Here is a 144,179-nt window from a genome sequence, read left to right as displayed (position 1 = left end):
AGCTTTCTCCTCCTGAGGTACTAGCAGTAGGGTTTTGAGGAGTCTCTGTAATCACTGCATAAACAGGTTGGGCTGGTGCAGAGGGGTCTCTGTTCTAATTCTGATTCAAAGCTCCTGTTTGAACTGTTGACTGTTGGCTCCAGTTGGTAGGGTTCCACTGTTGTTGCTGATTTGGCATTGAGGAATTTGGTTGGGACCATTGTTGTTGTGGATGAACCATCATTTGAGGCATTGATTGTGGCCACTGTGGATTTGGTGCACTGTACTGTGATACTGGGGGCATCTGTTGGTAGGGGTAGGGGACTATCCCTGGGACTGCATTTGGTGGGTACATCATTCCTGGCATCAGAGGAGGTAGGACCCCTCTTCCTGGATTCATCGCCAATCTAGCTTCCACTTCATCGTACAGTCTTGCACCTTCTGTTGCAGCTTGCAGTGTGGCTGATCTTTGCAGCTCCACAAACTTACGAACTTCTGGTTGTAATCCTCTGAGAAACACCCCCTTCTGAATGCCATCATCTAGATTATGGTTAGTCCATCTCTTCAGGATGGATTCCATTCGTGAGACATAAGCTTCTACTCTTTCTCCAGAGGACTGACTTAGATTCATAAATTCCTCTTGCATCCGCTCTTCAAAACCTTCACGCCTGAATTTAGTGAGGAAGGCCAACTTCAGGTCGTCCCATGTGCCAAAAGTTCCTGCTGCTTGTCTCTCATACCACTGAAATGCCGCGCCCTTGAAAGTGGCGGGGAATATTGCCAACCAATGCTCAGGGGTTCTGGCATTGTTAGCCACACATGCTACCATAAACTCTGCTACATGAAGATCGGGGTCTTCATTGTACTCTCCCTTAAAAACTGGCAATGGAACTACCTTCGCTGGCCTGTCATCAATATTTCCAGGACGGATCTGGCTTGGAAGTGGACCTCCAGCAGGAGGAGGAAGGGCTTGATGTGCCATTGGGACTTATGTAAAGATTTCCGCAAGGGCATCAAAGGCGGCTTCTGCTGCGAGCTCGTTCTCGGCTCTGATTTTTTCTTTCTCTCTTGTTATGTACCTCTGGACTCGTTCTAACGCTTGCCTCTTTATTGCATCATTCATCAGGGGGTTGGCTCCACTATGTTGTTAGTGCTTCACAGAGGGATAACAGAAGGCTTCAGTCTCTAGAGGACTGTCTTGCCAACATTTCTTCTACTTCTTCCTTTTCAACGTCTCTGAATTTTGCTTTCATGCCATTGCACAGAGGAAGGTATTCGGTTCTGAAGGTGTCAAAATGCATACGTCTGAGCATTGTGGTGGTGCCATCATCATAGTAATGCCAGCTTCTGATGGTTTCAACAGTGTATGTTGTGAAAAACACTCTGTCTACCAACTTCCAGTGGGTTGCTAATTGAACAAACAGAAGATTGTCAGAACACCAAGCATCCCACGTATCTTGCTGTTGAGCATCCACGAACAAATTCCAACTCTTTTCCTTCTTGTCTTTGTAAACCTCTACAGACCAAGACTCCTAAAGCTTCTTCACAATCTCCCACTTGATATGTCTGGAAACTTCTCAATGAATGCCAAATCTTCCATGTATAGTCATTCTCTCTGTTTCTGCTCTTCAGTTTATTTCCAAACAGTTTGCCACCAAGATGCAAGTTTTTGCTGCTTCAACAGGAAGAGGAAACTGTCCACCACATAGAGCATGCATCATGATGGTGATATGTTTCCGCCATTGTGGGATGAAATTCTTATGGAAAGTGGCTTTGATTATGAGAAATTCCAACTCTTTAGTGGAAGAAGGAACTTTACAAACATCCATTGAGTTCTTCTCTTCTTGGCAATGCCATTTCCTTCATTTTCAGCCTCTTCTGGTGCTTGTTGATGGCAAGTTTCCTCGGCTGCGCACCAAAAACATGGATCCCCAAGAGGAACACCAAGGAAAAGGGAATTCTCTTGCAAGAAAATCTATCTTATAACATCAACAAGCTTGTTTATTAGGTTTTATATGATCACAATGAAGAAAAGAACACCAGGCACAACAAATCTTCATGCAACATCATGTAGATCTCCCACGGTTTTGATAGAATCAACCATATTCTTCAATATCTTCACAAAATCCATCAATAGAACAAAGAAAGCAAAGGAGTACACCATCTTTGAATGGAAATACATCACATAGTATTCATCTTCAATATCTTCATAGTCTTCTCTCTCAATCTCTCATATACAATCACTCTATTTTAGTAGTTTTGACTATCTCTGACTCTCTCTCTCTCTCTCCATCAATAATACATCATATCCTCACTACAATATCTCATAATCACTCTCAATAATCCTTCTTAGGTCGTGGATACCCCTCCCAAGAGGTATGTCTGATATGAAGAGTCACCAGAGCCACTACAGTGTCCCTTCATAGCTCACTACTGTCACTTCACTTCAGTCTTCACTTGAGTCTTCAGCAGCTACTTCTTTCACTTCTTTTAGCTCTTTTGCACTTGTATTCACCTCTTTCCAAGGTTAGAAAACTTTCCCAAGCTACACTCTCATCCATCAGAACACATACAGAAGCATACAGAACAATCTACAGAACAACTACAGTACAGTTACAGTACAGTTATAGTACAGAGACAGAAGCTCTATAGAAGACCTACAGAAGGTTACAAAAGGTCATCAAAACCTCATAACTCATACTCAAACCATTCCAAACTCTAAAAAACTATTCAATAAGCTTTCACAAGATCTCAATCTTCATCAATCGTCAATCCATCCCTCCTTTCAGAAGACAATCAGAACAAAACAGAAGCTATACAGAAGGTATACAGAACCAATCAGAACCTATCAGAACCTCATATCTCCACTAATAAACATCATGAACTTCCAAAAAATAATCAATATAATCCAAAACACTCTCAAAACACTTCCAAACCAATCAATCATCTCATAAAATCAACCATTCAGCTCTCAAAAACAACAAAAATCAGCAAAAAAACAAGTCATTTCAACACTCAACAAGTGGACAGCATTTCCCTAGAGACTGTCCAAATGTTAAATGTGATATTTGTGGGAAGTCGGGCCACTTAGCTGCTACCTGTTGGAGTAAGATTAGTTTCCTCCAACAAGGGAGTAAATAGCCAGGTCCAGTTAATCATAGAGCGCAAGGTAATAACCTGCAGCAAAATGATGGACCAAGACAAATATTACAAAGGGGAAAGACCACTATAGAAGAGTTGCCACAAGGCAATGGAGTTAGCCTTATTGAGGCTATACGCGTCAATGATGTTGAAACCTCTAACCTATGAGTCGTGACAAGAGGCCAAAAGGCTAAAGAGGTTGATAAAAATAATGCAAAACCGATCGAGGAAAACCCTAAGCAAGGGAATACGGGGACGCAAGCCCTGAATCCTGGCATGGAAGGTGGACCTCTAAGGCATGTTGACAAAAAAGTTGATCTTAAGAAGGATGAGGAAGTGCCAAGAAAGAAGGCAAGAGCTAAAAAAGAAGCACCAAAGCCGGTCCCGAGACCAAAAGAAAGAATGGTTTGGTGAGAAAAGAGAGCTTTGGCTACCTATCATGATTTTGATTTAGCAAGTTCTCTTTGTGAAGTCAAACCATATGTAAACCTCTTACAATTGATTAAATTATCTCCAAGAGTACGCAAGGAATTCAAGAAGTGTCAAGATTGTGGGAGAGAAGGAAGGAGTCTCACTTGTAGCTTTCTCACTTACACAATGGGGGAATACACACAAAGGTGGAGGCTGAAAACAGTTTTCCTCTTCTTAGTTGTGTAAGCCAAAAAGAACTCTAGTACAGAGAAATAGAAGAACCCTATATATGGATCTCAAACCAAACTCAACAAACTAAGGTGGCATACTAACTAAGCCATGAACTAGAGTAGATAAGGATAGCTGTCATCTAGCTATTATTCATGGGTGGTGTACCAACCGCATCTGCCACCACTAACAAGTCGGTAACATAAATGCACAACGGTCACCCTGGCATATCACGAGTGGAGCTCGATATCTCAACACTCCCCCTCGAGCTCCATCCCACTTCCTGCACACCAAGCAGGTCTCTGAACTTGTGCAGCTTCTCTGCACCCAATGCCTTCGTAAATATGTCAGCTACCTGATCCTCTGTGTTGACATAAACTAGATCAATAAGACCTAGTAAAACCCTCTCCCGCACATAGTGATAATGCACCTCAATGTGCTTTGTTCTAGCATGATAGACTGGGTTATTTGCCAAGTGTATACTACTCATGTTGTCACAATAAATGATAACTGGCCCATCTGTAGGGCTGATGCATATTATAAAGTAGCTTATGCAACCAAGCTACCTCACATGCAGCCATTGTTGCACCCCTGTACTCAGCCTCTGTGCTCAACAAGGCAACTATAGGCTGTTTCTTGCTGCTCCAAGTGACTGCAGCACTCCCAAAAGAGAACACATATCCACTAGTAGATCATCTATCAGAAATACTACCAGCCCAATTAGCATCAGTGTATCCATACAACTGTATCTGAACCTCAGTCTCATAAAATAGTCCATATTGCAATGTGGACTTCACATACTTGAATATGCCTCTAGCCGCATCCAAATGCGGTTTCCTTGGAGCCTGCATAAACTAACTTACCAATCCAACAACATAGCTCAAATCTGGCCTAGTAATAGTCATATAAATCAAACTTCCTACTATGCATCTGTACATAGTAGGGTCTTCCAGAAGCTCACCTGCATCTGTGCTCAGCTTCACATTCTGCTCCAAAGGAACTGAAATAGGCTTACAGCCTGTCATCCCATATTTGGACAACATGTCCAATCCATACTGCCTTTACAAGAGCTGTATCCCACTTGGTGATCTGATCACCTCAATGCCCAAGAAATAACGCAGCTCTCCCAAATCCTTCATCTCAAACTTCTGCTTCAATAGCATTTTCACATGAAAGATATCTTCATCACTATCACCTGTGATAATCAAATCATCAACATAAATGACTAGCAACATAATACCTTTCTCTGTTTTTCTCACATAAAGTGAGAAATCTGCCTTGGAAATCTGAAAGCCAATAGTGACAAGATACTATCCTATCTTGTCAGACCATGCTCTAGGTGCTTGCTTCAAGCCATACAAGGCTTTCTTCAACCTGCAAACAAACTCAGGATGAACAACATGCACATAACCTGGTGGCTTCTCCATATAGACCTCTTCTTGCAAATCACTATGCAAAAAGGATTCTTTACATCCATCTGATGTAAAGACCATCCCTTTGATGTAGCCATAGCAATGACTGCTCTTACGGTTGCCATCCTTGCAACTGGACTGAATGTTTCTTCATAATCAATGCCATATGTTTGTGCATACCGCTTGACTACTAATCTTGCCTTGTATATGTTCACAGAACCATCTGCATTGTGTTTCACATTATAAACCCACTTACAACCATTTGCATTCTTATCTTTAGGCAAAGGTACCAATTCCAAGGTAGCATTTGCTTCCAAGGCATCCATTTCTTCATTGGCTTTCTCCCATTTTTCTTTTCCCATGGCTTGCTCAAAAGAAGTGGGTTCTGGTTCCTATATCACTTTGACCATATAGGCATAGTGAATGGCTGTAAATCCATCATATTTCAGCCTATCCATAGGATACCTAGCTCTGGTAGACTTGCGCAAAGTGGGTTCACTCCCAGGTGCTCTCAAAACATCCCTGGTCTTCTTTAATCTAGGTGTAACAATAGAAGGAATACCCAACTCATCATCAATGCTGTGTTCTGAGCCATTGGATTCACCATCCACATAAGAGTGACCTGCATTCACATCAAACATGGGTTGATCTACCTTCTCTTTTCCTTTTCGTGAAACCTGCATACCACTATCTGCATTGTTTTGAGGAGATTCTCCTGATCTCAATCTGCCTGTCCATGGCAAAGAATGTGAACCACTGCTAGAGGACACTCCAGGTCCACTAATATTTTGTGACTGCTGCTGTGAATTCTGTGCAGCATTACCATTTTGTGCATCTACATCATCAATCACATTTACTGGTTTATATCAGCTACTCATCTCATCAAAAACAACATCTCTACTCACTGTAAACTTACGAGTAGAAGGGTTATATCATCTATACCCTTTGCAGAGAGTAACCAATAAAGATGCACTTCTCAGCTTTTGGATCCAACTTGGATCTCAACTCATCTGGCACATGAACATAGGCAAGGCAACCAAAAATTTTCAAATGATAAATATATGGCTTCCTACCAGCATATCTCTCCTCTGGAGTCATCCCATGTATTGCTGTAGTGGGAGTCCTGTTCATTATGTAGACTGCTGTAGCAATTGCTTCAGCCCAGTAAAAATCTGGCAAGTCTTTTTCATTGAGAATGGCATGAGATACCTCTCCAATATGCCTATTTTATCTTTCTGCAATTCCATTTTGTTGTGGGGTATGACTACATGAATATTGCTGCTTTATGCCATGCTCCTGCAGGAACCTTGCAAACTCATTTGAGAGGTACTCTCCCCCTCCATCTGACCTTAGGCATTTTATTTGTAGACCTGTTTCTTTTTCAACCATAGCTTTAAGAGTTTTGAAATGCCCAAACACTTCACTTTTCTTTTTCATAAAATACACCCAAACTTTTCTACTATAGTCATCAATAAAAGTGACAAAATAATGACAGCCTCCAATAGATGCAGCTTTAGTAGTCCACACATCAGAGTGGATTAATTCCAATGGCTTCTTACTCTCTTGAAGATGTCTAGGAAATGGTTTCCTTGCCTGTTTTCCAAATTGACAGGCTTCACATACCTTATGCATTTCTCCTACCTTGAATTTAGGCAATCCTACAACAATATTTTGGGCCTGCATTGATTTAAGTCACTGTACATTATTATGACCAATGCATTTATGCCAGATATCAATATCTGCAACTACACTGGTCCCATGTGCAAAAATTGCTGCACTTAATTCAGGCATGTCTGCATCCAACGTAAACATCCTGCCCTTCTTCTTTCCTTTCGCTATCAAGCAACCTTTATTTTTCATATCCTCAACAAAGCATCCATGAGGATTAAATCTGACCTGCAAGCCTTGCTCAACCATTTGACCAACAGAAACCAGATTCTTGGTGATATTCGGGACATGAAATACATTTGATAGGTATTTCTTTTTCCCATCCTCCATAGACAAATGAATTTTTCCAATTTGCACAATAGGATGTGCAATTTCATCACTAGTTTCCACAAATCCTAAAATTTCCATTTTCCTTGCATCCTGCATTCATTCTGCATGACCTGTCATGTGGTTTGACGCACCTAAGTCAACATACCACACTTCGTTGCTTTCTTCTGTACTTGTCACATAATTGTTCATGTGCTGCATCATAAACAAATGCTCATTTATGTCATCACCATGTCTACTAGAAGATGCATAATTTCCTTGTTGCAAATTTCCATTCATGATGCATTCTGCTTTTTATAGCAGTCTTTAGCCATATGACCCATTTTACCACAGTAGTAGCATTCAACATTGCTGTTTGCATTTTGGCCTCTTTGCCATCCACCACGACCTCTTTGGCTCCCCCTGCCTCTAGAGTTACCACGTCCTCCTCCATAGGACTGGTTTTCTTGAGTTTCTGCATATTCTGATTTCTACCACGGCCTCCAGATCGGCCTCCTCTACCTCTATCTCTACCTCTTCCAGCATTTGAGTAGAAGACATTTTTTTTGAAGTTTCTCCTGAAGAAGATGCACCACCATTTCTCTGCTCCTCAGAAATTAGAAGAGCAATCAACTCCTCAAAATCAGGAAATCTTTCACAGACAGAAATGGATGTTACGAACTGTGTATAATCCTTTCCTAGACCATTCAAGGTAACAGAAACTAAATCATCATCTTCCACTGGCGACCCAATGGAAGCAAGTGCATCTGCAATCTTCTTCACCTTCATGTGGTAGTCATTGTTGCTCATACTTTCTCTTTGCACATTGTGCAACTCTTGCTTGAGCTACATTTCCCTGGCTTGCATATTTGTGCTATATATTTTTGACAAAGTATCCCATGCCTCCTTTGGCGTACTTGCATCCTGAATATGCACAATCATAGAGTCTGAAATACTGATAGACAGCCAGTACATAACTTTTCTGGCTCTCTCATGCCATCCTTTAAATGCCTGCATTTGCTGTTGATTGGGAACATCAGGAAGAACTGATTCTTCTTCATTTCCTGCAAGAATTCCCAATATCCTTTTCCCATAAGGAAATTCGTCATTCTAAACTTCCATGCTTGGAAGTTGTTCTTGTCAAGCTTTTCAGTGACAATCTATGAAAGAGAATCAGATGCCATTACAAAACATTGTAAAAATTTAGTCACTGCTAAAAACACAGCTTCAGCCTCACAAGGGCAAATCTGCAAAACTGACGAAAGTGGTATTTGACCACACAGTCACTTCCTAGTGACGATTTTGCATCAATAGGCAACAAGGATGATTCTGTAACTCCCAATGTCTCTGCGCACAGGCATACAATGCAATTTCTATGGTAACTTTTCACCGACCTATAGAACAGTGGTCGCACATAAAAAAATAGGGCCTTTTTTTGAGTGCGTGTGGAAAACTTCTGCCTTCAAAATAGGCCCCGAAATGGCCTCAAATCAAAAAAACAGGGCAACCTAGGGCTAAAGCCTTCTCTCATAGCATATACTACCCTCTTGCTACACAGCGAAGGGCGTCTCAATCTGAGACAATGCACTCTTTCACTTTCCGGCTGTGCTACTTGCAGAGACTTTCTCCCAAACTCGAAAAATAAAAGCAACACTTGGTCCTCTTACCAGAACACCGCGAACTTGGTTTGCTTTCTTGAGCTCCTTACCACGAACCAGGCTGTGATACCATGTCAAGATTGTGGGAGAGAAGGAAGGAGTCTCACTTGCAGCTTTCTCACTTACACAATGGGGGAATACACACAAAGGTGGAGGCTGAAAACAGTTTTCCTCTTCTTAGTTGTGTAATCCAAAAAGAACTCTAGTATAGAGAAATAGAAGAATCCTATATATGGGTCTCAAACCAAACTCAACTAACTAAGGTGACATACTAATTGAGCCATGAACTAGAGTAGATAAGGATAGCTGTCATCTAGCTATTATTCATGGGCGGTGTACCAACTGCATCTGCAGAAAGCTAACAAGTCGGTAACATAAATGCACAACGGTCACCCTGGCATTTCACGAGTGGAGCTCGATATCTCAACAAGAAGATCTTGCGTATTGGGTATATTGTAGAACCTTTGGGCATAGCACGAGTAGGGAAAGATTGGTTTGATCATGCTGAAAAGAATTGCCCTAGGGTTCCAACATACGTGGATGGAATATTAGTGGAGCATGCCATGTAGACACTGGCTCCTCCGTCAATATCATGAGTTCAGAGTTGATGGAGAGGTTGGGTCTAGGTATCCAAAAAGATAGCTCCACCCTTCTTAGAATGGCTGATGATAATCTAAGGCAGCCAGAAGGTTGCGTTACTAAAGTCTATGTTATAGTTGCAAGTGTAGAATGTTTCTTGGACTTTAGGGTGATGAGATTTGCAGGACGTCCTAGCTATCGAGTCTTGCTAGGTAGGCCTTGGATTTTACGAACAGATTGTCAAGTCGATATACCCACCGATTGAGTGGTTCTAGGTAGAGGTGCTAATCGAGTAATAGTCGATGCTTACCCTGAGTCTCCTCAGAGTGAGAGAGCTCCTTTATCCTCCACTGAACTAGAGACAGCAAATGATCCATCTGGTAGTGAGACATCATCTAGTGATGAATCTAAAGAGGGGTCCACTACAGAGGATATTTATCAGATAACTTTAAATGAGCTGATAGAGCTGCAAGATAGGATAAGAGACACGGATGTGATTGAGTTGGAGCTTGGTACGCCGAATGATTCGCGGCCAATTAAATTAGGTTCCATACTCAGTTCAGCAGAAAGGGAGGACTATGTGTCCTTGATTCAAGAATTCCGCGACATCTTTGCTTGGAGTTATGACGAGCTGAGAGGCATTCCTCCCAGCCTGGCTATTCATACTATTCCTGTAAAAGAAGGTAGTCGTCCTATGCGTCAAAAAGTAAGGCGTATGCCTTTTGAATTGAGGGACGGGTTGTTTGAGGAGTTATAGAAGTTACGGAAAGCTAGTTTAATCTTCCTTGTACAGCACATAGAATGGTGTTCACCAATTGTCATCAGGAAGAAGAAAAACAACAAGATCCTACTATGTGTAGATTTTAGAGAGCTGAATAAGTAGACGGTTAAGGATTACTACTCGTTGCCATTTATTGACCAGATTTTGGATCAATAGCGGGTAGGGAAATGTATTCGTTTATGGATTGCTTTGCGGGATACAACCAGATAGCAATTGCAGAAGAGGACAAGTTAAAAATAACTTTCATTACTATCCTTGGTACTTTTGCGTACCATATGATGGCCTTTGGTTTGTGCAATGAACCTGGATCATGGCAACGAATAGCAGACAAGACCTTTGGTGACATCTCCCCAGATGAGTTGAAAGTATTTATCGATGACCTGGGGGTAGCCACTGTAAGGGAAAGAATGTTGATTATTTTAAGAAAGTGTTTTGAGCGCAGTAGACAATTTTGTATCGCTCTTAACCCACGGAAGTGTGTCTTTGGAGTGCCTTATGGGCTATTGCTAGGCCATCAAGGTTATAGTCGCTATGAGTCCACCACGCACTCCGAAAGAGGTACATAGCTTTCTGTCATTGATAGGGTACTATCGAAGGTTTATAAACGCCTTGATAGAAAGGACGTTACCATTAACGAACTTATTATCCTTTAGCTGTCTATTTATATGGAGCGACCTGTGAAAGATGCGGGATCTAGAGCATGGTAGTGAGTTATGGTGGATGGAAGGAGAAGTGTGGACTCATGATGGAGAAGACAAAGACACTGTTTGTTACACAAGTGAATTAGGTTCCAAGATTGAGACTTGGACTCATAAACACAATCTTGTGTATGTGGACAACGACATTGACACTTCACTGAAAAGAAAAGAGTACTATCATTGCATTAAGAAAAGGAAGTAAGTACAATGCTTTATAGAAAAGTAGGAAACTGCAGTAGGCACCACTGTGCATATGGGATAGGTTAGCCTGCATATCCTTGGCCTTGAAGCTCCATACAAAGAGGTTGTTTAGTGAGTGTGATTGCTGATTCTCAACACCCCTCCTCAATCACAACTAGAAAGGCACAAAGTGTGTAGAGGCTGTAATGAGAACCACCTGCAAAGTGTGGGCACACCACAAACATGGTAGACACCAGAGGCTGTCGCAGAAAAGGCTAAGTGTGGGCACCAAAACATGATGGACATCCAGAGGCTGTAACAGGGGCCTCACAAAGTGTACAGGGACTATAATGCCAAGTTACATAAGGAGTTTACAAAGCTTATGGCAGGAAACATTAGGGCAAGGAAATACAAGGCTTTTAAAACAGTCTATTAGAGTTATGAGAGTAGAAGGACTGATGAGTTTTGTCCTTCCGATCCTGATGGTCTTCATCTTCATCTTCTTCTTCCTTTGCTCCATTTTCTTCTTCTTCTTTGACTGCGACTAGATAGGCCTTTTGGGATCTCTTTCTTGCGTGGCAGAACTTCTCGGTGTGTCCAGCCCTTTTGCAGAAGTCACAGAAGAGCTGATCCTTCTTGCCTTTGTACCTGTTGCCAACATATAATGCATGCTCATCTCTAGAGGTACTTGGTTCTTCCTTAGTTTTTAACTTCTTTTCCTCTTCTAACAGTGATGCCTGGATATCAACAAGTTTAGGATTTGGCATGTTGATTAAAGTTGTTGATACATTATTATATTCAGGAGGCAAACTCTTAAGTAGAACACCGATGCAAACATCTTCGTCCATTTTAATGTTGATTCCTGCAAGTTGGGTTAGGAGTCCTTCCATGTAATTTAGATGTGTGGCAAGTGATGTGCTGGACTTCATTTCAAGCCTGAAGAACTCAATCAGGAGACCATACTTTGATGATTTAGATTGTGCACCGAACAAGGTGTCAAGTCTCTTCCATGTATCCTGTGAGGTCTCACAGTTATCCACATGGTGGATATAACTGTCGTCTAGCTCCAGTTTGATAATGGCCTGGGCTCTGTCATCATTCTTTTGCCAAGTAGTTGCAAGGTCCGCGTCCCGAGGTTTCTTCTCTTTGCCATTTGTGATGGCCCAGAGACCGTTTTTCATCAATATGAGCTTGATGCGGGTTTGCCAGGTGTGAAACCCGACTCCTTTGAATCGAGCATTTGGAGAGTCTTTTCCCATGTTGAGGTTGCAAGATTAGCAGCAAATCAACATCAGAATTCTGAGATTTTATCAGTAGAAGAGCAGATTGCAATGTGTCAAGAGACACAGTTAATGACAGTGTGAAAACACACTATGTCAGTGTTGATGTTGAGCTTGATTCTTCTTGTTTGGGATCGTTCGGTCGTTCTTCAATCTTCTCAGGTCTTTCGCCTCCTTGATTTGATGTTGGGTCAATGGATTAGAGTGGGCTTTAGCTTGGTTTAGTGTCAGGAGTGAGAAAAATGAGGAAAAAAAAGCTTGAGAGATTTTGTCTATGGCTGACAGTTTAGGGTTTCAGAGAGAGGCCTGGTTTTTTGCAGATTGCAGGAGCTATGGTTGATCATTTCCAAAAAAATTTCTATGGAAATGTAGCTCTTTCCAAGGCCTATCAAAGACCTATGATCTTCGTCAGCATCGCGACATGTGCAGGCGGAATGTGATGTACGAATCAGCAGCAGCGCAGTCTGGACAGCGGCGACGAATTTTCGCAATGCTGGAGTTACAGGTCACCAATGTTATGGATTGAGGTGCTGGGATGAAGCGCCTTGAAGTGAGGGACAATTCCTCAGAAGGAAGCAAGTGAAGATATGCCCTGTAAGTGGAGATCCAGCTCCTCCAACAGAGGTAGATTGCAGGTTGGCTATGGCTATGCGCTGCTCATGTGTACCATCTTGAAGGAGGAATCGGGGAAGGAGAATGAAGGAAATGGTGATGAAGATTGATGGAGATGATGAAGATTGAAGTATAGCATTGGATTGAGAGAAATGGAGGCTCCGTCTGCTGATTATGCATGCATTCAAGGCATCTCCGGTTATGTAAAAACACGGTATGACCATTTTTATGAAGGAAAATGAAGGATTTTTGATAGTTTATGATGATAATTATGTTCTTATCGGATGAAAATTTATTTGTATGTTGTTTGCATCATGAGTAATTGCTGTATGTCAGAAAATTCTGATTTTGCAATGATTTACATGCTTTATTTAATTCCCGTAAACCCGAAATGCGGTTTTTAAGTGGCAAAATGATAGAGTTTTTCCGTTTCGGGTGGGTAAAAGGTGTTCCCATGGGGAGAATATGGAAGATAAATTGAATGTTAGAATGATGAAGTGATTAGAATAAGAAAAACTAGAAAATAGCATATTTTATTACCAAATAAATCAAGAGAATGGAAAAAATAAGAGAAAAAATAGAAATACATCTTGGAAAAATATAATGATTATTTGTGGATGTGTGGTAGTGGTAAACCATGAGGTTTGGCCTCAATTTTCCCTATCTCTTTGTCAAAGTTTGTGATTTATTTCTTTTTATACATCAAAATATGACAAAATGAACCTCTACACCTATACAACGAAAGCAATACCTAAACGTAGGGGGTTGGGAGGTTTGAATGGTGTGATTTGAGTGCTGATTGTTACTGATTTTCTGATGTACATCATGTCATAGAGTTCGTGGTATGTTAATTAAGAGGATAGTAGCACGAGTGTTATCTCGGTGCTATCCTTTCATGCCGCAACGGGTTAGTAGATGCATTATAAAGCCTGATTGTGCACAAGGACGTGTTGCTGATTTAAAATTATGGTTGAGCACTTTAGAATCATTCACCTCTGCATGTGCATGATGATCATGGTATCGGAATAAAAAACCTGGATGCATAGCATCTATTTTCAATGACAGTGACCCACGCTTGAGTGTGGAAAGGCATCCTAAGCTGTAGGATAGACGTTCATTTCTTGTGGAATTATTTGGTGAGGAAACATGGTATATCTCCTGCATTCGAAATGAAAGAGTGGAGTTTGTTTGTTTGTTTTATATGTTAACATTATCCTCTATGTAATTATTTACACGATCTATGACCTTCTTGAATGATCTGATCTTTATAACTTTATGTGATCATTGTATGAGTCTAGCTGCACTTTAATCTTTTCTGCAGTTTATTACATGTATTTTAGAATCCATCTTGCGATATGGAGGTGCAGTTTGCTTCTTTTGATGTTCTCTGAAATGTATTTTGCAAGAACTTGTGCAAGGAGCAATGCACTTTATGCAAGAATTGATGCAAGAATTTTTGTGGGTAATTTATGATGCAATTACCTAATCAATTTCACCTATTGTGATGTCATCTTAAAATGAAATTTATCTTGTTTGTTACAACATCACAACTAAATTCATACCAAGGCAATTACCCATCAATCGCGCAATCAATGTGATGCATGTGAATATGATTTTCATCATGATAATTATAATCTATAATAGAGCAACCTGGGTTTGGAGTGAAGTCTTGATTCTAGTGGTGTTTACGCCTGATGATAGACCATTCATGGTTGCGGTGCCTTCTTGATTCGAACCACCATCCAGACTTGAAAGGTTTCCGACCATCCTTGTGGAACTACGCTTCAGGGCCACACTCGAAGATTTGTGTACCAGAGATAGAAATCTCACACTCTTCTATGCAACTATAAGTAAATTCTTGCAGCCTCTCCTTGAGTGGAGAAAGATAATGAAAGGGGGGTGTATTTTTGGCAATATTAGAGGGGGCATATGACCTTTCTTTAAGGGGGGAAAAAAAGAACCCTCCAGAAGCTTCCCCCCTCTCTCTCTCTCTCTCTCTCTCTCTCTCTCTCTCTCTCTCTCTCTCTCTCTCTCTCTCTCTCTCTCTCTCTCTCTCTCTCTCAAAGCAGCAGGGCGGCGTTTCTTTTATCACGGGGGGGGGGGGGGGGGGAAGGCTGCTGCAGACGACGGGGGGGGCTGCTTCCCACAAGGGAGGGGAGGGCTCCCCTTTATAATGGGGAGGGGGGGTGGTATATGGGGGGGAGCTAGCCCTTAACGGCTGCCACCCCTCCACCTGGGGGGCTGCATGCCCCCCCTCTCTCTCTTTACTCACTCACAGACACTCTCTCCCCGACATGCTGTCGGCGAGGAGAGAGAGGGAGAGTTAAATAAATTGTACTAAATTTAAAAAAAAATCTTTTAAAGGGGGGTTTCTCATGTGGGGGAGGCACGGGGGGGAAGATATTACATCCTCTCCCCCTTTGAGGAATCAAGATGTCCTCATCTTGAGAAGACCTGTGGGTATTGTTGGTTGAGAGTATTTTCGTCCATCTAGGTGCCATCCTCTTGTGGATAATCTTTCTACTGGATGAGGTATTCTCTCAAGGTCCTTGATCTCAAATGCCTCTCCCTAACATGTAGGATTCTATCAGGCCATAGCTCAAGGACTCCTTGGCTAGGCATTACAATTTGCTGATAATCAAGTACATGATTTAGATTAGATAGATACTTTTTCAATAGGCTAACGTGGAATACATTATGAATCTTTAGAGTTGCGGGAAACTATAGTCTATACGCATTAGGCCCTAAGCACTTGGTGATCTTATAAGGTCCACAATACCTCGGACTTAGCTTCTTGTACTCTCCCAAGGACAGTGAAATCTTTTTAGGGCATACACGGATTAAGACCATATCACCTTCGACGAAGGATCTATCTTGTCGTTTCAAGTGAGTGTAAGCCTTTTGTCTATCCTTGGCAGCTTGAATGTCTTGTCTTATTGATTTGATTTGATCATCCATGTCTTCCAGCATCTGTCTTGAAGCTTCTACCCTCAAAGTTGGATCTGAGAAGTTCAAAGGGGTATGACAATCATGCCCATACAATGCTTGGAAAGGGGTCATCTGAATACTCTATTGGTAAGAAGCATTGTAGGCAAACTCAACCAGTGATAAGTATTGAATCCACTTTTTGGGTTCGCGACAGCAGTATGCCCTAAACACATCTTTAATGACTTGATTGACTTATTTAGTTTGACCATCAGTTTGGGGATGGTAAGCTGTACTGAAACAGAGTTGAGTTTCAATAGCCTCAAAGATAGCCCTCCAGAAGTGTGATGTGAAAAGAGAGTCACGATCACTAATGATTCTTTTGGGTAACCCATGAAGTTTGAATGTTTCCTTGATGAATAATCTTGCGGTGTCTGAAGCTTTATAGTTCGTCTTGACAGGGATGAGATGTGTGACCTTGGTGAGCATATCTACTACAACCATAATAGAGTTATACCCTCCCTGAACTTGGGGTAAGCCAACAATGAAGTCAATACTAATGAACTTCCATTTCATTTGTGGAATGTCAAGTGGTTGCAATTTTCCAAGCATTTTAACATGCTCTGCCTTAATGCATTGACAAGACAAACATTCCGTGACATATTTGAGCACGTCTCCCTTGAGCCTTTCCCAATAATAGCTCTTTCTGACTGTATTAAGGGTCTTGGCATAACCAAGATGCCCTGAGAAAGGGGAGTCATGGGCTTCCCAAAGTATCTTCTACTTGAGAGTTTGGCTTGTAGGGATACATAATCTTGTCCTAAAGTAGACAAGTCCACTACTGATGGAGAATTCTTGATGCTTCGTCTTTAGCTTTGAGTCTTGATCCTTGATGGGGATCTCCCTTAGCATTTTCTGATAGAATGGGTCATGATATGCCCCACTTTTGCTAGCTCAAGAATCGGGTTTTTTGGCATTGATACCTTTGTGGCTAGAGATCTTGCTGTCGATGGATCTTGCAAAATGAGAGAATTTAGAAATGCCTTGCGACTGAGTGTATCGGAAACTACATTCTCTTTTCCAGGCCTATATTTGATTTCAAAATCATATTCTTCCAGCACTTTGATCCATCAATGTTGCCTCAAATTGAGCTCATTCTGAGTGAAAATCCATTTAAGACTCGTGGTTCGTTACTAAGGAAAATTTGTTACCTAGAAAGTAATGTCTCCAAAGTTTGAGAGCATGGATGACAGCAAACAACTCCAGGTTGTGGGTAGCATAATTCCTTTCATGGCTCTTTAATTTTCTTGAAGAATATGCTATGGGATGACCTTCTTGTGTAAGTACACATCCTAAAGCAAGTGTGCTAGCATCAATTACTACTTCAAACTCCTTAGTAAGATCACGAAGTTTCAGGATGGGTGCTGATACTAAGCTTTGCTTTAGTTTGTCAAAGTTGGTCTGTTCAGTAGGTGACCATACAATTGCCATTTGCTTCTTTAGTAGATCAGTCTCAGCGGTGCTGCAATTAAAGCATAATCTTTGATGAAAATCCTGTACCACCCTGCCAACCCAAGAAAACTACGTATTTCTTTGACAGAAGTTGGTGTTGGCCATTCTAGAATGTCTTTGACCTTAGCTGGATCTACTGAAATTCCTTCTGCTGATAAAGTGAATCCCAGATATTCAATCTATCGCTTGAAAAATGCGCACTTCTTTTTCTTGGCATAAAGCTTGTGTGCTCTCATTGTTTCAAGAATAATGCGAAGCTAGGGTTCATGATCCTTTCCTTGTTTTGAGTAGACTAGGGTATCATCTAAAAAGACAAGTACAAAGTCATCAAGATAGGTGTAATATTTCCGCAACAAAATATTAAGGACTCTTGATCCCGTGCAAGAGAAATTTTGAGTGATCTTCCACAACAATGAAACTTTGGCCTAAGTGCTCTGGCCTCATGCATTAACAATACCATTCTTTTATGGTGCATATAAATCCGTGGCTCGAAAATGCAAGCCACCATAGGAACACCCCTTCATGGGAAAAGAAAAGGCATAATTTTGCAATTTTTTTTATGTATTAACTCCCTCTCCTTCACCCATTGCATGGCGGGGAGAGAGGGAGGAGTAGGTGTTAAGGAGGGGCATGGGGAGGGGAAGCATGCTACCTGCCACTTGTGTGGCTACTCCTCCTTCACCCCATATAAACCCCCTCCATGAGCTTGGGAGGGGGATGGATCATGCTACTGCCCGCCATCCTATGGAGCTCCCCACCACCTTCTGACTGCCGCCACCTTCTGCCTGCCGCCGCCAAGCTACTGCTGCCATCGTCTTCATCATCATAATCACCATCATCATCATCATCATCATCATCATCACCGTCATCCTCTCCAATCATCCTCTCCATGTCATCCCCTTGTTTCTTCTAGAAGATTGGAAGCTTCTATTGAAGCTTCCCTAGGCCTAGTTCACCCGTGCCTCCCCGGTTTTCTTAAAACCATGACTTGCAAGGCCCGATTCCTGCGCAAGGAAGAAATCTCGGGCAGTAGTGACTTCGTAATGCGTAAGAGAGCCAAGGGAGAGTCGCTAAGTTGAAGTTTGCTTCGTCAATGGCTCCCAAGCAAAAGTCGAGAGGAGCGCACGCGGGAGCTTCCACCCAAAGTATGAGAGTGGACAACGCCTCGATATTGAATGCCCAGGTTCCAAATAATATTTCCGCATGGAAAGGATGCATTAAGCATGTTTTAATTCTCGTAGGGAAGTTTAAATGCATTGGGAAATTTATATACTCATTCGATCTACAAAGTTTAGTTGCATGTCGAGTACTTGCATTTGCTTGCACTTCCGTGGTCAAGGGTAGTTGCATTTTCGAACGTATGTTGCATAAGTTAAAATATGAAATTGTGCAAAGTCGTCCTTGTTGCATCTCGCAAAGGATAGGGCTTATAACACATAATACACTTAGGTAATAAATTCCTGGTTGTGACTCGTGTATAAGATAGTTGTAGATAGACATTAAATGATGCCTAAATAGTTGCAATGAAAGGAAAAGATCTATGAACTTTGATAGTATGCAATTCGCATGCAATGTTATTTACATTTTAGGATTAAATCAATGATGTATTCATTGGCATCTGGTCATGGAAGAATGATGCATCCATGCATAGAGTTCTTTATCAAAGTTCGAAATTGGGAAAATATGCATCTTCATTAAAATACTAAGGCTTTGAATTCGATGCATCAACGTAGGGTTGAAAAGAATTAGTTCTGATTGACAATCATTATAGCATAGGGCAAGGAAAAGAAAGATCACCATAGATCCTATAAAGGCAAAAAGGTCTATGGTCTTGAAATTGCATGGAGTGATACATCCTCCACATCTGGCAGTTACTTACATATTTTAGGGAAAGTACTCGCAAGTTTAGAAGAAAGTATTTGCATCCTTAAAGGGAATATCATCTTTTGTCATGGTTTGGTTAGATCAACTAAGTAATTTTCATGTAACTAAGTAGCTTACATGAAATTCATAAAGGTATGACTAGTTAGCATATGACGGTCACCTCATTGTGCTAGGTAGGGTTAAGTTATGTTAAAATTTTGCCTAGTATCGCACTTAGGATGCCGATCTAATATTTCCAATATCAAAGGTCCTAGCCACATTCTCGAAGTGTTAAGATTATATAATCACCCATGCAAGAATGATCTAGGGTTCTCACCCTAGGGATCAGTTGACCAAATGCTAGACTCCCACAAGGAATTTAGGGACCCTAGGGCCAAAACGTTTATCAATCCTAGTAGGGTTAGGGATTTGGATTGGGTCAATAGGACTCCCAAATGCCATATCTTCATCAAAGGTATCCTTGATCAAGAAATACCATACGAAGAAAGATATAATCCCCACAAGTTAGGTATTGACATCTATCTCGTGCAACAAGCTGTAATGTCATATGCTCTTGTGCCTAAATCACAAACTAGCACTGCTACACTTTAGACCAAGTTTGATGGGTTCTAATTACAAGTCTAATTTTCTAGAAATTGAGTAGTCGTCTTGCTTCAACACTCTTCCTTGAAGACTGATTTGTGAAGCTAGGGTAGTTACAAATTGCTAAGAAAGCAGCTGACCAACCAAGTTAGGGCAACGAGGTTGCCAAGAATTTATTGGCCCTAATATATGGAAATCTAAGTAGTGACAATTTGGGTTAATAAGATATAAACCCTAACCCAACGAAAAAAGGGTAAACAAGCAACTCAGCTTCTTGCGAAACCCTCGGGACCTTGCCAAGTCGCCAGGATTGAATGCTGGAAGTATTCATGCAAAAGGAATTACACCTTGGCAGTTGGCCGTACAAACGACCACTGGAATGCTCGTGATTGTACACTTAGGTGCATTGTTTGTTCTTCTTTGCTCAAGGAACTAATTCAGGGAAAACAACTAATGCTTCAAGTTAAAAGCCTGGAGAGAGGGGTAGTTTCACTTACCTCCGACTGTCTGCCTGACCCTATCCAAGGGGGCTGTTAGCCGTGCTGGGTACGTGGACCGAACCCGCCATGAGAGATCTCTCCGTGGGTGCTACTTGGAGTAGGAGGACGCTTGGGTGCCAGGGGAGGCTCTAGCCATAAATCCCTTGCCTCTGGATCCTGCACAAGAGGCAGACCTGACTCGAGATGGGATCTCGAGGCCTGCATACTAGTCAATGGGTGGAACTTGGAATAGCGATCCCCTGAGGATTGCTGGGATAGCCTTCGGGCAGGTTTATTAATGTATTCCAAAGACTGATAAATAAAGATCAAATGTTGAAAAATGAACTTGCTTGATATTGTTTTTTTTTTATCGGTGCTTAAGTTACGTGAAGGAACCAATGATTAATTTGGTTAATTAAGGAAGCTGTTTTTGCTTGTCAAACTAAATGTGGTAGGTAATTAGATAACTAAAGCAACTTGAGAAAAGTGCGGTGGACGTGACTCTGGGTCCGCCGTCCTACAGAAGGGTGGTCCCGGTTGGTCGGGAACTTTTCTCAAAGGAATTGACAGTGAGGTAACAATGACCTAGAATCTATAGAGCTAGTGTCCCGATTTATGCTGATTTAGGGGTACGGAATGGGACTATGCCTTACGGGCAGAGAGGTCGAGCTTTGCATCCCTCTCGTTTCCCATTCTCCTTGAGCCAAGTGCAGTATAAATCCGCTTCGACCCTGATGTTTTTGCGCAAAGTAGTTCGTCTGGGGCTCGATGCTAGCTACCTTATAGGAACTTGACCATTAGGAAAACCCTGATTCAAGTGGGTCCTAAGTGGGAACGGACAGAATGCTTCCGCTTCATGGCAGACTTAGGAAGACCTAGATCACAAACCCCATGACATTCCTTGTGAGTGCCGGGGGGCGCTTTCTAGACTCTCTTTCCAATGGGCTGCTAAGACGTGCCCTACAAGTGGACAAGGGGACATGTTACAGTTGGTATCAAAGCGAACCAATGGGATTCAATATTTATAAGGAAACTTAATGAGGGAAAGTAGAGCAATGTTGCCATTAAGAACATTTCCTTACTTACTTATCGATGCTCGCCTGGAGATTCGTGAAGCGTGGAACAAATTCTTAGTGTTCCAGGTTATGTTTATGACTGCAATGCGTGCTTCAGATTATCAACGGAGGCTAGGCATGATGAATATTCTAGACCGTATTTACAATCCTTCGCCCTTGTACGTGGAACGGAGATGGATAGGTGAATCAGGAATATATTACATAACGGCCCACCGACTTGCGTACCTTCGGACCAACTTGAAGAGAATCAAGTGGATGGAGGATTTAAAGATCATAAAGCTATTCATCTTTGTCGAGGCTCACACAAATGCAACCCTACATGACCGCAATCGGAAGGTCAGATAGAACAAGTATGTGTATGAGAAAGTGACTCAAATAATCCCTGCCGACAGAATCAAGGTGCTGGGACGTTATGAGAAGAACGGATATCAAAGGAAGGGGTACTCCAAGCTTCCTATGACCTATCGATTCCTAAAAATCCATGACCCCACTCCATATTATTACTCAGTCCCCGTAGCCGAATGTAACACAATCCTATTTTTCCCAAATTGATGTATTAGCTTGTTCTACCTTCCCAAAATAAATGTACTCAAAAGGGCTATGTCCACATGAATGAATAAGATTTTTTTAAATCACTGTCTATCATGGCTGTAAGTGTGGGTAAAGGAGTTAAGTGATTAGGTCACTTAGCTAAAAGCTGAACTGGGCATATTAATATAATGTGAGAAACTTTTAGTAAGTTTTAACGTAAAGAATCTTATTTCCCAAGCGCAACCTCAAGTGCAGATTCCTAGTTCGACCCCTACACCAAGTGCGGCTGTAATTCAAGACAAGAAGTTCCTTCTCAAAAGAATCAAGCCACCTGAATTCGATGGTAAGGGAGGGACTGTCCAAATTGACACCGAGGTTTGGATCGAATCCATGGAGGATTATTTCGAGGCTGCAGGAACTGCACCTGCTAACCAGGCAATGCTCGCCAAACTGAAGCTTACCGGCGAAGCAAGACTTTGGTGGAAACAATGGTGCAGAGACCAAGGGATCTTGAAAGGGTCAGTTACTTGGGAGAAGCTTAAAAAAAACTGTGCGAGGGAGGTATCTACCACCTGCCTACCACACACAGAAGATGAACGAATTCTATGAATTAAAGCAGCTTGGACTATCCCTAGATGCATATTATTCAAGGTTCGTCTCTCTCTTAAAGTACGCGCCACAAATGGATATGACACAATAGGTGTCAAAGTTTTGTACCGGGTTAAATCCACCCATAAACACTCGTTTGGAATCAATGCACCCAAGGGACCTACAAGACGCGCTCATTCGAGCTATGCCAATAATATAGGAAGTCCAGCCCAAGCCAAGGAATAACAGGACTTGGTCTTACAAGGATCAGAATAAGGGAATGTGTAGGTCTCAGGCCAAGAGAGCACAGGGCCAAAACCAGAAACAAAGGAAGAAAGCTAGGGCAAATGCTGTCAACAACTTTGCTCCTACACAAGTTAATGGCCACAATCTCCGTTGTTTCCATTGCAACGAGAATGGTCACTTTAAAAGGTAGTGCCCCAAGCTTAGCAGAGGTCAACATCAAGAGCCATTCCAAGGAGCCGCCCATGGCCAAGGAGCCATCATCAGGGCCAGAGGGAGAACCTCCAGTGTTGCCAATAAGGAGTTGGGTGATGAAGAAGATCCATCCATGGAAGTAGACATTGAGAGGGCAACGGTTCACGCTGCTCTTCACAAGAAAGGCCTGAATTGCCAATTCTCGGTGATTCAAACTCCTTCGGATTACCAAGGTAAAAGCTTCAAAACCTTGATTAATTGTGGCAGTATACATTCCTTCATTTCACCAGTCTGTTCAAGAAGATTAGGAATAACCACAAAAGATACACCTACCTTACTTATGGAATTAGCAAATGGTCCAGAAGTCTCCTGTACTAGGCAAACCGCTAAGGTGAAATTTCTATTGGGTGGAAAGTCGACTTTGGTCAGATTCAGGGTAATGAACCTAGGTATCCATGAATGTTTGCTCGGTATGGATTGGCTAATACCCAATGATGCGCACATTCACTGTGGAAAGGGCCAAGTCTCCTTTCGAAATTCTAAAGGGAAACTAATTACAACTCAAGGAGAGGCTGGTAAGCCAAAAATTTAGTTGGAAAAAGCAACATGGATTATAAAAGGAGTTAGAAAGGGGCTACTTGTCTATTTGATTAAACTAAATAAGCTAAATCAGAATCAAGAATCTAGGGAAGAACCTTCATGGTTAAAGGAATATGCAGACGTATTTCCTGAAGAGCTGACATAACTTCTTCCTCAAAGGGAAGTCGACCACGAAATCAAGCTGGCGCCAGGAGCTGCACCAATCGCAAAGAGACCATATACGATGTCCATCCTGAAAGCTATTGAGCTGAAGGAGCAACTCAAGAAACTGTTAGACCAAGGCTACATCCGTCCTAGCAGTTCGCCATGGGGAGCTCCAGTACTGTTCCAGAAGAAGAAAGATGGAACGCTTTGGCTATGCATTGACTACAGAGGGTTGAATCAATCAACCATTAAAAACAAATACCCCATTCCAAGAATAGATGAACTTCTTGATCGTCTTCAAGGTGCAATGATCTTCTCTAAAATAGATCTTAGGTTTGGATATTATCAGATAAGGATCAAGGAAGAAGATATCCCAAAGACGGCATTCCGCACAAGGTATGGACACTTTGAATTCCTGGTCATGTCATTCGGGCTGACAAATGCTCCTGCTACCTTCAGCAGGCTAATGCAGGATATCTTTAGGCCCTATCTTGATGACTTCGTACTCATCTTCTTTGATGATACCCTAGTCTACTCCAGGCAAGAAAAAGATCATGAACCCCAACTTTGCATTGTCCTCGAAACAATGAGAGCACAAAAGCTTCATGCCAAGAAGAAGAAGTGTGCATTTTTCAAGTGACAGATTGAATATCTGGGATTCATTGTATCAACGACAAGAATTTCAGTAGATCCGGCCAAGGTGAGAGACGTTCTGGAGTGGCCAACACCAACTTCTATCAAATAAATACGTAGCTTTCTCGGATTGATAGGATGGTACAAGGTCTTTATCAAAAACTATGCTTTGATTGCAGCACCTCTGACTGATCTACTAAAGAAGCAAGTATCAATTGTATGATCACCTGCTGAACAGTCCAGCTTTGATAGACTAAAGCAAAGCTTGGTATCAACACCCATCCTGAAACTTCGTGATCTTAGTAAGAAGTTTGAAGTGATAACTGATGCTAGCACACTTGCCTTAGGATGTGTGCTCATGCAAGAAGGTCATCCCGTAGCATACTCTTCAAAGAAACTAAAGAGCCATGAAAAGAATTATGCCACCCACAATCTGGAGCTATTGGCTGTCATCCATGCTCTCAAACTTTGGAGACACTACTTGTTGGGAAACAAATTTACCTTAATAACGGACCACAAAAGTCTTAAATGGATTTTCACCCAGAATGAGCTCAATATGAGGCAATGTCGATGGATTGAAGTGCTGGAAGAATATGATTTTGACATCAAATATTGACCTGGAAAGGAGAATGTAGTTGCCGATGAACTTAGTCGCAAGGCATTTATGAATTCTCTAATTTTGCAAGATCCATCAACAACAAGATCTCTAGCCACAAAGGTATCCATGCCAAACAACCCAATTCTTGAGCTAGCTAGAGAAGAGGCATGCCATGACCCAACCTATCAGAAATTGCTAAGCAAGATCCCCATCAAAGATCAAGACCCAAAGCTACAAACGAAGTACCAAGAATTTTCTATCAATAGTGGACTTATCTACTTTAGGACAAGATTATGTATCCGGAAAGCCAATCACTCAAGCAGAAGATACTTTGGGAAGCCCATGACTCCCCTTTCTCAGGACACCCTGGCTATGTCAAGACCCTTAACGCAGTCAGGAAGAGTTATTATTGGGATAGGCTCAAAGGTGACATTCTTAAATATGTCACGGAATGTTTGTCTTGTCAACATATTAAGGCCGAACATGTCAAAATGCTAGGGAAATTGCAACCACTTGACATTCCCCAAATGAAATGGGTATTCATTAGTATGGACTTTGTTGTTGGCCTGCCCCAAGTTCAGGGAGGATACAACTCCATTATGGTCGTGGTAGATATGCTCACCAAGGTTGCACATCTTATCCCTGTTAAGACAAACTATAAAGCCTCAGACATCGCAAGGTTATTCATCAAGGAAATATTCAAACTTCATGGGTTACCCAGAAGAATCATTAGTGATCGTGACTCTCTCTTCACCTCACACTTCTAGAGGGCTCTCTTTGAGGCCATTGGTACTCAACTCTGTTTCAGTACAGCTTACCATCCCCAAACCGATGGTCAAACGGAACGAATCAACCAACTTAGGGCACACTGGTGTCGCGAACCCAAAAAGTGGATTCATTATTTGCCATTGGTTGAGTTTTCCTACAATGCTTCTTACCAACAAAGCATTCAGATGACCCCTTTTCAAGCATTGTATGGGAACAATTGTCATACTCCTTTAAGCTTTTCGGATCCAACCTTGAGGGTTGAAGCGTCAAAGTAGATGTTGGAAGACATGGATGACCAAATCAAATCAATAAGACAAGACATCCAAGCCACCAAGGACAGACAGAAGACCTACGAAAACTTGAAACATCAAGACAGATCCTTCATTGAAGGGGATATGGTCTTCATTTGTGTATGTCCAAAGAAGAGTTCCCTATCCTTGGGTGAATGCAAAAAGCTAAGTCCAAGGTATTGTGGATCCTACAAGATTCTCAAGTTCCTAGGGCCTAATGCTTACAGACTTCAACTCCTTGAAAACCTAAAAATTCATAATGTATTCCATATCAATTTATTGAAAAAGTATGCGCCTAACCCTAGTCACGTGCTGGATGATCAACAAGTTGTAATGCCAAGCCAAGGAGTCCTTGAGCTATGGCCTGATAGGATCTTAGATGTTAGGGAGAGGCATTTGAGAACCAATACCTTGAGAGAATACCTCGTCCAGTGGAAAGATTATCCCGAAGAGGATGCCACTTGGATGGATAAAAGTATTCTCAACCAACAATACCCCCAGATTTTCTCGAGATGAGGACATCTCGATTCCTCTAAGGGGGAGAGAATGTAATATTTTTGCAACGAAATATTAATGACTCTTGATCCTGTGCAAGAGCAATTTCGAGTGATCTTCCGCAACAACGAAACTTTGGCCTAAGTGCTCTGGTCTCGTGCATTAACAATACCATTCCCGCATGGTGCATATGAAACTGTGGCTCGAAATCGCAAGCCATCGTAGGAACACCCCTTCATGGGAAAAAAAAGGGATAATTTTGCAATTTTTTTTATGTATTAACTCCCTCTCCTTCACTCGTTGCATGGCGGGGAGAGAGAGAGAAGTAGGTGTTAAGGAGGAGCATGGGGAGGGGAAGCATGCTTGGGGAGGGGAAGCATGCTACCTGCCACTTGTGTGGCTACCCCCCCTTCACCCCATATAAACCCCCTCCATGAGCTTGGGAGGGGGATGGATCGTGCTGCTGCCCACCGTCCTGTGGAGTTGCCCACCGCCTTCTGACTGCTGCCATCTCTGTCTGCCGCTGCCAAGCTGCTGCTGCCGTCATCTTCATCATCATCATCATCATCATCATCATCATCATCATCATCATCACCATCGTCATCCTCTCCAATCATCCTCTCCATGTCATCCCCTTGTTTCTTCTAGAAGATTGGAAGCTTCTATTGAAGCTTCCCTAGGCCTAGTTAACCCGTGCCTCCCCGGTTTTCTTAAAACCATGACTTGCAAGGCCCGATTCCTGCGCAAGGAAGAAATCTCGGGCAGTAGTGACTTCGTAACGCGTAAGAGAGCCAAGGGAGAGTCGCTAAGTTGAAGTTTGCTTCGTCAATGGCTCCCAAGCAAAAGTCGAGAGGAGCGCACGCGGGAGCTTCCACCCAAAGTATGAGAGTGGACAACGCCCCGATATTGAATGCCCAGGTTCCAAATAATATTTCCGCATGGAAAGGATGCATTAAGCATGTTTTAATTCTCGTAGGGAAGTTTAAATGCATTGGGAAATTTATATACTCATTCGATCTACAAAGTTTAGTTGCATGTCGAGTACTTGCATTTGCTTGCACTTCCGTGGTCAAGGGTAGTTGCATTTTCGAACGTATGTTGCATAAGTTAAAAGATGAAATTGTGTGAAGGCGTCCTTGTTGCATCTCCAAAGGATAGGGATTATAACACATAATGCACTTAGGTGATAAATTCCTGGTTGTGACTCGTGTATAAGATAATTGTAGATAGACATTAAATGATACCTAAATAGTTGCAATGAAAGGAAAAGATCTATGAACTTTTATATTATGCAATTCGCATGCAATGTTAGTTACATTTTAGGATTAAATCAATGATTTATTCATTGGCATCTGGTCATGGAAGAATGATGCATCCATGCATAGAGTTCTTTATCAAAGTTCGAAATCGGGAAAAGATGCATCTTCATTAAAATACTAAGGCTTTGAATTCGATGCATCAACGTAGGGTTTATAAGAATTAGTTTTGAATGACAATCATTATAGAATAGGGCAAGGAAAAGAAAGATCCTTGTAGATCCTATAAAGGCAAAAAGGTCTATGGTCTTGAAATTGCATGGAGTGATACATCCCTCACATCTGGCAGTTACTTACATCTTGTAGGGAAAGTACTCGCAAGTTTAGAAGAAAGTATTTGAATCCTTAAAGGGAAGATCATCTTTAGTCATGGGTTGGTTAGCTTACATGAAATTCATAAAGGTATGACTAGTTAGTATATGACGGTCACCTCATTGTGCTAGGTAGGGTTAAGTTATGTTAAAATTCTACCTAGTATCGCACTTAAGATGCCGATCTAATATTTCCAATCTCAAAGGTCCTACCCACATTCTCGAAGTGTTAAGATTATCTAATCACCTGCGCAAGAACGATCTAGGGTTCTCACCCTAGGGATTAGTTGACCAAATGCTAGACTCCCGCAAGGAATTTGGGGACCCTAGGGCCAAAACGTTATCAATCCTAGTAGGGTTAGGGATTTGGATTGGGTCAATAGGACTCCCAAACCCCATATCTTGATCAAAGGTATTCTTGATCAAGAAATACCGTACGAATAAAGATATAATCCCCACAAGCTAGGTATTGACACCTATCTCGTGCAACAAGCTGCAATATCATATGCTCTTGTGCCTAAATCACAAAATAGCACTGCTGCACCTTAGGCCAAGTTTGATGGGTTTTAATTACAAGTCTAATTTTCTAGAAATTGAGTAGTCGTCCTGCTTCAACACTCTTCCTTGAAGACTAATTTGTGAAGCTAGGGTAGTTACAAATTGCTAAGAAAGTAGCTGACCAACCAAGTTAGGGCGACGATGTTGCCCAGAAGTTATTGGCCATAATATATGGAAACCTAAACTAGTGATAATTTCGGTTAATAGGGTATAAACCCTAACCCAAGGAAAAAAGGGTAAACAAGCAACTTAGCTTATGAAATCCTCGGGACCTTGCCAAGTCGCCAGGATCAAATGCTGGAAGTATTTGTGGAAAATGTATTACACCTTGTATGTTTTGATGTACAAACGACCACTGGAATGCTCGTGATTGTACACTTAGGTGCACTATTTTTTCTTCTTTACTCAAGGAACTAATTCAGGGAAAACAACTAATGCATCATGTTAAAAGCTTAGAGGGAGAGGCAGTTCCACTTACCTTTGATTGTTTGCCTGACCCTATCTAAGGGGGTTGTTAGTCGCGTCGGGTATGTGGACTGAACTCCCCGCGAGAGGTCTCTCCGTGGGTGCTACTTGGAGCAGGAGGACGCTTGGGTGCCAGGGGAGGCTCTGGCCATAAATCCCTTGCCTCCGGATCCTACACAAGAGGCCGACCTGACTCCAGATGGGATCTCGAGGCCCTCATACTAGTCAACGGGTGGAACTTGGAATAACGATCCCTGAGGATTGCTGGGATAGCCTTCGGGCAGGTTTATTTGATGTATTCCAAAGACTGCTAAATAAAGATCAAATGTTGAAAAAGAAACTTACTTGACATTGTTTTTTTTGTCAGTGCTTAAGTTACGTGAAGGAACCAGTGATTAATTTGGTTAATTAAGGAAGCTATTTTTGCTTATCAAACTAAATGTGGTAGGTAATTAGATAACTAAAGAAACTCGAGGAAAGTACGATGGATGTGACTCTGGGTCCGCGTCCTTACGGAAGGGTGGTCTTGGTTGGTCGAGAATTTTTCTCAAAGGAATTGACAGTGAGGTAACAATGACCTAGAATCTATAGAGATAGAGTCCCGATTTATACTATTCTAAGGAACGGAATGGGACTATGCCTTATGGGCAGAGAGGTCGAGCTTTGCATCTCTCTCATTTCCCATTCTCCTTGAACCAAGTGCAATATAAATCTGCTTCGACCTTGATGTTTTTGCGCAAAGTAGTTCATCTGGGGCTCGACGCTAGCTACCACCTAGAAACTTTACTATTAGGAAAACCCTAATTCAGGTCGATCCTAAGTGGGAACAGCCAGGTGCTTCCACTTCGTGGCATACTCGGGGAGACCTAGATCGCAAACCCCGTCACATTCCATCATGAGTGTCGAGCGACGCTTTCTAGAGTCTCTTCCTGATGGACTGCTAAGATGTGTCCTACAAGTGGACAGGGGGACAGGTTACAATCGAGCCTAAAGATATTGTGCATTAACCTGTTGAAGGTAGCAGGAGCATTCGTCAGCCCGAATGAGAGCACTAGGAATTCGAAGTGTCCATACCTTGTACTAAATGCAATTTTTGGAATATCTTCTTCCTTGATCCTTATCTAATAATACCCAGATCTGAGATCTATCTTTGAGAAGATCTTCGCCCCTTGAAGATGGTCAAGTAATTTAGGAATGGGGTATTTATTTTTTATGACCCTCTGTAGTCAATGCATAGGCGAAGCGTTCCATCTTTCTTATTTTGGAACAACACTGGATCTCCCCATGGTGAATTGCTAGGATGGATGTATAGCCTTGGTCTAACAATTGCTTGAGTTGCTCTTTTAGTTCGATAGCTTTCGGAATGGACATCTTATACGGCCTCTTTGCCACTGGTGCAGCTCCTGGCGCAAGTTTGATTTCGTGATAGACTTCCCTTTGGGGTGGAAGTTCCGTCAGATCTTTAGGGAATACGTATGCGTATTCCTTTAACCATGAAGGTTCTTTTCCAGATTCCTGATTCTGATCTAGCTTATTTAGTTTAATCAAATGGAGAGGTAGACCCTTTTGAACACCTTTTATTATCCGTGTTTCTTTTGCCAACTATATTTTTGGCTTACCAGCCTCACCTTGAGTCGTGATTAGTTCCCCTTCAGAATTTTGGAAGGAGACTTGGCCCTTCCCATAGTGGATGTGGGCATCATTGGGTATTAGCCAATCCATTTCGAGTAAACATTTGTGGACACCCAGGTTCATTACCCTGAATTTCACAGAAGTTGGCTTCCCACCCAATAGGAATCTCACCTTAGTAGTTTGCCTAGTACAAGTGACCTCATGACCATTTGCTAATTCCACAAGTAAGGTAGGTGCATCTATCGTGTCTATCCCTAATCTTTTTGCATATATTGGTGAGATGAAGGAATGTGTACTGCCACAATCAATCAAGGTTTTGAAGCTTTTATCTCAATATTCTGATGGAGTTTGAATCATCGAGATTTGGCGATTTGGACCCTTCTTGTGAAGAGTGGCATGAACCATTGCCCTCTCAATGTCAGCATCCATGGATGGATCTTCTTCATTGTCCAGCTCCTTATTGGAAACACTGGAGGTTCTCCCTCTGGCCATAATGGTGGTTTCTTGGCCATGAGCGGCTTTGTTTTAACCTTGGAATTGCCCCTGGCGATGCTCTCTGCCAAGCTTGGGACACTCCCTCTTGAAGTGTCCGAGCTCGTTGCAATGGAAACAACATGGGTTACGATCATTGCTTTGTGTTGGAACAAAGTTATTGACAGCATTGACCCTAACTTTCTTTCTTTGGCCCTGATTCTGACCCTGTGCTCTCTTAGTTTGAGCCTTAGCCATGCCCTTATTCTGATCTTTGTAAGGCCAAATCTTGTTGTTCCTTGGTTTGGTCTGCACCTCCTGTATTATTGGAGTAGCTCGAATGAGTGTCTTGTAGGTCCATTGGCTGCATTGATTTCAATTGAGTGTTTATGGGTGGATTCAACCCAACGCAGAATTTTTGACACCTGTTGTGTCATATCCATTGGAGATGCATACTTTAGGAGTGAAATGAACTTCGAATAATATGCTTCAAGGGATAGTCCTAGCTGCTTCAAGTCATAAAATTCATTCATATTTTGTGTACGATAGGTAGTTGGCAGATACCTCCCTAGCACAGCTTCCTTAAGCTTATCCCAAGTGACTGTCCCCTCCGAGATCGCTTGGTCTCTGCACCATTGTTTCCACCAAAGTCTTGCTTCACCTGTAAGCTTAAGTTTGGTGAGCATGGCTTGGTTAGCAGGTGCAGTTGTTGCTGCCTCAAAATAGTCCTCCATGGACTCAATCCAGATCTTGGCGTCGGCTTGAACAGTCCTTCCCTTGCCATCAAACTCGGGTGGCTTAATTTGTTTGAGAAGGAATTTCTTCTCTTGAGCCATAGCTGGACTTAGTGCACGAGTCAGATTTGGAACTTGCACTTGGGGTTGCGTCTGAACAATAAGATTATTTACGTTAACATCTTATCATACGTTCCCATATTATGTTAATATGACTAGCATAGCTTTTTAGCTAAGTGATTTAATCACTTAACACCTTAGTTAACATTTATGATCAAGATAGATAATTGTAAAAAGTCTTACTTATTCATGAGGGCATAACCCTTTGAGCACATTTATTTGGATAAGTAGGACAGGTTGATTGATACATGAGATTGGGGAAAATAGGATTGTGTTACAATCAGCTACAGGGACGGAATAATATGGAGAGGGGTCATGAATTTTCAGGAAACGATAAGTTATAGGAAGTGTGGGGTATCCCTTTCTTTGATACCCGTTCTTCTCTTAGCGCCGTAACACTTTGATTATGTCAGCAGAGATCACCCGGGTCACTTCTTCATAGACACAGCTGGGCTTAATTTGTTTGAGAAGGAATTTCTTCTCTTGAGCCACAGCTGGACTTAGTGCAAGAGTCAGATTTGGAACTTGTACTTGGGGTTGCGTCTGAACAATAAGATTATTTACATTAACATCTTATCATACGTTCCCATATTATGTTAATATGACTAGCATAGCTTTTTAGCTAAGTGATTTAATCACTTAACACCTTAGTTAACATTTATGATCAAGATAGATAATTGTAAAAAGTCTTACTTATTCATGAGGGCATAACCCTTTGAGCACATTTATTTGGATAAGTAGGACACGTTGATTGATACATGAGATTGGGGAAAATAGGATTGTGTTACAATCAGCTACAGGGACGGAATAATATGGAGAGGGGTCATGAATTTTCAAGAAACGATAAGTCATAGGAAGTGTGGGGTATCCCTTTCTTTGATACCCGTTCTTCTCTTAGCACTGTAATACTTTGATTCTGTTAGCAGAGATCACCCAGGTCACTTCTTCATAGACATACTTGTTCTGCTTAACTTTCCGACCGCTAACATGCAAGGTTGCATTTACGTGAGCTTCAACAAAGATGAACAGCTTCACGATCTTTAAATCCTCCATCCACTTGATTCTCTTCAAGTTGGTTTGAAGGTACGTGAGTCAGTGAGCTGCGATGTAGTATATTCCTGAGTCTCCCATCCATCTTCGCTCTGCATACAGGGGCGAAGGATTATAGATGCGGTCCAAAATATCCATCATGCCAAGCCTTTGACGATAATTCGAAGCATGCATTACAGTCATGTACATGACCTAGAACACCAAGAACTTGCTCCATGCTTTGTGACTTTGCAGCCCAACATCCATAAGTGAGTAGAGAAATGTTTTCAATAGAAAACACTACTCTGTTCTACTCACCTTCCCCTGTTTATCCCCTTACTCCCTTTATTTTTGTCCATTGCGTACCCTTATAATCTTTAGATCTCATTGGTTCGCTCTAATACCAACTGTAACATGTCCGCTTGTCCACTTGTGGAACATGTCTTAGCAACCCATCGGGAAGAGAGTCTAGAAAGCACCACCTAACACTTGCGAGGAATGTCAGAGGTTTTGCGATCTAGGTCTTCTCGAGTCTGCCCCAAAGTGGAAGTATCCGGCCGTTCCCACTTAGGATCGACCTGAAGTCAGGGTTTCTTTCCTAACAGCCAAGTCTCTAAGAAGTAGCTAGTGTCGAGCTCCAGATGAACCACTTTGCGTAGGAACAATAGAGTTGAAGCAGATTTATGCAGCACTTGGTTCATGGAGAATGGGAAACGAGAGGGATGCAAAGCTCAACCTTTCTGCCCATAAGGCATAGTCCCATTCCGCTCCCCTAAAACAACATAAATCAAGATTCTAACTCTACTGACTCTAGGTCTTCACAGCATCGTTATCACATCTTTTGAGAAAAGTTCCCAGCTAACACAGGCCACCCTTCCGTAGGATGGATCCAGGTCGTGTCTACCGCACTTTCCTCGGGTTGCTTAGTTATCTAATTACCTACCACATTATGTTTGACATGCAAAGGCATCTTTCTTAATTAATCAATTTAAACACGGGTTCCTTCACGTAACTTTGGCACTGACACAAAGACAATGTCAAGCAAGTTTCTTTTTCAAATATCTGATCTTTATTTATCATAGTCCCGGAATACATCAAGTATCATGCCCGAAGGCTATCACAGTAATCAATAGGATTGTTGCTCCAAGTTTCACCCGTAGACTAGTACACGGGCCGCCTCGAGATCCCACCTCGAGTGACATCAGCCTCTTGTGCGGGATTCAGAGGCAAGGAACTTACAGCCAAAGCCTTCCCTGGCACCCAAGCGTCCTCCCGCTCCAAGAAGTACCCACGGAGAGACCTCTCATGGCGGGTTTGGTCCATGTACTCGGTGCGGCTAAAAACCCTCTTGGATAGGGCCAGGTGGGCAATCGGAGGTAACTGAACATGCCTCTCCCTCCAGGCCATTAACCTGAAGCATTAACTGTTTGGTTTTGAATTAGTTCCTTGAGAAAAGAAGTTCAAACAATGAACCTAAGTGTACAATCATGATCATTTCTATGGTTGTTCGTACAACCAACTGCTAAGGTGTGATTCCTTCTTCCCGAATGCTCCCAGCATTCGGTCTTGGATCATTCGCACCTTTGCGAGACTCCAGGGGCTTGGCAAGCTAGGTTGCCTATTTCCCCTTTTTCTTTGGGTTAGGGTTTGTACCCTACCAACCCTAATTATCCTTACCTTAGGTCTCCTTGTAAAATAGATCATGGACAACCCCGTCGTCCTCGGTTGGTCAACTTGTTGGTTATCTCCTAGATCCCTTGGAGTACCTATGTACCTTTATCTTTGATCTTAATTGATCAAGATTGTCTATCCCCTTGACCATGGTTGGTCAAGATGGTTCTGTTCAGAACAGTTCCTACTCCGTCTTAAGTATAATCTTCTTAAGCCCTCTTAATAATGCTCACATGCACTAAGCTTTTACCTATCCCTCTTGAAGTCACCAATGACTTTGACATGGGACTCATGGATCCCAGTCCCATTTGGTAAATTACAAAAAACGTTGAATTTTCCCAACAACTTTAATGTATGCAACGTAATGCCATGCCTTCTTTTGAATGCTTACAATTTTGATATAATCCATACGATATTTTATGCTACACATGCGAAGGTATTTTCTATGCATGCAATCTTAACATTATCCTCTATGTAATTATTTACACGATTTATGACCTTTTTGAATGATCTGATCTTTATAACTTTATGTGATCATTGTATGAGTCTAGCTGCACTTTAATCTTTTCTGCAGTTTATTACATGTATCTTAGAATCCATCTTGCGATATGGAGGTGCACTTTGCTTCTTTTGATGTCCTCTGAAATGTATTTTGCAAGAACTTATGCAAGGAGCAATGCACTTTGTGCAAGAATTGATGCAAGAATTTTTGTGGGTAATTTACGATGCAATTACCTAATCAATTTCACCTATTGTGATGTCATCTTACAATGAAATTTATATTGTTTGTTACAACATCACAACTAAATTCATACCAAGACAATTACCCATCAATCGCGCAATCAATGTGATGCATGTGAATATGATTTTTATCATGATAATTATAATCTATAATAGCGCAACCTGGGTTTGGAGTGAAGTCTTGATTCTAGTGGTGTTTACGCCTGATGATAGACCATTCATGGTTGCGGTGCCTTCTTGATTCGAACCACCATCCACACTTGCAGGGTTTCCGGCCATCCTTGTGGAACTATGCTTCGGGGCCATACTTGAAGACACATGTACGAGAGATATAATTCTCACACTCTCCTATGCACCTATAAGTAAATTCTTGCAGCCACTCATTGAGTGGAGAAAGATAATGAAAGGGGGGTGTATTTTTGACAATATTAGAGGGGGCGTATGACCTCTGTTTAAGGGGGGAAAAAGAACCCTCCAGAAGCTTCCCCCTCTCTCTCTCTCTCTCTCTCTCTCTCTCTCTCTCTCTCTCTCTCTCTCTCTCTCTCTCTCTCTCTCTCTCTCTTTCAGAGCAGCACGGCGACATTTTTTTAATCATCGGGGGGGGGGGGGGGGGGGGGGGAGGGGGGCGCGCTGAAATCACAGCTAGGGGAGGCGGCGCCTGCTGAAGACCACAAGGGGGGGTTGTTGCAGATGACGGGGGGTGCTGTCCACGAGGGAGGGAGGGCTCCCCTTTATAATGGGGAGGGGGTGGTATATGGGGGGGATAGCCATTAAGGGCCGTCACCCCTCCACCTCGGGGGCTGCATGTCCCCCCTCTCTCTCTTTACTCTCTCTCTCTCTCTCTCCCCGACATGCTGTCGGCGGGGAGAGAGAGGGAGAGTTAAAAAAATTGTACTTAATTTTAAAAAAATCTTTTAAAGGGGGGGTTCTCATGGGGGGGGGAGGCACGGGGGGGAAGATATTACAATTAGACATGTGTAGATAGAAAGTAGGATGTCTTAAACCTGGCCTTCATGGCTTGCTAATAGAATGTAGGATATCTTATACCTTCCCTTCATGTCATGAATGCTAGAAAGAGACCAAAGTTAGTGGCATCGTGCTCTACTTCACTTGTGAATGTCCTACTTAGAGATAAAAATGATTCCTAAAAAAAGGAGACATCTTCATTTTGTCAAAGATAAGTGGAGGTGGTTAACAAATTGGACAAATGATAGTGTAAAATGATGGAAGATAAACAAGAGTGGAAACGTTTCATGAAGCTAAAAATGGAGGTGTGCCATGGTTCATTAGTTCGTGGGAGCGCACCATTAAAGTGTGGGAAGAATGATAGCCTCCAATTTTGTCACTAAAAAGGCTAAGAGAATGTGATTGTTCACTGATAGAACATTACCTTTTATGTAAACTTTGTGGCATGTACACATTTGTAAAATGCTTAATGTCATGTTTTTGCAATGTAAGTGACGACATATTTAGCATGTCTACAACTTTGTGATGCTAATCACATTGACTTAGGCAATCTTGCTTGGCAATATTCTTCAAAGATATTATTTACTAAGGTTGAACCTTCCAAAGGTTATATGTACTCAAAGCATTTCCATAATATATAAGAAAATGGGAGGAGGTATGAAGGGTCATGGGATGGTTGGTTGTAAGAGGTGGTTCCAACTTCCTCTTTCCTTTACCATCCTAACAGATGAGTTCTTAACTCTTTGTCTTTTGGAGCACAACTTTCTTGCATTTCTCTTTTTGCATATTCCTGTTTGATATCTTGGGCATCCTACTTTACGCAGAGATACCCAAGCCGAAGTAGACCCATGTCGCACTTGGTTCAAAGAGAATGAGAAACGAGAGGGTTGCACTGCTCAACCTGTCCACCCATAGGGCATAGTCCCATTCCAGTCCCCTAAAACGACATGAATCAGGGTTCTAATCTAACAATTCCTAAGGGTTGTCGGACGTCGGTAAAACCTTGTGAGAAGCCTCCTAGTTCTCTGGGACCACCCTGCCGTAGGACAGACCCATCGGGGGTCTGCCCACCCGCTTCCCTTGATAGCTTTAGTTTTCTAATTAGGTCCTACCACATTTATGTGCGACATTTAAAATCAGCTTCATTAATTAAGCCTTTTAGGAACAGGGTTTATTCGCATAACTTACAGCACATATACGAAAACAGAGCAAGTAATCCTTTGGCAAACAAGTTCAAACAAGTTCCTTAACTTATCTCCAAGTTAATATTTGTCTCCTGCCCATACAGGAGAAATGATGTATCCCTTCTGTCCAATAGAAGTAATTGGTCCAAATCACATGGCACCACAAATTCCATATCTTTCAGACCCAGCGGAAGATACACAGAATTCCACGAGGGTATTCTGCCCACCAAGATTCCACCCTTGTAACTAGTATTTAGGGTTCTAGGATCCCATCCTGGGACACGAAGGCGCTCGTCAGATTTTGGAAACAATGCAGGATTTACAGCCAGAGCCCCCTCTAGCACCCACATTTCCTACTGCCCGAGAATATCCCTACTAAAAGACCTTTCACCTATGGAGCTGGTCCAAGCATCTCGTAGCGATAATCATGACCCCCTTGGAGTAGGGTCTCGCCGCTAGCTTGGGGGTAGCCTAGCGCGATCCTTCCTTAATTAAATCCTTTAAGAATCAAACACAAACAAGGCATTCAGCCTTAATATCCTTTTCCAAGAAAACATTCCTTTATTCCCATAGCAACTTGTTATCACAGACCCTTGCCATGCATTTACCATAAATCACAAGCACTTGGAATAATCATTCAAACAACAAACTAACAACCAGTTGAATGTAAGAGCATTTTGGATGTTGTTCGATAAAAAAAAAAAAACCAATTGTATTCTTTCCAAACAATATGCAAGAATAGACGATATAACATTTCCATTGCATATTTGCTCTTCCCCTTGGGATCTAAGAGCGATACTTTGCAAAATATTTTTTAACACTTTCTTCCTTCATCCAAGGCATATGTTAAGGGTTCAAACACTATTCATGACGTAAGTTCTATAGGTCACTTACATTGATTGATAACCCAACCCTGAATTTGGATTGGCAAAAGTCATCGTTATCCAACAGATCTCAAGACATCTGAGTTTTAACCCTTATGATTAATTTCTTGTACTAGCTCTTAGTCAAGTCATGAGGCAAATAGGAAATTATCCTCATATATCAAAATATGTTATAGGTATAACGTGTAAATACTTGATAAGATAAGTGTGAGATTATCTTAAGTAATTGGACTCCAACAGGCCTTGCCTTGAGCTAGAATCTAGTTCTTCTTAATATTTGGGCTCTTAGGCTAAGTACCTTTGAAGTATCTAAACTAGTACTTTCTATTCATGATTCTTAATGTCATATTCTTTTAGCAATTATTCTATTTATAACCCTTGACTATGCTTTAACCTAGCGCTTATATGCACAATCTTTTAATATTGTTCTTTTAACATTTATACCATTCATAACCCTTGACTAATTCTTCCTTGTAATTGCTCTACTAGTAAATAAGCAATATGCAACTAGGTGCAATTAACTTCCCTTCATATATGCACTTCACAAGCTCTATCTTTCGAGTAGGTGAAATGAAATTTATCATTTCTGATGGCCTATACTTGTACATCATAATATGGGTCCTAACGTATCTCATACGAGAATCAAAATAGGCATCTATCAATTTGGAAATACATTACTTACGACTAGTACCGCAGTTGGATTGACAATGATGCTTTTGCTCGAAGCTTTGTTGTTGGTTATGGGATTGTCATCCGCATGTGACGTTCTTTTCTTGGGAGAAATCATCCGCAAGTAGACCCAAGAAATTAAGAATGTGGAATAGATTCAAGATGGGAGAGAATAAGAGAAGATGGTTAAGTCGAGGATTGAGATAGAGGGAATTGTGCAGCCTCTCGGGGTGAGTCTTCTCTCTCTCTCTCTCTCTCTCTCTCTCTCTCTCTCTCTCTTTCAAGCTCTCTCTCACAAACTCTTAGAGGGGTATCCTTTTCTCTACCTCTCTCTCGCAGCCTCTCGAGGTCTCCTTATGCTCCCTTATGCCTCCCCATGCCTCATATTTAAAGTGAATTAGAGAAGAGGGCTTGTGGCTGAGAACTGGAGCTCTTTGTGGAGAGGGATCTTGAAAAGATCAGTGATCTGATACTCAGATCATAAATCTGATGGTTCCATTGGCTCCAAAAGGGAGGTAAACCTCCAAGACACTTTATTAGAAAGCTCTCAATTCACTCCTTTTCTCTGTCCGAAGTGCTGTCGACTGCCTATAGACTGTGATCGCAGTGCACGCGATTTTGCAAATCACTTTTCTTTATTTTTCTTTTTATAAAATCTCAAAGACTAACCAAAACATCACTTGTCTTTTCTTTTAAATGACATCCAATTCTAGAAATCTCCATATCTTTTTTTGGATAATATTTAAAATATCTAAAATATACTAGTTTGCCCAAAATCTAATATTTTTGGACCATCCAAACTATACACATTAATACTAGTGATTAATATAGCTCATAAGTCTCGTTCACATTGTAACTTCCATAAAGGGTGGCTATGGTCCTTGTCAATTCGAGAAAAATATCAAATTTATGACTCTAGATTTTTCTAAATAAAATATTTTAATTAAAAAAAATCCTTAATTATTAATGTTCGTTAGTTTTTTACTTTAGTTAGTCTTTAGTTAGTAATCTTACTAACTTATTAATTGACTAACTAACTTTCAAACTAACCAACCAACTTTTAATTACATGGAAATATTATAATTATAGATGACATCCTATAGCCCAATTTTTTGTGCTAATCCTAGTCTTCCTCAAGGGCCACTATGGGGGATAGGGTAACTTCCAAATCTACTAGAAATCCATTGATATAGAAGTGGAGCAAAGAAAAGTAGAGTTGAATCTGCAGGAAATTGGATATATCAAGGAAGAGATCAAGCATGTGGATACTTCAATGATGAGAGGTGATGAAAATTGAAGTGCTCTAATGTGCCCACTCTTCAATTCGCGAGACATGTCTTAGAAGTCCATCGAGAGATACATCTAGAAGAGGCTGCTCGGCACTCCCAAGGAATGACATGGGGTTTGCCAACTACGGTCTCTTGAGTCTACCCCGCAACGGAACTTATTCGGCCGTTCCCACTAGAATCGACCTGAAGTTCAACTTTTTCTAACATTTCTCGTTAACATTTCCTTTGAGGAAAGCTCTCGGCTAACTGAGACCACCCTTCCGTAGGATAGACCCATTGGCAAAGCATGAAGGTTTATGTAATGTCTCACCCTCATTCCGCCCTCACACATTCCAAGGAAACACGTTTTTTTTTTTACATTGGCGCTCACCTCCGAGGATCGAATCTAGTAGTGGTCGTCAAAATTAGTAGGCGTGTTAGTAGGGTGAGATCGAAGGAGTTAGTTGATTAAGTAAGGTTAGTCAGCTAGTAAGGGTAAATTAAAACGTTAGAAATATAGAATATGTTAGTATAGGTTAACATTAGTAATATACTATACTATAGTATATAAAGCTTCTAAGACGGGTGAACCTGCCATCTCCCGCCACCTCCGCAACCACTGAAGCCGATGTCCACATCATCATCATCGTTGTTAGTGCCAATGTCATTCTCATCCTCGTCATTGTCTCGAGCTGGCCGTCCATGCGAGAGGACATGATTGCAAACCTGTGTACTCATGCCACCCGTCGGGAGCATGAGGAAAGCAACCCCTCCCCCCCCCCCCCCCCCCAACTATATAATAATCCTTCTCTCCCCCGTTGCAGAGGGGTTCTGACCTCCATCGCCTGTGCCTTTCACTTCTGGTAGGCAGCCGTCAACAATCCTGGGCTTCGCCTTGCATCCCATTTTGTTCCCTCACCAAGTCTCCAGTGTCGCCACCTCCCTGCAGCTTCGTATGGGTCTCTCTTTCCCCCCCGTGGACTATCTGCATTGGCGGCAGCCTGCCGGGATGCTCTGTCACCTAGTCCACGTGTTTTCCCCCTGGGTCAGTCTGCGGCAGCAGTTCTGCGGGCCGCTCCGCCACCCAGCCCCGTGATATTTTTCCTTCCCCCATCATCTCGACGTAGGCCACGTAGGGCCTCTGACCCTGGTCAACTTTTTCCCCCTATCCCGGGCGTCACGGACCCCCCCTGGGCCCGAATTCAAACCACCATCATGGACCTCGGATGTTGTTCTGTGAAGAGTAAGAAGGAGGGAAAGAGAGGAGTGAAGGAGGAAGAGTAGAGTGAAAGAAGGAATAGGGTGGGAGAAGATAAAGAAGAGAAAGAGAGGAGTGAAGGAGGAAGAGTTGTGTGAAAGAAGGAATAGGGTGGGAGAAGATAAAGAAGAGAAAGAGAGGAGTGAAGGAGGAAGAGTAGTGTGAAAGAAGGAATAGGGTGGGAGAAGATAAAGAATGTAAGAGAGAAGGAATAGAAGGAGGTAGAAGAGTAAAAAGGAGGGAAGAAGAGGGGTGAAGGAGGAAGAGTAGGGAAGAAGAAGGAAAAAGGTAGAGGAAGTGCAAGAAAAGAGAATAATTCCCTTTCTATACCTTTTGCCCCAAGCCCAAAGTTCTCTGAAGGTTCATGTGGTTGCAAAGCCACACTCACCCACAACCTTTTTGCCAAGTATATACCCTATAGGGCCTTCTTAGGTTTTACAAATCTTTCCTCTCTCCGAAGAAGATAAGAACCTAAAGGTCTTATTATTCCTTCTCATGATCAACCATTTAAATGGCTCCTTGCCTCGAAAGAGAGACGGTGGAAATCCGGAAGAAAGAGTAAAAGCTGCCTTCATGTTCGAACTGCGATGCCGCCTAAGAAAGTCCAAGGAGTAGCTGCGGGAGGGTCATCTCCCGGTATCCATGTGGATATCTCACCCCAAAACCAGGTTTTTCCTTCTTGGTTTTATATCGGTTTTAAGTCAATCATGCAAAGATGAATTGTTAGGGATAAGATATATTTTTCCGAGTTTATTTACGATGAAGGAGATTAGTTTAATTGAACAAATGATAATGTATAGAACATAGTTTCCTTCGAATAGTATCATGTGTTATAACGAATTATGAACAAGATTATCTACTTACTATAGTAGTATATTTCAGATAAATCCTGAAGGTATAAAAATTGCATCTTGCACCATTAGCCATACGCATTCTCTATTTAATAAATTTAAGCCAATAAATTAATGACTTGCTTTTCTTTAAGTGTTGATGATGATCTAGCATGGCCATGAGACCATTTAGAGACCAGTATTCCTAGTGCATCACTTAATAGGGTGTGATGGGGATATCTGGTATAGGCAATACAAGTTATGAAGGGGGAAAGAAGTGTCTGCCAAGTGTAAGAGTGTACACAAGAATCAAGGAGTTACACATAAATGAAGATGCACTTGTTGTAAAAGATTACCAAATACTTGCTTGATGTTTTATATCAATTTTGTAAAAAAATGGTAGAGAACAATGAAAACTCCATCATTGAGAAGCTAGACAAGAACAATTACCCATCATGGAAGTTTTGTATGATGAAAATTTTTATTAGAAAAGGCCTTTATCAGTTCATTTCAGGTGAAAAAAAGGAGCTAGAGGTAAGTAAACATGTGACTGTAGAAGAATTTAAGGCATGGAAAGAATGGAATGTAAAAAACAAAAAGGTTATGTATTGGCTATCTACAATCATTCACAACACTATGTTGGGGCCTATTAAAAATGCAGAAACTTTAGATGCATCTTGGATAATCTTTGAGAATATGTTTTTAGTAGACATAAAGGCACAGAAGATTCAACTCAAGCACGAGTTGAGTACGTTGAAAAAGGGAAATATATTTGTATATAAGTATGTTTTGAAGGTGAGAAGCATCACGGATGCCTTAATAGCTATTGATGCAATGCATGAGGATTATGATTTTCTTTCATCTACCTTGGGTGGCCTTAATAATGAGAAGACTTGAAAATCATTTGTCACTTCTGTGTATGTTGTTTCCAATTTTTGATGAGTTGGTCTCTCTCATGGTCATTGAAGAGATCAACATGTAGGGCGAATCACCTGAACAAAGTGATGAATAGATCAAGCATTTTACTCAAGTCTAGGAAGGGGACGTGGCAGATCCTCTTTAGGAGGCCATTGTATGTGACACGATGGTGATAGCCAGCAAAACAATCTAAATCAAAAATTTGGTAAAATGCAAGTTTCAGGAGGCCACAAAAACTTTAGAGACAAGAGAGGCTCTAGAGAAAGAGGTGGATGGAAAAACATAGGTTTTGGCAATTCTAGCATTGTTTGTCGTTATTGTGGAAAAACACATCATGTTGTAGTCCAATCTTAAGAAGGATGATATCCACAATGGTAAATTGCAACAAGAAAACTATGTATCATCTTCATGACAACATGAAGACAAAAAGAAGCATTTATTTATTACGCAGTATATGATGAATGCTATTATAAAAAAGGGGATAACATGATGATGTATGGTATGTTGATTCAAGTGCATCTAATCATATGACCAACCATGCTAAATGGTTTAAGAGATATAAGATTTACAAAATCTAGGTTATGTGATGATGGGTGATGACTCATGCCACCAAATTTCACACATTGAAAATATTCAATTGTCCTTGTATGATAGTAAAAAATTTGTCAGATATATTACATATGCCATCCATTGCAAAAAATTGTGTTTTTTGGTTAGATGGTAAAGCAAGGGTTGTAAGTTTGACTTTATGCAAAATATTATTGTAATATTTTTGCAACAAAATATTAATGACTCTAGATCCCGTGCAAAAGCAATCCGAAGTAATATCCCGCAACCAAGAGATATTGGGCTAAGTGCTCCATCTTCGTGCACTTACAAACACCAGCCCACGTTGTGCATAGGAGACCGTGGCAAAAAAAACGTAGCCCACCACGGGAATACCCCTTATAGGGAAAAAAAGGTAATGAACTGTTTGCAATTTTTTTAAAAATAACTCCCTCTCCTTCACCCGTTGCATGGTGGGGAGAGAGAGAGGGAGTAGGTGTATGGAGGGGCATGGGGGAGGGAAGCATGCATCCTACCACTTGTGTGGCCACCTCCCCCCCCACCTTCCTCCCATATAAACAGCCCTCCCAAGCTTGGGAGGGGATGGTGCTGCCCGCCATGAGGAGCTACCGCCGCCGCTAGTTTGCTGTCGCCCCCATCGCCTTCATCATCATCATCATCATCATCATCATCGTCATCTTCTTCATCGTCGTCATCCTCATCATCTTCTCCATCCCATGTCAGCCCCCTATTTCTTCCAGAAGGTTGGAAGCTTCTATTGAAGCTTCCCTAGGCCTAGTTCACCCGTGCCTCCCCAGTTTTTTTAAAAACCGTGTCTTGCAAGGCCTGTGTCTTGTGCAGAAGAGGAGATCTCGAATAGAGTGACTTCGAAATGCATAATGAACCAAGGGAGAGTTTCTGAGACGAAATTTACTGCATCAATGGCTCCTAAGCAAAAGGCGAGAGGAGCACATGCGGGAGCTTCCAACCAAAGTACGAGAGTGGACAATGCCCCGATATTCAATGCCCAGGTTCCAAATAATATTTCCGCATGGAAAGGATGCATAAAGCATGTTTTAATTGGTGTAGGGAAACTTAAATGCATCGTAAAATTTACATACTCGTTCAATTTACAAAGTTTAGTTGCATGACGAGTACTTGCATTTGCTTGCATTTCCATGGTCAAGGGTAGTTGCATAAGTTAAAAGATGAATTTGTGCAAAGGCATCCTTGTTGCATCTCGCAAGGATAGGGCTTATGTCACGTAATGCACTTATGAAATAAATTCCTGGTTGTGACTCATGTAGAAGATAATCGTAGATGGTCATTAAATGATGTCTGAATAGTTGCAATGTATGGAAAGGATTTATGAACTTTGCAATTCGTGTGCAATGATAGTTACATTCTAGGCTAGGTTAAGTGCTAAAGGAAGGATTAAATCTATGATAGATTCATGGCATGTGATCATGAAAGAATGATACACCCGTGCATGGAGTTCTTTTATCAAAGTTTGAATTTGGGAAAGGATACATCTTCATTAAAATACTAAAGCCTGAATTCGATGCATCAACGCAGGGTTTATAAGAATAGATCTAAATGTAAATCAACGTCGCATAAGGCAAGGAAAAGAAAAGATCACTATAGATCCTATAGTTGCAAAAAGGTCTATGGTCTTGAAATTGCATATTTGCATGGAATGATATATCTCATACATCTTGCAGTTATTTACATCTTTCAGGGAAAGCATTTGCATCTCTAAGGGAAATATCACCTTTAACCATAAGACAATTATATTAATTAGGTAGATCGAATGTAATCGTGTAACTCACATGAGATTCATAAAGGCATGAATAGTTAGCATATGACAAACACCTCAATGTGCTTGGTTAGGTTAAGTTATGCTAAATTTCTACCTAGTATTGCACTTGGGATGCCGATTTAATATTTCCAATCTCAAAGGTCCTACCATATTCTCGAAATGTTAAGACTATCTAATCGCCCATGCAAGAATAATCTAGGGATCTCACCCTAAGAATTAGTTGACCAAATGCTAGACCTCCGCAAGGAATTTAGGGACCCTAGGGTCAAGACATTTATCGGCCTAGTAGGGTTAGGGTTTTGGATTGGGTCAATATGGCTCCCAAGCCCTACATCTTGTTCAAAGGTATTCTTGATCAAGGAATACCGTGTGATGAGAAAAACAATCCCACAAGTTAGGTGTTGCCACCTATCTCGTGCAACAAGCTGTAACGTCATATGCTCTTGTGTCTAAATCACAAAATAGTAGTGCTACACCTTAGACCAAGTTTGAGAGTTCTAATTACAAGTCTAATTTTCTAGAAATTGAGTAGTTGTCCTGCTTCAACACTCTTCCTTGAAGATTGATTTGTGAAGCAAGGGTAGTAATGAATTGCCAAGAAAGCAATTGACCAACTTCCACTCAAAGTTGATCTTTATTTTGTGTCATTGTGGTTATTTGATGTTTTTGATGAAGAATATGAAGAATGTGTTGGAGTTCTATTGTGATAAATCTGTGGGAGAATGGCTCTATGATGTTGCATGAAGATTTGAGAAGATTGGTATTGTTTTTCTTCTTGTGGTTGATTAAACTATGAGAAACATGCTTGTTGATTATAGAAAATAGATTTTATTGCAGTAGATTCCCTACTTTCTTGGTGTCTCTCTTGGGGCTCTAGTAAGAAATAAGATTATTAGTACAAGTACTACACCAAATAAGAAAGTGAACATAACCAAAAGAAAACTTATGAAATCCTTCAAATAAGTTTTGTGTCTACCCCAATATCAAGATGATGCATAATCCTCACCTCCAATTGTACCCTCATTGCCTCATGCTACTGCCACCATTGTCTTGGAGAATCTGCAACCTCCTCCTTAAGTCTTTGCTAATTCTCTGCATCCAACCACCATACTTTGAAGCATCTCTCTTGATTGCCTTGTGTGCATTTGACTATCTATGTGACATATACCTATGCATACAGTCCATCATCCATCTAATGGAGAACCGATCATGCATAATAGATACTAAGAAATGCTCATGTAAGGATGTGATCACTCCCTCATGCGTGTCACAACTCCCTCATGCGTGTCATGACTCTCCTTCCCTCAACATTCATGATCACAGTACTGCTTTTCTCATCCACTAAATATCTATATTTTTGTGGGGTGGCTCTGATATAGGCCCTCTTCCATCTGTGACTATGCTCTTGGGCATCATCAAAAGATATTTATTTTTCTAATGTATAGATGGCTGAGAGAAACCTAGAGTTAGGGAGTAGATGTCCCTATAGATGTAGCAAATCTTGGAGATGATAAGTGTTCACTCGATTGATGGGATGGAGATACTATGTTGGTGTCTCCACAACATCCACTTGAGCCACCCTCCCTAAAACTAGTGTAGGAATAAGGAGTAGCAAGCTGATCACGAGGTTACAACATTAGTATCTCCACAACACCCTCTAGAACCACCCCTAGATTGAGGATGAGATAAAGTATGTGGCTCTCTGAGACACTCCCCATATACACCATCTCCACTAATTGAGGGAGGAGTCATTGAACCCCCCTTTTTGGCTAGCTACATCAACTCCACTTGCTAGAGATTGATGTGTTGGAGTGTGTCAAGATGGGATGCATTAAATAACTAGATGAGATTGAGACAACTCCTGGTATTCTATATATCTAAAGTGTACCATGTGATCCAAAGACATACGTATGAAGATCTCCTATAGCTTCTCATTTTTCATCCCTCGACTCATCTTGCTCTATGGATCATCTATGGTGACCTGCACAACCAAATTAAACATGTTAATATAATCAATATTATAAGGGTGAAGGCAAACCATGATAATATATATTTGCAAAGAAGGATGTTAGTTAAAACATTCGTGACAAAATATAGATAAAAGAAAATAGACAATACATTTTACAAGTGAACACAAATATGACCAATCCTATAGCTCCATGACAAGCTCTTGGCATAGCTCGCCATAAACTGGAAAGTCTATGCATAGGTTCCAAAGAAAGAGGAGTCTACTTTATTCTTGAAGTATTCTTGTACTCCAAACTCTTTGCCTACATTGCCCTTGGTTGTCTCATATGCACTGTGCAAGCCATTCTTCTCCTCCATTCCTTATAATAGTGACTCCTCTACCTACATGCTCTCATTGAAAATACTAGGAATATTTCTTTCATCATATACTTGAGAACTTTGGGACATTGATGGCACAATATATCACCAATGAGGTTGTCTTGGGTTTAGTTAGAAGATTACTGATTCAATAATATGTCATGATAGCTTATTGCAAGAACAAGGTTGTCATTGCTTTGGGTAGAAGATTACTTGTTCACAATGATTTGGCAAGACAAACGTGTCACACACATCATTCCATCTTTTCACAGATTCTACCTTCGAGAACCTAGAGGGTCCTTACTGAACAGCTGCACCTGTTCCTTCCAATACTACTTTAAACCATTGTATATAAAAAATGATCATAGAGAAGCTACAATAATCTACTAAAAAAACACTTTGTAGGTTGCCAAAATACTCCATCAAATGCATTATAATGTTCAAATCCATGGCATGCCATCAAATTTCTTCCTCAAACTTCACCATGATCCTATAGTTAATCATGGAGCACATTTTGTCAATGTGCTCAACTCCAAAATGTTACCCATGTGACCATGTCATACTGTATATTTTGTATTGTACATTGAAATGTCTAGGTTATTTGTTGATTATAATTGCTAGATACAACAAGGACAACATGTGATTACCTTTGGGCTGCCTCCCCTTGAGAGCTCTACCTCCTCCCTAGATACTTCCACCCCTTGGCATAAAGTGTCAATCAAGGCATCATGCAACCATCTGATAGACATGAGCCATAGCATCTCCTCCAAACCCTTGGAATACTATACTAGCCGTTGGCATGAATTATGTTGATATTTTGATCATGCTACCTTGCATTCTCTTTCGGTCTGCTCATATTTATCGAGCCACTTCTCCATAGATCCATGGTGTAGCGTGCAAAAACCATTCACTTTCTCCTCCATGGTGCCATCCTTTCTCCTTTTTGTTCCATTTTCCACCACCACATCTCTTGTTAGTTGATTGTTGTCCTTCAGCATCCATAGCATCCTATTATATGTATCCATCATCGGTAGCCACTCTAAAATATACACCAAAGCCTTCAATAATAGCCAAATTGGGATTAGCCTATTATTGCACAAAGCCTTCCACAATTTTCATGAATTGCTTTAAGAAGAACATCCATTTGGTATGGACTGATCCTGCAATCTCCACTTTGTCCACAAGATGCACTAAGAGGTGAGCCTATATTGTAATCATACTCATGGGTAAGTTATTTTCAAAGAGACAAACTATCTCCACTGCTCCTTACCTTGTGGACTCAATGGATGATATCTTGATCTCCTTCTGTGAGATCCACTACACTAAATTTGATCATTTATAATTTTTTCGATGTGAGACACCCTGTGATTGTAATCAGTAGTATGAATTGCTAGAAAATCAATGCATTTAAAGCTATTGATCGACTCAATATAATGATGTACGAGATGGTCTTACTACCAATGACAGGACAAACTTGGCATATCTTGTGCCAATCATGGGATTTTAGTCATGTCAGTTGGTTGTCTTTAGAAAATGTAAACTTGAGAGAATACATTGTACCTATCAATGTGCAAATAGATTTGATAATTTGCTTCACCTTGTGCTCGTCTTTATTGGATAGGACCCAAGGAGTAGGAGGTACTTTCACATAACCATCAGAGCTTGTTTGCTGCAACACCAAAGCATCTCCATTTTTCCTACCTTGTTCAAATCCATTCGTGCCCTTAGGATGTCTCTCATTCTCGTGATTTGGTCCCACATAAAGTTGCCAACATTCGTGAAAATATGCATGGGATCCAACAAATGGTTAATCTCTAAATGGGTCCAATATGGCAACTCATACAAGACTGGAAACCATTGCATTTCACTTGGAAGTGACTCTTTGAGGACCATATTCCACTCATACTAGCTTTGGGTATTCATTTGTGTGGGAGATCGTTCAAGGAATCCTACTCTCAACCCATGGTCCTTCGACAAGAACACCATGTGCCCTTAATAAGGTCATCTTCTTTATGATCTATGACCTTTGAGAGTCCAACTTTGGTCTACATAATGGACATGCATGATAACCCAATGTGACTTGGCCTATCACAATATCTATACCTAGTCAATGCAAGCATAAATGAGCCATGTGAGATGCCAACAATAAGAATGAAAACAAACATAATTGATCACTCATTGAATCCTAGAAAATTGCACATGGTTCACTTAAGAATGCCTCGTATGTTAACAATTTGCCTCCCAATATGCTTGCTTATGTCTTTCAAGGTAATCCCCTCCTCCCAGAAATTCTTGAGATCATCAACTAATGGATGGAGAATTATGTCCATATTTTTGACCACCTAGAAATGAGCAAGCTGAGAATTAGGTGTCTCTTCTTCGTAGAAAGACATGGTGAGATATTGGCCACACACTGGAAGAGGTCGAGTGAAGTCCAAATGGATTCATGCCATCCATAGTAAAACCGAGCTAGAGATTTCTTGGTTCTTTGGCAAAGCTTGGAAAAGTGGACCCAATGTGACCCCATGCTCTCAAGTCTATTGATATTCACTAGATTTCATATGTGGACCTATTTTGTACAGGTCACTTTATCAAACTCGCTATGCCTACTATGTGAAACATGTGACAGATCTATGGTATAAGTGGAAAGTATCTAAGAACCTTTTGAGAGACAATTTGTTCCTATAGGTCTTGTCAATACCTATGAGTATCACACTTTGGACATGTTTCGATGGACTTGTACTCTCTTCAAAAGTGCACATGTATGAATGTTGTTATAATCCATGTCAAGCTTTTTCAACACTTGTCGCACATCATCATGGGACTCGGGCATCATGTTTCCATATGGCAGTATGTGACATTTTAGTAGCTTGAAAAAAATCCAAACACTTTTTGAAAAATAAAAAGTTATTTTTATTTATGCATTAGGACAAAGGGGTGCAGTGCATACTTGAAAAATGCGATCACACTTGCACCACTCCATCCATACTTTGCCTATATACTTAGGAATGCAAGAAGAATCCTTAAGTGAGATATCCATCACCTATTGTATAATGTTTTGGAGACCTCCTCTCTTAATGGATCAGATGACCCCTTACCATTGTTGAGATATCGAGCTCCACTCATGATATGCCAAGGTGACCGTTGTGTATTTATGTCACCGACTTGTTAGCTGCAGATGCGGTTGGTACACTGCCCATGAATAATAGCTAGATGACAGCTATCCTTATTTACTCTAGTTTGTGGCTCAGTTAGTATGCCACCTTAGTTAGTTGAGTTTGGTTTGAAACCCATATATATAGGGTTCTTCTATTTCTTTGTACTTGAGTTCTTTTTGGCTTACACAACTAAGAAGAGGAAAACTGTTTTCAGCCTCCACCTTTTGTGTGTATTTCCCCATTGTGTAAGTGATAAAGCTGCAAGTGAGACTCCTTCCTTCTCTCCCACAATCTTGACATGGTATCAGAGCCTAGTTCGTGGTAAGGAGCTCAAGAAAGCAAACCAAGTTCGCAGTATTCTGGTAAGAGGACTAGTGTTGCTTTCATTTTTCGAGTTTGGGAGCATGTCTCTGCAGGGAGCACAGCCGGTAAGTGCAAGAGTGCATTGTCTCAGATTGAGATGCCCTTCCTGGTGTAGCAAGAGGGCAATATATGCTGTGGGATATGGCTTTAGCCCTTGGTTGCCCTATTTTTTTGATTCAAGGCCAATTTGGGGCCTGTTTTGGAGGTGGAAGTTTTCCGCATGCACTCAAGAAAAGGCCCTGTTTTTTGCTGTGCGACAACTGTTCTACAGGTCAGTGAAAAGTTACCATAGAAATTGCATCGTATGCCTGTGCGCAGAGATATTGGGAGTTACAAAATCATCCTTATTTCCTGTTGATGCAAAATCGTCACTAGGAAGTGACTGTGTGGTCAAATACCACTTTCGTCAGTTTTGCAGATTTGCCCTTGTGAGGCTGAAGCTGTGTTTTTTGCAGTGACAGAATTTTTTGCAGTGTTCTGTAATGGTGTCTGATTCTCTTTCACAGATTGTCACTGCAAAGCTTGACAAGAACAACTTCCAAGCATGGAAGTTTAGAATGACGAATTTCCTTATGGGAAAAGGATATTGGAAATTCGTTGCAGGAAATGAAGAAGAACCAGTTCTTCCTAATGTACCCAATCAACAACAAATGGAGGCATTTAAAGGATGGCATGAGAGAGCCAGAAAAGTTATGTATTGGCTGTCTATTATTATTTCAGACTCTATGATTGTGCATATTCAGGATGCAAGTACGCCAAAGGAGGCATGGGATACTTTGTCAAAAATGTATAGCACAAATACGTAAGCCAGGAAAATGCAGCTCAAGAAAGAGTTGCACAATGTGCAAAGAGAAAGTATGAGCATCAATGACTACCACATGAAGGTGAAGAAGATTGCAGATGCACTTGCTTCCATTGGGTCGCCAGTGGAAGATGATGATTTAGTTTCTGTGACCTTGAATGGTCTAGGAAAGGATTATGCACAGTTTCAAACATCGATTTCCGTCCATGAAAGATTTCCTGATTTTGAGGAGTTGATTGCTCTTCTAATTTCTGAGGAGCAGAGAAATGGTGGTGCATCTTCTTCAGGAGGAACTTCAAAAGAAGCTGTCTTCTACTTAAATGTTGGAAGAGGTAGAGGTAGAGGTAGAGGAGGCCGATCTGGAGGCCGTGGTAGAAATCAAAATATGCAGCAACCTCAAGAAAACCAGTCCTATGGAGGAGGATGTGGTAACTCTAAAGGCAGGGGGAGCCAAAGAGGTCGTGGTGGATGGCAAAGAGTCCAAAATGCAAACAACAATGTTGAATGCTACTGTGGTAAAATGGGTCATATAGCTAAAGACTGCTATAAAAAGTAAAATGACATCATGAATGGAAAATTGCAACAAGGGAATTATGCATCTTCTAGTAGACAGGGTGATGACAGAAATGAGCATTTGTTTATGGTGCAGCACATGACCAATTCTATGAAAAGTGCAGAAGAAAGCAACGATGTGGTATATGTTGACTCAGGTGCATTAAACCACATGACAGGTCATGCAGAATGGATGCAGGATGCAAGGAAAATGGAAAAACTAGGATTTGTGGAGACTGGTGATGATACTGCACATCCTATTGTGCAGATTGGAAAATTCATTTGTCTATGCAGGATGGGAAAAAGAAATACATGTCGGATGTATTTCATGTCCCAAATATCACCAAGAACCTGGTTTCTATTGGTCAAATGGTTGAGCAGGGCTTGCACGTCAGATTTAATTCTCATGGATGCTTTGTTGAGGATATGAAAAATAAAGGTCGCTTGATAGCAAAAGGAAAGAAGAAGGGCAGAATGTTTACGTTGGATGCAGACACGCTTGAATTGAGTGCAGCAATGTTTGCATATGGGACCGGTGTAGTTGCAGATATTGATATCTGGCATAAACACATTGGTCATGTTAATGTACATCGACTTAAATCAATGCAAGCCCAAAATATTGTTGCAGGATTGCCTAAATTCAAGGTTGCAGAAATGCATAAGGTATGTGAAGCCTGTCAATTTGGAAAACAGGCAAGGAAACCATTTCCTAGATATGTTCAAGAGAGTAAGAAGCCATTGGAATTAATCCACTCTAATGTGTGGACTACTAAAGCTGCATCTATTGGAGGCTGTCATTATTTTGTCACTTTTATTGATGACTATAGCAGAAAAGTTTGGGTGTATTTTATGAAAAAGAAAAGTGAAGTTTTTGGCATTTCAAAACTCTTAAAGCTATGGTTGAAAAAGAAACAGGCGTGCAAATAAAATGCCTAAGGTTAGATGGAGGGGGAGAGTACCTCTCAAATGAGTTTGCAAGGTTCTTGCAGGAGAATGGCATAAAGCAGCAATATTAATGTAGTCATACCCCATAGCAAAATGGAATTGCAAAAAGAAAAAACAGGCATATTGGAGAGGTATCTCATGCCATGCTCAATAAAAAAGACCTACCAGATTTTTACCGGGCTGAGGCAGTTGCTACAGCAGTCTACATAATGAATAGGACGCCCACTGCAGCAATACATGGCATGACTCCAGAGGAGAGGTATATTGGTAGGAAACCAGATATTTCTCATTTGAAGATTTTTGGTTGCATTGCCTATGTTCATGTGCCAGATGAGTTGAGATCCAAGTTGGATCCAAAAGCTGAGAAGTGCATCTTTATTGGTTACTCTCTGCCACCCAGCAGAAAGGGTATAGATGCTATAACCCTTCTACTCGTAAGTTTACAGTGAGCAGAGATGTTGTTTTTTATGAGATGAGTAGCTGGTATAAACCACTAAATGTGATTGATGATGTAGATGCACAAAATGGTAATGCTGCACAAAATTCACAGCAGTAGTCACAAAATATTAGTGGAACTGGAGTGTCCTCTAACAGTGGTTCACATTCTTCGCCATGGACAAGCAGATTGAGATCAGTAGAATCTCCTCAAAACAATGCAAATAATGGTATGCAGGTTTCATGAAAAGGAAAAGAGAAGGTAGATCAGCCCATGTTTGATGTGAATGCAGGTCACTCTTATGTGGATGGTGAATCTAGTGGCTCAGAACAGAGCATTGATGATGAGTTGGATATTCCTTCTATTGTTACACCTGGAGTAAGGAATACCAGGGATGTTTTGAGAGCACCTGGGAGTGAACCTACTTTGCGCAGGACTATCAAAGCTAGGTATCCTGTGGATAGGTTAAAATATGATGGATTTACAGCCATTCACTATGCCTACATGGTCAAAGTGATATAAGAACCAGAACCCAATTCTTTTGAGCAAGCCATAGGAAAAGAAAAATGGGAGAAAGCCATGGATAAAGAAATGGATGCCTTGGAAGCAAATGCTACATGGGAATTGGTACCTTTGCCTAAAGATAAGAATGCAATTGGTTGTAAGTGGGTTTATAAGGTGAAACACAATGCAGATGGTTCTGTGAATAGATACAAGGCAAGATTAGTAGTCAAGGGGTATGCACAAACATATGGCATTGATTATGAAGAAACATTCAGTCCGATTGCAAGGATGGCAACCATAAGAGCAGTCATTTCTATGGCTGCATCAAAGGGATGGTCTTTACATCAGATGGATGTAAAGAATGCCTTCTTTCATGGTGATTTGCAAGAAGAGGTCTATATGGAGCAGCCACCAGGTTATGTACATGCTGTTCATCCTGAGTTTGTTTGCAGGTTGAAGAAAGCCTTGTATGGCTTGAAGCAAGCACCTAGAGCATGGTCTGACAAGATAGGACAGTATCTTGTCACTATTGGCTTTCAGATTTCCAAGGCAGATTTCTCACTTTATGTGAGAAAAACAGAGAAAGGTATTATGCTACTTGTCATTTATGTTGATGATTTGATTATGACAAGTGATAGTGATGAAGATATCCTTCACGTGAAAATGCTATTGAAGCAGAAGTTTGAGATGAAGTATTTGGGAGAGCTGCGTTATTTCTTGGGCATTGAGGTGATTAGATCACCAAGTGGGATACGGCTCTTGCAGAGGCAGTATGGATTAGACATGCTGTCCAAATATGGGATGACAAGCTGTAAGCCTATTTCAGTTCCTTTGGAGCAGAATGTGAAGCTGAGCGCAGATGCAGGTGAGCTTCTGGAAGACCCTACTATGTACACACGCATAGTAGGAAGTTTGATTTATATGACTATTACCAGAACAGATTTGAGCTATACTGTTGGATTGGTAAGTCAGTTTATGCAAGCTCCAAGGACACCGCATTTGGATGCGGCTAGACGCATACTCAGGTATGTGAAGTCCACATTGTAGTATGGACTACTTTATGAGATTGGGGTTCAAATACAGTTGCATGGATACACTGATGTTGATTGAGCTAGTAGTATTTCTGATAGACCATCTACCAGTGGATATGTGTTCTCTTTGGGGAGTGCTGCAGTCACTTGGAGCAGCAAGAAACAACCTACAGTTGCCTTGTCGAGCACAGAGGCTGAGTACAGGGGCGCAACAATGGCTGCATGTGAGGTAGCTTGGTTGCATAAGCTACTTTATGATATGCATCAGCCTACAGATGGGCCAGTTGTCATTTATTGTGACAACATGAGTAGTATACACTTGGAAAATAGCCTAGTCTATCATGCTAGAACAAATCACATTGAGGTGCATTATCACTATGTGCGGGAGAGGGTTTTACTAGGTCTTATTGATCTAGTTTATGTCAGCACAGAGGATCATGTAGCTGATATATTTAGGAAGGCATTGGGCGCAGAGAAGCTGCGCAAGTTCAGAGACCTGCTTGGTGTGCAGGAATTGGGATTGAGCTCGAGGGGGAGTGTTGAGATATCAAGCTCCACTCGTGATATGCCAGGGTGACCATTGTGCATTTATGTCAGCGACTTGTTAGCTGCAGATGCGGTTGGTACACCGCCCATGAATAATAGCTAGATGATAGCTATCCTTATCTACTCTAGTTCGTGGCTCAGTTAGTATGCCACCTTAGTTAGTTGAGTTTGGTTTGAAACCCATATATATAGGGTTCTTCTATTTCTTTGTACTTGAGTTCTTTTTGGCTTACACAACTAAGAATAGGAAAACTGTTTTCAGCCTCCACCTTTGTGTGTATTCCCTCATTGTGTAAGTGAGAAAGCTACAAGTGAGACTCCTTCCTTCTCTCCCACAATCTTGACAACCATGGGTAGTAATGCATCGATCATAGCCTCCATCTCAAGCTCCAATATTTGAGGAAGGTCCAAATATGCCTCCATGTCTTCTAATGTGTCAAGAGCAGAGTTGACAAAGTGCCCTCTAATAGGTTTATTGCCTTGCGTGCTCCTTTCACTATAAAGCCATGAAATGGTCTTGTGGTACATAATAGGTGCATTGCTTAAGATGGATCGGTACCTCTCTATAGATATTTATGGGACATATTTAGTATTTATTATTGATTTTTTTTTCAAATATGATTTGATTGCAAAGCATGAACGATGCACACTTTTACTCAATATTAACTCAAAGAGAGTGCTTGATCAATGGTTTTTTATTAGAACTTGCTGAAGCGTTGCACGTGGTCTATATAGACAAGGGGCATTTTCTTCAAATTGCAAGATTTCATTGAGTGCACAAACATGGGATACATTGATTGAGATATGCCCCTCGATTGAATGCCATAGCTCTCATTGTGGTCGATTTTCTCTATGTCATAACAGACAATACATCTCTCTCTCTCTTCTCCCCTCATTCATTGTTTCTCTCCTTTTTAAAAAAATTTTGATTTTTCCTTTTTTTGAAATTTCTTTCTCTTCCTCTTCTCTTTTCTTGTTTCTCTCTCTCTTTATTTATCTTTCTTTCTCTCTCTCTCTCTCTCCTCTTCTTTCTTTATTTCTCTCATCCTCTCTTTATTTTCCTCTCTCTTCCTCTTCCTCCTTTCACATCTTTAGTTTTCCCATTCTCTCTTTGTTTCTCTCCCTCCCTCTCTCTATTTCTCTCTCTCCCTTCCTATCTTTATCTCTCTCTTTTTCTCTCTTTCCTAGAATGTTTGTTTCTCTCTTCCTCCCCTCTCTTTATTTCTCTCCCCTCCTCCCTCTCTTTATTTTTTTAAATTTTTATTTCTTTATTTTTATTAATTTTTCTCCATCCCTCCATTTCTTTATTTTTGTCTCTCCCCTTTATATTTATGTTTCTTCCCCCCCATCTCTTTGATTCTACTTCTTTCTTTCCATCCCTCCATCTCTCTATTTTTCTCTCTTTCCCCCTCTCTCTACATCTTTGTTTCTCTCTCCCCCACCCCTTTCTCTCTGTCTCTCTTCTCCTCTTTTTTCTCTCCCTCCCTCCCCTCTCTTTATTTCCCTCCCTCTCTCTATATTTCTCTCTCTCCCTCTCTTTCCTCTTTATTTCTCTCTTCTTTCCTTTTTTTCTCTACGTTATTTTCTTTTTCTATTTCTCCATCTCTCTCTCCCTCTCTCAATGCATCTCTTTACAAATAAGAAGATAAAGAGAAGAGAAGAAAACACACAAAAAAAGAGAAGAGAAACAATGCACTTATCTAAAGGGCTCGAAGACGAAACCATTTGCTTTCGCGATTTCCCTCCCTTTTCTCCTTCATCCTTCTCTCCTCTTGCCTTTGCGAATGGCCTTGGTGGTAGCAGTGGTCTACTGGTCTCTCTCTCCCTCTTCCTCTCCCTCCCTCTCTCACTCTCATAAAGCTTCAAACTATTTCCCTTTCCATGTCACTTGTTTTTTTTTTTGTTGCCCTCAAAATGCCATGCTTGGGTTTTTGGCCCTTTGTTCCTCCCTAAAACGACATTGATATTTCCCTCGCAAGTAGCAACATTGCTAATTTTCATCGAAAATGGCCATCCATATGTCTTCATTTCCTTGTGGTGATATTTTGGTATATAAGTATGCAAGAAGAGTAAAATTAGATGGTATAAAGATTGTACTAATGAAAGTAGGAAGTTAGTAGAAAAATACATTACAAGGATATTTACTTAGTAGATTAGTAAGAAAGTGAGTATATTAGGTTTCGTATATAGTAGATTAATATGTACATTAGATATATTATTTAGTAGATTAGTAGAGAAAGTTTCTTATTTTGTAGACTAAAGTTAGTAAGCTATATGTCTTTTTGTGGAAAAAAGTATAGATGTAACGTTTCCACCTGTTCACTTGTAGGACACGTCTTAGCAGCCCATCAAGAAGAGAGTCCGGAAAGCGCTGCCCGGTACTCCCACGGAATGTCATGGGGTTTGAGATCTAGGTCTTCCCGAGTCTACCATGAAGCGGAAGCATTTCGGCCGTTCCCGCTTAGGACCGACCTGAATCAGGATTTCCCTAGTAGTCAAATTCCTAGAATGGTAGCTAGCATCGAACCCCAGATGAACTACTTTACGCAGAAACATTAGGGTTGAAGCGGATTCATGCTGCACTTGGTTCAAGGAGAATGGGAAACAAGAGGAATGCAAAGGTCGACCTCTCTTCGCGTAAGGCATAGTCCCATTCTATTCCCTAAAATAGCATAAATCGGGACACTAGTATCCTAGATTCTAGGTCATCGTTCCTTGTTGTCAATTTCCTTCGAGAAAAGTTCTCGACCAACCGGGACCACCCTTTCGTAGGACGCATCCACGGCACTTTCCTCAGGGTTTCTTTAGTTATCTAATTACCTATCACATTTAGTTTGACACGCAAAAACAACTTCCTTAATTAGCCAACTATTCACCGATTCCTTCACGTAACTTAAGCATTAACATAGAAAACAAATGTCAAACAAGTTCCTTTTCAACAATTGATCTTATTTATCAGTCTTTGAAATACATCATATAATCCAGCCTATAGGCTATTTCATAATCCGCCTGAAGGCAATCCAGCAATCCTCAGGGATCGCTATTCCAAGTTTCCGCCTGTAGACTAGTATGCGGGCCTTGAGATCCAATCTCGAGTCACATCAGCCTCTTGTGCAGGACCCGGAGGCAAGGGATTTATAGCCAGAGCCCCCCCTAGCACCCAAGCATCCTCTTGCTCCAAGTAGAACCCACGGAGAGACCTCTCACGGCGGCAGGTTTGGTCCATGTACCCGGCGCGGCTAACAACCCCCTTGGATAGGGTTAGGTAGACAGTCAGGGGTAATTGATGCTGCCTCTCCCTCCAGGACTTCAACCTGAAGCATTAATTATTTTTCCAGCTTTAGTTCATTGAGCAAAGAAGTACAAACAGTGCTCCTAACTGTATAAACACAATCAAACTAGTGGTCGTTTGTCTGGCCAACTCCTAAGGTGTGAATCCAGCATTCGATCCGGGATCAATTGTGACTTGGCAAGATCCCTAAGGGTTTCGTTGCTTGTTTACCCTTTTATCCTTGGGTTAGGGTTTATACCCTATTAACCCAAATTTACAAACCCCTTAGGTTCCTTAAACTAAGACAGTAAATCTTGAGAAACCTCATCGCCCTAACTTGATTGGTCAATTTCTTGCTAGGCAATACACAACTTCCCTAACTTGGTAAATCGGCCTCAAGGGAAGGTGATGTAGCAGGATGACTACTCATCCTCAAGATAGTTTGACTTCAACCTAGGACTTGCCAACCTCGTTCTAAGGAGTGGCAATTCTATTTTGTGGTTTAACACAGAACCATGCGACATTGCAACTTGTTGCATAGGAGTCGCATCTGACTTACGAGATTAGTTTTCTCATCAAATGGTATTCCTTGGTCGAGAATACCTTTGGTCAAGATGTAGGGTTTGGGAGTCCTCTTGACCCAACCCAACCCTTAATCTTACTAGGCCGACAACATTTGGCCCTGGGGTTTTTAAATCCATACGGAGGTCTAGTCTTTGGCTAATTGGTCCTTAGGGTAAAACCCTAGATCATTCTTGCATAGGCGTTTAGCTAACCCTAGCATTCTATGAATGTGGGTAGGATCTTTGGGATTGGAAGTCTTGGCTTGGCATCCTAAGTGCGAAACTAAGCAGAATTTTATCGCGACTTAACTCTATCTAGTGCATTGAGGTGATTATCGCTTGAGTTATACCTTTACAAGCAAATTACCTAATCGATCTAATGGTCTTGCGACATGAGGTGATCTCTTCTTAGAGATGCAATTACTTTTTCGTAAAAAGACGTAAATAATTTCAAAATGCAACATTCCATGCAAATATGCGGTTCGTGGACTTTCTCCTTCTATGCAACTATGAGATTTACAATGACCATTTCTTTTCTTTGCCTAAATTATAAAGATTGACAATTTAGGGCTATCTCGTATAAAGCCTACGTTGAATTTCAACAAGAACTATGCTTATAAAGCCTTCGCCTAATGCATTGAATTCAAGCTTTAATATGAAAAATGCATCCTTTCTAAATACAAACTTTGATGGAAAGATTCCGTGCATGAACGAATACCATGAGACCATTATTGATTTAATTCGTCCTTCGACACTTAACCCCAACTTAGGATGTAATTTTCACCGCATGCAATTTGCAGGGTACATAAATCCCCTTTTATGCAATGCAACTACTTGGACAACATATCCAATGGATGATAACGATTATCTCATACGAATCCACAACTAGAAGGTTACTATCTAAATGCATTATGAGTTGTTTCTTTTTTCACGAGGAGATCAAGGATGCATTTAGACAAATCCTCCTTTTAACCTATGCAATATATGTTTGGGATTGCAACTTGGAAGTGCAAGCATTTTTCAAAGGCACGACATGCGCTAACTTCGTAAATGAATGGATAATTGCATATAAAATTTCCAAAGGTATTAACTCGACTATGTGAATTAAAGACATACCTAAATGCATTCTTTTCATGCGAAATCAATTTCTAAGAACCTGGGCATTGAGGTTTGAGGTATTGTCCACACGTGTGCTTGGGGTAGAAACTCCCGCGCGAGCGCCTCTCGCCATTTTCTTGGGAGCCATTGATTAGTCAAATTCCGGTTCAACAACTCCTATTGTGTTCTTTATGCATTATGAATCCCTTTCTTCCCGATATCTTCTCCATCGCATAGGACACGGCCTTACAGTCACGGTTTTGAAGGCACGGGTGAATAGGGGCTATGGGGACTTTTATGAAGCTTTTATGCTTCTGAATAGAAGCTTACGTGGAGAGAGAAAGGAGATAAATGGGAGGATGAGGATGCCGATGATGAGGATGGTGATGATAATGATGATGGGGGACGGGATGGCGCAGGCGACAGTAGGCCAGCGTGGCAGCAGTAGATGGCGTCGGCCTGGTTCCACAGGCAGGCAGCACGGCAGCCTCTCTTTCTCACTTTCTTCTTACCTCCCTCCCAAGCTCTAGGGGGGATGTCGTATAGATAGGGGGGGGAAGATAGCCACCCACGTGGCTTCTCATGCCTCCTCCCTCCCTCATGCACTCCACCAATCTAGCTTCACTCGCTCTCACACTCCTCTCCCCTGCCATGCATCGACTGAGGGGGAGGGGTTATTAATAAAAAAAAATTGCCACAACTTTAATCATGTTCCCCTTTTTTTTCCCCGTGGAGGGTGTTCGTGTGTGGGCTTTATGAGTTTTTAGCCTCAGCCTCTTTTGCACAACACGGCTGGAGTTTATTGACGCGCATGCGGGGTAGCACCTAACCACCAACATTTTACATGTGGGAGATTACTTTGGGTTGCATTTTTGTGCTGGGTGTGTGGGGGTTTAGTGTCATTTAATATTTCATGCAGAAATATTACATTCTCTCCCTCTTAGAGGAATCGAGATGTCCTCATCTAGAGAAGAATTGGGGGTATTGTTGGTTGAGAGTACTTTCATCCATCCAAATGGCATCCTCTTTGGGATAATCTTTCCATTGGATGAGGTATTCTCTCAAGGTTCTGGATCTCCAATGCCTCTCACTAACATCTAAGATCCTGTCATGCCATAGCTCAAGGACTCCTTGGCTAGGCATTACAACTTGTTGATCATCAAGCACATGACTAGGGTTAGGTACATACTTTTTCAGTAGGCTGATATGGAATACCTTATGAACCTTTAGGTTCTCAGGGAGTTGCAATCTGTAAGCACTAGGCCCTAGGCACTTGAGAATCTTGTAGGGTCCACAATACCTTGGACTTAGCTTTTTGCATTCACCCAAGGATAGGGAACTCTTCTTTGGACGTACACGAATGAAGACCATATCTCCTTCAACGAAGGATCTATCTTGACGTTTCAAGTCCACGTAAGCCTTTTGTCTGTCCTTAGCGGCTTGGATGTCCTGTCTTATTGACTTGATTTGGTCATCCATATCTTCCAGCATCTGCTTTGAGGCTTCAATCCTTAAGGTTGGATCCGAAAAGTTCAAAGGACTACGACAGTCGTGCCCATACAATGCTTGAAAAGGGGTCATCTGAATGCTTTGTTGGTAGGAAGCATTGTAGGCAAACTCAACCAGTGGCAAATATTGAATTCACTTTTTGGGTTCACGGCAACAATGTGCCCTTAGCATATCCTCAATGACTTGGTTGATTCGCTCCGTTTGACCATCGGTTTGGGGATGGATGGTAAGTTGTACTGAAAAAGAGTTGAGTCCCAATGGTTTCAAAGATAGCCCTCGAGAAGTGTGATGTGAAGAGAGAATCACGATCACTAATGATTCTTCTGGGCAACCCATGCAGTCTGAATTCCCATGTAGGAATAAGATGTGCAACCTTGGTGAGCATATCCACCACAACCATAATAGAGTTGTATCCTCCTCGAGCTTGGGGCAAGCCAACAACAAAGTCCATACTGATGAGTCAATAAGCTGCTTTACGACTAGTTTTTCCATAACCAGGTCATCCAAGTTTATGATGTTTCTAAACTTGAATTGATTGAAGACTCTGATCTCCGTCATTAGGCCACCGTAATTTGCCTATTATTCATTTGTGAATGGAAGTTTGCCTTTGTCTTGGCCTGTCATCATAGGTTTCTATCACAATACAACAACTCACCATTAGTTTTCTCAAGATAACTCTTGCAAAACAATAAGCAAATAATGACCGTAAGCTATGAAGAGGTGAAATGCTTAAGTACAAAATAAAAACTTTGGCTTCAAGTAGTCCACGCAATCCAAAAGATATTATGACACTTTTCCTCGATCATAAGTTGGGTTTTACTCCTTTAAACATTGGTTGAGGTTCGAGACATGTTTTACTTTCCACCTTACCCCCTCCCTCCCTGAGGGGAATGTCAAGTGGTTGTAATTTCCCTGGCATTTTGACATGTTCCGCCTTAATGCGTTGACAAGACAAACATTCAGTGACATATTTGAGAACGTCACCTTTAAGCCTCTCCCAATAATAGCTCTTTCTGACTGCACTGAGGGTCTTGGCATACCCAAGATGTCCTGAAAAAGGGGAGTCGTGAGCCTCCCAAAGTATCTTCTGCTTAAGTGATTGGCTTGCTAGTATACATAATCTCATTTTGTAGTAGACAAGTCCACTATTAATAGAGAATTCTTGATACTTTGCCTATAGCTTCAGGTCTTGATCCTTGATGGGGATCTCCCTTAGCAATTACTGATAAGTTGGATCATGACATGCCTCTTCTTTAGCTAGCTCAAGAATTGGGTTGTTTGGCATGGATACCTTTGTGGCTAAAGATCTAGCTGTTGATGGATCTTGTAAAATCAGAGAATTCAGAAATGCCTTGCGACTGAGTGCGTCGACAACTACATTCTCCTTTCCAGTCCAGTATTTGATTTCAAAAATCATATTCCTCAAACACTTCAATCCATTGAAGTTGCCTCATATTGAGCTCATTTTGGGTAAAGATCCATTTAAGATTTTTATGATCCATTACTAGGGTAAACTTGTTACCCAGCAAGTAGTGTCTCCAAAGCTTGAGAGTATGGATGACAGCTAATAGCTCCACATCATGGGTAGCATAATTTCTCTCATGGCTCTTCAGTTTCCTCAAAGAATATGCTACAGAATGACCTTCTTGCATAAGCACACATCCTAAGGCAAGTGAGCTAGCATCAGTTATTACTTCAAACTCCTTACTAAGGTCGCGGAGTTTCAGGATAGGTGCTGATGCCAAGTTTTGCTTTAGTTTGTCAAAGCTAGATTGTTTAGTAGTTGACCATACAATTGATGTTTGCTTCTTCAGTAGATCCGTTAGAGGTGCTGCAATCAAGGCATAGTTTTTGATAAAGTCCCTGTACCATCCTGTCAATCAAAGAAAACTACATATTTCTTTGACAGTTGTTGGTGTTGGCCACTCCAGAACGTCCGAATCCACTGAAATTCCTTCCGCTGTTACAATGAATACCAGATATTCAATCTGTCACTTGAAAAATGCACACTTCTTCTTCTTAGCATAAAGCTTGTGCTCTAATTGTTTCAAGAGCAATGCGAATCTGGGGTTCATGATCCTCTTCCTGTTTGGAGTGGACTAAGGTATCGTCAAAGAAGATGAGTACGAAGTCATCAAGATATGGCCTAAAGATATTGTGCATTAGCCTGTTGAAGGTGGCAGGAGCATTTCTTAGCCCAAATGACATGACTAGGAATTCAAAGTGCCCATATCTTGTGCTGAATGCCGTCTTTGGGATATCTTCTTCCTTGATTCTTATATGGTAATATCTAGACCTGAGATCTATCTTGGAGAAGATCTTCACACCTTGAATTCTTCTGGAACAACATTAGAGCTCACCATGGTGAACTGCTAGGACAAATGTAGCCTTGGACTAACAGTTGCTTGAGTTGCTCCTTCAGCTCAATTGCTTCCGGGATGGACATTCTATATGGTCTCTTTGCGATTGGTGCAGCTCCTCACGCTAGCTTGATTTCATGATCAACTTCCCTTTGAGGAGGAAGTTCCGTCAGCTCTTCAGGAAATATGTTTGCGTATTCCTTTAGCCATGAAGGTTCTTCCCTAGACTTCTGATTCTGATCTAGCTTATTTAGCTTAATCAAATAGACAGGTAATCCCTTTCTAACTCCTTTTATTATCCGAGATGCCTTGGCCAGTTGAATTTTTGGCTTCCCAACCTTTCCTTGAGTTGTGACCAATTCCCCTTCAGAGTTTCGAAAGGAAACTTAGCCCTTTCCATAGTGAATGTGGGCATCATTAGGTTTTGAGCCAATCCATTCTGAGCAAACACTCATGGATACCTAGGTTCACAACCCTGAATCTGACTGAAGTCGACTTTCCTCCCATAAGGAATTCCACCTTAGCAGTTTGCCTGGTACAAGTGACTTCACGACCATTTGCTAATTCCACAAGTAAGGTAGGTGCATCTTTTGTGGCTATTCCTAATCTTCTTGCACAGGCTAGTGAAATGAAGGAATGTATACTGCCACAATCAATTAAGGTTCTAAAGCCTTTACCTTGATAATCTGATGGAGTCTGAATCATCGAGAATTGGTGATTCGAGCCTTTCTTGTGAAGAGCGGCATGGACTGTTGCCCTCTCAAATTTAGTTTCCATGGTTGGATTTTCTTCATCACCGAACTCCTTGTCGACAACACTGGCGGTTCTTCCTCTGGCCTTGATGGTAGCTCCTTGGCCACGGATGGTTCCTTGGAATGGCCCTTGACATTGTCCTCCGTTAAGCTTGGGACATTTCCTTTTGAAATGACCAGGCTTGTTGCAATGGAAGCAATGGAGATTGTGGCCATTACCTTGGGTAGGAACGAAATTATTGACATTGTTGGTCCTAGCTTTCTTCCTTTGTCCTTGATTTTGGCCTTGCGTTCTCTTAGCCTGGGACCTATACACTCCTTTGATTTTATCCTTGTAAGACCAAGTCTTGTTATTTCTTGGCCTAGTCTGAACCTCCTGTATTATGGGTGCAGCTTGAATGAGTGCGTCCTGAAGATCTATTGAGCGCATTGACTCGAGGCGGGTGTTTATAGGTGGATTTAATTCAGCATAAAACTTTGACACCTATTGTGTCATATCCATTTGTGGTGCATACTTCAAAAGAGAGACGAACTTTGAATAATAAGCATCAAGGGATAGACCAAGCTACTTTAGTTCATAGAACTCTTTCATCTTCTGCGTGCGGTAGGTAGGTGATAGATATCTTCCTCGCACATCTCTTTTTAGCTTCTCCCAAGTAACTGACCCTTCTGATATCCCTTGGTCCCTGCACCATTGCTTCCACCAAAGTCTTGCTTTGCCAATAAGCTTCATCTTGGCAAGCATTGCTTGGTTGGTGGGTCTAGTACCTACTACTTCGAAATAATCCTCCATGGATTTGATCTAGATCTCGGCATCGGTTTGGACGGTCCTTCCCTTGCCATCAAATTCTGGTGGCTTGATTTGCTTGAGAAGAAACTTCTTCCTCTGAATCACGGCCGTGCTTGGTGTAGGGGTCGGACTAGGAATCTGCACTTGAGGTTGTGCATGGGCATTGAAAATCTTTACGTTAAAAACTTGCTAGTTCAGCTTTTAGACAAGTGGCCTAATCACTTAACTCCGTTACCAACATTTACAGTCAAGACAATCATTTATAAAAAAAGTCTATTTCATTCATATGGGCATAGCCCTTTCGAGTACAATTATTCTTGGGATGGTAGAGCAAGTTGATACATTAATTTGGGGAGAACAAAATTGTGTTACATTCAGCTACGGGAACCGAGTAATAATATGGATTGGGGTCATGGATTTTTAGGAATCGATAGATCATAGGAAGATTAGGGTATCCTTTCCTTTGATACCCATTCTTCTCATAACATCCCAACACCTTGATTCTATCGACATGGCTTACTCGAGTCACTTCCTCGTACACATACTTGTTCTACTTAACCTTTCGACCATCGACATGTAGGGTTGTGTTGGCGTGAGACTCAATAAAGATGAACAACTTCACGATCTTTAAGTCCTCCATCCACTTGATTCTCTTCAAGTTGGTCCGAAGGTATGTAAGTTGGTGGGTAGCTATGTAATAAATTCCTGAATCACCACCCGTCCATCTCCATTCCACGTACAGGGGTGAAGGATTGTAGATATGGTCTAGGATATTCATCATATCGAGCCTCTGTCGATAAGTCGAAGCACGCATCACAGTCACAAACATAACCTGGAACACCAAAAATCTGTTCCATGCTTCACGACTTTGCAAGTCAGCATTGATAAGTAAGTAAGGAAATGTTCTTAACAACAACATTTTCTCTACTTCTTCTCATTAAGTTTTCTTGTAAATACTAGTTCCTCGTTGGTTCACTCTGATACCAAGTGTAACGTGTCCACCTGTTCACTTGTAGGACACGTCTTAGCAGCCCATCAGAAGAGAGTCCAAAAAGCGCCGCCTGGCACTCTCACGGAATGTCACGGGGTTTGAGATCTAGGTCTTCCCGAGTCTACCACGAAGCGGAAGCATTCTGGCCGTTCCCACTTAGGACCAACCTAAATCACGGTTTTCCTAGTGGTCAAATTCCTAGAATGGCAGCTAGCGTCGAGCCCCAGACGAACTACTTTACATAGAAATGTCAAGGTCAAAGCGGATTCATGCTGCACTTGGTTCAAGGATAATGGAAAACAAGAGGGATGCAAAGCTCAACCTCTCTACCCGTAAGGCATAGTCCCATTCCGTTCCCCCTAAAATAGCATAAATCGGGACTCTAGTATCTTAGATTCTAGGTCATCATTCCTTGCTGTCAATTTCCTTCGAGAAAAGTTCCTGGCCAACCGGGACCACCCTTCCGTAGGATAGACCCTTAATTAATTACCGGGCCAATTTTCGTAGGATAGAAAAGTTTCTTTAGTTATCTAATTACCTATCACATTTAGTTTGACACGCAAAAACAGCTTCCTTAATTAGCCAATTATTCACCGATTCCTTCACATAACTTAAGCACTGACATAGAAAACAATGTCAAACAAGTTCCTTTTCAACAATTGATCTTATTTATCAATCTTTGGAATACATCATATAATCCAGCCCATAGGCTATTCCATAATTTGCGTGAAGCCAATCCATAATCTGCCCGAAGGCAATCTAGCAATCCTCAGGGATCTCTATTTCAAGTTTCCACCTGTAGACTAGTATGCGGACCTCGAGATCCAATCTCGAGTCACGTCAGCCTCTTGTGTAGGACCCGGAGGCAAGGGATTTACGGCCAAAGCCCCCTTGGCACCCAAGCGTCCTCCTACTCCAAGTAGCACCCACGGAGAGACCTCTCGCAGTGGGTTTGGTTCACGTACCTGGCGCGGCTAAAAACCCCCTTGGATAGGGTCATGCAGACAGTGGGGTGTAACTAATGCTGCCTCTCCCTCTAGGCCCTCAACCTAAAGCATTAATTATTTTTCCAGCTTTAGTTCATTGAGCAAAGAAGTACAAATAGTGCTCCTAACTATACAAATACAATCAAACTAGTGGTCGTTTGTTTGGCCAACTACTAAGGTGTGAATCCTTCTCTCTGAATGCATCCAGCATTAAATCCGGGATCAATTGCAACTTGGCAAGATCCCCAAGGGTTTCATTGCTTGTTTACCCTTTTATCCTTGGGTTAGGGTTTATAACCTGTTAACCCAAATTAACAAACCCCTTAGTTTCTTTTAACTAAGACAGTAAATCCTGGGCAACCTCGTCGCCCTAACTTGATTGGTTAATTTCTTGCTAGGCAATACACAACTTCCCTAACTTGGCAAATCAGCCTCAAGGGAAGGTGATGTAGCAGGATGACTACTCATCCTCAAGATAGTTTGACTTCAACCTAGGACTTGCCAACCTTGTTCTAAGGAGTGGCAATTCTATTTTGTGATTTAACACATAACCATGCGATGTTGCAACTTGTTGCATAGGAGTCGCATCTGACTTACGGGATTAGTTTTCTCATCAAACGGTATTCCTTGGTCGAGAATACCTTTGGTCAAGATGTAGGGTTTGGGAGTCCTCTTGACCCAACCCAACCCTTAATCTTGCATTGGTCCTTAGGGTAAAACCCTAGATCATTCTTGCATAGGCGTTCAGCTAACCCTAGCATTCTATGAATGTGGGTAGGATCTTTGGGATTGGAAGTCAAGAGGCTTGGCATCCGAAGTGAGATACTAAGCAGAATTATGTCGTGACTTAACTCTATCTAGCGCATTGAGGTGATCATCGCTTGAGTTACACCTTTACAAGCGAATTACCTAATCGATCTAATGGTCTTACGACAAGAGGTGATCTCTTCTTAGAGATGCAATTACTTTTTCGTAAAAAGACGTAAATAATTTCGAAATGCAACATTCCATGCAAATATGCGGTTCATGGATTTTCTCCTTCTATGCAACTATGAGATTTACAATGACCATTTCTTTTCTTTGCCTAAATTATAAATATTGACAATTTAGGGCTATCTCATATAAACCCTACGTTGAATTTCAACAAGAACTATACTTATAAAGCCTTTGCCTATTGCATAGAATTCAAGCTTTAATATGAAAAATTCATCCTTTCTAAATACAAACTTTGATGGAAAGACTCCGTGCATGAACGAATACCATGAGACCATTATTGATTTAATTCGTGCTTCGACACTTAGCCCCAACTTAGGATGTAATTTTCACCGCATGCAATTTGCAGGGTACGTAAATCCCCTTTTATGCAATGCAACTACTTGGAAAACATCCAATGGACAATAATGATTATCTCATACAAATCCACAACTAGAAGGTTACTATCTAAATGCATTATGCGCTGTTTCTTTTTTCGTGAGGAAATCAAGGATGCATTCAGACAAATCATCCTTTTAACCTATGTAATATATGTTTGGGATTGCAACTTGGAAGTGCAATCATTTTTCAAGGGCACGACATGCGCTAACTTCGTAAACGAATGGATAATTGCATTAAAAATTTCCAAAGGTATTAACTCGACTAAGTGAATTAAAGACATGCCTAAATGCATTCTTTTCATGCGAAATCAAATTCTAAGAACCTGGGCATTGAGGTTTGAGGTATTGTCCATACATGTGCTTGGGGTAGAAACTCCCGCGTGAGCACCTCTCGCCATTTTCTTGGGAGCCATTGATGAGTCAAATTCCAGTTCAGCAACTCCTCTTGGGTTCTTTACGCGTTAGAATCCCTTTCGGCCCAATATCTTCTCCCTCACGCAGGACACGGCCTTACAGTCGCGGTTTTGAAGGAACCCGGGAAGGCATAGGTGAATAGGGGCTATGGGGACTTTTATGGAAGCTTCCAAGGAAGCTTCTATGCTTCTAAACAGAAGCTTACGTGGAGAGAGAAAGGAGATAAATGGGAGGATGAGGACGCGGATGAAGAGGATGGTGATGATAATGATGATGGGGGACAGGATGGTGCAGGCGACAGCAGGCCAGCATGGTGGTAGCAGGTGGCGTGGAGGTGGATGGTGGCGGCCTGGTTCCATAGGAGGGCAGCACGGAAGCCTCTCTTTCTCACTTTCTTCTTGCCTCCCTCCCAAAGCTCCAGGGGGATGTCTTATAGGTAGAGGGGGGGAGATAGCCACCCACGTGGCTTCACATGCCTCCTCCCTCCCTCATGCACTCCACCACTCTAGCTTCACTCCCTCTCACACTCCTCTCCCCTGCCATGCATCGACTGAGGGGGAGGGGTTATTATAAAAAAAATTGCCACAAATTTAATCATTTTTCCCTTTTTTATCCTCGTGGAGGGTGTTCGTGTGTGGGCTTTATGGGTTTTTAGCCTCAGCCTCTTTTACACAACACTGTTGGAGTTTATTGACGCGCGCACGGGGTAGCACCTAACCACCAACATTTTACATGTGGGAGATTACTTTGGGTTGCATTTTTGCACAGGGTGTGCGGGGGTTTAGTGTCGTTTAAAATTTTATTTGAAAATATTACAATAGATAATCATATTACTTAGATTCAAATTTTCACAATACAATATATGTGCTCAGTAGTCTTGTTGGATCTACTTGAAAATAAAAAATTATCATAATTACTAGCCTCTCAAGATAGACTAGGTGGGATGGGGAGAGAATCCATGGATGATTGATGTTTTTCCACCTTGAGCCACCACCTTGTCCATCATAAAAAACAAGCCATGGCCACCCCAAACAAGTATGAACTGATGTCTAAGCTCCCAAGCTTGAGACTTTCTCCATAGCTGATCCGAATGACTACAAGGTGAGTGGATAATGGATGTTCATGGCTCTATTAGGGTCACCTATATTAAGAGGCTCTAACTATCAAAAATCAATTGATAGGATTCCTTCTAGATGTGCCACCTTATGAGGCTCTCAATGATATCATATTATACCGCTGATTGTGACACCATAAACTCCACTACCTAAAAGCCAAGCAAGGCATCTAGGAAAACCATGGCAAAAGGTCCTACCTCAATGATGAGGATCATATCATCCTTCTCAACCTCATACTGTAGATGGGCATTCCTAGCTAACTAGCTATCAATAGGATCCCCAAGAAATACACCCATAGCACAAGGTTCCAAGTCAATGGAGAAGACGACAGAATCCTCTCCACATAGAGTCTACATGCCAACTAGCCTACCTAACATGGTATTCCTCTCACATAGCAACTTGCTTGCCTCGCATTACCAAAGACAATGCTTTCGAGTCTCCAAGTGCCAATATGGGAAATGTTTAGAGACTCCATCCTACTCCATCTAGCCCAACCAAATCTCAAATGGCTAAGCCCCCTTATAGGAAAAGAAAGCTGAAATAGGACACTTTTCTAAACTTCCACACATGCATAAAAGATTCAACAAAAAGCATTCATGAAGCCATACTCTACCTAGTATCTAGTGTGTTATGGTGTCCAATCAATATCCTTTTACATCCTAATATGTTTGAAAATCCTTGCTATGTATGCCAAGAAGCATTGTGATGTCTTGGAAATTGCAGTGTGGCTAGCTAGAGCCACTCTCTTGGATCCCATTATAGGTCATCTAGAGGCTCACTCTCCCAAATTTGGAGGTTGGTACTACTCTTGAATATGAGATCAATATACATACGGGTCTAGCTATGAGTACTTCTTGTGGATGCCAATGGAGATTGGATCCTTATCTCAAGGGTATCAGGGAAAGCCGAAGCTTGCTGTCTTGTTGACTATTCCTTATTGATGGCTAGTTGGCAACCTTCCTATGTTGGGAAGAAGGTGCCGAGGGGACAACACGGAGTCTACCACTTATAAGGGGGCTACCAATTAGCAAGAACTATGTTTTCCACACCTCTTATAGATGTATTGGCTCTTTATGAGAAGTAACTAGTCTTGAGGGATCGTTGTATCAATATCTCTCCTTCTAGCATGTGACCTTGCTTGGCATCTTACTGCCTACTATACAACCTCCTAATCTACCATTCTATAGACATCCCTATAAACCCTAACAAAGAAAGGAGGGACAAGCTCCCAACTAGCCTATCTTGAGATATGAACTATAGGCTATCACAAGCTCAAATCTTTGGGTTCCAAACAATATATTATTTTTCAATCTCCTCCCAGCATGTTTGGGGCTACTACTCTAGTGTCTTATAAAGACACTACCAAACTTGTAGTATATTGTGAAGGAAGAAATATCTAGGTAGCATTGTTGGTATCACACTGAAAATCCATCTTAAATATGATCTCTCCATTGTTGAAATCCCTCTTGTAGGAGGCCTTTTCACATATGCCCACTAGGATGTGATGAAGAGAGATATAGTAGGAAGAAACAACATACCAAGCTATCACCAAAAGAGCCTAGTTTACTATTAAAGACCTTCATGTTAGGGAGAGACAAACCATACTATTTGTAGGTTAGCTTCTACCCAATGGAGTCAAGCACCGATAAAAATTATTGGGCTTTTGTAACATTCTCCCACCTACAAGCCAAGTACCTAAGTGTTTGATCCTTGCTCACCCATTTGGGATCCAAGTGGATAAGCCACTCAGTGTGCTAGAATCTAGATCTATAAGAAAATCAATCAATTTTTTCCATTTGATTTTCACACCTGTACCCATGCAAAATACCATTATTGACAATCTCACTCTCTTCAAATCATCTCATAATTCTCAACAACCACTCACATTTGAAAAAAGGAAATAAAACACGGTCCCTACAAATAATAAGAGTAGATATTGACAATGAGGATAACTCTGCCTCTCTCCACTCCTTGATGATCACTTTTCTAGTGGCCAATTTGTATAATGTAGAAATTATTAATGCATTACTTAGAAAAGCCTAGTTGCGACATGGAGCCCTCCAAGAAGTTCCAATAAAACCTATCATTGGCCTTTTGGAAGCCCAGAGGAGCTATGCTACTTATTGGTTGATATGTTGAGCCTACTTTATGGCATAAAAGAGAGTGGATGTGTTATCCCAAAGCATGTATGTGTGCTATGAACAAGGATATGAATGTGTCTTGGAGAATGGGATAGATATATTTTCCTATCATCTTTGCTAATGCCTTATAGGATACTAACAATAAGATGATTGTCTTCCACTAGGAAAACTCCAAACAATCTTCCCTTTGAGAAAAAGACCAACGTGGCCTAAAAACATGCTGCTCAACATTCATCCCATATTAAAGATCTCGTGAAATACTCTTAGTAGGGGATCCTTCACCACCTCCAAGTAGGCAAAGAAGAATGCTCTAGATAGACCATCCTTTCCTAGGCATTTCTATCAAGAAGTGAATTGAAGAGAGAGAAAGAGGAGAGGAAATACTGCAAAAGAGAGAGATGGAGTGCAGAAGTGAGAGAAAGACAAAAATAAGTAAGAAGCCATGGAAGTTGTAAGAAAGGTAATGTGGAGAGAGACAGTAATCTATTAATCTATCAAAAGATGAGAAATATTGCATGTCCCCTCCTTTTATACCTATGTCATTGTGACATGGAATTACTATTATTTTCGCACTAAAATGCTAACTTCCCAACTTCTTCCAATCCATCCCATCTCAAAGGTTTTTTCCCTAAAAAACAAACTTACAAAGATTGGAAAAGGATGGATAGAATAGAGTACTACTCTGTTTTCAGCTTTGTAAACGCGAAAATGAATGAAAGATGAGAGACATATGGACTAAAATGAAGGAATGGAAGTAAGCCTCAACTATATACATGAGCAAGAGTACTTCAAAATTACTTGGAGCCTTAAAATATTCAATTGATGAATTCAAAATGAAGTAGATAGCTTGTTGTGTATAAATAGACCCTATTGAACCAAATCTACCATAACTTCTGGTAGAAATATCAAAACAAAGCATGCCACATGTCATAACGTAGTAAAAACTATTCTAAAATATTATGTTGTGAGGACCTTGTCTGCACCATAACTGGCTCCTTAGTAAACTTCAGCTACCAAGGTGTCCCGTAGGTAAGAAAACTCATCTAATATAGAATCAAGCCTCCAAGAAGCTTCCTCGGGTGGTAAACCTCTCCATTTGATCAAATATTCAATGATGGAGCGAGATTGAAGCTTCTTCTTATGTTGACCTATGACAGTCTCTGTGATGTACTGAATAAGACATTTATCAATAGGTGATAGCTCATCAACTGTATCAATAGGATCACCATAGAAAGGCTTGAGTTGACTAACAACAAATACATTATCATCTTAGTGGAGAGGGTAGCTCCAATCTATATGCCAAGTCTCCAATGCGCTTCAGGATCTGGTAGGGGCCATAAAATCTATGAGCAAGCTTGCTACTAGATCCATCTTTCAAAGTAGAATAATGAGACTTGGGCACCTTCAACAAAACCAATTCTCCTTCTTGGAACTCTAAATGTTGCCTCTTCTCATTTGCATACATCTTCATTTGGTCTTGGGATTTCCTTGCATTGTTGAAGAAGGGTCTACTTTCTTTTCAATTCTTCTTTCCCATGAGGTCTGATTCTTTCATTAAAGATGACTATGGGTAAGGGCACCTTATAATCATACATAGCCTCAAAGGGTGAGACTCAAATATTGGCATGAGTGGATTTATTTTAGGAAAATTCAATCAAGTGTAACAAAGAATCCCGTGAATTTTAGACATCATAACAGAAATGGTGAAGATAAGACTCGAACCACTTATTTACCCTTTCTATCTATCCATCGGTTTGTGGATGATAGGCCATAGAGGGAGTTAAATTAGTGCCCATGGATGTGAATACTACCTACTAAAAGTTACTCATGAACTTTGAATCTCTATCGTGAACAATCACTTGTGGTAATCCATGTAATCTAAAAATATGCTCCATAAATTGATTGGCCACTTGAGAAGTAGTAAACTAGGTCTTGGTTGGAATGAAATGGGCTACCTTGGTGAGTCTATCCACCACCACATATATACTATTCCATCCCTTTTTTATAGTAGGCAAGCCAATAATGAAATCCATGGTAATATGCATCCATTTTCTTGTAGGAATAGGTAATGGCTACAACAAACCACATGGCTTATGGGTATTGTCCTTATTCTATTGATAAGGCATGCATTTCATGACAAAATCTTTGACATCTTTCCACGATCATTTCCAATAAAAACTTTTGCTAATCCTATCATAGGGTTTGAAAAATCCAAGGTGTCCAGCTAAAGGCAAAGAATGCAACTCCTCCATAATTTTATGTGTAAAAGAAAAAGTAGAGGGAATAAAAATCTTGCCATTTAACCAAGTTAGGCCATTTTGAAGTTGATAATGCAAGTTATATTCCATGAGACCTTGTTGTAATTGCTAAAAAATATGGTTGAGCTCTTCATCCAAAAGATGAGCCTCTTGTAATTCTTCAATCTAGTCACTATGTAGCTTAATCATTGCTGAAACTTTGCAGGCCCACATATGAGAAAGAGAATCAACCACTACATTGTCTTTGCCCCTTGTATGAGTGTATCAAAATCATACTTTTGTAGTGTAGCTACCCACCTACACTACTTAGGTGTAAAATTGGACTAAGTAAGAAAATACTAAGGACCTTGTGATCACTTTGAACTCTGAATTCGTTGCCATATAAATAATGATGCCATTTCTTTATTGCATGCAAGATAGCCAACATCTCTTGGTCATAAACATTCATAGCCATTTCCTTATCTATAAGCTTGAAACTTTCAAAGGCAATCACTCCATGATCCTGTAACAAAACAACCCTTATGCCTCTCGGACACTAGCATCACACTATATGGTAAACTCCTTAGAAAATTATAGGCATACTAGAATAGGAGTAGAAGTAAGCAGTTTCTTTAACTAGTTGAAGCTACTATCAGCAAGAGAATCCCAAAAGGAAGCTTCTTTCTTCAACCTATTAGCCAAAGGAGCTCCAATACCCACATAATGTTTGATGAATCAGTGATAAAATGAAGATAGACCAATAAATCCTTTAAGTGAAGTAGTGGTAGTAGGTGTAGGCAAATCTTTAACACACTCCACTATCTTGGGGTTAGTTTGGATCCCTTTTTCACTGACAATATGTTTGAAGGAATTCCATGCTAATCTGCATGAAAGAGCATCTCTTCTCCTTAGCAAAGAGTGTGTGATACCTCAATACATTAAAAACCTCCCTCATGTGTGGTAAATGGTCTTGAAGGGTCTTACTGTAAATCAAAATGACATCAGAGAATTCCAAGAGAAACTAAAAGAGGAAAGGGTGCAAAATCTTATTCAATAGACTCTAAAAGGTAGCTAAAGCATTCGTAAGCCCAAATGGCATCACTAGGAAATGATAGAGCCCTCCATTAGTCCTAAAAGCAGTCTTGATTTCATCACTCTCTCACATATGGATTTGATGATACCCTAATCTCAAATCAATCTTTGTAAAGAATATAGCCCCCTTGAGTTTATTAAGCAAATCATCAATTCTGGGTATGGGATACCTATTCTTCACTATGATCTTGTTAAGATCTCAATGAATCCCATTTTAAGAAGCTCATTGATTTGCTTGGCTACTTCTTCATGCTCACACTTGGACAATCTATAGGGTAGCTTATTAATTGGTTTTGAGCTGGGCTCCGAATGAGTAGGGTGATCTAATGCTCTCTTAGGAGGCAATGAAGTAGGCACCTCAAACAAATCCTTGTACTCCTCAAGAAGATCTTTCAAAACAAATATCTTTGAGTGCCACTTGTACTTCGTTTTGAGATGTTGAATGGTGATAAACTAAAAATATGATTTAGTATAGGAATTCCTTGTAAATGGATGAGTTTTCTATCAAAGATAAACTCCATATATAGCTATGAAAAATCTGTATTAATTTTTCCTAATGTCATCTGTCAATAATCGCGTGATGGGGGGATTTGCTTGAGCTATTGCACCAAAAACACACTATATACGTAAGAGGAAACTCACTCAAGAACACAAGAAGAGATATGGAGGCCAAAACGTTTTCTTGCTTATTTTTTCTTCTTCTTCCACACACTATACAATATACACAAAGTATAGATAAGATATAACATAAAGGAAAGTGGCATTCTAAGTCAAACAGTGCATAACCGACTACACTAATCGACTGGTGCTATATCTTTGCCAAGTTTAGGTAGGTGTAACAAACTAAATATAATAAGTGTAAGTCAGTGGCTATGTGAGTATCATAATGACCGCATCATCAATGTGTTGAGCTTGTGGTCCATCATCAATATCCGCATGCGTTGAGCTTGCCATCTCAACACAATCCCTCAAGCTCAACTCTACCTCTACAACTCCAAGTAAGCTTCAGAACTTTCAAAGCTCCTCTGCATCTAATGCCTTTGTGAAAATGTCAGCTATCTGATCCTACATTAGGGCCAAAAAATGTTAAAAGGGGCGCTTTTGTTAATCCGTGGATTAAGGAAAGGGCCAAAGAGATTTTGCCACGTGACAAAAATATGGTATTCTTGTCTCCTCTACTTTTGAGATAATAGAGTTCATTTTGTGGTTCTCCCCTCCTATTAGCCAAAATCTTCAAACCCTGACAAGTTTTGGTAGTCCCAACGGCCCCTATTAACTAATAAAAGCTTACAAAACCTCTCTCAAAGACATGACAAAATTAAGTTAATTAAGACCATTTTGAGAATCAGGAGAATTTTCAAAGTTCTTGGCATTCGTGGTATTTTTAATCTAACTCCTTGACCTCTCTCTTTAGGTTTCTTTCTCTGCACATTGTCTACATACTCGTTGTCTTTTACATGGCATCCACAAGATGTCCTTCTCAGGAGGATTTTCAAAGATCTTGGTACTTGTAGTATTTTTAATATGTTTCCTTGACCTCTCTCTTTAGGTTTCTTTCTCTGCACATTGTTTGTATACTCGTTGTCTTTTACATGGCATCCACAATACATCCTTCTCAGGAGAAATTTCAAAGTTATTGATGCTCGTAGTATTTTTAATCTATATCCTTGACCTCTCTCTTTAGGTTTCTTTCTCTGCACATTGTCTGCATACTTGTTGTCTTTTACATGGCATCCACAAGATGTCCTTCTCATTCTATAAACTCTTGCACTATGTATAGCAAGAGTGCAAATGGAGAATGGGAGCCCAAAACATTTACTATAAATGATTGGGTTACAATGTTACCATCTTATAAGGGTTCTCACAGAGTGAAAAAAACAAAACAAGGAGGTATCAAATATCATTGGAAGGGACGTATCTTTGCCTTTAAAACCATGCCTCAAGGTTGATTTGCTTTGGTGCAACATGTTTACATGGCTAGAGATATGCACTTGGCTCTACGGGAATGTTTTTCCCAACAAGTACACTCTAAGTTTGAGTTGTAAAATATACGTGAGTATATGGTTTTGTTTGAAGGATATGCTATATAATGGATTATTGGTTGTAGATATCTTTCTATTAATAAGTTTCGAGTGGCAACCTATGGAGCGCCTCAACGGAACATTCCATGCCATTCATAAAGAATTTGTAGACATTATTTATGCTAATCAGACCATAAGTTTTTTAAATGAAAGTGGAATTTTTTTGTAATATGCACAATATGTGGTTCCTTCAAGAGCAGGTGTGTATGGATACCTTCAAGATCTGCAATTACCAAGGGGAGATGCCTGATGAAGCAACAATGGAGAGTTTTAAACTCAAAATTTCTCAAGATATTCAAAAGGCTATGACTCCTGGATGGATCTCTAGAAGAGTATGCTTATCATGGTTTTTACCCTTGCATGTTTCTGTAGCTTCCTTTAAAACAGCATGTTTACAACGGCTAAAGGTTTCATGGCTAAACATAAATTTTTCAGAGGAAGATTTGGACAAAATTTTAGGTCTCTATGTTGGAAAGTCAAGGAATCTGACCACAAAGGTGACTTTATAAGGTGCAATGTGTGCCCTCAATCATTGGGTTTGTCCTATAATATATCTCAACAATCTCTTATCATAGGTTTTGATTATAGAAGATACAAACTTAAATTGGGTACTTGGGTTCCTCTAGATTCAGATATTGATTGTAAGACATTGAAATTTACACTGCAAGTTACTGCACAAAAAGTAAAAGAGGCGAACATTACTTCAAAGTGGAGTCTTAAGGATGTAAGAGACACCTTGGAGTTTCTAGACAATGTTACTCCTGGATATAAGTTCAAGGTAAATGGTGCTGTAATTGGAAAAAGAGATAAGAGCTCTATATCATGTATGAGTTGTTTGCCTCCTAGTGTTGTGAGTTTCGGACCATAAATATGCATGTACAAATAATTTTGAATCTTTCTTTTGCTCACAAATATTGCTGCAAGAAACATGGAATTATACACATTGAGAAGTAATATTTTAAAAAATCTTAGTATAAGCTTTGCAATGATTCAATGAATAACAAATTGTCGTTTGTGGACCGAAATGATTTCATTATATCATGAGTTACGAAATTGCAGTACAATTTAATAGGAAAGACTTAGTACAAGCTTTATAATTCTCTATGATTCTATGAACAAAAAATCATCTTTCATGGGTAAGATCAATATGACATATCATTACATTTTGGGTCAGAATATTGCACTACAAATGTATATACAAGGGGAATGTTACTTTAGTACAAATAGACAAATTGATAATTATAAGGCTATTCTTTAGCTTCTCCATAAGACTTTTCTCCTTCATTTGTCATCACTAGTTTCCTCTTAGGTGTTTTCTTTCGTTGCTTGAAGAACTTAATTACCTTAGGCACTCTTTTCTCCTTAGGCTTTAGAGGAGATGGACTGAATTTCAATGGGAGTCATTTGCTTGCTAATTGTAATACGACATGGTTTATATCACAATGGTTCAAACTCGCTTTGTACGTGTTTGTGAACAGGTAATCTTCTATCCAAACCCCCGACAACCTCTATGGTGGTATGTTATACCTTCAACTCCCCGAAGTGCGAGAGTATATGATCAAAGCGATGTTCTGAGCATAGATGAAGATAATATGCAAATAGAGGGGTCGATATTACAAGGGGTGGAGGCCATCAAAAGCTTGGAGCCTGCATCCGCTAACAATGATGGAAATACAAGAGTCCAAGAATTTTTTGAGAACGAGGCGAACTCATTCTTTTGTGGTAACATGTCTATCAACCTTCCAGTGTATGCCGAGTTGTGTCAGGAGATTAACATGGAACCATAGAATACTTCATACTTGGAGCATCCACTTACTCAATTCGTTGTTTAGATCTCTTATAAAGGTACATAAGATATGCATTTTAAGAGGGATTTTTAAAAAATGATTTATATTACTATGCTTTGCATAATTTAAATTGATTATTCTAACACCATTTTTTATCTGTGCAGGTGACATTTTCAGGATGAGTCGAAGGATGAGCAATGAGGAGTTGCAGGACATCTTCGCACGCATGTCTCTAGACCAACTCGCAAGATTCAGAGAGATGGCAGACCAGGAGCTGTCTCGTTCTTCATCAGGGCGCTCTGCTAGAATTGCTTCAGCGCGATCGGATGCTTCGGCTTCGAGCAGACGATCTCGACGCTCACGACTTAGGCTAGAGGGAGGGACTGCATCGGGATCAGGGGGATGCTGCTGTGGAGACACGGATGTGGTGTCTCTGCCTCGTCGTTCAGCTGGAGCTGCGTCACCTCTAGGATTTGTCACACCTGTGGGGACGTCTACTCCAGTTACTCCGGCTTTTGCGTAGCCGTCAGCATGTGGCACCCCTTTGGGTGCCACTCTGAGAGAGGTTACCCCCATCGGTACACCGGATGTAGAGGGGTCTCCTGGATATGCCCAAGAGCTTGGACGGAGATGGGAGAGGGCCCATCTTAGGCAGATTCCTAGGGGTTATGGATATCTGGTCGATAGTAGGTCAGGAGCCATCATCATGAATGATGAGGGGAGGAGGGTGATGGCTCGCATGAGAGAGTTGTGCCAATAAGTTTTTCGGCACAACGTCCTGGATCATTGGAAGAACATACCGGAGGGGAGCAAGGACTACATAGTAGCATCCTTGCACGAAGAGTCTCCGGTGCCAGCCACAGTAGATAGATTCTTTACGGGCTAGATGATGGATTGCATGCATGCATACATGTCACATAGATGATCCGACGCACGCAAGGCAATCAAGAGTGGGGCTACAAAGCCCGAGTGGTTAGATGCAAACGACTGGCGTCGACTGAGGGAGGAGGCTATAGATTCTCCAGGACGTTGGAGTCAGCAGCGCGAGGCGACGAGGGCATGACTCGAGACCGGAGTGGTCCATCATCTTAGGAGTGGTGGCCACATGACATATTTGGAGGACTTTGTAAGTTTCTCTTTTGTTTTGCTTGTTTGTTTTTTTGAAATATTCTTTGTACTGACAATCATGTTTCTAACAGTTAGCATTTTGTTTTCTTTGAAGCACTCCATTACAAATCGCAATCCGCAAGGCCTTGAGACTTGATATGCAGAGAGACACGGTCTCAATGCATTGATCGACCGATTGTATAGACGCGGTGGCCCTGTAAGTCACTCATCTTTCTTGTCCGTAGTTACCATGAGATATTTGAATGCATTATTGTATGGTGGATTGATGTGTTGTTTCTTTTTCTACAAAATCCGTTCGATGCTCCTTTGTGGCGGGACGAGCTTTCGGGGGACGAGGATTTGTAGCTCACCCTTGGATCCCTAGAGCTCACACACCTTTATTTTTTAGTCGCCTGATCTATGTAGACATTTTCTATGTATTAGTGATATCCTGTCATGATTGTACCAATCGCTTTTTATGCGATCATGTATTTATTTAATGTATCAGTTTTATGATTTCAGTATACATTCTTTTTGTTTGCAAGTGCTTTGTATACAGTAGTGCAGAAACTATTTTGTATGGCTCTCATATAGCACACAGTGCTATATGTGGCAGGGCAGCTTGTTGCCCTGCCACAAAATTTTTTTTATCACTATTACCGTCGCTATTAGCGTCGCAAATTTACTGCTCGCGTCGCTATTGCTGTTGCTATGCGCGTCGCAAATTTACTGGTTGCGTCGCTATTGGTGTCGCTATTGGCATCGCTATTAGCGTCGCATTTGCGACGCTAATAGCGACGCCAATAGCAACGTTTCTATGGCGTCGTCAATAACGACGCTTTTTGCGACGACGGGGGCAAATTTTGTTGTTTGTATTTTCGTCGCTTTAAACGTCGGTATAAGCCTTATATCTTGTAGTGTCTCTCTCCTCCCTCTCTCTCCCCTTAGGGGTAGTTCATACACATGAAGAAGAATGAAGACCGGTTGAAGGATGCTTGTCCGAACTGGATTGCTCTAAGATCAAGAGGAGGCTGAGGGGAGATGTTTAGCATTGAAGATTTGCTACTATTCCACTCCATTAGCAACCTGGAAAAATAATCAAAAAACCCGCAACACGCAAATAGCAATATGCACTATTTTTACAAATGAAATTTGCTATTTGTTGATGTTTGATGGTTGAAATGGAATTCATATGGAACAAAAATTTGTGTGGAGATTTTTTTCATTATGATTGAGGGCTTTGCATAAAAGAAATGTAGATTTATAATAATAAATAGTCACAATAATTAAATTATAGCTCAAAAAGTACTTTTTTAGTGTAAAATAAAAGTTTTATTGGTTTCGAGTGGGAAAAATAGATGCGCATAGGATAAAATTCTGAGACAAAACATCTTTCAACTATCCTAATCAATCCATAATCACAAATCAAAAAATCATCTATTTTTATGCACAAATAAATAGAGAAAAATAGTTAAAAATGGAAAAAAAATAGGATTTTCACGTTATAAAAATCTAGAAAATTATGATTTGTGGTTGTGGCTGTAAAAAAAAGCTGAAGCATGAAGTTTGGCTTCAATTTGGCTTTTTTTACGTGTTATAGTTCATGTTTTTTTCCTTTTTATGCGAAAAATACATACAAAACAAAACCCTATACCTATGCAACGTAGCATAACCTAAATGTTAGAGGGAAAAGGTGATGTTAAGAGATTAAGAGGGCTAAGAGGGTTTGAATTTATGAAGCATTTGATTGTGCATTACATTTAGAATTGTGATAATTTAGTTTAAGGGGCTAGTAGTACGAGAAATCGATGCTAGTCTCCATACATCGAAGCATACGTTTAATGAAAATCATGAAAGGGATGTTTTTCCCACATCACAAAATGTTGATTGGATAAATATTGTTTGTGCACTAGGATCATATACACTATGCATGCTGCATGACATGGTATCAGTCCTCGATTGCATAGCAATTGTCTTCCTCTAGGACATGACTTACATGTTGAGTGGAAAGGAGCCTTTGATGTAGGTCAGTTGTACACTTTTCTTGGGACTGTTTGGTGAGGATCTATATATTCCTAGATCATACAAAACAAGAAGAGAGTGGAGTTTGTGCGTTAAATTTTATATATTGGAGCGACACATCTTAGGGCCAATCCCTGAGATGTAGGAGAGTCACAGTGGAGCCGCGGCAATTAGTCTAGGGGAGCTTCCTGATGTTTGTGTGGCAAGGCACTATGCCTACATGTTATGGGATCTCCCTTTGAGGAGAAGGGAAGGTAAACGTTGGACTACATATCAGCTATAAACACATAATTAAGTCTATCTAGTGTACATCAGTGTATTACAGATGCTCTTGGCCTGTGAGGCCGTATGGTGGGGTTGTCCGTTGTGTGCATAAGGTCCGGCTAGTGCCATAGCCAATGCCGGCCATTTTAGGTCCCATTAGTGGTGCATTTGTTGGGAGCCGCTAACAAGTGGTGGTTTCGAATCTAGGGTTTCTAGAGACCAAATAGTTGGTTTATGTGCTCTGACAAGAACCGTCAAGCTGAAATACAAAAAGCGTATTGTGTTGAGAGGGCTGCATAGCGGCAGTGGTTCTAATAACTTGAGTGTTATAAGTAGCCATTTGAGCACAAGTGGAAGTCTTAGTACTTTCCAACTTCCAGTCAATCAACCCACGTCAAGTGGGGGTATAGTTTTACCTACACAAAATCTTGTTGTCAATTCGATTGTAGCTATGACACAACCCATCGCAATTCCAGCAAGGACACCGGATTTACTGGCATTAGGAGCACCTTTGTCCATTTTCCATGGGTTAGCAGCAGAAGATGGAGAACTCCATATTAAGGAGTTTCAAACACTCATATTCAACTATTGAATCCAAGACGAAGGACACCTAATGATGTTCTTCAATATGATGTTAAAACGAAGGCCAGCAGTATGGTATCACGGTCTAGAGGCTAGAACCATAACTAGCACTAACCAATTCTTCACGGTCTTCCATAGAGAGTTTGCTCTTGAGAGAGGTGGACAGTATTGGTTGCATGTCTTGAATGTAAACACGCCAACAGCCAAATGAGAATTTCCATGCTTATGCCAAGAAGCTAAAGCAAGTTCTTTGCAAACTTAATATTTATATCCCCATTCCACGGGCTGCACAGTTGCAACATTTTCTACATGGATTAGATTTCAATATCCAGGTGCAGCTTAATAGTGTCGCTTTGGCCGACATTGACACTGCTATTACCCAAGCAGAAGGAGTAGAGTCACGCTTACAAGTGGCTTACGTAGCAAGGATAAATTGAAATGGTAATAATTTGGTATTGACTAATAGGAGTCAAGGGGACCCCATATCAAATGTGAATGGAAGACCCAGAGGGTCCACTAGGTTTACCATATGATACCATGTGAGTGTAAGGGAGGGGGGTTATTTAAGGGAAGGAATGTACATTTTGTAAGGTAAGGTCCCATAAATAGGGGATAGATAAGGGGTACTTTCATATATTTATTGCACACACGTGATGTCTCCTTATTAGTACTAGTGAATCCCATGTGATTGAAGAGGGAGTATCATGCCGAATCTGCCTATGTTACCAACTCCTCCCAATAGTATGACTATGCCTATGGCTAGTTGGTGTCAGAGAGTGAACTACGAAGAGAGAAAGAGTAGAGAGAAGACTGTAGAAGAGAGAAAGATTGCAGGAAGAGAGAAAAAGAGTGACGAGGAGAGAGAAAGACTAGATTTGAAGGGAGAAAGACAGGAAAGAGGGAGAAGCCATAGAAGCTGTGAGCAAGATGGGAGAGAAGGATTGTAATTGTATTAATGTGTCAAAAAGATATGAAAAATTACATGTCCTCTCCTTTTATACCAATGTCAGTGTGACATGCCATAATATCAATATTATTTATACTAAATCCTTATTCCGAGCTTCTTACAATCCATCCCTTCCCAAAAGTTTTTGTCCTTAAAAACAAACCTGGAAGACTAGAAAAAGATGGATAGAACAGAGTGCTACTCTGTTTTTTTACAGCTTTATAAATGGGAAATGAATGAAGTATGACCAACTATATGGACTGAGATTGAAGAATGGAAGTAGGCCTCAGCTATATACATGATCTGGAGTACTTCAAAAGTATATGGAGCTATAAAGTCTTCAATAAATAATCTCAAAACAAAGTAGACAGCTTGCTGTGTAAACAAACCCTGCTGGACCAAATCTGCCATAACTTCTAGTAGAAGTGTCCAAATGAGGCGTACCATATATCAAAACGAAGCTCTTGAAGAGTACTTTAAGCCCGTGCAGATAGCTTAATTCTTAAAATTAGGCACGATAAAAACTGTTCTAAAACAAGGTGCTGTCCTGATCCTGTCTGCATCATCACTAGCTCCATAATCAATAGGCTTCAGCCACCACCAATGTATCCTTTAAGAAAGGAAACTCATCCAATATAGAATCAGACCTCTAAGAAGCTTCCTCAGGTGGTAAACCTCTCCATTTGATCAAATATTCCATGAAAGAATGAAATCAAATCTTCTTCTCAGGCAGACCTATAACAGCCTCTGGGATGTACTGAATAAGACCTTATTCATCAATAGGTGGTAGCTCATCAACTATATCCATTGGATTACCATAAAAGGGCTTGAGCTAACTAACATGGAAGACATTATGAATCTTTGTGGAAGAGGGAAGCTCTAATCTGTATGCCAAATCTCCAATTCTCTTAAGGATCCGGTAAGGGCCATAAAACCTCTGGGCAAGCTTATTACTAGATCCATCTTTTAATGTAGAGTACTTGGACTTGGGCACCTTTATTAAGACCAACTCTCCTTCTTGGAACTCTAAAGGCCGCCTCTTCTCATCAACATACATCTTCATTTGGTCTTGAGCCTTCCTAAGATTCATCTTACATTGATGAAGAAGGGTCTGCATTCTTTCTAACTCTTCCTTTCCATGAGGATTGATCCTTTCATTAAAGATGACTGTGGGTAAGGGCACCTTGTAACCATACAAAGCCTCAAAGGGTGAAACTCCAATACTAGCGTGGGTAGAATTGTTATAACCAAACTCAGCCAAGTGTAACCAAGAATCCCATGAAGTTTGGACATCATAGCAAAAATGGAGAAGATAAGTCCAACCATTTATTGACTCTTTCTGTCTGTCCATCAGTTTGAGGATGATAGGCCGTAGATGGAGCCAATTTAGTGCCCATAGATATAAATACCGCCTGCCAAAAGTTACTCATAAACTTTGAGTCTCTATCATGAACAATCACATGCAATAATCCATGTAGTCTAAAAATTTGCTTTATAAACTGACTAGCCACTTGAGAAACAGTAAACTGAATCTTGGTTGGAATAAAATGGGCTCCCTTGGTGAGTCTGTCTACCACCACATATATACTATTCCATCCCTTCTTAGTAGTAGATAAGCCAGTAATGAAATCCATAGTAATATGAGTCCATTTACCTACAGGAATAGGTAATGGCTGTAACAACCCTCCTGGCTTATGGGTGCTGTCCTTATTCTGCTAACAAGGCATACACTTCATAATAAAGTCCTTAACATCTTTCCACAGTCCTTTCCAATAGAAACTTTTGCTAATCCTGTCATAGGTCTTGAAAACTCCTAAATGTCCAGCTAAAGGCGAAGAATGTAGTTCCTCCATAATTTTATGTGTAAAAGAAGAGGTAGAAGGAATAACAATCTTGCCTTTCAACCAAATAAGGCCATTTTTGAACTAGTAATGCGAGTTTTCTTCCATAAGACCTTACTGTAATTTCTGAAAAATATGGCTGAATTCTTCATCTAGAAGATAAGCCTCCTGTAATTCTTCAATCCAATCATTATGTAATTGTGTCATTGCTGAAACTTTGCAAGTCCACATAGAGAAAGAGAATCAGCCACTATATTATCTTTGCCCCTTGTATGAGTGATGTCAAAATCATAATTCTGTAATGTAGCTACCCAACGACATTGCTTTGGAGTAAGATTGGACTGAGTAAGGAAATACTTAAGTACCCTATGATCACTATGTACTCTGAATCGGCTGCCATACAAGTAATAAAGGCAATCACTCCATGCTCCTACAGCAAAACAGCCCCAATGCCATGGCCACTAGCATCACACTCTATAGTAAATTCTTTGGAAAAGTCCGGGCATACTAAGATAGGAGCAGAGGTAAGGAGTTCCTTTAACTGGTTGAAGCTGCTATCTGCAAGAGCATCCCAAAAGAAAGCCTCCTTCTTCAACCTATCAGTCAAAGGAGCTGCAATGGCTACATAATGCTCAATGAATCGGCGATAGAATGAAGAGAAACCAAGGAATCCTCTAAGAGAGGTAGTAGTAGTAGCTATTTTCCAATTTTTTATACATTGCACCTTCTTGGGATCAGCCTGTATTCCTTTTTCACTGACAATATGTCCCAAGTATTCCACTTCAGTCTACATGAAAGAACACTTCTTCTCCTTACAAAAAGCCTATGATGTCTCAATACATCAAAAACCCTCCTCATATGTGCCAAGTGATCTTGTAAAGTCTTGCTGTAGATCAGAATGTCATCAAAGAACACCAAGACAAACTAAAAGAGGAAAGGCTGTAAAATCTTATTCATCAGGCTTTGGAAGGTAGCTGGAGCATTTGTTAGCCCAAATGGCATCACTAAGAAATGATAGAGCCCACGATCTGTCCTGAAAGCAGTCCTGACTTCATCACCCTCTCACATGTGAATCCGATGATACCCTGACCTCAAATCAATCTTCGTAAAAAATCGAGCCCTCTTAAGCTCATCAAGCAAATCATCAATCCTGGGTATTGGATACATGTTCTTCATTGTGATCTTATTTTAGATGCATGTAGTCAATGCACATTCTAAAAGATCCATCTTTCTTTTTGACTAAAAGGACTGGAGATGCATATTGTGGAGAACTTGGTTCAATGAATCCCATCTCAAGAAGTTCCTTGATTTGCTTGGCTACTTCCTCTCGTTCACACTTTGATAATATGTAAGTTGGCTTATTGATTGTCTTTGAGTTGGGCTCCAAATCAATGGGGTGATCTACTGCTCTCTTGGGAGGCAATGAAGTAGGTACCTCAAACAAATCTCTATACTCCTCAAGAAGAGTTGTCAAGCTGGATGGTTTGCTCAATTATTTGGCTGATCTTGCATTTCTTTATTCAAATGCAAAACAAATATTTGTGAGCGCCTCTTGTACTCTCTTTTGAGTTGTTGAATGGTAATAAATTGAAAATCTGATCTATTAGGAATTCCCTGTAAATGGATAAGCTGTCCATTGAATATAAACTCCATATACAACTGTGAGAAATCCATAGTGATCCTACCTAATGTCATCAACCAATCACAACCGAGTACAATGTCTATAGGCCCCATTTCCAAAGTGATCAGGTTTACTTTTTCTTCAAAAATTTCAGCCAACTGTAAAGAAACCTGTGGGCATATCTGTGTGCTGATTTCCTCTTCACCATTGGCAACTTGAACTCTAATGGGCTGCTGTAAATCTGTGGAAATACAATTCAGCTTGTCCATGATGGACTTATTCATAAAACTATGAGTACTGCCACTGTCTATCAGAATGAACACTGGCTTTCCACATATGCTTCCCCTCATACGGAGTTTATTAGGGCTCTTAGATCCTATCCAAGCATCCGTAGAAATAGAACAATTAGTGGCAGCAAGCAGCTCATAACAAGTCCCACCTGGATCAAACGAAACACTTCCACCTGGATCAAAAGGAAAAGAGTCGGTTGGATCATAGAAATACTCTTGTCCAACTTCTTCCTCAAGATCTTCATTTTCAGCATTAAGTGCAATTGCATTAGCTTCATCCATGTCATCTTCAAAATCCTCAAAAACTAACATACTCTGAAGCTTGGGTTTGACATTTTTGTATACACACTTTGAGGCATGATCACGTGCATACTTTTCCCCACACTTGAAACATAAGCCTTTCTCCTTTCTTTCTTTATAAAGATCCATAGGAATAGATTTAGGATTCATATTGGCTAAAATGGATTTAGGCTTGCTGTCCCCTTGTTTGAAGTCAACTCTTGGACTGTTTGATGTTCTGAAATTACTTTGAGGTCTAGAAGCATTGAATGGAGGATAAGTTGATACTGGTAAGCTCCCATTTGGCACATGATTACTGCCATAAGTGTTACCAAGTTGCCCTTGCTTAAAAACAGTCCTTGGCTATCCAAAACCAGGTTGAAATGAAGATTCTCTTCTATACTTTCTTCCATAACGCTCCGCAGGCTCAATAGCCTTAAAGAGGGAAGTAGGATTTTGTGCCATGACATCAGCTGATAAAGATGGATCTAAACCATACATATACTTGTGGAGCTTAGCCTCATCACTGATGCTTTCCACATATATGGTTAGGTTGAGGAATTGGTTAGTGTACTCTCTTACACTTAGGCCTCTTTGTTCCAAACCATACCATCTCTGTGCCAATTTTTCTTTTTCAAGAGGGGAGACAAATACTTCAACCATAAGTGCCTTGAAAGCTTCCCAATTCTCTACAAGTATGTTTTCTTTTTTTTATATACCTCCACCAATTATGGGAAAATCCCTCCAAATGCAAGGAAGCAAAATGAATCTTCATGTCATCAGTTTTAGGGAATATGTCAAAGTAGGATTCCATCTTAGAGGTCCACTCCTCTAAATCAAATGGTGAAGATGACTGACCATTAAATTTAGCTAGAATAATCTTGTCCTTTAGCTCTCTTTCATGAAATGGTTGATGTCTGAAAATAGGCTGATCATGAATACCATGTATGGAACCCCCAAATTGAGACAGAAATCTCCCAACAGGTGACTGAGAACCACTATGCAATCTTCCTATTGGTAGAGAACCCCTAGAAATTTGAGTATTCAGCCCAAAAGCTTGAGAATTAGCTCCATTCAAACTGCCCAAATAGTCATCATGCCGTTGTGAAGCCTCTCCTACTTCATACTAGCTATTTGGGATGCCTTTTCTTCCAATAATCCCATGTCCATGACCATTTTGTTTAGATCGTTGAAGTGGGACTGAAGGCTCATTGTTTGAATAAGCTTTCTCCTTAGCTTCTTTTGATCCCTTTTGCATTTTCATCCATTGGGAGAATTGTGCCATAAGTTGAGCATTAGATTCCACCAACTTATCAATAGAAGCCTTTGTTTGAGTCATTGAATCCACCAACTTTTCAATGGAAGACTTCGTTTGATCAGTAGAAAAAACCATTTGCTCCATTCTTGATAGTATGGCCTCATGTTGTTCCCTATGTCTTTGTTCATGGATGCACAAGGTATTATTGAGTATACTGACTTCCCCTTGTTGTTGAGGCTCTTCAAGGCTTTCTTGAGGTGTATTATCCAACATGGAATCCCTAATTTTCTGAGCATAATCATCCTGGACCTTATTTTTACCCTTACGTCCTGCCATAACAGTGCAGTCCTGCCATAATAGTGCAGTCCTGCAATACCCCCTGTCAGAAAAATGGCTATAACTTTTGCTAGGAAACTTAGATTTCAAAAATTTTTAGTTCAAATCGAAGCTAAGAATGCCCTCTTCAAGATGAGATATAGCACGCTATAATAGATTTAGGACAAAAAATTATGTAGCTCAATTTATGAGTTTGAACTGTCCAAGCCTACACCCTATCTAATCCTGAAGTGCCCTATTTTGACCCTGTAATGCAAGATAGTAACCCAAAATGATTACCAAATCCTGTAGAAGGATAGATAGGATCAGTGGGTACCTTGTATTACCTATACTTGTACTTTACTAATGAAGGGTATACCTGTAACCACCTATACATGCCCTGTAGTGCCCTGTAAATTCCATGTTTTACCCTGTAGGTACTTGAGCCTTTGGAAAGTCTTAAATCTTCAATTCTCCACTCGATATACCTGTGTGAGGGATAAAACGGCATGACAGGCTCCCTACACGGGCTCTAAATCACCGGGAGGTGGGTAAAGTTCCCCCGAGTCAGTTGGTTGCACCCCTTCGGGATCTTTGATAGTGAGGGAGGGTCACCTCTCTTTTGTCCCACTATCTCCCCCGGCATCAAGCTTTTTCCTCGTTGGGTATATCAACATGGCACTAGCTTGCTAATCTAATCAATCAGCATGAGATGCATTTCTAAAATATTCATTCATCCTTTCATGAGATGCAATTGAATGGAATCTTGAAAGCTTGGATAGGGAAAGGGTCTTACCACTGCAATTCAGTGACTCACTGATTACTAGTACTTACCATTTTACAATATTTCAACTTGGGTAAAATAATTCAGCCAATCAATGGATTAGAGTAAACAAATTCATCAATCAATAGATTCAATCAATTGGATTCAAGTGTTATGCTGGAATTTTCAGATTGAAGTCTTTAATTCACTGATTAGAACTAGTATGCATAGAGCAAGCATTGCATTACATGAATGGATTTATTCAAGCAAAGGTTGGATGAAATTTGATGGATATTATCCAATTCTTTAATCTCTCAATCAAATGGATTAAGCTTAGCAATTGGATTAATGAGAGAGATTAAGAATTGAAGAAGAGTACCTTTGACATGGTTGATGATGACTTGATCAATCTTCATATGCTTGATAAAGCCTCCAATGGTCCAATGTTGACAAAATAATCCGCAAGGTTTTTGTATTCAGTACTTAAGAATAATCTTGAAGCTTCAAATGCTTGAAATTGAGGCATTAAACCTATTTCCCCCAAATTTTGGCTCCATGGAAGCTCTTGAGCTTCAATCTTTGACCATTCGTGCTTAATCCTTGCAATTTGTTGAAGAATCCTTGCTGAAATGATCCCACGGGCTGAAAAGATAAAGAATCTTCAAGAAATTGTTGAGAAATGAAAGCTTGGGCTGAAGCTTTCATGGCTGAACATGGACTGTTCATGTAAGAGAGTGAAAAGATGAAGAATATAGCCCCATTTTGGAGTCTACACACCAGGGAGTTGAAGAAATCACTGCCAAAGATCATTTAGAAGCACCATAGCTGAAGATTGGCTGAAGATTGATGAAGAACAAGGATGGAAAAATCAACCTCAAATTTCAGGCTGCTATCCTGCCCACATGGCTAATCCTCCAGTCCATAAAATGGTATGCAACCTATTGCATTTGATGCCTAGAGTGCCATTATACAAGCCATTGTTGAAGGAGAGCAATGATCAATGAATAAGGAGAAGATCTCAGCTAGAAAACTCCATGGAAGCTTGGTCAAAGCTTGGAGAAAGAGGAAAGGAAGACCTCTTTTGAAAAGTAACCACAGTTTAACCCCAAACTAAGCCCGGTTAACTCTCCTTTACCCTAATTACCTCCAATTTTGCATGAAATTTGATGACGACCTGTCACTTAAGCCATCCTCAGCCATATCTGACCTTGGATATCTCCAGATGTAGTCTCTTACTAATTGTAGATGATCTGCAGCACTCCACTAGTCACTGTCTTGTACAATTTTTGTCTGAAATTGATTTTGATGGAGGAAAATAGGACTGAAAATAGAAGAAAAAGAATGGATCAAAGACCAATGTTCTGATACCACTTGTCAGAGAGTGAACTAGGGAGAGAGAAAGGGGAGAGAGAAGACTACAGGAAGAGAGAGAAGAAGAGTGACGAGGAGAGAGAAAGACTAGATTTGGAGGGAGAAAGACATGAAAGAGGGAGAAGCCATAGAAGCTGTGACAAAGATGGGAGAGAAGGATTGTAATTGTATTAATGTGTCAAAAAGATATGAAAAATTACAGTGTGACATGGCTAATATCAATATTATTTATACTAAATCCTTATTCCCAACTTCTTACAGTTAGGCAGCCTCACTAAATAGTGAGGGCCAAACAATGAATCCTAATATTGTCCCAATAGGTCAGCGGCCAATTCCTAATCAAGTGGTTAGGTCGATGGGACGACATATAGATGATCGCGACTATGAGTTGAGTGGCTCTAATGTCCTTGGCGAAGTTAAGGACATGATGAAGCACTACACCGGTATGATTTCTAAACAATATAGACATATAGATGTGGATGTTAATTTTCTTAAGAAGTAGTAGAATTTGATAGGGAGTCGACGCCCTGAAGAGGGTGCCCCCTCAAGATTCAACTGTAAGTGGTGTGGTGGCCAACATTTCCCTAAGAATTGTCCGAATGTTAAATGTGATATTTGTAAAAAGTCTGGCCACTTAGCTACCACCTGTTGGAGTAAGATTAGTTCTCTCCAACAAGGGAGTAAACTACCAGGTCCAGTTAATCATCGCGCAAAGGGAATAATCTTCAGTAAGATGAGGGACCAAGACAAATATTGCAACAAGGAAAGGATAATTTAGATGAGTTGCCTCATGGTAGTGGAGTCAGTCTTATTGAGGCTATATGTGTCAATGACACTGAAACTTCTAATCTACAAGCGATAACAAGAGGTCAAAATATTAAAGAGGGTGATAAAGAAACTGTAAAACTTGTCGAAGGAAATCCTAAGCAAGAGGCTAGGGGAAAGCAAGTTCTAAATCCTGATATGGAAGGTGGATCTCTAAGGCCTCTTGATAGTAAAGTTGATCCTGAGAAGGATAAAGGATTGCCAAGAAAGAAGGCAAAAGTTAAAAAAGAGGCACTAAAGCCAGTCCAAAGACCAAAAGAGAGAATGGTATGGCGCAAGAAGAGAACTTTGGCTAACTACCACAAATTTGATCTAGCAAGTTCTCTTTGCGAAGTTAAAACGGATGTGAATCTCTTGCAATTGATTCAACTTTCTCCAGAAGTACGCAAGGAAATCAAGAAAATCCTATATATTGGGTATATTGTAGAACTGTTGGGCATCGCACGAGTGGGAGAAGATTGGTTTGATCATGCTGAAAAGTATTGCCCTAGGGTTCCAACATACATGGATGGAATATTGCTATTGTGGACATTGAATCCTCCATCAATATCATGAGTTCAGACTTGATGGAGAGGCTAGGTCTCGAAATTCAAAAAGATAGCTCTACACTTCTTAGGATGGCGGATGACAGTCTAAGACAACCAAAAGGTTGCATCACTAAAGTCCACGTTACAGTTGCGAGCATGGAATGCTATCTAGAGTTTAGGGTGATAAGGTTTGCATGACATCCTAGCTATCGAGTTTTTTTAGGTAGGCCATGGATCTTATGAACAGACTACCAAGTCAATATACTCTCTAGTCGAGTGATTCTAGGAAGAGGTGTCAATCATGTAATAGTGGATGATTGCCCTAAGTCCCGTTAGAGTGAGAGAGCTCCTTTATCCTCTATTGAACTAGAAACAGTGGTAGTGATACATCATCGAGCAATAGATCTAAAGAAGGGTCCACTACAAAGGATATTTATCAAATAACATTGAATGAGCCGATAGAGTCTCAAGATCGAATAAGAGATGTGGACGTTATTGAGTTGGACCTTGGTATGCCTAATGTTTTGCAGCCAATTAAATCAGGTTCCATGCTTAGTTCGAAAGAGAGAGGACTATGTGTCCTTGATTCATGAGTTCCATGATATTTTCACTTGGAACTATGATGAACTCAGGGGCATTTCCCCTAGTTTGGATGTGCATACTATTCATGTAAAGGAAGGTACATGTCTTGTATGTCAGAAAGTAAAGCGTATGCCTTTTGAATTAAGGGATGGGCTATTTGAGGAGCTTCAATAGTTACAAAAAGCGGGTTTGATCTTCCCTATTCAGCATACTGAATGGTGTTCACCAGTTGTGATTAGAAAGAAGAAGAATAATCAAATTCGGCTTTGTATAGACTTTAGAGAGTTGAATAAGAAAGCAGTCAAGGACTACTACCCGTTTCCCTTTATTAACCAAATTTTGGATCAATTAGCAGGGAGGGAAATATATTCGTTCATGGATTGCTTTGCAAGGTATCACCAAATGGCAATTGCTGAGCAAGACAAGCTGAAAACAACATTTATTACTGTCTTTGATACCTTTGCATACCATGTGATGGCATTTGGTTTATGTAACGCACCTGGGGTTCGTGGGAAAGAATAGCTGACAAGACCTTTGGTGACATCTCCCCAAAGGAGTTGAAAGTATTCATTGATGACTTGGGGGCAGCCACCACAAGAGAAAGGCAGTTGATTATTTTGCGGAAGTGTTTTGAGTATTGCACACAATTTTGCATAGATCTCAACCCACAGAAGTGCGTCTTTGGAGTGCCTTATCGATTATTGTTAGGCCATGTGGTCATTTCAATGGCAATTGTGACTGACCTTGAAAAGATCAAGGTCATAATCACTATGAGTCCGCCATGTACTCCAAAGGAGGTACATAGCTTTTTGTCATCGATAGGGTTTTATAAGAGGTTTATCAATGCCTTGGCAAAAAGAATGTTGCCATTGACGAACCTATTGTCCTTTAACTGTCAGTTTGTATGGAGTGATGTTTGCAAAGTATCTTTTGACGATGTGAAGCAGGAGCTTGCCAAAGCACCTAAAAGGGGCAAAATGTTCTATATATTTTTAGCAGCCACTATGTATAGTATTAGCTATTGTTTGGCCCAAATTTGGGAGGAAAAGTGGTACCATCCGATACCTTTTGCTAGTCAAAAGTTGGGCATATTAGAAATTAACTACACTTATATGGAGAAGTTTTGCCTTGCGATGGTATTTGCGACCAAAAAGTTTAGACATTACATTCTTTATGAGAAGGTGGTTTTTTATTCAAAGGTGAAAGGGCTTCGATTTTTATTGAATAAGTTACAACCCGCCGAACCATTTGAAAAAGTGGTTAATCACTTTGCAGGAGTTTGATTATGAGATCAAGAGCAATCCACAGAGGCTACATGGCATTGTAGAATGTCTTGTGGATTTTGGAGAGCCCAAAGAGGTCATCACTGAAGGAAGTGACATGGAAACTTTGTTCAAGATTAATATGGCATCTATTCCCTCCTGGTATGTTGCTATAATGCACTACTTATCTATGGGAGAGACTGGAGCTACTTTATCCAAATCAAAGAAGAGGAAAATTAAACAACAGGCATTGAAAATTTCCTTGATTGTAGAAACACTATATCGGCAGGGTGTTGATGATATCTATCGTTGATGTGTGATGCCTGACGAGGTTTCATTTATCATGGTGGAGTTCCATGACTTCTCTTGTGGAGGAAACTTTACTGGGCGGTTGATAGCACAAAATGCTTTAAGAGCTAGATATTAGTGGTCATCCATCTTCCAAGATTCATTTGAGTATGTTAAGAGATGCGATACATGTCAAAGACATGACAGTAGAGAGAATAGAAAGCGACCACTTATGCCTCTTACGGCTATTCTTCCATTTGAGAAGTGGGGCATCGACTTTGTGGGTCCCATTACCCCGTCGTCCACTACTCAGAAGAGATACAATATAGTAGTCACTGATTACTTTACAAAGTGGTCAAAAGCACATGTGATAAGGCAAGACAATGTAAAAGAGACTGCCAGTTTCCTACTTGAGCAAATTATCTGCCGTTTTGGTCCGCCAAAGGAAATAGTATCGGATCATGGGACTCACTTTTTGAATAAGATGATTAAAAGATTGAGTGAAACTTGGAAAATTAAGCACAATAATATGACCCCCTATAATCCGCAAGCTAATGGACAAGTTGAAAGTACCAATAAGTAGCTTGTGGGTATCCTATCCAAGATAGTCACTGAAAAGAAACGGGACTGGGATACAAAATTATATGTGGCAGTTTGGGCATATAACAGAATGTTTAAACGATCCACTGGCCACACCCCCTTCAAATTAGTTTATGGGGAGGTGTAACATTCCCGTGCCTTCCCCCGCCATCTCTCCGCTGATGACAGGACATTAGGGAGAGAGAGAGAGGGAGTGAAGTGGATGTTAAGGGGGGCATGTAGCCCTTAGGTGGGAGGGGTGGTGGCCATGCCACCCTCCTCCTCCCCCTCCTATAAAGGGAGCTTCCCCCCTCCTTGGAGTACAGAGCAACCCCTGGTCATCAAAATGCAAATCCACCCCCCGCTTCGTCACCCTCCGTGCGGTCTGCAGCAGTGGCCCTGGGCTTTTGTCAGTACACCCCCCCTTCCTCATTCATTAGGCGGCTAGTAGCACCCCCCCCGGGGGCTTCCGACTGAAACCTTCCCCCCTCCTCGATCACCCCCCCTGTGAGAATAGAGTGAAGAGAGAGAGAGAGAGAGAGAGAGAGAGAGAGAGAGAGAGAGAGAGAGAGAGAGAGAGAGAGAGAGAGAGAGAGAGAGAGAGAGAGAGAGAGAGAGAGAGAGAGAGAGAGAGAGGGAGATAATAGAGAGGAAGAAGAAAGGGAAGAAGAGAAAAAGAAGAAGAGGGAGAGAGAAGATAAGAAGAGGAGGAAGATGGAGAGAAAGAGAAGAAGAGAAGAAGAAGGAGAGGGAGAGAGAAGAGAAGAAGAGAAGAAGAGGGAGAGAAGGAGAAGAAGAGAAGAAGAAGGAGAGGGAGAGAGAAAAGAAGAGAAAGAGGAGAGAGAGAGAAGGAGAAGTAGAAGTAGAAGAGGTAGAAGGAGAGAAGAGAGAAGTAGAAGAAGAAAAAGAAGAAGAAGAAGAAGAAGAAGAAGAAGAAGAAGAAGAAGAAGAAGAAGAAGAAGATGTAGAAGGAGAGAAGAGAGAAGGAGAAGAAGAAGGGAGGGAAGGAGAGGAAGAGAAAAAGAAGTAGAAGAGAAAGAGGAGAGGGAGAGAAGAAGAGAAGGAGAGAGAGAGAGAGGGAAGCAGAAGAAGAGGAAAAGAAAATGGAAAGGAAGGAGAGAGAGAGAGAAGAGAAGGAGAAGAAGAGAGAGAGTAGAAGAAGAAGAAGAGAAGAAGAAGAAGAAGAAGAAGAAGAAAAAGAAGAGAGAGAGAAGAAGAAGAAGAAGAAGAAGAAGAAGAAGAAGAAGAAGAAGAAGAAGAAGAAGAAGAAGAGGAAGAGAGAGAGTAGGAGAAGGAGAGAAGAAAAGAAGAAGAGGGAGATAGAGAGAGAAGGAGAAGAGAAGAAGAAGAAGAGAGAGAGAGAGAGAGAGAGAAGGAGAAGAGAAGAAGAAGAAGGAGAGAGAGAGAGAGAGAGAGTTGGTGAGAAGGTTTGAGGAGCCACACTCAAGTCACCCCCTCATCGGCGAAGGACCCCTTCTCACGACCCTTCCTTTCCGAGCCTGACGTCTTGAAGGCCGTTAAGGACCGGACTATCCAAACTCCGCGTGGAAATGGCTCCCAAAAAGAGACTCGCGGGAAGTGTAAGTGCCAAAGCTACCATTGGCACTGAAAATGCGGAAGAGGCGAGCGGAGCAGCCAACGCAACAAATGCCCCCATGATCACGAATCAAACCCAGGTTCTTTAGATATCCTAAGCTTTATAATCAATTATGTATTATTTTTTGAGGAGAAATAAATGGGTTAGCTACATGCATGGAGCAAGAATGAGCCTTAGGATTTTTGTTTACTCTAAGTGCTAGGTTGCATGCATGAAATGGTAGAGTATGGAGTTCGCATAAGTTTATATGCATGGAATGATAGCTTTTACGTGCATAAAATGATAAGGTTTTCATATTATTTCACATAAAATAATAGCTTTTAAAGCAATTCAGTGAATGAATAGTCATTTAGAATTCATGCTTCGCAATCATGATTAAAAGAAACACATGAAATGTTACTTTCCGTTCGTAAGATGAAATTGCACCGATGGATAGAAACCTAGACTTCCATATACGCAAGTCACATGAGATCCGGTGCATTAGGGATAAGTATTCATTGGCAAGTATGAAGAGAGTTAAAGGTCATTTAGGATGTACAAATACACTAAACGCACCATGTGCATGATGGGTAAGGATGATTGGAAAACTTTGCATAGTACCACACTAAGACAGGGATGAAAGGGACACATGCATCTAGACTGTATCTTGAAGGCCTAGATGAAGAGTCCTATGTTGCCAAGTGTGTAAACTGAACTTGTTTAGAACTAGAAGAATAAAAGACCCTTGGTTGGGTTGTGAATAGGGCATGTCTCTTGCCTTGATTGACTAGTTAATGCTTGGGTTAGGGTAAGATACCATAAGGTAAAACCCAAGGGAAAGGGCAAGTCAAAATAAGTTAACTTACCAAGAACATTTGCTTGCATAATCTTGTTTGAGATTATTGGGATCTTGCCAAGTCACGAACGATCTAGGATCCGATGCTGGGAGCATTTGAGAAAAAGACCCAAGATCGGATGCTAGGAGCATCGGGAAAAAAAAGGAGTCACACCTTAGCAGTTGGTCGTACAAACGGCCTCCAAAATGTTTGTGATTGTACACTTAGGTACATTATTTGATCTCCTTTGTTCAATGAACTAATTCAAGGAAAAACATTTAATGCTTCAGGTTAAAAGCCTAGAGGGAGAGGCAAGAACAGTTACCTCTGAGACTATCTGCCTGGCCCTGTCCAAGGGGGTTGTTAGCCACATCGGGTATATGGACCTAACCCGCCACGAGAGGTCTCTTCGTGGGTGCTGCTTGGAGTGGGAGGACACTTGGGTGCGAGGGGAGGCTCTAGTTATAAATTCATTGCCTCTGGGTCCCGCACAAGAGGCCAACGTGACTCGAGATGGGATCTTGAGGCCCGTGTACTAGTCAATGGGCGGAACTTGGAGCAACAATCCTGTAGATTGCTGGGATAGCCTTTGGGCATGATATTGGATGTACTCTAGAATTATGATAAATAAAGAATAGATATTTGAGAAAAAGGAATTTGCTTGACATTGTTTTTGTGTGAGTGCATAAGTTACGTGAAGGAACCAGTGATTAATTTGATTAATTAAGGAATCTGCTTTTGCATATCAAATGTAATGTGGTAGATAATTAGATAGCTAAAGCAAACAGAGGAAAGTGCGGTGGACGTGACTTAGGTCTATCATATGGAAGGGTGGTCCTGGTTAGCTAGAAACTTTTCTCAAAAGATGAGACAACGAGACTATGAAGACCTAGCATCAGTAAGGTTAGAATCCCGATTTATGCTATTTTAGGGGAAAGGAATGGGACTGTGTCTTATGGCAGGGAGGTTGAGCTTCGCATCCCTCTCATTTCCCATTCTCCATGAACCAAGTGCAGCATGAATCTGATTCAACCTTGTTGTTCCTACGCAAAGTGGTTCATCTGGAGCTCGACGCTAGCTTCTTCCTGGAGACCTTGCTGATAGGAAAGGAACCCTCACCTCAGGTCGATCCTAAGTGGGAATGGCCACACTTCCGCTCAGGGCAGACTCGGGAAAACCTAGATCACAAACCCTGTGACATTCCTTGCGAGTCCCTTAAGCGGATGAGCGGACATGTTATAGTAGGTATCAGTGTGGACGTGACTTAGGTCCTTCCTACGGAAGGGTGGTCCCGGTTAGCTGGGAACTTTTCTCAAAAGACAAGACAACGAGACTATGAAGACCTAGCATCAGTAGGGTTAGAATCCCAATTTATGCTATTTTAGGGGAAAGGAATGGGACTATGCCTTATGGCAGGGAGGTTGAGCTTCGCATCCCTCTCATTTCCCATTCTCCATGAACCAAGTGCAGCATTAATCCGCTTCGACTCTGTTGTTCCTACGCAAAGTGGTTCATCTAGAGCTCAACGCTAGCTTCTTCTTGGAGACCTTGCTGATAGGAAAGAAACCCTGACTTCAGGTTGATCCTAAGTGGGAACGACCGAACACTTCCACTCAGGGCAGACTCAGGAAGACCTAGATTGCAAACCCTATGACATTCCTTGCGAGTGCCAAGCGGCACTTTCTAGACTCTCTTCTCGATGGGCTGCTAAGACGTGTCCCTTAAGCGGACGAGCGAACACGTTACAATTGGTATCAGAGCCGAACCAATGGGATCTAAGATTACAAAGGAACTTAATGGAGGAAAATAAAGGGAATAAGGGGATAGTCAGAGGAAGGTGAGTAGAATAGAGTAGTCTTTTCTGTCCAAAACATTTCTTTACTCACTTATGGATACTGGGTTGTAGAATCATGAAGCATGGAGCAAGTTCTTGGTGTTCCAGGTCATGTTCATGACTGCAATGCATGCTTCGGATTATCGTCAGAGGCTAGACATGATGAATATTCTAGACTACATCTATTATCCTTCACCCTTGTATGCAGAATGGAGATGGACGGGAGAATCAAGAATATACTACATAACAACCCACCGACTCACGTACCTTCAGACCAATTTGAAGAGAATCAAATGGATGGAGGATTTAAAGATCGTGAAGCTATTCATCTTTGTCGAAGCTCACACAAATGCAACTTTGCATGTTAGCGGTCGGCAAGTCAAGCAGAACAAGTACGTCTATGAAGAAGTGACCCGGGTGATCTCTGTTGACAAGATCAAAGTGTTAGGGCACTATGAGAAGAATGGGTATCAAAGGAAGGGATACCCCAAGCTTCCTATGACTTATTGTTTCCTGAAAATCCATGACCCCACTCTATATTATTATTCTATCCCTGTAGCCGATTGTAACACAATCCTATTTTCCCCAAACTAATGTATTAATCAACTTGTCCTACTTATCCAAAATAAATGTACTCAAAGGGTTATGCCCTCATGAATAAATAAGATTTTTTACAATTGTCTACCTTGATCATAAATGTTAGCTAAGGTGTTAAGTGATTAAATCACTTGGCTAAAAGTTGTGCTAGTCATATTAACATAATATGGGGAACGTTTGATAAGATGTTAACATAAAGAATCTTATTGCCTAGATGCAACCCCAAGCGCAGGTTCCAAGTTCGACTTCTGCACTAAGTATAGCTGTGGTTCAAGAGAAGAAGTTCCTTCTCAAACAAATTAAGCCACCTGAGTTTGATGGCAAGGGAAGGACTGTTCAAGTTGACATCGAGATCTGGATTGAGTCCATGGAGGACTATTTTGAGGCAGCAAGAACTGCACCTACTAACCAAGCCATGCCCGCCAAACTTAAGCTTATAGACGAAGCGAGACTTTAGTGGAAACAGTGGTGCAGGGACCAAGCGATCTCGGAGGGGACAATCACTTGGGAGAAGCTTCAGGAAGCTATGCGAGGGAGATATTTGCCACCTGCCTACCGCACACAAAAGATGAATGAATTCTATGACTTGAAACAGCTAGGATTATCCCTTGATGCATATTATTCAAAGTTCGTTTCACTCCTAAAGTACGTACCTCCAATGGATATAACACAACAAGTGTCAAAATTCTGTGCTAGGTTGAATCGACCCATAAACACCCGATTGGAATCAATGTGCCCGATGGACCTACAAGACGCACTCATTCGAGTTGCTCTAATAATACAGAAGGTGCAGACCAAACCAAGGAACAATAGGATTTGGCCTTATAAAGATCAGAATAAGGGTATGTCTAAGGCCTAGACCAAGAGAGCGCAGGGTCAGAATCAGGGCCAAAGAAAGAAAGCTAGGGCCAATGCTATCAATGACTTTGTTCCTACACAAAGTAATGACCGCAACCCACGTTGCTTCCATTGCAACGAGCCCGGACACTTCAAGAGGTAGTGTCCCAAGCTTAGTAGAGGACATCACCAAGGGCAATTCCAAGGTCAAAATAGAGCTGCTCATGGCCAAGGAACCACCATCATGGCCAGAGGGAGAACCTCCAGTGTTTCCAACAAGGAGCTGGACGATGAAGAAGATCCATCCATGGATGCTGACATTGAGAGGGCAATGGTCCACGCCGCTCTTCACAAGAAGGGTCCGAATCGCCAATTCTCAGTGATTCAAACTCCATCAAATTATCAAGGTAAAAGCTTCAAAACCCTGATTGACTATGGCAGTACACATTCCTTCATTTCATTAGTCTGTGCAAAAAGATTAGGGATAGCCACAATAGATGCACCTACTTTACTTATGGAATTGGCAAATGGTCATGAGGTCACTTGTACGAAGCAAACTGCTAAGGTGAAACTCCTACTAGGTGGGAAGCCAACTTTGGTGAGATTCAGGATAATGAACCTAGGTGTCCATGAATTTTTACTCAAAATGGATTGGCTAATACCCAATGATGCCCACATCCACTATGGGAAGGGCCAAGTTTCCTTCCAAAATTCTAAAGGGGAACTAGTCACGACTCAAGGAGAGGCTAGTAAGCCAAAAATACAGTTGGAAAAAGAAACACGGATAATAAAAGGAGTTAGAAAGAGCCTACCTATCTAACTGATTAAATAGAATAAGCTAGATCAGAATCAGGAATCTGGGGAAGAACCTTCATGGTTAAAGGAATATGCAAATGTATTTCCTGAAGATCTGATAGAACTTTCTCCTCAAAGGGAAGTCGACCATGAAATCAAACTGGCGCCAGGAGCTGCACCAGTCATCACAAAGAGTCCGTATAAGATGTCCATTCCAGAAGCTATCAAATTGAAAGAGCAACTCAAGCAACTGTTAGAACAAGGCTACATTCGTCCTAGCAGTTCACCATGGGGAGGGAGCCCCAGTGTTGTTCCAAAAGAAGAAAGATGGAACGCTTTGTCTATGCATTGACTACAGAGGGTTGAATCAATCAACCATAAAAAATAAATACCCCATTCCAAGAATAGATGAATTACTTGACCGTCTTCAAGGAGCCAAGATCTTCTCTAAGATAGATCTCAGATCTGGATATTATCAGATAAGGATCAAGGAAGAAGATATCCCGAATATTGCATTTAGCACAAGGTATGGACACTTTGAATTCCTAGTGATGTCATTCAGGCTGACGAATGCTGCTGATACCTTCAACAGGTTAATGCAAGATATCTTTAGGCCCTTTCTTGATGACTTCGTACTCGTCTTCTTTGATGATACCTTAGTCTACTCTAAACAGGAAAAAGATCATGAACCCCAGCTTTGCATTGTTCTTGAAACAATGAGAGCACACAAGATTTATGCTAAGAAGAAGAAGTGTGCATTTTTCAAGCGATAGATTGAATATCTGGGGTTCATTGTATCAGTGGAAGGAATTTTAGTAGATCTAGCTAAGGTCAGAGATGTTATGGAATGGCCAACACCAACTTCTATCAAAGAAATACGTAGTTTTCTTGGGTTGACAAGATGGTATAGGATTTTCATCAAAGATTATGCTTTGATTGCAGCACCTCTGGACTGATCTACTAAAGAAGCAAGTAGAAATTGTATGGTCACCTGCCAAATAGGCTAGCTTTGACAAACTAAAGCAAAGCTTAGTATCAACACCCATCCTAAAACTACCTGATCTTAGTAAGGAGTTTGAAGTGGTAACTGATGCTAGTGCACTTGCTTTAGGATGTGTGCTTATGCAAGAAGGTCATCCCGTAGCATATTCTTCAAGAAAATTGAAGAGCCATGAAAGGAATTATGCTACCCACGATTTGGAGCTCTTGGCTGTCATCCATGCTCTCAAACTTTGGATACATTACTTGCTAGGTAACAAATTTTCCTTAGTAACGGACCACAAGAGTCTCAAATGGATCTTCACCCAAAATGAGCTCAATATGAGGCAACGTCGATGGATCGAAGTGCTGGAAGAATATGATTTTGAAATCAAATATAGACCTGGAAAAGAGAATGTAGTTGTTGATGCACTCAATCTCGCAAGGCATTCCTAAACTCTCTTATTTTGCAAGATCCATTAACAACAAGATCTCTAGCCACAAAGGTATCAATGCGAAACAATCAGATTCTTGAGGTAGCAAAAGTTGAGGCATATTATGACCCAGTCTATCAGAAAATGCTAAGGGAGATCCCCATCAAGGATCAAGACCCGAAGCTAAAGATAAAGTATCAAGAATTCTCTAATAGTAGTGGGCTTGTCTACTTTAGGACAAGATTATGTATCCCTGCAAGCCAAACTCTCAAGCAGAAGATACTGTGGGAAGCCCATGACTCCCCCTTCTTAGGAAATCCTGGCTATGCCAAGACCCTTCAATGCTCTTAGAAAGAGCTATTATTGGGAAAGACTCAAGGGTGACATTCCCAAATATGTCATGGAATGTTTGTCTTGTCAATGCATTAAGGCAAAACATGTCAAAATGCTTGGAAAATTGCAACCACTTGACGTTCCACAAATGAAATGGGAGTTCATTAGTATGGACTTCATTGTTGGCCTAACCCAAGTTCAGGGAGGATATAACTCTATTATGATTGTAGTAGATATGCTCACCAAGGTCGCACATCTCATCCCTATCAAGACAAACTATAAAGCTTCAGACATCGCAAGATTATTCATCAAGGAAATATTCAAACTGCATGGGTTACCCAGAAGAATCATTAGTGATTGTGACTCTCTCTTCACATCACACTTCTGGAGGGCTATCTTTGAGGCTATTGGAACTCAACTCTATTTCAGTACAGCTTACCATCCCCAAACTGATGGTCAAACAGAACGAGTCAATCAAGTCATTGAAGATATACTTAGGGCATACTGCTATCGGCGAACCCAAAAAGTGGATTCAATATTTGCCACTAGTTGAGTTTGCCTACAATGCTTCTTACCAACAGAGTATTCAGATGACCCCTTTTCAAGCATTGTATGGGCATGATTGTTGTACCCCTTTGAACTTTTCAGACCCAACTTTGAGGGTAGAAGCTTCAAGGCAGATGCTGGAAGACATGGATGATCAAATCAAATCAATAAGACAAGACATCCAAGCTGCCAAGGATAGATAGAAGGCTTACGCTGACTTGCAACGGTAAGACAGATCCTTCATTGAAGGTGGTATTGTCTTCATCCACATATGCCCTAAAAAGAGTTCATTATCCTTGGGAGAGTACAAGAAGCTAAGCCTGAGGTATTGTGGACCTTATAAGATCACTAAGTGCCTAGGGCCTAATGCTTATAGACTACATCTGCGTGCAACCCTAAAGATTCATAGTGTATTCCATGTTAGCCTATTGAAAAAGTATCTACCTAATCCAAATCATGTAATGCTTAGCCAAGGAGTCCTTGAGCTATGGCCTAATAGAGTCCTAGATGTCAAGGAGAGGCATTTGAGGTCAAGGACCTTGAAAGAATACCTCATCCAGTGGAAAGATTATCCCGAAGAGGATGCAACCTGGATGGATGAAGATACAATCAACCAATAATACCCCCAGATCCTTTCAAGATGAGGACATCTTGATTCCTCTGAGGGGGACAGGATGTAACATTCCCATGCCTTCCCCCCCTCCCCCCCATAGGAACTCCCCCCCTTTTAATGAAAAAAATTATTAACTTTAAGGCAAATTTTTTTACCCCTCTCTCTCTCCCCACCGACAGGACGTCGAGGAGAGAGAGAGAGAGGAAGTGAGGTGGATGTTAAGGGGGGCATGCAGCCCCCAGGTGGGAGGGGTGGCGCCCATGCCACCCTCCTCCTCCCCCTCCTATAAAGGGATTTTCCCCCCTCCCTGGAGTACAAAGTGCCCCCCTGGTTGTCGAAACGCAGATTCTCCCCCCGTTTCTTCGTCATCCTCCGCGCGGTCTGCAGCAGTGGCCCTTGGCTTTCGTCAGTACGCCCCCCACCTTCCTCGTTCATCACACAGCCAAGCAGTGCCCGCCCCTTGGGGGCTTCCGACTGAAACCTTCCCCCCTCCTCGATCGCCAGTCAGCTGCGCCCCCCTCCCCCCCTTGAACAAAGTGAAGAGAGAGGGAGAGAGGGAGAGAGAGGGAGAGGGAGACAATAGAGAGGAAGAGGAAAGGGAAGACGAGAAAAAGAAGAAGAGGGAGAGAGAAGAGAAGAAGAGAAGAAGAGAAGAAGAGGGAGATAAGGAGAAGAAGAGAAGAAGAAGGAGAGGGAGAGAGAAGAGAAGAAGAGAAGGAGAGAAATAGGAGAGAGAGAAGGAGAAGAAGAAGTGAAGAAGAAGTAGAAGAGGTAGAAGGAGAGAAGAGAGAAGTAGAAGAAGAAAAAGAAGAGGTAGAAGGAGAGAAGAAGAAGAAGAAGAAGAAGAAGAAGAAGAAGAAGAAGAAGAAGAAGAAGAAGAAGAAGAAGAAGAAGAAGAAGAGGAGGAGGAGGTAGAAGGAGAGAAGAGAGAAGGAGAAGAAGAAGAGAGGGAAGGAGAGGAAGAGAAAAAGAAGTGGAAGAGGAAGAGGAGAGGGAGAGAAGAAGAGAAGGAGAGAGAGAGGGGGAAGCAGAAGAAGAGAAAAAAAAAAGGAGAGGAAGGAGAGAGAGAGAGAGAAGAGAAGGAGAGGAAGAGAGAGTAGGAGAAGAAGAAGAGAAGAAGAAGAAGAAGAAGAAGAAGAAGAGGAAGAGAGAGAGTAGGAGAAGGAGAGAAGAAAAGAAGAAGAAGAGGGAGAGAAAGAGAAGGAGAAGAGAAGAAGAAGAAGAAGAGAGAGAGAGAGAGAGAATGAGAAGAGAAAAAGAAGAAGAAGAGAGAGAGAGAGAGAGAGAGAGAGAGAGAGAGAGAGATTTGGTGAGTAGGTTCGAGGAGCCACACTCAAGCCACCCCCTCATCGGCGAAGGACCCCTTCTCACAACCCTTCCTTTCTGAGCCTAACGTCTTGAAGGCCGTTAAGGACCAGACTATCCAAACTCTACGTGGAAATGGCTCCCAAAAAGAGAGCCATGGGAAGTGTAAGCGCCAAAGCTACCATTGGCACCGAAAATGCGGGGGAGGCGAGCAGAGCAACCAATAGGATTTTTGTTTACTCTAACTGCTAGGTTGCATGCATGAAATGGTAGAGTATGGAGTTCGCATAAGTTTATCATAAAATGATAAGGTTTTTGCATTATTTCTCATAAAATAATAGCTTTTAAACCAATTTAGTGCATTAATAGTCATTTAGAATTCATGCTTCGCAATCATGATTAAAAGAAACACATGAAATGTTAGTTTCCATTCATAAGATGCAATTGCACCGATGGATAGAAACCTAGACTTCCATATACACAAGTCAAAGGAGATCCAATGCATTAGGGATAAGTATTCGTTGCCAGGTATGAAGAGAGTTAAAGGTTGTTTAGGATGTACAAATACACTAAATGCACCATGTGCATGATGGTAAGGATGATTGGAAAACCTTGCATAGTACCACACTAAGAGAGAGATGGAAGGGACGCATGCATCTAGACTGTATCTTGAAGGCCTAGATGAAGAGTCCTGTGTTGCTAAGTGTGTTAACTAAACTTGATTAGAACTGGAAGAATAAAAGACCCTTGGTTCGGTTGCGAATAGGGCATGTCTTTGCCTTGATTGACCAGTTAGTGCTTGGGTTAGGTTAAGATACCATAAGGTAAAACCCAAGCGAAAGGGCAAGTCAAAATAAGCTAACTTACCAAGAACATTTGCTTGCATAATCTTGTTTGAGATTATTGGGATCTCGCCAAATCGCAAACGATCCAGGATCAGATGTTGGGAGCATGCGGGAAAAAGACCCAGGATCGGAGGCTGGGAGCATCCGCAAAGAAAAGGAGTCACACCTTAGCAATTGGTCGTACAAACGACCTCCGAAATGTTTGTGGTTGTATACTTAGGTACATTATTTGATCTCCTTTGTTCAAGGAACTAATTCAAGGAAAAAAATTTAATGCTTCAGGTTAAAAGCCTAGAGGGAGAGGCAAGAACAGTTACCTCCGACTGTCTGCCTGGCCCTGTCCAAGGGGGTTGTTAGCCGCGCCGGGTATATGGACCTAACCCGCCGCAAGAGGTCTCTCCGTGGGTGCTGCTTGGAGCGGGAGGACGCTTGGGTGCCAGGGGAGGCTCTAGCTATAAATTCATTGCCTCCGGGTCCCGCACAAGAGGCCGACGTGACTCGAGATGGGATCTCGAGGCCCATGTACTAGTCAAAGGGTAGAACTTGGGGGAGGAGCAATCCTGTAGATTGTTGGGATAGCCTTCGCGCATGATATTAGATGTACTTCTAAATTATGATAAATAAAAAACAGATATTTGAGAAAAAGAAATTTTCTTGACATTGTTTTTGTGCCAGTGCATAAGTTATGTGAAGGAACCAGTGATTAATTTGATTAATTAAGGAAGTTGCTTTTGCATATCAAACATAATGTGGTAGATAATTAGATAACTGAAGCAAACTGAGGAAAGTACGGTGGATGTGACTTAGGTCCGTCCTACAAAAGGGTGGTCCCGGTTAGCTGGAAACTTTTCTCAAAAGATGAGACAACGAGACTTTGAAGACCTAGCATCAATAGAGTTAGAATCCCGATTTATGTTGTTTTAGGGGAAAGGAATGGGACTATGCCGTATGGCAGGGAGGTTGAGCTTCGCATCTCTCTCGTTTCCCATTCTCCATGAACCAAGTGCAGCATGAATCCACTTCGACTCTATTGTTCCTACGCAAAGTGGTTCATCTGGAGCTCAACACTAGCTTCTTCCTGGAGACCTTGCTGATAGGAAAAGAACCCTGACTTCAGGTCAATCCTAAGTGAAAACGGTCGGACACTTCTGCTTGGGGCAGACTTGGGAAGACCTAGATCGCAAACCCTATGACATTCCTTGCGAGTGCCAGGCGGCGCTTTCTAGACTCTCTTCCCAATGGGCTGCTAAGACGTGTCCCTTAAGCGGAAGAGTGGACATGTTACATGAGGAGTGTGTCTTGCCCTTGGAAATTGTATTGCCGACCATAAGATTCGCAATCAATCATTCTTTGGGTGATGAAGATGCCCTATTTGAGTGGTTTACAACTACATCCCACTTGGATGAGCTCAAATTGTGGAGTTTGTTGCACCATGAGATAGCTAAGCATTGGATGAAGTGGTTGCATGATCTTAAAGCGAAGAAATATACCTTTAAGAAAGGACTGTTAGTTCTATACTATGATGCGCATAGGGAGCTATTTTCAGGAAAGCTGGAACTTAGATGGGATGGCCCTTACAAGATAGTTAGGATAGGTAAAAATAAGTCCATGGCTTTATTAACTGATCTATAGGGAGTGGAATTTAAAAATAAGGTTAATCTTAATAAGATTAAACCTTATTATTTTTTAGTATGATAACACGTTAAATGCATTGCAAGTCCATGCTGGGTTTGATTTGAGACCTGCGGGAGAGCTTAAACTGTTTAATGGGGCAGTTGATTTCTTATTTAGAGCACCCATTGTTGAGATATCGAGCTCCACTCATGATATGCCAAGGTGACCGTTGTGCATTTATGTCACCGACTTGTTAGTTGCAGATGCGGTTGGTACACCACCCATGAATAATAGCTGGATGACATTTATGCTTATCTACTCTAGTTCGTGGTTCAGTTAGTATGCCACCTTAGTTAGTTGAGTTTGGTTTGAGACCCATATATAGGGTTCTTCTATTTCTATGTATAAGAGTTCTTTTTGGCTTACACAACTAAGAAGAGGAAAACTGTTTTCAACCTCCACCTGTATATGTATTCCCCCATTGTGCAAGCAAGAAAGCTACAAGTGAGACTCCTTCCTTCTCTCTCACAATCTTGACATGGTATCAGAGCCTTGTTCATGGTAAGGAGCTCAAGAAAGCAAACCAAGTTCGCGGTGTTCTGGTAAGAGGACCAGTGTTGCTTTCATTTTTCTGTTTTGGGAGCAAGTCTCTGCAGGTAGCACAGCCGAAAAGTGCAAGAGTGCATTGTCTCATATTGAGACGCCCTTCGCCGTGTAGCAAGAGGGAAATATATGATGCGGGCAAGGGCTTTATCCCTTGGTTGCTCTGTTTTTTTTATTTGAGGCCATTTCAGGGCCTGTTTTGGAGGCTGAAGTTTTCTGCATGCACTCAACAAAAGGCCCTGTTTTATGCTATGCGACCACTGTTCTACAGGTCGGTGAAAAATTACCGTAGAAATTGCATCATATGCCTGTGCACAGAGACATTGGGAGTTACAGAATCATCCTTGTTGCCTGTTGATAAAAAATCGTCACTAGGAAGTGACTGTGTGGTCAAATACCACTTTCGTCAGTTTTGCAGATTTGCCCTTGTGAGGCTGAAGCTGTGTTTTTTTGCAGTGACAGAAGTTTTTGCAGTGTTTTGTAATGGCGTCTGGTTCTCTTTCACAGATTGTCACTGAAAAGCTTGACAAGAACAACTTCCAAGCATGGAAGTTTAGAATGAAGAATTTCCTTATGGGAAAAGGATATTGGGAATTCGTTGCAGGAAATGAAGAAGAACCAGTTCTTCCTAATGTTCAATGCAGGCATTTAAAGGATGGCATGAGAGAGCCAGAAAAGTTATGTACTAGCTATCTATCAGTATTTCAGACTCTATGATTGTGCATATTCAGGATGGAAGTACGCCAAAGGAGGCATGGGATACTTTGTCAAAAATGTATAGCACAAATACGCAAGCTAGGAAAATGCAGCTCAAGCAAGAGTTGCACAATGTGCAAAGAGAAAGTGTGAGCATCAATGACTACCACATGAAGGTGAAGAAGATTGCAGATGCACTTGCTTCCATTGGGTTGCCAGTGGAAGATGATGATTTAGTTTCTGTGACCTTGAATGGTCTAGGAAAGGATTATGCACAAATCCGAACATCGATTTCCATCCGTGAAAGATTTCCTGATTTTGAGGAGTTGATTGCTCTTCTAATTTCTGAGGAGCAAAGAAATGGTGGTGCATCTTCTTCAGAAGGAACTTCAAAAGAAGCTGTCTTCTACTCAAATGCTGGAAGAGGTAGAGGCAGAGGTAGAGGAGGCTGATCTGGAGGCCGTGGTAGAAATCAGAATATGCAGCAAACTCAAGAAAACCAATCCTATGGAGGAGGACGTGGTAACTCTAGAGGCAGGGGGAGCCAAAGAGGTCATGGTGGATGGCAAAGAGGCCAAAATGCAAACAGCAATGTTAAATGTTACTACTGTGGTAAAATGGGTCACATGGCTAAAGACTGCTATAAAAAACAGAATGACATCATGAATGGAAAATTGCAACAAGGGAATTATGCATCTTCTAATAGACAGGGTGATGACAGAAATGAGTATTTGTTTATGGTGCAGCACATGACCAATTCTGTGACAAGTGCAGAAGAAAGCAACGATGTGTGGTATGTTGACTCAGGTGCATCAAACCACATGACAGGTCATGCAGAATGGATGCAGGATGCAAGGAAAATGGAAAAACCAGGATTTGTGGAGACTGGTGATGATACTACACATCCTATTGTGCAGATTGGGAAAATTCCTTTGTCTATGCAGGATGGGAAAAAGAAATACCTGTCAGATGTATTTCATGTCCCGAATATTACCAAGAACCTGGTTTCAATTGGTCAAATGGTTGAGCAGGGCTTGCAGGTCAGATTTAATTCTCATGGATGCTTTGTTGAGGATATGAAAAATAAAGGTCGCTTGATAGCAAAAGGAAAGAAGGGCAGAATGTTTACATTGGATGCAGACATGCCTGAATTGAGTGCAGCAATGTTTGCACATGGGACCGGTGTAGTTGCAGATATTGATATCTGGCATAAATGCATTGGTCATGTTAATGTACAATGACTTAAATCAATGCAAGCCCAAAATATTGTTGCAGGATTACCTAAATTCAAGGTTGCAAAAATGCATAAGGTATGTGAAGCCTGTCAATTTGGAAAACAGGCAAGGAAACCATTTCCTAGACATGTTCAAGAGAGTAAGAAGCCATTGGAATTAATCCACTTTGATGTGTGGACTACTAAAGCTGCATCTATTGGAGGCTATCATTATTTTGTCACTTTTATTGATGACTATAGCGGAAAAGTTTGGGTGTATTTTATGAAAAAGAAAAGTGAAGTTTTTGGGCATTTCAAAACTCTTAAAGCTATGGTTGAAAAAAAAACAGGCCTGTAAATAAAATGCCTAATGTCAGATGGAGGGGGAGAGTATCTCTCAAATGAGTTTTCAAGGTTCCTGCAGGAGCATGGCATAAAGCAGCAATATTCATGCAGTCATACCCCACAACAAAATGGAATTGCAGAAAGGAAAAACGGGCATATTGGAGAGGTATCTCGTGCCATGCTCAACGAAAAAGACTTGCTAGATTTTTACTGGGCTGAAGCAGTTGCTACAGCAGTCTACATAATGAACAGGACTCCCACTGCAGCAATACATGGCATGACTCCAAAGGAGAGGTATACTGGTAGGAAACCAGATATTTCTCATTTGAAAATTTTTTGTTGCATTGCCTATGTTCATGTGCCAGATGAGTTGAGATCCAAGTTGAATCCAAAAGCTGAGAAGTGCATCTTTATTGGTTATTCTCTGTAGCAAAAAGGGTATAGATGCTATAACCCTTCTACTCGTAAGTTTACAGTGAGCAGAGATGTTGTTTTTTATGAGATGAGTAGCTGGTATAAACCAGTAAATGTGATTGATAATGTAGATGCACAAAATGGTAATGCTGCACAGAATTCACAGCAACAGTCACAAGATATTAGTGGACCTGGAGCGTCCTCTAGCAGTGGTTCACATTCTTCGCCATGGACAGGCAGATTGAGATTAGGAGAATCTTCTCAAAGCAATGCAGATAGTGGTATGTAGGCATCACGAAAAGGAAAATAGAAGATAGATCAGCCCATGGTTGATGTGAATGCAGGTCACTCTTATGTGGATGGTGAATCCAGTGGCTCAGAATAGAGCATTGATGATGAGTTGGGTATTCCTTCTATTGTTACACCTGGAGTAAGGAAGACCAGGGATGTTTTGAGGGCACCTGGGAGTGAACCTACTTTGCGCAGGTCTACCAGAGCTAGGTATCCTGTGAATAGGCTGAAATATGATGGATTTACAGCCATTCACTATGCATATATGGTCAAAGTGATACAGGAACCAGAACCCACTTCTTTTGAGCAAGCCATGGGAAAAGAAAAATGGGAAAAAGCCATGGATGAAGAAATGGATGCCTTGGAAGCAAATGCTACATGGGAATTGGTACCTTTGCCTAAAGATAAGAATGTAATTGGTTGTAAGTGGGTTTATAAGGTGAAGCACAATGCAGATGGTTCTATGAACAGATACAAGGCAAGATTAGTAGTCAAGGGGTATGCACAAACATATGGCATTGATTATGAAGAAACATTCAGTCCGGTTGCAATGATGGCAACCGTAAGAGCAGTCATTGCTATGGCTGCATCAAAGGAATGGTCTTAACATCAGATGGATGTAAAGAATGCCTTTTTACATGGTGATTTGCAAGAAGAGGTCTATATGGAGCAGCCACCAGGTTATGTGCATGCTATTCATCCTGAGTTTGTTTGCAGGTTGAAGAAAGCCTTGTAGGGCTTGAAGCAAGCACCTAGAGCATGGTCTAACAAGATAGGATAGTATCTTGTCACTATTGGCTTTCAGATTTCCAAGGCAGATTTCTCACTTTATGTGAGAAAAACAAAGAAAGATATTATGCTACTTGTCATTTATGTTGATGATTTGATTATGACAAGTGACAGTGATGAAGATATCCTTCATGTGAAAATGCTATTGAAGCAGAAGTTTGAGATGAAGGATTTGGGAGAGCTGCGTTATTTCTTGGGCATTGAGGTGATTAGATCACCAAGTGGGATACGGCTCTTGCAGAGGCAGTATGGATTGGACATGCTGTCCAAATATGGGATGATAGGCTGTAAGCCTATTTCAGTTCCTTTGGAGCAGAATGTGAAGTTGAGCGCAGATGCAGGTGAGCTTCTGGAAGACCCTACTATGTACTGACGCATAGTAGGAAGTTTGATTTATATGACTATTACCAGGTCAGATTTGAGCTATGCTGTTGGATTGGTAAGTCAGTTTACGTAGGCTCCAAGGAAACCGCATTTGGATGCAGCTAGACGCATACTCAGGTATGTGAAGTCCACATTGCAGTATGGACTACTTTATGAGACTGGGGTTCAGATACAGTTGCATGGATACACTGATGCTGATTGGGCTGGTAGTATTTCTGATAGACGATCTACCAGTGGATATGTGTTCTCTTTTGGGAGTGCTGCAGTCACTTGGAGCAGCAAGAAACAGCCTACAGTTGCCTTGTCGAGCACAGAGGCTAGGTACAGGGGCGCAGCAATGGCTGCATGTGAGGTAGCTTGGTTGCATAAGCTACTTTATGATATGCATTAGCCTACAGATGGGCCAGTTGTCATTTATTGTGACAACATGAGTAGTATATACTTGGCAAATAACCCAGTCTATCATGCAAGAACAAAGCACATTGAGGTGCATTATCACTATGTGTGGGAGAGGGTTTTACTAGGTCTTATTGATCTAGTTTATGTCAACACAGAGGATCAGGTAGCTGACATATTCATGAAGGCATTGGGCGCAGAGAAGCTGCGCAAGTTCAGAGACCTGCTTGGTATGTAGGAATTGGGATTGAGCTCAAGGGGGAGTGTTGAGATATCGAGCTCCACTCGTGATATGCCAGGGTGACCGTTGTGCATTTATGTCACCGACTTGTTAGTTGCAGATGCGGTTGGTACACCGCCCATGAATAATAGCTGGATGATAGCTATCCTTATCTACTCTAGTTCATGGTTCAGTTAGTATGCCACCTTAGTTAGTTGAGTTTGGTTTGAGACCCATATATAGGGTTCTTCTATTTCTATGTATAAGAGTTCTTTTTTGCTTACACAACTAAGAAGAGGAAAACTGTTTTCAGCCTCCACCTGTATGTGTATTTCCCCATTGTGCAAGCAAGAAAGCTACAAGTGAGACTCATTCCTTCTCTCCCACAATCTTGACACCCATATCTAGAGCAAAGATATCATCAGGGGAAGCTTATCTGGTGGAGCAAAGGATACAAAGTGATTGAGCAAGAAGACAGTACCTTTGTGTGGGAGATTAAAGTCTTCTACCATCACTGTTTACAAATCTTGACAAGCATCCCTATTGAGTTTAATGAAGAAGGTGGGATGGAGCCGTCAGTTCATCCTCTAAATATGTTGAATTTCGATTATCATCATTACAAGTAGGGGAGTTCTTGATGGCCGGCTGTGTAAACCCATTGTGGACATACACATTATACTTTGATGGAGCGTCTAGGGGCCCTAATAAAAAAGGGAGTGTTGGAGTAGTTATTTGAGATCCCCGACGTAGAGTTATAATGAGATTAGCTGCTTATCTCAGGGTAGGATTCACTAACAATATGGCAGAGTATAAAGCCTTGATTATAGGACTAAATATTGCCAAGAAAGGTAGCATTCGATGATTATTAGTAAAAGGGAATTCCCAGCTAATCATAAAATAAACCTCATCTAATATACAAGTCAGGACTCAACCAATGTTCGGGATCACATTTGGCTTCTCCTCATAATGGGGGCCTTACAACTTTGAGCACCGTGGATCATTGGTAGCACCTAATGAGGGTGGGGCATTGATCATATCTAACACCCCCCCTCAATGACCACCCATAGGTGAACTATCTCCTCGGCCCAATGCTGAGTCTCTGAAGATGAACTTGAAGCAGATCCTTCGTAAGTGCTTTGGTGAAGATATCTGCTCCACTCTCCTCTGTTGGAAGATGTTCAGCATTGAAGATTTGCTTCTGGTCGATCTGTTAGCAACCTAAAAAAATAATCAAAAAACCCGCAACTCACAAATAAGCTGTATGCGCTATTTTTACAAAGAAAATTTACCTTTTGTTGATGTTTTATGGTTGAAATGGAATTCATATGAAACAAAAAAAAAAATTGGAACTTTTTTTCATTATTAATGAGGGATCTGCATAAAATAATTGTAGATTCATAATAATAAATAGTCACAATAATTAAATTATAGCCCGAAAAGTGCTTTTTTAGTGTAAAAATGAAGATTTTATTGGTTTCGGGTGGGAAAAATAGATGCGCATGGGATAAAATTCTGAGACAAAACATCTTTCAGCGTATCAGAATCAATCCCTAATCATAAATTAGGAAATAATCTATTTTTATGCACAAATAAATAGAGAAAAATAACTAAAAATAGAAAAAATAGGATTTTCACGTTATAAAAATCTAGAAAATTATGATTCGTGGTTGTGGCTATAAAACAAAGCTGAGGCATGAATTTTTGCTTTAGTTTGGCTTTGTTTATGTGTTATAGTTCATGTTTTTTCCTTTTTATGCGAGAAATACATACAAAACAAAACCCTACACCTATGCAACACAGAATAACCTAAATGTTAGAGGAAAAGGGTGATGTTAAGAGATTAAGAGGACTGAGAGGGTTTGAATTTTTGAAGCATTTGATTGTGCATTCCATTTAGAATTGTGATAATTTAGTTTAAGGGGCTAGTAACACGAGAAATCGGTGTTAGTCTTCATACATCGAAGCATACGTTTAGTGAAAATCATGAAAGGGTTGTTTTTTCCATATCATGAAATGCTGATCATTTGATAAATATTGTTTGTGCACTAGGATCATATGTACTATGCATAACTCATGACATGGTATTAGTCATGGATTGCATAGCAATTGTCTTCCTAGGACATGAATTACACGCTGAGTGGAAAGGAGCCTTTACTATAGGTTAGTTGTACACTTTTCTTGGGACTGTTTCGTGAGGATCTATATATTCCTAGATCGTACAAAACAAGGAGTGGAGTTTTTGCATTATGTTTTATATGTTGGAGTGATGCATCTTGGGGCCAATCCTTGAGATATAAGAGAGTCGCAATGGAGCCGCGGCAATCAGTCTCGAGGGGAGCTTCCTGATGTTTGTGTGGCAAGGCACTATGCCTACATGTTATGGGATCTCCCTTTGAGGAAAAGGGAAGGTAAACGTTGGACTACATATCAACTAGAAATGCATGATTAAGTCTATCAAGTGTACATCGGTGTATTACAAATGCTCCTTGCCCGCGAGGCCGTGTGGTGGGGTTGTCCATTGTGTGCATTATGTGCATGAGGTCCGGCTAGTGCCATAGCCAATTCCGGTCCATTTAAGGTTCTGTCATTAATTAATCCAATTAAGAATCAAGCGCAATTAAGGCAATCAGCCTAATGATCATCTTCCAAGAAAAACATTCCTTTTATTTTCCATGGCAACTTGTCATCACTGACCCCTTCCATGCATTTACCATCAAACGCAAGCACTTGGAATAATCATCCAAATCACATTCAACAATAATCAGCTTAATGCAAAAACGTTTAGGATGTTGCTTGATCAATGAACAAAACAATGATATCATTTTCCAAACATTTCAGGATTAGTCGCAATAACCTTTCCATCGGGTATATGCTCTCCCCCTTGGGATCAAAGAGCAATTTTACTTAACACTTGCTTCCTTTGGGTAGGGCATATGCTAAGGTTTCAAACTCTATACAAGATGTAAGTTCTATTAATCGTATACATTGATCGATGACCCAAAAGTTCTATTAATCACTTACATTAATCGATAAACCAACAAAAGCATTCCTTTGACTTAAGGTTTCCTAATCCTTGAGATCTTCACTTTCTCTAAGGTTGTTGTTGCATCTAGCCCAACCCCGAATAGGATTGATAACATAGTCGCTATCGGATGGATCTCAAGGCATTCTTAGTCTTAGTCCTTATGGTCGTTGTTTGTGTTAACGACGTAGATCATCGAGATCCCAATGAACTAGCAGATTCGAGATTGAATTTCTCCAAGGCTAGACTACTTATCATGCAATCCGTCAAGCATGCAAGATACAACATACTTTGAGTGTGGGGAAATACTCATCTATTAATTTCACAAAAAGGAGAGTCGACAATACCTTGGAATGCTATTATCCTATGTGTGAGTTTGTCGCATAGCATCTAGATACAACTAACTTCTCTTGATACCCCCACTTTGCAAATTTATCTTTCGAATGTATGAGATGAATCCTATCCCTTTCCATGACCTATTCTCATGCGGCATCTAATGTTCTTCATGCGAGAATCAAAACAAGCATCTATTAATTTGGGAATACATTGCTTACGATCGGTGTCACAGTTGGATTCGCAGTGACGCCCTTGCTTGAGACTTTGTTGCTCATTGATCGATTGCCATCCCCGATCTCTTCTCTTTTAGAAGCACTTTGCACAATACTTCCGCACCTTGTACTCAATTAGCAATGGCCAATTGGGGAGCGAAATGAGCTTGCAATTGAAGGATAATCTCGTGAAAACAGGGTATGGGTTTGTGGGCAAGGGGAAAGGATGCGTGTGGACACCCTCTAAGGAGGGGAAGAGAAGGAGAACCTTCTTGGGAGGTTCTCTCTCTTGCTCTTTGTCACTCCCTCTCTCTCTTTCTCTCTCTAACCCTCTCTCTCTCCCTCTTCTTCTTCTTCTTTGTCTTTCTCTCTTCTCACCTCTCCCTTTCTCTCCCTCTCTTTTTCTCTTCCTCTCTCTCTCTCTCCTTCTCTCTCTTTCTCATCCTCTCCATCTCTCTCTCCCTCTCTCTCTTTCTTACGGTAGCAAGAAAGGGGGCAAGAGGTGGTATATGCCCTTCGCTCAAGGAGGGGATTTATCAGTGTTTGGGAGGGGGTAGGGGAAATTAGCACACATGTGCTCTTCCCCATCATGGTTATCTTCCATGTCATCATTGCCTTCACCATCATCTCCATCTTCCATCACCACATCATTGACTTCCTCCCTGTTACCCCTCGACAACATCACCTTCTTCATGTCCCATCCTCTCTCATAGTCATCGTCAATGGATTCTTCTTCCTTTCTTTCCCCCTCGCCACATGTCCACGACAAGGGGGAAGGGATAAAAAAATCAGTATTAACCTTAATAATTAGAGGGGGTGTTCCTATGGCTAGCAGAGGAGCATAGGAGTATTACATCCTCTCCCCCTTAGAGAACTCGAGATGTCCTCATCTTGGAAGAACTGGGGAAGATAGGCATTAAAGGGGCTTAAGGCCTGTGGGTTAGGACCCACCATGCATCTGTTGTGCTACACTTAATGACTCAAGTAGTGCAACTCATATTATTGCAATTAACTGTAGGTACAAGACTAGGATTTATTCCCATACAAGTTGTATTACAAGTCAATAAAACTTCTAGGATTTCTAGTCATCCTGAAGAGGTGTAGTAGGTTCTAGGTCATTGTCTTTGTTTGATTCCTCTATATATCTAAAGACTACATTCCTGTATCTTTGTTTCCTTGGAGGCTCCATATCTTCTGGACTTAAGTCAGGGCAATCTGCTTGGATGTCTCCTAGATCATTGCAATGAAAACATTGACGGTAGGGACATCTCCTATGGATGTGTTCCATCTTTCCGCATGTGTGGCATCTCTTCTCCTGATCTTAGGAATCATCTTCGTCATAATTGCCCAAATTAAGTTCTTAGACGATTGGCTTTGCTCAAACTAATACATCTTGCAAGTCCGTTGGATGCATTGCTTCAAGACAGTGGTTTAGAGGAGTGTTCATGCCATGGCAAGACTTGGATACCTACTACGGAATATCCATAGGTGGTGAATATTTTAGTAGGGTTATAAACTTTGAGTAGTAAGCTTCCAAGGTTAATTCCAACTGCTTGAGCTTGAAGAATTCATTCATCCTCAAAGTCTGGTAGATTGACGAAAGGTATTGTCCGTATACAACATCTTTCAACTAAGCCCAAGTGACGGCGACTTCAAAAACACCTCGGTCTTTGCACCATTACTTCCACCATATGGCCAACTAACTTAAGTTTAGCTATCAATTCTTGAGTGGAGAAAGCGGTTCCTCCAACTAATAAATAGTCATTCATCGACTCAATCCATATCTCCACCTCTGTTGCAATGTCTATCCCTTCTCCATCAAACTCAGGTGTCTTAATTTGCTTGAGAAATGAACTTCTTCTCTTGCATGTTAGCATTTGTGGGTGCAGAAGGTGCCCGACAATCAAGCCATACCATTTAGGTTATTCTGTTTAGGATATATCTACGAACTGTACATTAATCAATCATATATCATTACAAAGTTTTGCTCTGATACCAACTATAGCGTGCCTGCCTCTAGGCATGTTTTTGGCACTTCATTGAGAGACAAGTCTAAGCAATGCTGCCCGAAACTTCCATGGAATGTAATGGGGTTTGTCGCCTAGGGTTTCCTGGGTCTGCCACGCAATTGAATGTTTGCGGCTGAACCCATTAGGATCAACTTGAAACTTGAGTCCCTAGTGGTCAAGGTCTCTTGACACCATTCTAGCATTGGGTCGTGGTGGACATCCTACTTTATGCAAAGATACCCAAGCCAAACCAGACCCATGCCGCACTTGGTTCAAAGAGAATGGGAAATGAGAGGGATGTGCCGCTCAACCTCTCTCCCTATAGGGCATAGTCCCATTCCAATCCCCTCAAATGGCATGAATCGGGTTCTAACCTAACAATACCTAAAGGTTGAATGAGAGTAAATCCTTGTAAGAAGTCTCCCATTCCTCTAAGACCACTTTGCCATATGATGGACCCATTGGGAGTTCTGTCGACCTCCTTCCCTTGATAGCTTTAGTTTTCTAATTAGGTCCTATCACATTTATGTGTGACATTCAAAATCAGCTTCCTAAATTAGTCCTTTTAGGGAACCGGATTCATTCCCATAATGTATAGCACAGACACGAATACAGAGCAAGTAGTCCTTTTGACAAAAAAGTATCTTAACTTGTCTTCAAGTTAATCTTTGTCTCCTGCCCATACATGAGAAATTATGTATCCCTTTTATCCAATAGAAGTACCCAGTCCAAATCACATGGCACCATAATTTCCATCAATTATCTATAATAGGATCTTCCAAAGCCACAGATTTTGGGCTCACGGCAAACTACAACTTCATTCCACTCGAGGCAAGGGGTGTCCAAAGCTCCAGTAACCCCAAGCAACCTAGGAGTGAGACACAACTTTTGTGGTTGGCCTTTTTACCACTCGAACTTTGGCCTGTTAATCGAGCAGTGCCCTTCTCGGGTTGAAACGTGACTTGAACTTGGAGATGATCCACCGGTGCAAAAATATCATTTCTTAAATAGTCCAATCTACTATCAAATGCAAGCACTTGGAATAATCATCCAAATCACATCATGTTAGAAGACAGGCATAGGAACCCACTATAAGCAAGGGAGTATAAGGGCAGATGAGTGTGAATAGCCCTAGGGGCAGGGGAAACCCTAACCCTAGCTTGGCAGAGGCTATATAAACAGCCTATGGGTCACTATCAAGTGTGGGAGAGTGTACCCAAGTTGTACTCTAAGAAACTTAGTAAGCAAGATTTTGTTCTTGTACTTTTAGCTCTCTTCTCCCTCTTGTGCACACATTCCAATGCTGCAACTCTGGTCTGCAACATGGTATCAGAGCCTCCGCTGATCCCCTTATCTTCCTATACCCTCAGCTACCACTAAGTGCACATGAGCTATCATCTCCTTCATCTTATCCTTCTTTCCTCCATAGCTGCCTGCAACCTACCTCCATTGGAGGACTTGGGGAGGACAAAGGAGGCCATATCAGCTCGTGCTTTCTTTTCGAGATCTCTTCCCACATCAAGGCGCAAATCCTCGTCAGGTCTACCCCCAACATTGTCCACGACTGAGCCTAACATTGCGTGGTTTCCAAAACAGGCGCAATTTTTTGACAGTGTGAAATCCCTACTGCTGTGCATGTAGCAAGCAACACGATCCCAGCAACCATCTTGGGGCTTTGATAGCTCCCCTATTGAGCTATCCTCATCTACAAGGGTTCCTAGAAACTTGCCCTATAGAGAGAGATCTCTGACAAACCCTAGCTGTGTATCCTGTGGAATCCATAGCCAGCAAACTCTAAGCTTGACATTTTGTCATTTTTTTCACTCTGAGCTTCATTAACAATGATTCTAATCACTGAAGCATATTCTCTGAAGCTTATTCTAGATTCAAAAGCTCTTGGGCATGCTCAATGGACATCACTAAATGCATTGGGAAGTCGACTTCCAACCGCGTTTCATTCAAGCATTTCACTAAGCTTGACATTAGTGTTTCTAAACACTAATCATGAATCATCTAATCATTTGCTTGCTGGGTATTCACTAAAATCTTGTGAGTTTTTTATTCCTCTTCGTATATTTTTGTAAGGTTATTTGTACAATTATAAACACATAGACCATCATACATTAGAAGTGTATTGCATACCGTGAGTGACTTTGTTTCAAGTACACTGGTGGTCAATGAAATCAAAAGGATGAGTGTCATTATACTCTCCTCGAAATCATCAGCAACAAGCATTGAGATCATAGACCAACCTTGTCCAACACAAGCTTCATCCACTAAGCCATACCACAAGGAGGAGCCTGAAGTCCAGTCTAGGTTTACTTCATTAAAACCTAAAAAGACTATTAAACCTCGAAAGAAGTTTGCACATAAGAAAGGACCACCACAGTCATACTTTGAAATATTACATTTATATGATTTTCAGCCTTTCTCTTCATTGCAACTTTGATTTCAAATTGTCTGATTTGCTTCCACATTCAGTGGAAAATTTGTAAGGGACTAGACACTGCCCTTGTCCTAACAAGTGGTAAGACCTTCCCACTGATCACAACATATGCTGATGTCTGTCCTCAAATTCGAAAGTTTGATGGCAAAGATTTCCACCCATGGCAGGTACTTATAAAATACAAAATCATGGAGAGAGGGTACTGGCCTCTCATTCAAGGTAGTAGAGCTGTAAACTCTGCAAATCTGGTTGATATAGAGGATGACCAACGTGCTCAAGCAATCATAATGTTACACTTAGATGAATCCCTGATTCATCATGTTGATCAACTAAACACTGCTAAAGAAAAATGTGATGAGCTTGAAAAGCTCTAAAATCTTCCTTAAAATTGAATTATTTAGCTTGGAATATCGATCAGGAGAAGATTTGGGAAAATTCATCTCTCATATGAAGGGACTTATAGCACAGCTTGCCTCTATATAAGCTTCAATACATGAAGAAGATGCTATTGCTATTCTCCTAAAAGCTGTAAAATAGGTGTTTCCTACCCTTGTAACCACTCTCACCAACATTCCAGATCCTACATTGGCAAGTACCATTCAATCCTATTTGGATGAAGAAAAGAGGAACCACAAAGAAAGTAGTAACAGTCAGGCATTCTCAACTTCCCATGATCAACAATTGGTACATACAACTCTCACTAGATGTTCTTTCTGTAAGAAAAAAGGACATCTTGTAAACAACTGCTGGAAGAAGTATCCCGAGAAGATCAAATGTAACAAATGCAAGAAGACAGGGCATATCACTAGTAAATGCCCCAACACTCCTGATATACCCAAAGAATTGGTGGCCAACTATGCCTCCAATCCATCTAAAGATCGACTATTTTGACTATTTAAATTATCTACCTAAAACACTCTTGTAAGCCTAATTTATAAAGGCATCCCGAGAAGGGGGGAACATCTTACATGCCTTGTAATCCAATGCCACCCTAGCATTGAGGGGGGGTGTTAGAAGACAAGCATAGGAACCCACTATAAGCAAGGGAGTATAAGGGAAAATTAGTGTGAATAGCCCTAGGGGCAGGGGAAACCCTAACCCTAGCTTGGCAGAGGCTATATAAACAGCCTATGGGTCACTATCAAGTGTGGGAGAGTGTACCCAAGTTATACTCCAAGCAACTTAGTAAGCAAGATTTTATTCTTATACTTTGAGCTCTCTTCTCCCTCTTGTGCACACATTCCAATGCTGTAACTCTGGTCTGCAACACATCCAACAATCAAGTTAATGCAAAACCGTTCAGGATGTGGTTTGATCAATTAAGAAAACAATGGTATCCTTTTCCAAACATTGCAGGAATAGTCGCGATAACCTTTCCACCACGTATTCGCTCTCCCCCTTGGGATCAAAGTGTGATTTTACTTAACACTCCCTTCCTTTGGATAGGGCATATGATAAGGTTTCAAATGCTATACAAGATGTAAGTTCTATTAATCATGTACATTGATCCATAAACCAAAATTTCTATTAATCACTTACATTCCAACCTTCTTTCCAACAAGTACAAAAGCATTGGTCTTTCCTTTGACTTAGGGTTTCCTAATCCTTGAGCTCTTCGCTTCCCCTAAGGTTGTTGTTGTATCTAGCCCAACCCCAAATAGGATTGATAACATAGTCGCTATCGGATGGATCTCAAGGCTTTCTTAGTCTTAGTCCTTATGGTCGTTGGTTGTGTTAATTACGCACATCGTCAAGATCCCAATGAACTAACAGATTCGAGATTAAATTTCCCCTAAGCTAGACTACTTATCCTACAATCCGTCAAGCATGCAAGCTACAATATACTTTGAGTGTGGGAAAATACCCATCTATTAATTTCACAAAAAGGAGAGTCGACAATACCTTCGAATGCTATTATGCTATGTGTGAGTTTGTCACATAGCATCTAGATACAACTAATTTCTCTTGATACCCACACTTTGCAACTTTATCTTTGGAATGTATGAGATGTAACCTATCCCTTTCCATGACCTATTATAATGCGGCTTCTAATGTTCTTCATGCAGAAATCAAAACAAGCATCTATTAATTTGGGAATACATTGCTTACGGTCAGTATCGTAGTTGGATTGGCACTGATGCCCTTGCCTTAGACTTTGTTGCTCCTTGAGGGATTGCCATCTGCATGTGAAAATTTCCGCTTGGATACCATCCCCGATCTCTTCTCTTTTAGATGCACTTTGCACAAGACTTCCGCACCTTGTATTCAATTAGCGAGGGCCAATTGGGGAGCAAAATGAGCTTGCAATTGAAGTGCAATCGTGCAAAAACAGGGTATGGGTTTGCGGGCAAAGGGAAAGGACGCATGTGGATACCCTCTAAGGATAGGAAGAGAAGGGAAACCTTCTTGGGAGGTTCTCTCTCTTGCGCTTTGTCACTCCTCTCCCTCTCTCTCTTTCTCTCTCTCACCCTCCCTCACCCTCTTCTTCTTCTCCTTTCTCTCTCTTCTCAACTCTCCCCCCTCTCTCTCTCTCTCTCTCTCTCTCTCTCTCTCTCTCTCTCTCTCTCTCTCTCTCTCTCTCATGATACCAAAAAAGGGGACAAGAGGTGATATATGCCCTTCGCTTAAAGAAAGGGGGGGTTTATAAGGGTTTGGGAGGGGGGAGGGGAAAGTAGCTCACGTGTGCTCCTCCCCATCGTGGTTATTGTCCATGTCATCATTGCCTTCATCATCCTCTCCATCTTCCATCGCCACATCATCAACTTCCTCCCTATCAACCTCATCAGCATCGCCTTCTTCACGTCGTCATCCTCTCTCTTAGTCATTGTGAGCAGCCTGTTCTTCCTTTCTTTCCCTCCCCACCACCTGTCGGTGATGATAGGGGGGAAGGGATAAAAAATTTTGTATTAACCTTAATAAAATCCCACCTAAGAAATACCACTTTGTAATCAATCAAAGGTAGGAGTGAGGTTAACACCGCACTTGGTTCAAAGAGAGTGAGAGATGGGGGAGAGTGTAACTCGATCCCTCTACCCATAAGGTAAAATCTCAGCTCCATGCCCCTAAAATGATGTTAAACCTAGTATTTAATCCTACCGATATTAGGAGGGTCATGATTTAATGAGCTCTATCTAGTGTTAGAAAGTACCCGGATTATCAAGTCCACCCAACCATAGGCGTTGGGTCATTAGGATCGAAGCCTCTCACTTTCCTCGGTTGGGTTTGCTTTAGTTTTTTAAATAGCAAAGCATACTACCACCCTGTTTGGACATATAAAAATAGCTTCCTTTTATTACTCCGTTAAACTGGATTCATTAAACTCAATCTTTAGCACATAGCAAACAATTTCGAAAATCAGATACTTTATTTGATAATATTAGGTAGAACCATCACTCCGCAAAGTGGTACAAAACCTTCTTTCCACAGAAAGACACCATCCACCCTAGGATAGGATCTTCCAATCCCTCATGATTGGGCTATATGTGATCACACTCTATCAGGAATTGACTGGCTCATAGCCCCTCTAAGCTTCCCTAAGCCTTAGGATCTGTCGTACATAACAGGGGCACTTATCACTCGGCCCTTTTCCCTATCAGGTGCTCAAGTGATCAAAAACCAAAAACACCTACCTCCATCGGGAGCATAGGACCCCCACCCACATGTGAGTTTTTCCACACTTTGCAGAGTGTTAGGGAGCATTGGGTTGGGGACCCCAATGTCCTGAACCACCACAATACACAACTTGTCCATCTATGCAAGCACAAAATCGTAAGAACCATAATTCATCATTCACAAATCCAAAAGGAGTCATAACCATGACATTTTTAACACACTTGTCAATGTATGCGATGCATAGAATCTATCCCCTCCATCAATTCATGTGTTCCTTCCTAAAAAGCAATTGATAATACTAACATGCTTTTGTAATTTTAAGTGTATTCCAATAGATCATAATCTATGTAACGGAATAACTTGTCCCTCATTAGGAACTTGTAGAGTTAATAGCTTAAAAGCAATCATTTTCTTATGTACTAAATTTGATTATCTCCATTCGGTCATCCATCATGATTATAGGTTATGATCGCAACCTCGATTTGTTGTGGAATAATTGGTCCTTCAAGTTGAATGAATTCAGGGGTAACTTCCGTCTACACTTCAATTTTGTGTTGATCTCCCTCAACATTGGTCACTTTCTCGCATTGGTGGGGAGCTCTCCGAGCATGACCTCGCTCAACCTCTCGACATCTCTTATTAGGAGCCATGAAAGAAGGTTGATGGATTTGAGTAGCGCTTCTGTGTAGCTGTGGGGAGAGAGAGAGAGAGAGAGAGAGAGAGAGAGAGAGAGAGAGAGAGAGAGAGAGAGAGAGAGAGAGAGAGAGAGAGAGAGAGAGAGAGGCTCAGTTGATTGTGGCAACAAAGCTTCATTACATCAACAACAAAGAGAGACTTTTGCATGGGTCATTGTGTTCCTGACGTAATGCTCTACCCCTATTTATATAGTAATTAGGGAGGGGGGGTAAAGAGATAAAACTTGCTTTTTAGTGTTTTGAATGACATCATCGATGATAAAGAGAGAACAATTTCTTTTATCATATTCGATAATATCATCGAATGACGTCAGAGAGGGGCTCTATTTTTGTAGCATGAAGATAAAAATTTATGAACATACGGGCGAGCACCATGCATCGCATCATCAGACATCACTCCAAGGATCATGACCAAGGTGGCGACCAAGGCATAGACCTTGGCATCGGGCTACAAAGGCTTCATTGATACCATTGCTGTGCATGAGAAGCTTCCACTAGCTTGTAGAAAAATCTTCTCAGGAGGTCATCCATCCCGACAGTGTCATCACCCAAGTGCACTTAACTGCCAAGTGACTATCCACTAGATTAGTTCTTTTTGTTGTTCTATACTACAAACATAGTTTTAATAAGCTTGTCTTGGAAGGGTTTCCCAAGCCTTACTTCCATGAACTGGCATATAATACGTGCTCAATTATCTTCAAATGTGCAATTTTATTTTCAACATAAATCAATTTTTGGAATGTATATGCACACTGTTTATTAAAATAAACTAAGTAATGGTGACATTACACTTGGAGGTTGAGAAGAGCCAAATATTGAAGAATTTGAAGCTTCAAGGTTTGTGGCTATGGCTACCTTGTTGTGTATTAGGGTTTCTAGCCAAGAGAATGAAGTTCAGAGGTTATAAAGTATGTATCCTTGCTGGAAATGACATAGGAAACTTGTCCAAGAAGTAGGCAAGAAATACTTGTCCAAGAAGTAGGCAAGAAACTTGTCCAAGAAGTAGGCAAGAAATAGGGAAGATCTTGGAACTTGCTAAGAATGGAGAGCAGTAATTCAGCACATTTTATAGTGCATTTTTTTGAGCTGGAACTAGAGTGCTTCTACCAATCAATGACTCAAGCTAGTTATTGAAATGATCGGCAAGGGATGAAGAATCATTGCTCCATGCTTCTAGAAGAAAATAATATGGTTAATGATCCAAGAGAAGGAAATATTCCATGTCTACCATGAGAGCTTTAGCCAAAGCCTTGAAAGAGAAAGGAAAGAGAAAGCCTGTCGTTGTGAAAAGTAACTGGACATCTAACCAAGACTAAATCTATTCTCCCTGTCTTTAACCATTTTACCTCCAGAATGACATGTTATGGATGCACGACCTACTATTTTATCCAAGATGCCTCCAACTTTTTCTTCAAGTACTCCAATTAGCTATGACTAGCTATCCTTCATCTCCTTGGTCACTACACTTGTTTATTTTTCCAAACTGATACCCTACCCTTGAATAACTAGGAAGTAAGAAGACTGTGGAAGAAATCCAAGGATTGTACCAAATGGATTGAAGACCAATGCTCTGATACCACTTATTAAGAAGAGGGTTGAGAGGTGAGAGAAAGAAGAGTAGAATAGAGAGAAAAGAGGAAAGAGAAAGAGTAACAAGGAGAGAGAAAGACTAAAAAGATAGAAAAGAAGAGAGAGAAGCCATGAAAGCTGAGTATAAGTAGGTGAAATGATAGATAATAATTGTATATTGATAAAAGATGTCAAAATTTACAGGTTTCACACCTTTTATACCTATGTCAGTGTGACAAGGTATTATTAATAACTCTCTCACTAACACATATATTCCCAACTTCTTACAAGAATAGTGACAATGATAGCAGCAGGAGGGGAGTTGCTTGAAGTTGAAGGCATGGTAGCTATTCTTCTTGCAGACCTTCAAAGATTGGGGATAGAGTTGAAGGTTCCTTTTCTTATTGAAGTTCCTATTTTGGTTTAATGGAGCTTCTCAAGAGTGGAAGATGAAAGAGGATATTCTTAAGGAGTTGAAGCTAGAGTGAATAAGTCTGTCATGATTGTATATTGAGCATTGTTTCTTGGTATAGATAGGGTTGAAGTATCATGGGGCAACTGAAATGGATAGAATTGTGAAGGTATAGCTAATGGACTAGTTTGGCAAGGATTTTTTGATGGATTAATGGAGAAGATAGGAGCTAAAATGATTGTTGAAGCAGTAGGATTATCATAGGTTGCTAGTTGTGGGTTGTTTGCATGGAATTGTTGGTGTCATATCATGCATTGTATGGTGCTGAATGGAGCCTTTTTGTGACCTACATTGGATTAGGGATTGAGTTTGCTACAAGTAGGAGTTATGAGAGGGATTTGTGAGGAAAGGAGAAGAAAATGGAAATGATCTTGGTGCTAAAAGGCTTCCCAATGGGAGATCACCATGAGCTAGAAAGATGATTTGAAAAGCTTTGGCAAGTAGTAATTAATGTAGGTTAATTGAATTATTGGTTTAGTATAGGGAGTTCACGTGTGTGGCAAGTGGGTGGGAGGGTTTATGGAGTGGCATGTGGGTGTATGAGAGGTGGGACCTAGCATTGTAAATGGTAGGAGAGGATCTTAAAGATGTAAACCTAAAATGGGATATGTATGTTGCAGAGAGGATGAAGTAGAAGTAGTGGGCCCAACATTAGAGTTGTGTGTGGTAAGGGATGAATTCAAATATGTGGTTGTTGCAAAGGGTGCAACTAGATAAAGAGTAAGAGATTGAGAGTTAATGGTGATTGAAGAGGCCAAAAAGATATGGAGCTCATTAAATATGGCACTCCAACCATAAATAAAGACTTTGTGCTGTGGGTCATAAAATCTATAAGCTTCATGGCCACAAGGCTCACTACTACATCCAATGAAGATAAGCTATGCGGCTCTGAGAGAGAATTTGGATTTCTGGTTCATGTTGACAAGAAAGGCAATGCATCCAAATATCTTCAAATGTGATACCTCAGGAGGGTGGCCAAAACGTAACTAGTAGGGAGTGTGGCTGTGAAGAGGAGTACAACCTATTTGGAAGATATGTTGTTGTAGCAATTACTTCTTCCTAATATTATTTTCAAGAGGTGCTAATGATAGTATAGCTCTTATAGCATTTAGCAGAGTGAAAATATTACATTCAAAAAATCTATTTTGTTGTGGATAATATGGTATAGAAAACTCACGATGAATCCTAAAAGCTTTGCAATAGTCTTCCATCTCATTGGATGTGTACTCTCCTCCATTATCTATTCGAAAATATTTGATTCATAACTTGTTTTTATTATCCATTACTTCTTTGTATTCTTGGAATTTCGAAAATACTTCTAACTTACTTGTGAGAAAATATATAATAGTATATCTAGAGTAATTGTCAATGAGTACCATGAAGTATTTTTCTCCAATGAGAGAGACAAGATTCATGGGACCACAAATGTCAAAGTGTTATTAATTTGAAGGTGTTAAGTTGTAATGGAATAATATTTGAAGTAAGGAAGATGTGTGGCTTTGCTAAGATCATAGGCTTGAAAAAATGAAAGCTGAGAGAGAGAAGGTGGGATGCCCAAGTCAAGTTTCTTATGGGTAAGTTATTGGAGGACATGTCGAGAGACATCACCAAGTCAAAAGTGCCATAGAAGAGAATCTTGTGGTGAACTAGAGAGTGAGGTGGAAATAGTAGAAGAATCGGTAGGAGGTTTGAGAATTGAATATCCAAGTGTGTGAATCCAATTGAGGTGGAAATAGTGGAAGAATCGGTAGGAGGTTTGAGAATTGAATATCCAAGTGTGTGAATCCAAGTGAGTTGTAATTAGCAAAACCATTGGTAGGAGATTTGAGAGAGAGAAGGTGGGATGCCCAACACAAGTTTCTTATGGGTAAGTTATTGGAGAACATGTCGAGAGACATGACCAAGTCAAAAGTGCCATAGAAGAGAATCTTGTGGTGAACTAGAGAATGAGGTGGAATTAGCAAAAGCATTTGTAGGAGGTCTGAGAATTGAATAGCCAAGTGCATGAAACTTTTGGATAAGTGAGTGTGAGAGAAGGTGAAAGTAGCTGCAAGAGAAAGAGGTCCTTGAAGAAGTTAGCAATTATAGAAACTTGAGAAGTGAGCTCACTAATGCTCAAAATATTTTTCTTGAGATTTGGAATATATTAGACTTCATGTACCTTAATTATGTCATTAGATGGAAGCTCCACTTGAATGATGTTGTAGCCTTAAGCTTGTTGGATACTATTGTCTCCCATGGCTACACTAAGTGGAGTAGACATTTCTTTGAAATTGACCAACCATTCTTTGTGAAAAGTCATATAATGAGTAGCTCCAAAGTCTAGGAACCAGGTGTATTCTTCTTTGGAGTATTAACAAGGTACCCAAACACTTGTAGCTAAGGTAATGATGGTATCTAGTGTTGATCTTGTGTGTTATAATTTCCAATGCTAACAAAGTGAGCTTGCCCTCTTGAGTGGGTTTTTTTAATGTTGAGTTAGCTGTAATGGAGCTTCTCTGTAGAGATGTAGGGTTGAGAGAGAGAAGAGACAGAGACAATATTGTTGTGGTATTGAAGAGTACCTCAATAATGTTTTAGATAGGTATATGTACTATGTATAGCCTGGCCCTTACGGGTGGACACGGGCACTGCCCTTTATCCCAACAACCTCCCCCCAAAAGGCAATGTGCCCAAAGGTAGAGAAAAAGAATCAGGTAAGTCTAAGTATGTATAAAGTTGAAAATACTATACCTATCCAATACCCATCATTTACCGGCAATGGGTGAACCTCTCTACTTGAAGACCTTTCGTGAGAAGGTCTATAGGGTTATCATCAGTGTGGACCTTGACTAGCTCAATGCTCTTGCTATCAATTACATGTCTAATGAAATGATACTTCACTCGTATGTTTTTTGTATTTGCATGAAAGATAGGGTTCCGTGCTAACATCATAGCACTCTAACTATCAGAGTGGAGGAGGACAGGAATCTCAATAATCCCAAGCTCAACAACCAAATGTGACAGCCATAAGGCCTCTTTGCATGCCTTACTGGTGGCCACATACTCTACCTCTGTAGTAGATAGTGCAACACACTTCTACAACTTGAATATCCAAGAGATAGATCCCCCTATGAAAAAGTCAAATGCATACCTTGTAGTGGACATCCTGTAGTCCACATATCCATTATAGTCTGCATCCATAAATCCAACGATATATGCCTAATGCTTACCAAAGATGCATAAATCCTTTGTTCCCTTGAGGTATCTCATAATACCTTTCAGTGCTTCCCAATGCTTATTACCAGTGTTTGCCATGTACCTGTTAACCACTCCATTGCAAAGGCAATGTCAAGACGTGTAGCAACCATAGCATACATCAAACTGCAAATGGCTAAAGCATACAGAATCTTGGCCATTTGAGCCTTCTCATCATCAGATGTAGGGTTGTCCTTTGGATTGAGTTTCACATCTGGAGGCAAAAGAACTCCAATTGCTTTCCCCCCTCCATATTGAAATGCTGCAAAATATTGGATACATACTCCTGTTGAGATAGATAGAGTAACCCCTTTGATCTATCTATGAGTATCCACATCCCAAGAATGTGATTGACATCACCAAATCCTTCATGTCAAAGCTGTTGTCAAGACTTTGCTTCAATGAATCCAAGGCATGAGTATCCTTGCTAGCAATTAACATACAGAACCAAGATAATCAGGCTGCCATCTACTGCATTCTTGGTGTACAAGCAGTGATAAACTTGACTTCTTTGAAATCCTTGAGATTGCATGAAAGTATGAAAATTATGATACCATTCCTGCGGTGCCTATTTTATCCCATACAAACTTCATTTCAGTTTATAGACCATTGTCTATTTGCCTTTAGCAACAAAACCCTCACGTTGTTGCATATATATGTCCTCATGCAGATCACCATGTAAGAATGTAGTCTTTACATCCATATATATGAGCTCCATATCTTTAGCTACAACCAAGCTCAAAATGGTTCTTAGAGTAGTCATCTTGACTACGGGAGAGAAGATATCGTCAAAGTCAATTCCATGTTCCTGCTTGTACCCCTTTGCAACCATCCCTGCTTTGTACTTTGGCGAAGAACTAGAAGTGACCTTCATCTTGTAAACCCACTTGCATGGAAGAGTTTTCTGCCCTTTAGGAAACTGCACTAATTCCCAAGTACCATTCTTATCATCTAATTCCATTTCCAACAGCATGGCCTTGAACCACTTCTTGTTGTCTGGTCTAGTTATTGCTTCCTTGAAGCATGATGGCTCACCACAGTCAATAACCATGACATAATCTGCAGCATACTATGCACCAAAGAACAAACTTGTTAGGTGGCCTTGATGGTTGGGTTGACCTATGGAGCAAAGGCTCACCATTTGCAAGCTATGGAACTTGCAAACTTGCATTTTCAGCTTATTGTCCTAAAATTTCAGCATGTTGTCCGGTCACTTGCTTGTTGTCCTAATTGCATATTTTCTTACTACAACTATGGATCATCTTGGGAAATACCTTGTTGGTCATTTCCAAAACTATTCCATGTATTTTTAGGGTCATTTACAATAGGTATATGCTGCTATCCAACCATTGGGCACAAACGAGTGTGTAAAAGGTACATCCTTTCTAAAAACAACCCTTCTAACTTCCTTAGTCTTCTCGGGATGCTCATGCATGCGTTCTTCACGGAAGATGATGTCATTGTTGCATACTATCTTTCTTTTTTTGGGATCCCAAAGTCTATACCCCATCTCACCCTCGTCATCATATCCTAGGAATATGCATTTACAAGACTATGGTTCCAGTTTGTTACGTTCTTCTTTCCATATCTGCACAAAGGCCTCACAACCAAACACTCACAAATGAGCATAAGAAGGTGGCTTACCTGACCACTCTTCCTGATGAGGGACTCTTCCCCCCAAAGACATGTTTAGTGACCTATTAATTAGATGAATGGTTGTCATAATAGCCTCTGCCCAAAATCCATGGGGTAATGTAGCATGAGATAACATCATACGAACCTTATCCTATATGGTCCGATTCATGCGCTCTACAACTCCATTTTGGGGTGGATTATGAGGGGCAATGAGCTCCCTCTTTATCCCCTTGCTATCAAAAAATGCTTGAAAGGATTTGGACACATACTGCCCATCGTTGTCAGAGCAAAGACACTTAAGTGTCTTATCAGTCAGGTTCTCAACCAATGCTAGGAACTTTTGAAACTAGTCAAGCACTGTGTCCTCACTACGAATAGGGTAAACCCATACCTTCCGAGTAGCATCATCAAAAAATGTGACAAAGTATTTCTTTCATCCTAGAGATAACCCTAGCAGCTGACATATATCGAAATGTACTAACTCTAGAGGCATAGATTTCAGTGAAAGAGACTTTTTATGAGATGTTTGTGCATGCCTACCATAAACACAATTATCACAGTGCTCAAAATTGAAGACAAGGCAAGTACCCCAAACGAGAAAGTACTTTCATTCCTATTTGACTCATGTGTCCCAAAACTGGTTATGCCACAAGGAAACACTTGGCTGCTCAGTCATGGCAAAAACATGGTCACACACACTAGATACATGAAGTGGATAGAAAGTATCACTCTTTCAACCTCTGGCAATAACCCTATATCCCTTACAAATCTTCCATTTCCCATCATCAAAGGTGGTATGAAAACCATCATCATCTAGTTGACCAGTACTAATCAAGCTCTGCTTGAGCTATGGTACATGCCTTACATTCTAAAGAGTGAAGATAGATACATTCTAAAACTGTAGTTGCACACTGCTAATGCCTACAATGTCACATGCATAATTGTCCCCAAGATGGACAACACCATGTCGACCTCCTGTATAGTCTGTAAACCACTCACGGTGAGGGGTGACATGAAAAGAGGTACCTGAATCCAAAATCCAAGTGTGCATGTCATCATCCATATCGGCTATCAAAGCATGTGCACTGAAACAAGAAGAGGCAAAGTGTACATCATTCCCGTTGTTGCTCTCATGGTGGTGACCACATTCACCTCTTCAATCTTTACAGTGCTCTTCTTTTAGCAGGTTGACTCTCTTTCTTCTCTTCCTTGCTATCATCTGTCTTCTTGCCCTTTCCTTTCTCTTTCTTTGATTTATAGCAATCACGTTTGAAGTGACCCTTCTTTCCACACTAATGGCATTCAACATCCTTACCATGTGATTTATTGTGTCCCTTGCTATCAGATTTGCCTTTTTGCTATGATTTGCCTCTAGTATGAAAAGCACTAGAAGACTTATCGGATGCATTGTTTTGTCGATTTATTTCTTCCATGAGTAGATCACTCTCTACATTAGCATACAAAAGCATAGCATTAGAATTTCTCATAGCATTCCTTAAGGAGTGCAAAGCAAGAATGTAGCTCTGAACTCATTATCAATATTGAACTTTAAAGCAAGAAGCTGGCTGAAAATGGATTTAAACTCACTAAGGTGAGTAGACATTGTAGTATCCTCTTTCATACACAAATCCATGAGTTTCTTTAGCAATAATGACTTTTCTTGCAACACTTTTCTTGCGTATACAATTCTTCTAATCACTTCCAAATGTCATAAGCAAAATCATGTTGAGTGTTGAAATGACTTGTTTTTTGGCTGATTTTTGTTGTTTTTGAGAGCTGAATGGATGATTTTATGAGATGATTGATTGGTTTGGAAGTGGTTTGAGAGTGTTTTGGATGATATTGATTGCGTTTTGGAAGTTCATGATGTTTATTAGTAGAGATATGAGGTTTTGTGATGTTCTGAGAGGTTCTGATTGGTTCTGTATACCTTCTGTATAGCTTCTGTTTTGTTCTGATTGTCTTCTGTAAGGAGGGATGGAGTATTGATTGATGAAGATTGAGATCTTGTGAAAGCTTATTGAATGGTTTGTGAGAGTTTGAAATGGTTTGAGTATGAGTTATGAGGTTTTTATGACCTTCTGTAACCTTCTGTAGGTCTTTTGTAGAGCTTCTGTCTCTGTTCTGTTCTGTACTGTAGCTGTTCTGGTATTGTACTGTGACTGTTCTGTATGCTTCTGTATGTGTTCTGATGGATGAGAGTGTAGCTTAGGAAAGTTTTCTAGCCTTGGAAAGAGGTGAATACAAGTGAAAAAGAGCTAAAAGAAGTGAAAGAAGTAGCTGCTGAAGACTGAAGTAAAGACTGAAGTGAAGTGACAGTAGTGAGATATGAAAGGACACTGTAGTGCAAGGGCGCGGCGTTTCAGTGGTATGAGAGACAAGCAGCAGGAACTTTTAGCACATGGGATGACCTGAAGTTGGCCTTCCTCACTAAATTCAGGCGTGAAGGTTTTGAAGAGCGGATGTGAGAGGAATTTATGAACCTAAGTCAGTCCTCTGGAGAAAGAGTAGAAGCTTATGTCTTACGAATGGAATCCGTCCTGAAGAGATGGACTAATCATAATCTAGATGATGGCATTCAGAAGGGGGTGTTTCTCAGAGGATTACAACCAGAAGTCCGTAAGTTTGTGGAGCTGCAAAGACCAGCCACATTGCAAGCTGCAACAGAAGGTGCAAGACTATACGATGAAGTGGAAGCTAGATTGGCAATGAATCTAGGAAGAGGAGTCCTACCTCCTCTGATGCCAGGAATGATGTATCCACCAAATGCAATCCCAAGGACTGTTCCGTACCCCTACCAATAGATGCCCCCAGTATCACAGTACAGTATACCAAATCCATAGTGGCCACAATCAATGTCTCAAATGATGGTCCAACCACAACAACAATGGTCCCAACCAATTTCCCCAATGCCAAATCAGCAGCAACAGTGGAACCCTACCAACTGGAGCCAACAGCCAATAGTTCAAACAGGAGCTCTGAATTAGAATCAGAGCAGAGATCCCTCTGCACCAGCCCAACCTGCTTATGCAGTGATTACAGAGACTCCTCAAAACCCTACTGCCAGTACCTCAGGAGGAGAAAGCTTGAAGGATTACTTATCCAACTCAGTTACAAATATCAAAAAGGAGTTGATGGATGTGACTACAGAGCAGCTACAGACGCTGAAAGTGAATACCGCTAGCATATCCAACGTTGCAAGAGCAGGAAGAGATGTGATGCGGTCAAATACTTGGTGTGGTAAGTGTCATCAAGTAGACCATTTAGCCACTGAATGTACACGAAAACCAACCATTCCTGGAGCCTTCTATTCCTACTGTTTGCGGAAGAACCATACAGAGGACATTTGCTCTTTGAAGGAGATGCATGATAGGAGAAGGAAGGAAGAAGACGCAAGATTCAACTTGCTGGAATCCAAAATGACAACACAGGATATTGGACCCAAGACTAGAGAGTTTGGTCCTAATTTCGGAACTAGAAGATTTCCCTCACAAAGTTACAGAGGAAGACAGTCTGGCGGTGGTCAAAGATCAGAAGTGGAGTGTTACAGATGCGAAGAAAAAGGACACATTTCACCAAATTGTCCAAATCTTAAAAGGTCAGTGGATTACAAGCCCTTATGCAGTCATTGCAAAGGAGAAGGCCACATTGCAAAAGACTGTCCAAGCCCAGCCCCAGTGAAAAACAGTGCTACTGATAGTCCAGCCAAGGCCTAAGAGCCTACCTCCAATTTAGTGGAATTGGAAGTTGCTGCCATCACACATGCAAAGAAGAAGGAACCACCTATCCAGAAAGAAAACAATCCTCCTGCCAGAACAGTGAAGTTCGATCTTCCACCAGAAAAACAAAACAGAACAGAGCCTGACAGTGCCGTACAGAGCACTACAGTGCCACAGAGAGTTACAGAGACAGTTCCAGAGACAGGACCAGAGGTCCAGGAGATAGAAGAGGAGGAAGTGCCACAAGGGGAAGAAGAAGTTCCCATGATTCGTCTATTGGAAGAAACAAGGAAAATGAAAATGGGTGTTGCCCCATTCCCTAACCGGTTAGAGAAGCCAGTGGATCCTATTAAGGAATATGATTTGGTCAGAGATCTAGATACCTTTAAACCAAATCTCACGTTTCGAAACGAGATTGGTGTTGTCTCCCAGTTGCCGAAAAAGGTTCAAAAGTATACTGACAAGAAGTCGTGGATTAAGGATTGCTCCCTTAACAGCAACAAAATCCAATAAAGCTCCAGAGCATGTAAAAGAAGTGGATGTGGCTAACGCCTTCCTAGATCCAGGTACCCCAGAGACTGGCATGTGGATAGAAGGCTGCTTTATTGCAAATGCACTGATTGATGGTGGTTCATCAGTGAACATTATGACGGATGTGACAATGAAGGATCTAGGCCTACAAGGTGTGCAACCAACCCAATGGCTCATCAGACTAGCGGATCAGAGCAGAATCAAGCCTTTGGGCCTTCTCCCATATGTGAAGACTACAGTGGCTGGAAAATATTATTGGCTAACCTATCTGGTGGTGAAGCCAAACTCTTATGGTACATCCTATCCCCTATTACTGGGCAGACCATGGCTTTTTGAAGCCAGAGCAAGGATGCAGATTGGTTCAAAGGAACCTTGATCTTGGGTAGAGGACCCAATAAAGTGGTGCTGAAGCTATATGGTGCTCAAAAAGGGCATGGATCCACCTCCTTGAAATTATCTTCTAACTCCCCTAATGAGGCTACAGATGGAACATCAGCAGACAAAGATGCTATCAAACAGATCCTTCCCAAGAAAACAGTGGCACATTCCTTAACAGTGGATACTGTAAGCCAACTCCCAAAAGATGCAAAGCCATTATCAATGGGAGAATACTTCCTGCCTAAACCAAGAACGATTTCTGAAATCACTTCTGACAGTGAGATAGAAGCATGGATGTACTGCTCTCCCTGTTACATAGCCAAAGCAGAGCCAGAGACAGAGGCAGAAGATGAAACAGAGAACCTGTTCTTCTCTTACAGAGCTCCCACACAGACAGAGACAGAGACAGAGACAGAGATAGAAGAGGAAGGAGATGATATGGATGAAGAAGGTTATGAAAGTGAGCCAAAAGAATCTATCCCACCTGCTAAGGATACATTTGAAGAAGAAGGTCCAGAAGCATCAGAAGCAGACGAGCTCATGCTATGGGACAGAATGGCGATGGTACCATTTGGTCTGGTAAACGGATCTTCTCATATGCAAAATCTTTTTAAGAAATGGATTAAGAAGAATAAGCCATCTTTCAGCAGTGGCTCATGCCGTCCTCACCCATCCTTGCCAAAGAAAGATGATGATGATGCACCGTGCCAACAAGCACCAGTCCTACAAACCCAACAGACATCAGAGGGTCCCTGTTATGTGATGTTCCTGGACGTGTCATCAGAAGATGAGGCTTCAAGCCAAGAGGTAACTAATCTTGAAACCAAACCTGAAATGGCTCTAATCCCATTCCAACATCTCAAGGAGCAAATTAAGTCTCCACCAAAAGAGGAAGTTGGTTCTAGTGGGACATCAGAAGAGGACATCACTCCCTTGAAGGAGTCGGATCTGTACCCAGAAGCAGTTCGCGGGCCCTTCATCCGTGAAGTAGAAGGTGAAAGGCAGTTAACTTTTGTGGATGTTGATGGCACTGAACGCCACTTGAAGATGGGTAGCAGCCTCCCAGAAGAGGAGTTGTCAACCTTGTACAACTTGTTGAAAGAGAATTTGGACGTGTTTGCGTGGTCTTACAAAGACCTAAAGGGGATTGATCCCACAATATGTCAGCATCATATTGACTTGGAGCCCGATGCCAAGCCAATACGGCAACGACAAAGGCGAATGAACCCGAATTATTCCACATTGGTAAAAGCAGACCTGCTGAAGCTTCTGGAAGCCGAGTTCATCTATCCAGTGGCAAATAGTGAATGGGTTTCACCCATCGTGGTGGTACCCAAGAAGAATGGCAAGCTTCGAATATGTGTTGACTTCCGAAAGCTCAATTGGACACAGTGGCAGGGCATGAGCTTTATTCCCATCTAGATGGATTCAGTGGATATAACCAAGTCCAAATCGCAGAAGAAGACCAATCCAAAACAACCTTCACCATAGAATGGGGGACCTACGCTTACCGAGTGATGCCATTTGGACTCTGCAATGCCCCTACTACTTTCCAGCGAGTCATGATGGCTGCATTCCAAAATCATCTGCACGACTTTATTGAGGTATATTTGGATGACTTCTGTGTCTATAGTTTGATCCGTGAACACTAGGGACATTTGGAACAATGCTTTGACCGATGCCGGGAGTATGGGATTTCCCTCAACCCCGACAAATGCATTTTTGGGGTCTCTTCTAGAGTTCTGTTGGGCCACATTGTCTCTGCACAAGGGATATCAACAGACCCTGCAAAGATCGAAAAGATCGCAGCTCTGACAGCACCCACCAACCTCAAACAATTGAGGGGATTCCTAGGCCATGTGGGTTATTACAGAAGATTCATAGCCCATTTTGCAACAAAGGCAACCTCCTTGCACAAGATTCTGAGGAAAGATGCAGAGTTTACTTGGACGGAAGAATGTGACAAAGCCTTCAACACTCTGAAGCAGTGTCTGATTGAGGCACCCATTCTGCAACCTCCTGATTGGACGAAGGAGTTCCATGTACACACTGATGCATCCATTGAAGGCTTACGCGCAGTTCTCTGCCAGAAGGGCTCCTCGAAGCTGGATCAACCCATCTATTATGCAAGCTGAAAAGTCACTGATAGGAATGGAACTACACAGTGACAGAGCTGGAGTGCTTGGCAATGGTGTTTGCCTTAGAAAAGTTCCACCACTATCTCCTATCCACCCACTTTAAATTTTATGTGGATCATGAGGCCCTGTCCTTCCTAATGAACAAAGCAGATGTGAAAGGACGAATGATGAGATGGCTCCTTCTATTCCAGGAGTTCGACTTTGAGGTGATTACTAAGCCTGGTCGTTCCCATCTTTTAGCTGATCATCTGTCGCGTATCCCACAAACTGTAGACGAGGAGCAGGATGATCCAGACCTCCCTGATGCTTCCCTCTTCCTGGTAGAAATTGTAACCCCCTGGTATGCAGACATTGCCAATCTGCTGGCAACCCAACAGTATCCTCCTGGCATTTCTAGTCAAGAGAGGAAGAAGCTTATGTTAGAATCAGCCCCCTACACCCAGTTAGGCAGTGCACTGTACAAGAAAGGCAAAGATGAAGTGCTCCAAAGATGTGTTGCAGGAGATGAGATTGGGATTGTTCTGAAGGCTTGCCATGATGAGCCATGTGGAGGCCATTTTGCAGGAGAAGCTACAGCCAGGAAGGCTCTGCTAGCAGGATACTAGTGGCCTACCATTCATAAGGATGCCTATGATTACTGTAAAAGATGTGATGCTTGTCAGAGAATGGGAAAACCCACCAAGACAAGTGCTATGCCACTTCAACCTATCCTTCCCTTGAAGCCGTTCGAGAAGTGGAGCATCGACTTCATAGGCCCAATCGATCCTCCCACCAGAAGGAAGCAGAACCGATACATCCTCGTATGTACGGATTATGTCACAAAGTGGTGTGAGGCTAAAGCCCTAAAGCGGGACGATGGTAACAGCATGGCCCTGTTCATGTACGAGAATACCATCATCCGTTTTGGCAGTCCCCTAGAGCTGGTAAGTGACAGAGGCACTCATTTCATTAATAAAGTCATGGAAGAGTTGACAGAGCTGTATAAGATCCGCCATCGCAAGTCCACTCCTTACTACCCCAGAGCCAACGGCCAAGTCGAAGTCACGAATCGCATCCTCTGCTCGATTCTGACAAGAACGATTGTCGCACATCATCGTGATTGGGATGATCGACTTACAGAGGCCCTCTAGGCGTACAGAACCTCCCATAAAGCGGCAACAGGACAGACACCCTTCCAGCTAGTGTATGGTACAGAAGCTGTTTTCCCTGTTGAACTGGAATTACCCTCTTTGAGAGTGGCTATCAAAGAGCGTTTGGGGGACGATGATTCACTACAACGCCGTCTCCTGCACCTGGAATGTTTGGACGAAACTCGCAAGATGGCTCTACAATGCATGGAAGCCACGCAAGCTCGACGTAAGGCTTACCATGACAGCTTCATCAAGCACAAGGAGTTCAAAGAATATGATTTAGTTCTAGCCTATGATTCACGATTTGGCAAGTTTCCTGGCAAGCTTCAACAGCGGTGGATGGGCCCATATAAGGTACTTGCCGTTAACCCTAATGGCTCTGTCCAAGTGCAGACCGTTGATGCCTCTGATGATCCCTTTCTGATCAATGGATATCGCCTGAAGAAGTACTTCCCTCCTTGGGGATCTTGACAATCACGGTCACCTGATCCTTTACCTTGTTGGCGTGGCACTGTACTTCTTATGATGCTACTTCTGATAACCGTTCTTCAGCTACTCCTGATGAGGTGGACGCAACCCTCTGTCCCCTCAACCCTACCTTCCAACCTTGATCTCTTATCCTCTATTTTCCACGAGTGACAGTGGCGAGGTTGGTTCTGATACATGGTCTTTCTACCATTCCCTTGCTTAATTCGAAGAGAAAAAAAAAGAAAAAAAAAAGAAAAAAAATATAC

This window comes from Lygodium microphyllum, chromosome 11 (genome assembly GCF_053477565.2).
Source record: "Lygodium microphyllum isolate KBCC chromosome 11, Lygodium_microphyllum_v1.1.10, whole genome shotgun sequence".
In the NCBI taxonomy this organism is placed as follows: Eukaryota; Viridiplantae; Streptophyta; class Polypodiopsida; order Schizaeales; family Lygodiaceae; genus Lygodium; species Lygodium microphyllum.
Note: the sequence above shows the minus strand (reverse complement) of the source record.